General features: G+C 46.6%; 3 protein-coding genes, 1 long non-coding RNA gene and 1 pseudogene across 8 annotated transcripts in view; all 5 read left to right on the plus strand.

Annotated features, from left to right (window-relative positions):
* Tp53rk (TP53 regulating kinase) overlaps positions 1 to 2,783 on the plus strand; it is a 3,395-nt gene extending 612 nt beyond the window's left edge. The window contains exons 1-2 of the mRNA XM_004858104.3: positions 1 to 302; positions 1,984 to 2,783. The exon at positions 1 to 302 is cut by the window's left edge and continues 612 nt beyond it. Coding sequence (XP_004858161.2) covers positions 41 to 302; positions 1,984 to 2,462 — 741 coding nt within the window. The 5' untranslated portion in view covers positions 1 to 40 and the 3' untranslated portion in view covers positions 2,463 to 2,783. The remainder of the gene's footprint in view (positions 303 to 1,983) is intronic.
* Positions 2,784 to 27,860: 25,077 nt separating this feature from the next.
* On the plus strand, positions 27,861 to 103,990 carry Slc13a3 (solute carrier family 13 member 3). Of its 5 annotated transcripts, none has more exons than XM_004858105.4 (13): positions 27,861 to 28,018; positions 51,079 to 51,344; positions 52,444 to 52,607; positions 61,534 to 61,606; positions 64,521 to 64,706; positions 67,679 to 67,804; positions 69,170 to 69,265; positions 70,143 to 70,247; positions 86,794 to 86,891; positions 91,398 to 91,510; positions 97,361 to 97,522; positions 99,756 to 99,893; positions 102,296 to 103,990. In XM_004858105.4, exons 1-13 carry the CDS (start codon positions 27,908 to 27,910, stop codon positions 102,470 to 102,472), a joined length of 1,815 nt encoding a protein of 604 aa, XP_004858162.1. In that variant the 5' UTR covers positions 27,861 to 27,907; the 3' UTR covers positions 102,473 to 103,990. The 5 variants fall into 5 exon arrangements, with proteins under 5 accessions (XP_004858162.1, XP_087053902.1, XP_021094744.1 ...); XM_087197776.1 differs by having other exon boundaries at positions 99,799 to 99,893; XM_021239085.2 differs by having other exon boundaries at positions 86,860 to 86,891.
* A 120-nt stretch (positions 103,991 to 104,110) lies between these two features.
* Ocstamp (osteoclast stimulatory transmembrane protein) lies at positions 104,111 to 116,575 on the plus strand. Its single transcript, XM_021239102.2, has 3 exons — positions 104,111 to 110,870; positions 112,994 to 113,996; positions 115,771 to 116,575. Exons 1-3 carry the CDS (start codon positions 110,827 to 110,829, stop codon positions 116,125 to 116,127), a joined length of 1,404 nt encoding a protein of 467 aa, XP_021094761.2. The 5' UTR covers positions 104,111 to 110,826; the 3' UTR covers positions 116,128 to 116,575.
* Positions 116,576 to 134,422: 17,847 nt separating this feature from the next.
* LOC110344553 (thyrotropin-releasing hormone receptor-like) lies at positions 134,423 to 141,508 on the plus strand (annotated as a pseudogene).
* A 140-nt stretch (positions 141,509 to 141,648) lies between these two features.
* The window catches only part of LOC110344576 (uncharacterized), a 3,675-nt gene continuing 2,323 nt past the window's right edge, over positions 141,649 to 143,000 (plus strand). Inside the window, exon 1 of the long non-coding RNA XR_002387232.2 lies at positions 141,649 to 142,443. This is a non-coding gene — a long non-coding RNA (uncharacterized LOC110344576). The remainder of the gene's footprint in view (positions 142,444 to 143,000) is intronic.

Raw genomic sequence — 143,000 nt, forward strand, 5'->3', positions numbered from 1 at the left:
ATAGAGCGGAAAGATCGCATGCCCTAGCTGAGGTTTGGTTATGGCTGAGGCGAGCCAGGATCCCGCGCCGGAGGCCGAGGCGCTGGCCGAGGCCCGAGAGCGGAACAGCCGTTTCTTGAGCGGCCTGGAGCTGGTGAAGCAGGGCGCCGAGGCGCGCGTATTCCGCTGCCTCTTCCTGGGCCGCGCGGCCGTGGTGAAGCACCGCTTCCCCAAGGGTTACCGGCACCCGGCGCTGGAGGCGCGGCTCGGCCGGCGAAGGACGGTGCAGGAGGCCCGGGCGCTGCTCCGCTGCCGCCGCATAGGTGAGGCGGGCCGGCTCCCGGGCGTGGGAGGACCTGAGGCTCTGGGGCTGGGTGGCGGCAGTCAGGACTCCCCAGCCTCCCCGCCTCCTTTTGCCTTAGTGTCTCCATTTGTACCTTCTGCCCTGGCCGTCCTTTGAGAAATGTCATCCTTTTGTTCCTCGCAATTGGTTAATTCTTAGGAAGCCACATGGTCTTGCAGTAACAAGTGTTCGTTCGGGAGGCATTTCTCAATTCTGCTATTCCTCTACTCTGAACGTGCTTAACCTCTCCGAGCTTCGGTTTCCCTATTTGTACCGTTTCGATTTTCCATCATTAATTCTTCATTCAGTAGTTTTAAGAAGCAGATAAACGGAACTCGGTGGCCCAGGCATGTAAACCCACCACTCAGGAGGCTGAGACAGGAGGGTCCAGAAAGACTCTGAATTTCAGGCCAGCCTGGGCTACATATTGAGACCCTGTCTCAAAAAATAGACAACAGGAAAGAAGCAGTTGTAATGATAGGTTCTTACCTTGAGGCCAGGCACTGCTTCATATATAGCTTTTCCAAAAGTTGTTTAACCTGTGTGCTTCGTTTCTTCACCAGTAAAGTGGAAGTCATAGTAGAGATATCCATCCCAGAGATGTTGTGACCATTCGAGAAGAAGATATATAGGCCATATACTGTGTTTGAAAGTATCCCTGGCACATGGCATTCAGTAAATGTCAGTTCATTAATTCATTATTTTTTCATTAAAACATCCTCACACTCTTATCACCAGAAACCCTGTCCTCAGTTGAGAAGCTAATGCTCAGCTGGGGAAGTAACTTGCCCAGGGTTACACAGCAAGTAAGTGTTCCGTCCTCAGACTGAGAAGCTTTTTGCTCTACACTTCTTGCCTTTTTTTAAAAAATTGGTTTTATTAGATGGGCGCATCTGTGCAGCAGGACATTGTCAGCTGCTGCAGTATTTTGGGAAAATCCAATAGTGAACAAGCAGGCACATCACTGCCCTTGCAGAGCTTTAATGACAATTTAACAGAGGTATTTGTGCATTCAGATTTTCTTGTTTTCACCTTCTCTGTGATACGAAGTGGCTCCTTTGTTTACTGCTGTATCCTTATTGACATATCTCTAGCTTCTAGAAAAGTGTCCTGGGCCTGGTTGATATTCAGTAAAGATTCATTAGGTTTATTGGAGAAATTCTCATGTAATAGTAGCAGAAACTGAGGCTTAGAGAAGTTAATGTAATTTAACATTGCCACTGATAAGGGAAAGAGCTGGGATTTTTGAACCCCATCCTTTCTGAGTCCAAAGATGAATCTGTAAGCCAGTGTGCTGCTTGGCCTCCTGATTGTGTCCCTGTCAGGTAGGAACTCCTCTGATTGGGTGATGCTTCCCCTCTACATTTATTTTGTTTTGTGTGTTAGGGAGTAAATATGACAAAGTCCAGCCATAAAAGGTGTTTGGGAAAGGAAGAGGAAGATTTGAGGCCTTTAAATTTAGCCATAGCTGGTCTCAGGCATAGTCTTGCATGGCTTGGGCAAGGGAAACATCCAGATAAGTTACACCATTTTCCGAACATTCCTCAATCTTTCTTCTGAAGTAAGTAGTGTCTGCTGAAATACTGGCTCAATATTTGAGTATTAAACTTCCCATTAAAAGGAAGAATTTGGCCTAATAACCACTTATATGTTGATTGCAGGAATATCTGCCCCAGTTGTCTTTTTTGTGGACTATGCCTCTAACTGCTTATATATGGAAGAAATTGAAGGTGCAGTGACTGTTCGAGATTATATTCAATCCACTATGGAGACTGAAAAAACTCCCCAAAGCCTCTTGGGCTTAGCCAAGACAGTCGGGCAGGTTTTGGCTAGAATGCATGACGAAGACCTCATTCATGGTGACCTCACCACCTCCAACATGCTCTTGAAACCCCCGCTGGAACAGCTGAACATTGTGCTCATAGACTTTGGGCTGAGTTTCATCTCAGGACTTCCAGAAGATAAGGGAGTAGACCTCTATGTCCTAGAGAAAGCCTTCCTCAGTACCCACCCCAACACTGAGACTGTGTTTGAAGCCTTTTTGAAGAGCTACTCCACCGCCTCCAAAAAGTCCAAGCCAGTGCTAAAAAAATTAGATGAAGTGCGCTTGCGAGGAAGGAAGAGGTCTATGGTGGGGTAGAAGAACGTGTGTGACAATCACATACAGTGAAGCTGTTTTTCAGAGTAAATTTGAATGCAACTAAATAAAGGAGTTGGGATATTTTAAAGCATTCTGTGATGATGCTTAAGTGTCAGTAATCCACAGTTGTTATCAAGAGTTTTTTATACAAATAAGACATTCTAGGCAGAATTGGGTACTTAAATCAATCTAGGGCCGGCTCTCTCATATTTAACCCAGTGTTTTGTTTTTTGTAGTGTACATGATATATTTTATTGAACCCACTTTTGGGAGACACAACCAACATTTTTGAAATGAAATAAAGTCTAGAAAATATCTGTATTTTATGAAACTTGTTTCAAATATATATTTAGACATAAAAGGTCTGATAAAAATACAAGAGATGTTTTATTTTTAAAACTTTATTAAAGTAAAAAGCCATATCGCTATTAATCCTTCTCAAAATACTCTCTTCTACACACTTAGCCCATTGTTCTTGCCACTTTTGGAAGCAGTTCTGGAAGTCTTTCATGAGTATCAAGTTGCACTGTCATGACTGCCATGTCGGTGTTTACCTGTCATGGTCATTTTGACTTTGGAGAAGAGCCAGAAGTCACATGGTGCCAGAATAAGGTGGATGAGGACACAACCATAATGTTTTTATGAGTCTGCCTTTCCACTGGGTGGCACTCGGGAGCAGTAGTCAGTGTATTTTTTACCATACCTTGTAAAGACGTGAAAGTGAACTTCCAGAACTGCTTAAGAAACTGATAAGAATGCTAGGATAAATGATGGGGAGTATTTTGAGGGGGATTAATGGCAATGTAGCTTTTAACATAATAAAATTTTTAAATTTAAACATTCACTGTATATTTTGAACCCCTTGTAGATATGTGCTGGGTTTGTTATAAAATATATTTCTTGGGCCAGGGATTTACTCAGTGGTTCTGCCACGTGCTGTGCAAATGCAAGGTCCTGAGTTCCATCCCCAGTACCAAAAAATAAATAAATAAAAATAAAATATATTTCTTTTTGAGGGGCACAGAACAGATGAAAAATGCTGCTTAACTTCAATTTCTTTTAAAAAAAAAAGCAAGCTTCTTTCAGGTAACTGAAATTTAGATAACATTATTTTTGTTCCTCTATATTTTTACTACTACCTTCTGATTAAGAGATGTGATTGATATCAAGTTCCTCAAAGTTTATACAGGTAAAAAAAGGGAGTTGAAGGGCCAGGGATTTAGCTCAGTGGTTCTGCCACCTGTCTTGCAAGCACAAAGTCCCAAGTTTGATCCCCGGTACCAAAAAAAAAAGGGAGTTGATTTTTATCACAGGCAGTAAATAGATCAGAAGTTGTGAGAGGCTTGTGAATGATTGAAGTTTGATAAAGTTTTTTTAGACCAGTACATGTTTGTTGTACATAAGGAATGTTCACATTCCTTGTGGGGAATTGGTACATGTACATAATACCATCTTAATTCCTTTTTTTTTTTTTTTCAAATAAAGTCTGGTTTAAGGAGCAAGAAAACTGAGGATGCAAAGTACCAGTAATAGGCTTTTAACCTTGCTCAACCAGTTTCTTTCCCCAAAATGGGGTATGTGTGTGTGTGTGGGGGGGGTAGGTATAAAAATATACCTTTCCTCCTGGTAAGTTCTAGTTGGGAGATATGTTTTGAATGCCTTGTATGTGCCTGGTACATTATTGGGTACTGAGTCCACCAGTGAACAAGGTGGATACAGTACCTGCTTTTATGGAATGAGCACCCTAGTGGGACCAGGAGCATAGTTGCTTTTGTTTACCACAACCAGTGCCCTCCATGTGGCAGAGGCCAGAATAAATGAAAACTTAGTGAAGTTTCCTAGTAGTTTAAAAAATTAAACTGAAAGAAGCCTTGCTGTAGCTGGCTGGTCCAGTGAGAATGGTAGCCTGGGTTGAAGCAGTGGTGGGCATGTTATAAACTTCTTAGCACAAAGCCTGGCTCCAGCAGGGGATAGAACGTGGCAGCCAGTGGCAGGGGTGGCAGCAGCAGCAGGGAAGGTATAATTTCCTTTCCAAGTGCTGAGAGGGAGAGAGGTAGATGCTGGAGACTAGAGGAACTTCATAAATGCTCCTAGGAGGAGTATTGTCCAATGCAGCCCTTGCCCTATGAGAAGGAATAAGGGGTTAACAAATATTCCTAGGGGAGCTGTGGTTTCTCTCCCTAGTTCATGGTCTCACAAAGAGCCAAGGAGCCCTCTGCAGTTCTGGGGTCCAGGGAACAGCAGTTCTTTGCCATGATGAGCCAATAGCACTGGCAGCTACATGTGAAGCCTCACCTGCACCCCCAGATGCGGGTTAACATCCCCATTTTACACACAAAGAAATATTCAGCAATGTGAAATCTGTCCTATAGCCACAAAGAGCGAGAGCTGGGATTCAAACCCCTGATTTTAACAATAACTAGCTTTATCAAACAGTTACTAAGTTCTTCATGTGCATGAACTCATCTTGCAGAGGAAGCAACTAAGGCACGGGCAAATGAAGTTTGTTCACAGTAGTTCAGTGAGTGGCAGAGCAAAAGGAAGGTGATGTGTCACTGAAATGTCACATCACTAAATGTCAAACACTGAAAAGGACACCGGCCAATAGTTTCTCAGATGTGCTCTGATGGCCAGTCCATGGTGCTTAAAAAGGGCTGGCTCAGTCAGTGCTCCATGCTAGGCCTGTTCTTGTTAAATGGCTACACTATGCACTGGCTGAGGGGTTTTAGGAAAGTTACTTTAATGAAAAGATGTAGGAGAATAAAGGACATAGGGTGTACTCTGATGTAACTAAGAAAGTAAAACCTAATCCTGATTCTTTTTTTCTTTTCCTGATTCTTTATTTACAGTAACAGGCAGCCAGCCTGTAAGCCATAGTTTGCCAGTGTAATACTTAGAATTACATGAAATGTTTGTCTTGATTATTGAGTTATCAGCAACCCCCTCCCCTTAAATTTGCACCATAGGTGAATGCCTCCCTTGTCTCTCCCTAGTTGATCCAGATGTCACTGACCACCAGGGCCTTCACGGAGAAGCTAGCATTCCTACGAGGGTTGGCCCCCAAGGGTCTAAGTTGGAGCATAGCAACTCCAAAGAACTGTGACTCTTTTCTGCCACCAGAGGTCGCAAGTCACTGTCATCTGCTGTGCAAACAGTTAAACAGGAAGCTTTCCTCCACTTCCTTTTCTTCTTCTTTGCCCTTCTTCCTTCCCCTCTCTCTTTCTCCCTCCTGCCACTCTTTCTTTCTCCTCCCATTTCCCTTCCTTCCTCTGCTTCCCTCTTCCCAGCTCCCTGCTTCCTATCATTTCTTCCTTTCCTTGCTCCCTGGAGCTTGTTCATTTATTCACTCAACAACACCTTAGCGGAACATCTATCTGTGTGTGGCAGGCCCCATGCTAATCACTCTCAATTTCCACTTCCTGTCTTAATTTTTCCATCCATTCTCTCATGTCTTCACTCATTCATTCACTAGGTGTTTAGCGAGTGCCTTGGCTGTGTCCAGCTCTGTGCTGGATTCTAAAGAAACTACAGTGATGGGAAAGTCCAGTGACGCCCTGGAGCCTCCTGGCCCCTGCTGCGCTGCGGTACCCGATGACTTTCTCACTGGCCTCCCTGCTCCTGCCCTAGTCCCCCACATTCTTCCTCACTCAGCAGGCAGAGGGACACTTCTAACGCCAGAGTATACCACCCTCTATCCAGAAGCTTGATGGCTTTCCACACCATGTTTACCTTTCTGTATTTGTGTCACACTTCAATAAAGAGCTTAGGCATATATGAATAGAAACTACCACCAAGCTGGAACTACCATTCCAGCTGCTCCCTGGCTTAGGTGCTGAAATCTTGAGCCTGGAGCACTGCAGCTGCCTCCTCATAGCTCTCCCTTTGTTCTTGTCACCCGACTACACCCCTAAGCCTGTCTCCCCAAGGCAGTCTGGGGAATCCTGTGAACTATCAATTCATGTTCTGTCCTATTTCAACTCTCCAGTGATCTCACCTCACTCAGGGCCAATCTGTCCTGCACCGCCCCAGCACTTACCTTCCAGACCCCTCGCTTTCCTGTCCTCCCCAGAACCTCTGAGTGAGACACACTTCCAACGTGCCTGTCCTGTGTCCATCTCAGGGCCTTTGCATTTGCTGCTCTCTTTGTCCAAACACCGTTCCCACAGATCTCTCAGGGCTGCCTCCCTCATCCCTGCAGTTCTCTGCCAGATGCCACTTTGTCTGAAAGCCTCCCACAAGCACCCTGTGTGTGAGGTGACTCCTGTCCCCACCCCTCTTTGTCCCCCCAGCTCTCTCTCTCCACCCCATCTGAGATCAGTCATGACCACCTGGCACCCTTGCATGCACTGTCTCAGTTCTTCCCATTGATGTCCTCCTCTAGATCATGGAATCTGTGCAAGGAGGCTTGTTCAGGCCTCTGCTTTGGCCTTAATTTCTAAAACAGAGCCTGGAAGGTAGTAGGTGCTCCCTAAGCACTTACTTGGTTGGGAGACATTATTGGGGATTGAATCCAGGGCCTTTGCACTGAGTTACATCCACAGCTCTGTTTTGACTTTTAGTTTTCAGACAGGATCTTGATAATTTGGTCAGGCTAGACTTGAATTTGTGACCCTGCTTCAGCCTCCCGGAGTGCTGGGATTACAGGTGTGCTCCACCACATTAGGCTTCCATAAGCATGCACTGAATGGAGTTGAATTCTTTACTACAAGGCCAGCCTACTTGCAGAAAGACTCCGTGCTCCATGTGGGGAAGACATCTTCCTATTCACACACGCACACTCACATTCCACCTACCCATAGTTTTCCCTGCTGGAGGCAAGGCAGAATGTGGTCCTGGCCTGTGGTTTGGAACACAAAAACAATCAGAACACTGGGAGTCCAGTGTGGATCAAAGGGCCCTTCATGTTTGTAAATCTCCCCTCTGCCTGAGACAGAGGAGGGTAGGGGATGGCCCAGAACCTGGAGTGACCGGTCACAGCTCCAGGCCTCCCCAGAGTAAGGAATAGCCCAGCAGGCTAAGGTGCTTGACCACCACTCCAGGGGATGTAAAGGGTGACTAATCCCAGCCCCAGCCTGAGGCCTCGCTGCTGGGGCCTGCTTCAAAGCCAATATTGCTCTTGGAGCTGCAGTGGCCTTGAATGAAATCTTACACTGAAAGATGCTGACAGTGGCACCAAGGAAGGGAGGGGTGGGAGACTGAGAGTCCCTCCTAGGGAAGGAAAGCTGAAAGTCTGCACCAATTCTTTCCTCCCCCATCACCCTCTCTCCTTCTCTGCTTTACTTTTAATTGTTGCACTAAAAATTATGTGATGTGCTACACATTTTACACATCTATCCTATAACTACTCAAATGAAAGCTCCATGAGAGAGGCTTTAGTCTGGTTTAACCACCGCAATATCTCTGACATGTAGGATGATTCCTGGTGCACAGTAGCTGCTACAAGTTAGTCCTTGTGGAATGAATGATGCTCATGACTTTGATTGATGTTCACAGCAATCAAATATGTTGATTCTAAGCAGATTTGATCATATGTATGTGTTCTCTGCTATGATCCAGGCACTGTTTTGGGCACTGAGAACATGACCAGGGACAAAGGAGACTCCTTGTTTCCTAGTGTAGGATCATTTCCAATGACCAATCATGCTATGAAAGAAATACCAGGGGGCACTCTATACAGGGTGAGTGGCCAAGTTGAGGCAGGTTGCTTTTTGTAAGATTGGGCTGTGGGGGGGCTTCTTGAGGAGATGAAATTTGAGTTGAGACCCAAAGGAGAAGGAACCAGTCACTGTGATGGTAGTAGGGGTTGCAGAGAGGATGCCCAGAGGGGTCCAGCCAGAGGTAGGTAATGCATAGAACTTCATGTGTTCAAGAAGCAGGAAGCAGGGCACCAAGAGTAAGGCACGCAGTAGTGGAGACAGGAAGTGGGGTACAGGGCCAAAAAACTGAGCAGGATTCAATCATTCACTTAAAGGACCCAGTACAGTCCTCGGCATACAGCAACACCTCAATAACTGTGTCAATGACTATAATTAATACACCGACTAACACCTTACATAGCCTTTTATTTTCCAGTTAAAAATTATTAATACTATTTAGTGAGGAGTTGATAGCCAGCTGGCCCCATGCTAGGTGAATAAGTATGAAAAGCACTTTGCATAGTGATTGACTTTTCATTCATTGGCCCCAGCACAGTGACATCAATTGCAGATAACTGAAAACATAAACATGTCTCAGACTGAACATAACAGGGTGTAGGAAGTACAGGCATAACCCTGTGCACTGCTGAAGGCACCTAGCTTCCAGTGTGCTGCTTTGTCATCCTTAGTATGTACTTTCCATTCTCAAGGTCATCTTGTATTCTAGTTGTGTATTATTATACTATACATCACCTCAAAACTTGAAACAAGGTCAATTTTGCTATTTTACACAGTTTCCTGGTTGCCTGGGCTCAGTTGGGTGGCTCTTCTGTTCCATATGGTATATAGCTAAGGCCACCATGTGGAGCATGTAAGAACTGTAATCACTTTCTTATTTATCTTTGTCCATTTTTAAGTAAGTATAGAGGCAATCTTTTCCTATTGTTTATATATTGGCCAGTATGAAGTTTTAGATTCATTTTTGCATAAAATTCTTAGCACAGTGCTTGAAACACAATTTTATAAGTAGCAGCCATTGTCCCTTGAGAAATGGTAGTTATTATTCATACTAATATTAGTACAAAAAATTTACAAGCACCTTGACTCATATTCTGCAGTTTGCCTTAGGTGCCAGTAGTCAGCCCAGCCCAGCCTATGCGGCCTCTTGGCAACAATGCCGATCCTCTGGGGGTCTGACAACTTAGCCAGGACAGTCTAGCCGAGAATCAGCAGCACAGGCTTTGGAATCACAAGAGGGGTCTCTGAACTTCACAGCCAGTTGGAAGGGTGGTTGTGAAAATGAAATGAGAAAATCTGGGTAGCACTGAGCCCAGGGCCTGGGGATAGTAAGTCCTCAGTCAAAGGCGCAGTCAAAGGTGCTTGGGACACCTTGATGGAAGTCAAAGGAAAGGAGCAGGAGCTTGCCCCATAGCTGAAGCATGTCTCTCGATGTCAGGCACATGTTAGATTCCTTCATTAAGTATACAACTTCTTGCTCTTTTGATGACTCCATAAGGAGAGGGGGAACAGGGCAAGCAGCAGTGTGTGTCATAGGAATTTCAGCCCTGTATGCACTAGCCATGTGACCGTAGATAAATGCCTTAATGTCTCTGAGTCTCAATTTCCTCATCTGCCTAATGGACATACCTACTAGGGGAGGAAAATACATGCTAGTCAAAGCATCTATTGACTTTGGAAGCTCTTGAAGAATTCCCTTCCACAGTGTACTTCATTTTCACTGTCAAGGGGAAGAAACAAAGAGAGGAAATGTATGGGTCCAGGCTTGGGGCCGCCTTGCCTCCTGTAGGGTTACAGAGTCTAAGTTGTCCAGCTGGGGACCTCATGTCTTGCAAAGTCCTCTTCCTATAAGAAGCTATAATTCTGGTAAGAAAAGTAATGTTGGCAGTAATAGTTATCTGCTTCTGGGCAGCACATTGCTCCATAAATTCACTAGCATAAAATAATGGTTTCTTAGTTCATGGACTATTTGGGTCAGAAATTTGGATGGGGCAATATAGAGAGGGCTTGTCTTTGCTCTGCCACATCTGGTCTTAGCTGGAAGACTCAGAAGCTGAACTGTAACCATCTGAAGTCTGTTCACTCACATGCTGTTAGCTGACACTGGCTGCTGGCTGAGCAGTTGGGTCTCTTCCCAGGACCCCCTTTATATACTTTTTCTGCCTGGTTTAGCTTGAATGTCAGATACAGTGGCTGGGTTTCAAGGACAAAGATCCCCAGAATGAGCAAAACAGGCAGAAGCTATGCCCTCATTATGACTTAGCCTCAGGAGTCATTTAACTTTACTTCTACCATGGTCTTATTGGTTGGGATGTCACTACTCCCACCCACATTCAAGAGGTAGTACATTGATTCCCAACTCTCAGTGGGAGTGCGTTCCAATAATAACTATTGCTGTCACATATTGAATGCTTATAACATGCAAGTGCTGGGCCACACCCTTTCTCATCAATTCTTACATCATCTGTAGGAGTTACATTCTATTATAGTTCTCATTTCAGATGAGGAAACTCGGGCCTAGTGAAGTTTATCTGCTTGCCCAGCAACAAGCAAGTGGCCCAGCTATAACTAATGTAACTTTGTCTGATGCAGCGGTGACAGAGTCAAATAGGTAATGCAAATGGATTTTTGTAAAGTTGAAATGAGTTAGCCAGGTATGGTGGCATGTGTCTGTAATCCCAGAACTCTGAGAGGCTGAGGATTACAAGATTGAGCCCACCCTGGACAATTCAGCAACTTAGCGAGACCCTTTCCCAAAATAAAAAAAATTAAAAAGTGTTGGGATGTAGCTCAGTGTGAAGGTTATGGTTTCAATCTCCAATACCACACACACACACACTCTGAAATGAGTTACTACAGGTAAAGTGCTGAAAATAATGCCTGACACCTAGTAGTAAATGCAAATAACATGTGCTTGTTATTATTAATATTATTATTATACTAGATTGAAACCTGTTCTATTTTTTATTTTCATATAACTACAACTCTTTTAATTTTTATTTTCACTAGTACATGTTTGCAGTACATAATGATTCATGGTGGGGAGTTGGTACATATACTTTGTAACACATCTTAATTCTTTTTATGTTCTCCTTCCCCTCTCCCTCCCCTTTCTCTCCATCTCTAGGTCCCCTTCCCTTTAACAAAAGATCTATCTCCATGTTTCCTATTATCTGTCTTACATTCACTCTTTAATTCATCTGTATCTTGGGTTTCTCATAGAAGAGAAACCATGTAATATTTAGGCTTGTGTGTCTTATTTATTTCACTTAACATTATGGTCTCAAGGTGCATCCATTTTCCTACAAATGGCTCACACTTATCCTTTTTAATAGCAGAGTAGTACTCTGTTGTGTATAAACACCACACTTTCTTTATCCATTTATTTGTTAATGAACATATAAGCTGCTTCTAAGATTTAGCTATTATGAGTTGTGCTGCTATAAACATGAGTATGCATGTATCACTGTAATATGATGTCTTTAACTCTTTTGGGAAGATACCTAGAAGGAGAACAGCTGGGACAAATAGAATTTCTATTTTCAGTTTTTTGAGGAGTTACCACACTGATTTCCATAATGACTATACCAGTTTACATTCCCACCAACAATGTAGAAGTGTTCCTTTTTCCCTGCAGCCTTGGCAGCATTTGTTATTATTTGACTTTTCAAGGATAGCCATTCTTTCTGGAATAAGACAGAATCTCACTATTGTCTTAATTTGTATTTCTCTAAGGGCCGTAGATATTGATCATGTTTTCATGCACTTATTGACCATTTGTACCTTTTCTTCTGAGAAGAATCTATTCATTTCAATTGCCCATTTTTAATTGGTCTTTTGTGAGGGGAGTCTAATTTTTTTGAGTTCTTTATATATTCTAGACATTAGTCCTCTGTCCGAAGTGGAGCTGGCAAATTTTTTCCCCATTCTGTAGGTTGTCTCTTTACTCTGTTGATTGTTTTCTTTGCTGTGGAGAAGCTTTTTAATTTGATTATGATCTCATTTGATCATTACTGATGTTATTGCATGTGCAGTTGGGGTTCTGTTCAAAAGTCCTTGCCTACATCTGCCTTCAACAGTTTTACCTATTTTGTCTTCCATTAGATTAAGTGTTTCTGTTTTCCCATTTAGATCTTTGATCCTTTTTTTTTTTTTTTTGGTACTGGGGATCAAACTCAGGACCTTGCGCTTGTGAGGCAGGCCGTGGCATCACTGAGCTAAATCCCAGGGCCTGATCCATCTTGATTTTAATTTAGTATGTGATGAGAGATATGAGTCTAGCTTCAATCTTCTGGATGTGTATAGCCAGTTTTCCCAGCATTACTTGCTAAAGAGGGTATCTTTCCTCCAGCATATATTTTTGGCCCCTTCATAAAATATCAGATAGCTAGTGTGTCTGGGTTTGCTTCTGCATCCTTTGTTCTTTTCTATTGATCCATGTGTCTGTTTCTGTGCCAGTACATGCTGTTTTTAATCACTGTAGTTTGACAATATAACTTGAAATCTGGGATTGTGATGCTTCCTGTTTTGCTCTTGTTGCTTAGGATTGCTTTTGCTACTTTGGGTCTCTGCTGGTTCCATATGAATTTGCGGATTGTTTTTTTTCTAGCTCCGTGAGGAATGCTGTGGATATTTTGATTGATATTGCATCAAGTTTGTATACCAGTAAAACCTCTGTTCTAAAGCTACATTCTGTACAGTCTCTTGGTTGGTTCTGAAACAGGGAGTCAGCCCTGGAACGTGGGTGAGATGTACCCTGGAATCAACTGCCAGCACTTGGACTTTGGGGAATGGACCAGATTCTATGCTGTTAGCTGCTCCAAATTCCTAGTAATAGCTGTTCTGGTTTGGAGTTCCCTGTCCTGCCACACGCAGGCTACAAGGTCCAAAGTGCTCTTTGGAGGGCCTTGCCTCTCCACCCAAGGTCATCTGCAGCCTTTGATGGAGCCGGCTACTGGGCTGCCTGAAGGTCAGGTCCCACTCGGAAAAGTCACAGAAGAAAGTTTCATCACTATGTCCGTGTCATGTACTTGGAGCAGCACATTGGGAAAGAATGTCCCCTTGGGGCTTTCAGGAGTGATGGCACTGTGCCCTCACCAGGTCCTTTGTGCACCAAGTCATGGCTTCTGGAATTTCACATCTTCACAGCCAAGGTTTGGAATTTTGCCATAACTGTGCACTTTCTGCACTATGAGTTATCAACCATTTGTCTTTGAGTTGCTTCATGTTGTAAACTTAAATATATTTAATTTATCAGGAGTGTTTTTTTAAGTCAAGAGCTATAATAAAAAACAAAAACCACTTAAGTTAAAGGTAATTATGAGAATAAATAAAGCGAAATGTTGTCCAATTCCAGAAAGATTCCAAAGTGTCTGACCCTAAAGCCGTCTCTGTCAGTTATAAGGGAAGATTCCCATGTGGTGAGGTGTTAAAGGGTTACTATCACTCAACTCAGACCCTCTCTATGGGATAACAAAGAGCTAAGGAAAAGTGAGAGGAAATAACTTTCACTTTTTGCCATTTAATATTATTATTTAAATGTAGACAACACAATATTGCCTGTGTATCCTCACCAGGGGCCTTGCGCTCTTGGAGAAATACTCCATCATCTCCTCTGGTCTAGCAACAGGTCCTTTCTCTCACACCCTCATCAGCAAGATCTGTCTGTTCCATAGGCAAAATGTATCCAGGACTGAATCCTTTCTTGCCATTGATGCTCTGCTCCAAGTCACTGTCATCTCAGCTAATGGAATCTTTTAAACAAAAAGCTCACCTGCTATGATTGCTACAATAAACAAGATGGGTGATGGCACGAGGTTGTAGAAAAGCTGGAAACTCACACACTCTTGGGGGGGCTGTGAGGTCTCTGGGCCCCTTGGAAAGCAGTCTGGCAGCTCCATGAAGATTAAACTCACAGTTGCCCTGTGACCCAGAAATGCCACTCTTGGTTATGTCCCTAGGAGAAATAAAAACCTGTATCTGGGGCCAGGGATTTAGCTCAGTGGTTCCGGAGCCTGACTCACAAGCACAAGGTCCTGAGTTCAATCCCCGGTACCAAAAAAAAAAAAAAAAAAAAAAAAAAGAATAAAAAGCATTATATGAGACAAAAACCTGTATCTGTACAAAAATGTGTACACTAATGTTCATAACAGCATTATCCATGACAGCCAAAAATCTAAACTACTATTAACTCATGAATGAAGAGTAAATGTGGTACACAGTACAATGGACTATTATTCAGCAATAAAAAGGAACAACGTGCTGATGTATGCTAAGATATGGGTGAACCTTGAAGAGAAGCCAGACACCAAAGGGCCACTTACTGTATGATTCTGCCTCTGTGAACTTCCCAGAAGAGGCAAATCTATAGAGAGAAAGTAGATCAGTAGTTGCCAGAGGCTGGGCAAGTGATGGGGAGATGGGGAATGAAATGACTGTTATGGGTGTGGGGTTTCTGTTTGGGGTGATGAAAATGATCCACACTGATTGTAGTGATAACTGAACCTGTGAGCGCATTAAAAACCATTATATTATTTACTTTAAAATGGTACTAGAGGGTGAACAAGGGCTTTGTTCTGAGCTACAACTCCAGCCCTTTTTAGTATTTTATTTTGGGACAGGCTCTTGCTAAATTGCACAGGCTGACCTTGAACTTGTGATCATCCTGCCTCAGCCTTCCAGAATGCTGCATTATAGGTATGTGACACCACATCTGGCTAATTGCACCCTTTTGATATGGTGAATTACATACTATGTGAATCATATCTCAGTGATACTGACTTATAAAATGAAAGTAGAACATGCCATTCTACTTAAATCTCTGCTGAGCTGCTCAGGTTTCTCAGCATAAAAGTCCTTACTTTCAAGATCCATGTCATGTACTTGCTGGTTGCCCTTCTGATCCATCTCCACATTCCCAGATCCTCGATGACTCTAAGACCTGTCAGGGTCCTCCACTGTGTGAAGGGAGAAGTTAATGTGATGGCTCAAGGCAGGAATGAACTAGACTAGTCCAATGGACATTTCTTGAGGGCAGAGATTTTAATTTTTTGGTCTTATTCATGACTGTATATACAGCCTGGTATCAAGTTGATATTTAGTTAGTATTGATTAAAACAAGTGACAGCCAAGAGGAGAGTAGCACATCGGTAATCCCAGCTACTTGAGAGGCTGAGGCAGGATGATCACAAATTGAAGCCCATCCTTGGAAATTTATGAAGATCATATCTCAAAATAAAATAAATGAAAGGAGCTGGGGATGTAGCAGCTTAGTGACAGCTTGTTTATCTAGCATGCATGAGGCCTTGGGTTCAATCTCCAGTATGAAAGAAAGAAAGAAAGAAAGAAAGACAGAAAGAAAAGAAAGAAAGGAGAGACAACGAAAGGGTGTGATAATTCCTAAGTTTACTGATGGGGGAAACCAAATCACGTATTCAAATATTAATTAAGTCAACATCCACAAAGTACCTACCAGAGACTGTGCCTGAGCCCCCAATATGTTAGGTAGCAAGATTCTATACAAACTAAGATGGTCATAAAAGACCCAGATTCAATGTGATAGAAGCCAGTTCAGATTTTGAATCAGAGAAATGATTTCACTAGAATTTGACAAAAGATGAATTAGATTTTAGAGACATGGAAGATTGAAAGTGATGGAGTTGCTCCAACAGTGTTCTCAAATTAAGCCAGGCATGGTGGCACAGGCCTGTAATCCCAGCACTCGGGAGACTGAGGCAGGAGGATCATTGTGAGTTCAAGGCCAGCCTGGGCTACATAGTGAGCCCCTGTTTCAAAAAACCAAAACAAAACCAAAACAAAAACCAGAGAAATCAATCATTTCTGGCTGCATGTTAGAATCTACTGGAAGCTCTAAAAATTCCTGATACCCAGGTCACATTCAAGCCCTCTCTGGGGCTGGAGCCTTAAAAACAGCATTTTAGAAGCTTCATAGGTGATTACAACATGCAGCTAGGATTGGGAAACACCATGCTAGAAGTTCAGAGGAATGCAGCTGGCCCTGAGACCTGAGGCAGTGAGACTGAGAATCAGCCTCTAGAGTGAGCATTGACAGTTCTCAATATTTGTAGGAATTTGGGATATAGAGAATATTCACTGCTATTTTACTCTGTTTAATGTTTAATGTGAAAGTTGTGTTTCCCATATCTAATAGACACATATAATCAATCATTTTTTGGTATTCATGGGACAGTGGTTCCAGGACACCCCAAGAATACAAAAATCTACAGATGGTCAAGTCTCTTATAAAAAATGTGGAGTATTTCCACATAATCTATGCACATTAAAAATATCTTTGTGGAGAGACCTAGAATAGCAAAAGCAATTCTAGGCAACAGAGACATGGCTGGGGGTATCACAATCCCCAACTTGAAACTATACTACAAAGCAACTGTGATAAAAACAGCATGGTACTGGCAAAGAAACAGACCTGAGGATCAGTGGAATAGATTAAAAGATGCAGAATCAACTCCAGACATTCTCAGCCACCTCATCTTTGACAAAGGAGCCAACCACCCTCACTGGAGGAAAGATAGCCTATTTAATAAATAGTGTTGGAAAAACTGGATTTCAATCTGCCAGAGATTAAAACTAGACCCATATCTATCACCATGCACTAAACTAAGATCAAAGTGGATTAAATATCTAAATATTAAAACAGAAACACTAAACTTACTGGAAGATAAGTTAGGTAGAACTCTTGAAGACATTGGCATAGGAAAAGACTTTATGAACAAAACTTCAGTAGCACAGGAACTAGCACAAAGGATCAACAACTGGGATCTCATCTTATTAAAAAGCTTCTGTACTGCAAGAGAAACCACCAACAGAGCTAACAGACAACCTACAATGTGGGAAAAAATATTTAGCAGCACCTCAGACAAAGGACTACTATCTAGAATATATAAAGAACTGAAAAAAATCAGACCCCCTAAATTTAAAGACCCAGTTAAAAATGGGCATCTGAAATGAACAGATATTTCTCAGACAAAGAAGTAAAAGCAGCAAATAAACATATGAAAAAATGTTCAACATCACTGGTCATTCGAGAGATGCAGATGAAAATAACACTGAGATTCCACCTCACCCCAGAAAGAATGGCTGCTATCAAGAAATCAACCAATAACAAATACTGGCGGGGGTGTGGAGAGAAAGGAACCCTTCTCCATTGTTGGTGGGAGTGCAGACTGGTGCAACCACTGTGGAAATCAGTGTGGAGATACCTCAAAGAACTAGGGCTGGAAGTCCCATTTGACCTAGCTATTCCCCTGCTGGGTTTTTTTCCAAAAGAATTAAAAGAATCATACCACAGAGATATATGTGCACCCATTTTTATAGCAGCACAGTTTGTAATAGCTAAAGCTTGGAAACAGCCCAAGTGCCCATCAACTGGAAACGGATAAAGAAGATGTGGTTTTTTAAATAAAATGGAGTACTACTCAGCCATAAATAATCAGAAACTAGAGTCATTTATAGCTAAATGGATGCCTATTGAGGCCATATTCTTAAGTGAAATAAATAGGACACACATGTGTAAATACAAAATAGTTTCTCTGGTGTGAGAAACTGAAAGTGTAAATGAGGATTAAAATGATTAAAACAAATAATTGATAATTTGAAATAGGAAGGAAAGGTCCAAAGGGGTAGGGGAAATGGGAGGGGAAGGGGAAAGGAAAGAAGGGAAAGGAAAAATGATGAGAAAAGGAAAAAATGGAAATAAAGTCTTTGTAAATAAGGAAGGGTGGAGGGTGTGAAGGGAGGACAGGGAATGGGGAAAAAATAAGAACCAAGATACATCATGTACAGGTACAAGCACCCAATGATAAATGTAAACATATTGTATACCTAAAATGTACCAATAAAAGAATTTAAGGAAAAAAAAAATCTTCATGGGAACATGGTATTCCTACCCATAGGATCTGAGTTACTCACTGGCTGAGTTCTGATCAGAATTCAGCACCTGGTCGTCTAGCTCCAGGTGGCTCACACTTGAGCAACAAGTTAAGTTCCTTTTTGTTATAGCTTTTCTCTGCTACATCAGATGCCCTTAAATCCCTATATTCTGTGTGGAATTCAATGTTGAAAGACTTAAGTTTTCCCCCAGATGAATTGTTATTTAGGTTTTTCCTGGTAGGAAAGAACTGATCTCCTGGCCCTGTGGCATGTTTTTAATAGAGCTCCACCTCTGGTTCTGATGTAATATATTATAAGACACTGTTGCTCCCACTCTAATCCCTCAAAAGAAGTTTTATAAGCTATAAGATCATAGTTTTAAAAAATTCATAGGGAGCTGAAGACACAAAAAAACTTAACAGAACTGAATTCTAACAGGAAGTGCTAAGATCATCATCAAAGAGAAGGGTCCAGGCTACTTCACCTCATACTGCAACTGCATGAGGAGGAGGACTCTGCCTTAGGTGACCAAGAGAAGACAGATGTTCAGTCACTGCACGTGAGTTGCTGTGAAGATTGAGGCGGAGAAGATCCCTACTTGTGGGCTAGGTCTGCACCTGTTGGCCACCTCTTACTATGGAATTTACACGTGCAGACATGGCATACCAAAAGGATGGGACAGGAGGGCCAAGAAGGATTCCCTGGGAAGAAGGAGGCTTCTCTCAAGTATCAGGCATTCCCAAACATGGGGGTGGGGCACAGGGCAGGGCAGAAAAACTGACAGAAAACCTAAGGTGATACATTTTCACCTACAAAAGATTAGGAGTGAGACAGAAGAATGGAGAAATGTCCTTCCCTTCTAGGCACTCCAGATTTTGATTACCAGAGACTAAGAGTGGTGTAGGGTAGCTAAGAGACAGCTACCAAAGGTCGGATGAATGACCATGGGTTGGAAAAGTCTTCCTAGGTACAGGAAAGGAGAGGCAGGATTTGTGAAATATGATAACTTCCTAATGACCAAAACAAACCAAACCAAAATAAAACATGGCAACCTGACACTACAGAAGAGAGAACTCCACCATTCCAAAACTAGACAACTCTACTGCTCCATCAACACAGACCTTTGGAACCTTACCAGTGCTCAGATCTCAGATCCTACCAGAGGAAAAGCTCTGCTCAAGCATTTGGAGACAGCAGTGAACTAAAAGAAATTAAAACCACACTAAAGTTGAAACCCAGATCAACTGCAACTCATCTGGATGAAGTTCACACACACAAGAAAAGTTCACAATAGAATTCACCCATTCTGGAGTAAATACAGATACTAGAAGTACCCTTCATTCTCTACAGTTCCTTCTCACAAAATTTTCACAGTATGTTGAAAGATTAACAAATACAGAGAAAACGATGAAAATGTGGCAGATAAGAGAGAAAAGACTCAATAGAAGCAGAGCTACAGTTGGCCCAGATTTCTGAATTCTCAGAGACTTAAAAACATGACCAAAATGGAATGACCTAAGGAAAAGGATCATAAGTAAATGAGAAATTTCAGCAGAGACTTTGAAACTATAAAAAAAATTAATGAAAATGCTAGAGTTGAAAAATACAGTATTAGAAATACAGGCTTAGGTCTAAAGCATACTCAACATAGCTAAGGAAAATACCAATTAAGTTGAAAACAGAAAATATAAAATGCTCAAATAAACACATAGTGAAAAAATATAGCAGAAAGGCCCTGAGATTTGTAAGACATCACCAAACATAAGTGTAATTTAAATTCTAGAAGATGAGGAGAATGAGAATGGGGAAAAAGAAGTATTTGAAGAGGGCTGGGGATTTAGCTCAGTGGTTCCGCCACCTGCCTTGCAAGCGCAAGGACCCAAGTTTGATACCCGGTACCAAAAAAAATTAAAAAAAGAAGCATTTGAAGAGATAATGATTGGAATCATTCCAAACCAAAACTGATGAAAGCTATCAATGCACAGATTGAAGAAGTTTAGCAAACTCCATCAAAATAAATACTCCAAGAAAAGCACACCTAAGGACATCATAATCACAATGCTGAAAAGTCAAATATAAATATATCTTTCAGAAAGTCATAATAAAAAGGTATTATTACCTACAAGGAACACAAATGGCATTTAATTTCTTACCAAAAACAATGTGAACTTAAAGATAATAGAATATCTTTAAAGTGCTTAAAGAAAAAAACTGTCAATCCAGACTTGTATATCCAACGGAAACACTTAAAAATAAAGGTAATAAAAAGACACTTTTAGAAAAGCAAAAGCAGAATTTATTCTCACAGATCATTACTATAAGAAATGACAAGACAAATAATTCTGGATCTTCAGGAAGGAACAAAGATATACAGTAAATATCTAGGAAAATATAAAAGATTATTTTAAACATACCTTTATTTTTTACTTATGTATATTTATACATATCTATAAAAGATTATAGAGTATTTAAAAATTATTACAATTAACTGTGAAATCTATATAGTGGCATTTTTGTAAGTGTTTAACAACTGGCTGTATTAGAAAATACCTTATTTACAGCATTTTATTATTATTGTGGTGTTAATAATTTCATAATGGGTGATTTCAAGCTTACATTAGTTCTATAGCTGGCTCACAAATTTTCTGCAAATTCAGCAATCACCCCTCATAGTTAGCAGAAGTTAGTGTTAATAGTATACAAAAATTTAAAAAGACTATAAATATACAAAGGGTAAAAGGAAGTAGGAAATGGAGTGATGCTTTTGTAAGGTTCTGAGATAAATATCATTTGAAGTAGACTGTCATAAAGGTGCATGTCATACTCTCTAATCACTAAAATAACAACACAGAAGAATAGCTTAACCACTTACCAGTCCAATTATTTAAATACACGGTGACAAAATTGTATTTTCATTAATTTTTATAAGATAATATAAAGGGAAATATAAAAATGACAATTTTATCAAATGTATTAAATACAAGAATTGACTGGTTGAAATGACACCTGCCCAAGTAACACTTGGGATAGTCAGTCTGTAAACAAACATGCTTCTTGAGTGATGCTTGGGGTAAACTGTTTAGTGGTTAAAATTAACGCAGAAAATAAGTAGAATACTCAAAGCTGTGCTGGTAGTACATACCTGTAATTCCAGCACCCTTGGAGGCTGAGACAGAAGGATCAAAAATTTGACCCCCGCCTGAGAGACTTGGAGACTTAGTGAGTCCCTGTCATGAAATAAAAATAAAATAAAATTTAAAAGGGCCAAGGATATAGCTTATTGTGAAGGTCTTGAATTCAATCCCAGGAATGAAAACAAAGGCAATATATTCAGTTGGCACAAAAGAAGGCAACAGAGAAAGAACAGAACAGAGAAACAAAGAACAAATAGGATAGATAGAAAATAAATAGCAAAATGAGGCACTTAAATCCAACCAGGTAAATAATTACATTAAATGTCAATGGACTAAATGCTCTAATTAAAATCAGAGAATGTTGGATTAGATTAAATAAACAAAGCTCATCAATACATGTATACAAGAAACATAAATATAGAAGCACAGATAGGTTGATAATTAAAAAGAAAATGGAAAAAGATGTCTCATAAAATATTAAGCATTAAGGAAAGCTAATATAATAAGCTCTATTAATACCAGATACAATAGTATCTTGAGTGTTCTAACTTATGTTTGACAGTTGAAACAAAAATTGTCAGGAGGAGGAGAGCTGACCCCAGCACAGAGGTGGTGAACCTTCCAGGCCACCATACCACTGCCCCCAGCACCCAGGAGGTGAACCTTAAGGGTGCCAGCAGCACACATTACCCCTGCTCCACCCCGTTGAAATGAGAAGACATGTAAACAAGTCTCAGAACCAGACTTCCAGATCACCTAAAGCAATCCCAAAGGGAAACAAGATGGAACAATCTGATACTCAACCACCTGGACTCCCTGAACTGGCAACAAAAGAGGATCTGAAAAAAATGAAATCAGAAATTATTTCTCAGATAACAACAGAGATTGTGCCCATAGTGCAAGACATGATTAATAAATCTAGAGAGGACACAGGTTTAAAAAAAAATAGAGGAGCTGAGGAACATGATGGAATCCCAACATAGGAAACAAATGGAATCCATAAAACAGATGCAAACAGATTTCCAGGAGATTAAAAACTTCATTGAAAGTTTACACAGCAGAATGAGCCAATGTGAGGATAGAATTTCAGATATAGAAGATAAGATTGCAATTAGTGACCAGGAAAAGAAAAATTGCTTTAAAATAGTAAGGGACCATGAGAAAGCAATCTAACAGCTGCTAGATGATGCAAAGAAGAATAAAATAAGACTGATCAGAGTCAGTGAAGAAACAGGAGAGAGTGCAGATGACATAAGAAAACTGTTTACAGAAGTGATGGCAGAAAACTTCCCAAGCAGGGGAAAAGAACTTGACATACAGATAAGTGAGGCACATAGGACTCCAATTAGTCTTGATAAAAAAAAATCTACACGGGGCAGGGGATTTAGCTCAGTGGTTCTGCTCCCTGCCTTGCAAGGGCAAGGTCCCAAATTTGATCCTGGTACCAAAAAAAAAATCTACACATAGGCATATAATAGTTAAGATTCCAGAAACCCAACAGAAGAACAAAATTCTACAAGCAGTTAGAGAAAAGAAACAAATCACATACAAAGGAAAGCTTATCAGAATCACAGCAGACTTCTCAATGCAAATCCTCAAGGCAAGAAGAGCTTGGAGTGATGTATTTCAAGTCCTAAAGGAAAACAGTCTCCAACCCAGATTGATGTACCCTACAAAACTATCTTTCAAAATTGATGGAGAAATAAGATACTTTCATGACAAAGAGGACCTTAGGAACTTCATGAATACCAAACCAGCACTTCAAAACATTTTAGACAATATCCTAGGAAAAGACAATGCGAATCACAACCCCAGGAAGCCCAGTAGAATAAATCCATTGGGCACAACAAGAAACTAAATGCAAAGGGGGGAGAATCCAACAGAAAGAAAAAGTCATGACAATTGTAAGTCAATATATATCAGTTATAACCATCAATGTTAATGGTCTCAATTCACCAATCAAAAGAAATAGACTGGCAGAATGGGTCTAGAAGCAAGATCCAACAATATGCTGCATACAAGAAACACACTTAATTCAAAAAGAAACTCTTTGATCCCCGGTACCAAAAAAAAAAAAAAAAAAAGAAGAAGAAACTCATAGACTGAAAGGTAAAGGGTGGAAAACAATACTTCATGTGACAGGAACCTGAAAAAAGGAGTAGCTATATTCTTTGCAGATCTAGTGGATTTCAAACCAAAATCTGAAACACTTCTGGTCCCAAGAATTTCAGATAAGGGATAGTCAACTTGTATGTAGAAATCTATTGTGAACATGTGTTTTCATTTCTCTTAAGTAAAAATTTAAGAACAGAACTGTTGGTTCTTAACAGTAATACAAGAAATTTCTATATTGTTTTCCAAAACGGCTTTATCACTTTACATTCACATTAGCAGTAATAGAAAGTTCTAACTGGTTCACACCTAAGCTGACATTTGTTCTTTTAAAACTTTTAACTTCATCTCCCTAATGAGTGTATGATCTTGTTATTGTACTGATTAGTATTTTTCTGATTCTAGTGTTGTACATATTTCCTTGTGCTCTACTGGCTATTTATCATCTTCTTGTGTCTACTTTTTAATTGGGTTGTCTAGTAATGAGCTGTAAGAGTTCTTTATATATTCTGGTCATAGGTTATATGTATTATAAAAATGTTCTGTTTAAGGACTACTTTTCATTATCTTAATGATGTCTTTTAAAGTTCTAAATTTTGATGGAATCTCATTTATATATTTTTTCTTTTATACATCATGTTTTTTGTATCCTAGGAAATTCTTGCCTACCCTAAATTCATGAACAATTTCTCTTATAATTTCTTCTTAAAGTTTTATAGTTTTAGTCTTTCATATTTTGGTTCCTAGATCCTTTCAGTTATTTTTATGTATGGAAATAAAGGGTTGAGGTTAATTTTTTACATATAGGTACTAGGTGTTCTAGTACCATTTGTTGAAAATATTGTCTTTTCCTCTGCTCTTGAGTTGAGTTTATGTTCCATAAAATGTTAATGTTAAATAATCTTTCAAAACTCAGTGGACCATATATGTGTGGTTCTATTTCTAGATTATCTGTTTTATTCCATTGATCTATATGTCTTTCCTTACACCAACATGGCCTTGATTACTGTAGCTTTAGAGGAAGTCTTAAAATTAGATACTAAACATCTTCCAACATTGTTTTTTTTTTCTTTTTACTTTTCTAGGTCCTTTGTATTCCTACATAACTTTTAAATTTCAATATCCAATTCTTCATTTATAGCAAGTATACATAGACCTGAATTGTTATATATACCTTGTGTTTTCTAATCCTGCTAAATTCAAATACAAGTTCTAGGGGCTCCTAGAGATTTCTTAGTATTTTCTCTGTAGATGATCATTTCATCTACACATAAAGATCTTGCTTCTACCTTGCCAATCCTATCCTAATTGTGTCATTTTATTGCCAGACTATTTTGGTTTAGGCCTATGTTTCAAAGTTTAATGGACAGATTAAGAGTAGGCATATCTGCCCTTGTTCCTCACCTTAGGGAGAAAGCATTGTATCTTCTCCATTCATATAAGGCATTCTCACTGGAAGTATGGAGTACATGTTTTTTATCTGTTCAGAACATTCTGTTCTGCTTCTAAACTACTGATAGCTTTTACCATGAACAGCTGTGGAATTTAGTCCATTACTTTTTCTGCAACTACTGACAGGATCATATGGCTTTTTCCTTTCCTCTGTTAAAATGATGACTTATGGGGGTGGATCTTCCAATGCTCAACCAACACTGCCATCCCTATAATAAAACCACTTACTACATCCTGCCAGATCTGACTTGTAATAGTCTGTTTTGCTAAACAAATTTTTATCTGTGTTATACTTTTTTCTTCCTTTATCTTTATCCAGTTTTAGGATTAGCACAATGTTGATTTCCTAAAATGAGGGAAGTGTTCCTTCTTTTTCCTGCTTTAAATGTTTGATACAATTTATCAGTTAAAATGTGTATGAGCCTTTTGTTTCATATAGGTAGGTTTTCAAACTAGGAATATACTTTCTTTAATAGGTGCTATTCAAATTTTATATTTCTTCCAGAGTCAGTTTCATTAATTTGTCTTCCAAGGTACTTCATAGAAGTTATCAAATTTATTTTTAAAAAGATTTTTGTAATATGCTTTCTATAGCCTTTTAAATTCTGTAAAATCTGTGGTAATGTCCTCTAAATCTTGATATTGTAATTTTTTTTAAAAATGTATAATTGATATTGTGTAAGAGGAAGAAAAGATCCAAAGGGGTAGGGGAAGTGGGAGGGGTAGAGGAAAGGAAAGAAGGGAAAAGGAAAAAATATGAGAAAAGGAAAAAGTGGAAACAAAGTCTTTGTAAATAGGGAAGGGTGGACGGGGTGAAGGGGGGCAGGGGAAGGGGGAAAAAACAAGAACCAAGATACATCCTGTAAAGTTACAAGATCCCAGTGACGAATGTAACTGGGTTGTACATCTAAAATGTACCAATAAACTTAATGGAAAAAATATTTTAAAAATTGTCAGATGTGGTTCCAAATGTATGTTGAAGATATATTGAAAACAGTATTGTAAGTAGGATAAGGCAAAGGGACATAAAGGTAAGTAAAGTTTCAGTATTTCATTGAAACTGGTAAAATGACAATACCAGGGGTCAAGGATGTAGCTCAGTGGTGCCACGCCTGCCTGGCAAGCGCAAGGTCTTGAGTTGGATTCTCAATACCAAAAAAATAAAAAAGACAATACTAGTAGGCTATAGTAAGTTATGTATATGATAACATCTATCTATTTATGTATGTGATAATATATATAATAAGATGCATATATATATATACAAACAACAAAAACCTACCATACAAGTGGTACAAAGGACTTTCTCCAAAGAAGCTATATAGATGGCCAATAAGCACATGAGAAGATGTTCAGCATCAATCACTGTGAGATATCATTTCATACCGTTTAGTACGGCAATTATGAAAAAACCCAGAAAATAGATGTTGATGAGGTGGTGGTGAAATTGGAGCCCTTGTGGTCTGTAATGTAAGTGGAATGGAATGTAAAATGGTATGGTGTGGGTGGAAAATGGTATGGCCATTCCTAAATATATAAATAAATATATAAAAATAAATTTTAAACATTGAATTATGACCCATCAGTTCCACTTCTAGTAGACAGAGACTCAGACATATTCACACACCCACGTTCATAGCAGCGTTGTTCACAATTGTCAAAAGGTGCAAATAACTTAATATCTATCAGCAAATGAATGGATAAAGAAAACATGGTCTATGTATACCATGGAATCCTATTCAGCCTTAGAAGGAAAGAAATTCTCATACAAGATACAACATGGATGAACCTTAAAGACACACTAAGTGAAATGAGCCCGTCACAAAAGGACAAAGATTCCATGATTCCAATTATAATAAGGTACCTAGATCAGTCAAATTCATAGAGCCAGAAAGTAGGATGACGCTACCAGGGGCTGGAAGATGGGGTAATGGGAAGTTTTTATAGAATAGGGGCAAGTTACAGAAAGTTCTAGAAAAAAATGTGAAAAATTCTGGTATGCAAGGCTGTGTGAAGAGTCTGACACAGAAGCCATGGTCCAAAGGGAAATTTCATTGTGAGCACTTCAGAATTAAAATGTTTGCTCTGGGAAGCCTGTGGAGAGGAAGAAGAGACAAGCTCCAGACTGAGAGAACTAAATGCAAGCCGTATATCTGAGAAAGGACTGTTGAGCATCTAGAATATATGAAGAAGCCTGAAAACTCACCACCAAATAAGCCAATTAGAAAACAGTCAAGGACAACAGGAGGTCACCCAGAGAGATACACAGATGGCAAATGCGGGCATGAAAAGATGTTAAACATCATAGCCATGAGGAAAATATAAATTAAAGCCAGGGAGACATCAGAGCCCCATCAGAATGACTGAACTGAGAACTACTGGCCACACTGAGTGCGGCGTGGACACGGAGAAACTGGATTATTTACACACTGCTAACGGAGATGCAAAACAGCGCAATCACTTCAGGAGACAGCTTGACAATTTCTTTAAAAGCTAATCATGAAGAAGAAGAAAAAAAAAAGCTAATCATGAGAGAACCACGTCTCCCAGGGGTGGCTCTCCCGCACCTTTGTCCAGGGGGAAGGAACTCCAGCCCACAGTTTGGGGGGAAATCAGAACAACAGTATCAAGGGCAGTAACCACTCCGCCACTAAGCACTTGCTCTGCCAGGCACTGCGTAAGCATCTTAACGTGCGTCGCCTCATTTACTAACCTCATGGCTGGCAGGGCCTAGGGTTAAAATCGCTCCCGCTTTCACCACGAGCTCCCTGGGGCCCAGAGCTCCATTGGTTGCTCAAGGCCACGCACTACGTGGCAGAGCCAGGATTTGAACTCAGGTAATACTAATAAGCGCCTTAATCCCCACAAGGTCCTTATCGTCCGTTTCACAAGCGAGTAAACAGGGATGAGGAAAGGTTAAGCCAGCGGTCCCAGGACACCGAGCCGGAAGCGGCGATGCTTAAACCCAAGGCCGCGCTCCCTGCGGGCTGGGTCGCTGCGCCCCGGACCTCGCCTGACTTTCCCACCGCGGTCTAGGGAGGAGACCGCCGGCCTCCCAGTCCCGGGGAGGAGTGGAGGAGGGCGGGTCCCGGAGCCCAGTCCCCTCCCAGGCCCTCCCCCGGCTTTAAGCCCCCGCCGGCCGCGAGCGGGCAGTACCGGGTGCCCGGCGCCCGGGATCGCGCGGATGGCAGCGCTCGCGGCGCTGACCAAGAAGGTGTGGAGCGCGCGGCGCCTGCTGGTGTTGCTGCTGGCGCCGCTGGCTCTGCTGCCGGTGGTCTTCGCCCTGCCGCCCAAGGTAACGCCTCCCGGCCTGCGCCCTGCCGCCGTGGCCGGACCCTTTCCTCCGGCAGGGCACCGCAGGTTTCCTGGATCGAGAGCTCCCTCCCCTCTAACCTGCCTCTGGGAGCGCCAGGCTCTCCTTCCTGATGCCTTGCTACCCTGTGTCCCACCTCGCCTTCGGGATCTTCCCACGTCCAGGAACTGACTTGTTCTGAGCTCTAAGTACTATGTATTTAGCGCTGCGTTGCACCTTTCTCTCCCCGGTCAGAATGAGGCTGTCAAGTTGTACGACCTGAAGCAAGTCACTTGACCTCTCTGAACTTTAATTTACTCATATGTAAGAATGGGGGAAATGATAGTATCAATCCACAGCCTCGTGGTGAATATAAATGAAGCAACATATGTAATCCCTTAGAACCAAGCCCAGTACACAGTAACTGGCCTTCCTCACACTGGCTCCTTAGGTGCAGGGACAGCGAAGGTTAAATGTGTGCTTACTTAGGGTGAGGCTGTACCTTAGGTGCATCACCTTTTAAAATCCTCATTGTGGCCCTCAGAGGAGAAGATGATCTACCCTCATTCTCCAGAGGTGAAAACCAAGGCTGAGAGAAGTGGCATGCTCAGAGTCACACAGCAAGGGACAAGGGAGGAGAGGACTCTGGCTTGTCAGAATCCGGAGCTCTCGCTCTTTCTGCACGTCCAAACCAATCATCTCTGAAGATCAAAAGCTGCAAGCTGAGGGTCAGGAGTCTGGATGAAAATGGTGTTAGAGGTCCCCACGGGTGCCTCACCTGTGCCCGCCCCCCGCCGTGGGGCATTGTGAGAGGCACCAGGCTCAGAAGCCGCCTCTAACCTGAGAAGTTGCTTCGCTCGCTCAGTGAGACACTAAGCGCTCACAGAGTTGAAAGTGAAGAGGAGGTGTCATTTACCAATGTCCTGGTCCACTGAGACAAAGGGGAGTTCAGGAGGACTTGGCTTCCTTGGGGACCCGGAGTGAGGCGGTGGTAACAGGTTACTGGGGCCACTGGGACTGAGACAGCACTTTCAGTGGTGGGGAATTATCTAAGCTATCAGACTTTCTTGATTTGGCAGAAAAAAGATAAATGATAGAATAAGGGTTAGGTCACTTTTTGAGACTCATCCCAAGAGGTCTACCCACCAGGGTCCTTGAGCCAACCTCCTTTCCTCTTCGGGCCTCACTTTCCTTCTCTTTAACACAGGCTGGTCACCACCCTGTCTTCTGGGACAGATGTGAGAAGTGGATTAAGGCTTGTTGCAGCATCTTGGTGGAAGAGAGGGGGAAGGATGCGCCTGAGCTGGAGCCTCTGACTCAGGCAGAGCTGGGGAAGGAGACTCACAGGGCATAGGATCTCTGTCCCCAAGGGGAGTTGACAGCTGCTCCTGTTCCATGCTCTGGCAAGATCCTGACTCAGGGCAGACTCCTGAGTGAGGGGCTGGAGCCCCGGGCTGTCTGAGGGTCCCTGGAGAGAAGAGTGACACTTCCAATGGCAGACAGCAGCACTGGGCATGGGCTGGTCCTCTGCGTCTTGCCCTGAGGTGTGCACAGGTGGGGTGGGACTGCAGTGGCAGCCATGAGTGCAGTGGCCCCTGTGATGGCCATCAGCCTGATAAGAACGTGTCCTCCTGACCACCTGGCTCTTCCTCTATTGCTGACACCAAGCTAGAGCTTAGCTTCTCGAGTACTGTCCCATACAGTGTCCCCCACAACCTGGGAGGCAACTGCTATCTGCATTCCTTGTGGACAAGTGAGGAAACGGAAACTCAGCAAGGTTGGGTGACTTGCTCAAGGTCATGCAGCTGCTCCAAAGCCACAATACAGTGTCTGCTTCTAACTGCTGTGCTTTACATGCTTCCCTTGGTCATAAATCAGCCAGGACCACTCCGTGTGCCCTGTAGGTCCCTGGTGGGGGCTCTGTGTGGCCTAGATGTCACTGCCTTGAAGTGGCTGATAAAGCAGGGCCTCCCCTCAGGAGGCTGGTCCTTCTGCTGGGGCTGGGGAGTTTGAGCTCCTTCCAAATCTCTGTTGGCATTCCTGAAGCCCCCTCCCACATGGAATCTCCTCACACCCTGTAGAATTGCCCTTGTTATATTCTGGGCAATGTTAAGAACTGACATGTTTCTCCCCTGAGGGGCGATGTGAGCAAAGCACCTTCAGAGAGCACTGCCCTGTTCTTTGCTGACAAAGGTCTTGCTACGTGCAGGCAGTGGCAAGGCTGCTCTTACCTTGCCCCAACCTGCACTGCCCCCAAAGGCTGGGGTCTAACTTTAAAATGTTCTCTCTGGGCAAAAATGCAGCTCCAGTGTAAGTATCTGCAGCATCTGCCCCATTCCCAGGCTCTGGCCACTTCTGAGTCTCTAGGTCACTCAGGCATTCTGAGCCACCAGTACAGGCTGTGTTACACATATGGAATCCTATAAAGCTTTGGAAAACTGTAGGTAATAGATCAGGAAAGACGGTCAGAAAGGCCACATGCTGAATGGTGTTGAGCCAGGGCACTGTCCCTCATTGGGCCTGGTTTTCACCTTGGTGACATCTCTAGACCAGAGATTCCACTAGTGTAATGTCCGAGGAGTCACTGTGGTTGAGAGAGGAGCTGGTCTGCAGAGAGGCTGCTGTCAAGTGTAGAGCAGGTCCTGGGGGAGCTGTCCTTGCATTCCGTCTTCTGGCCAGGATGGAGAGAAGAAGGGAGCCGAAGCCTGGAAAGCAGCAGCCGGAATCTCCAGGGCCACTGGGGATCCACTTGAGGCTCCGGAAAACAAGAGGCTGTCGGGGTCTGCCTCCAAGGGTGGCTATCTTGGGAACTGGAGATCTGGGGAGTGGTCTTGGATAGCTGGTGGGCACAGACAGGACTGTTAAAACAGGCTTGCAGAGAAGCACTGGCCCCATCTGTTTTCAAAGTTTGGCTCCTTTTCCTGCCTTGCATCCACCGGGAGCAAATTAAAGTGGTGGTCACAGCAAGTGTAAGGCTGCTTTGAGGAGGAGGAGGAGTCTGGGGACGTTCTAGGTGCAGCTGATACAGGATGCTGTGTAAGTTGTGCACTGAACAGGGGCCATGAGGAGATGAGCAAGGCTGAACCAGCCTGCACCCCGTGCCACACTGTGCCCTGGTGCCATCTGAGAAAGAGCCCTTTTCTAGTTTGCATCTGGGCCCATGGCAGACTTGTCCTGGGATCAGGATCTCCTCAGGGGATAGAGTACACCTGAAAGGTCAGGGTCTTTCTTTCTGACATGTGCCCGATTCCAGCATAAAGGTCATTGCATTCCCAGTCTTAGGCTTTGGGGTCAGAGCTGGATTCTCATTCTATAGGCTTGCTCTGTGAACTTGAACAGGCTGCTTTCCTTCCCTGGGCCTCAAATTCTTCCTTTGCAAATGACCACCGTGTCTTCCTGTTTACTATCTGGGTTCCATGAGATCTAATCTCTGGTGCCTGTACCGTAAATGTCTCCTTTGAACTCAATGCTGAAGGTGTGCCTTAGTGCTCCCGTTTTGCAGACCAGGAAACCGAGTCTCTGAGAAGTTACATGATGGAAAGCGCTTGGACCTTGCAGTTGGGTATGCTGGATTTGGAAATGACAAAGAGAAGAGGACTCCTGGAGTTCCTGGGCCTCAGTCTCTTCATTTGGGAAGTGGAGAGAGCCTCTATCCCCTGGGTGGGTCTGTTCTGAGAATTACACATTTTAGCCCATTACTTTCCATAGCAGCCTAAAGAAATAGCAATAGTGATTATCTTTAGAGGCACAGAGAAGTTAAGCAATGTTCATGCTGCTGCTAACTACTAGGACTCCTCTTCCTCCTCTGACAAGCGTGTGAGTGAGGCTGGCTGCCGGCCCCTGCTCCGTGGTGTCCTCATCACTGCAGATGGTGGCCCAGGTCCCGAGCCTGTGTGCCTCGCTGTGTCTGGGAGGGAGATGAGTGCATCATCTTGCCAGCCCAGTGCACTCACAAGGGTCCTGACAGGAGGAGGCAGAGCCAGAAGGGAACCAGATGATGTCTAAGGGATGCAGGCGACCTCCAGGCTGTGGAGGCACAAGTGTGGAGCCTCTTCCGGTCCGGAGCTTCCCGGGGGGACCAACCTGTTGACACCTTACCTTTAGTGTAGTAAAAATGAGGTCAGACTTCTCACCTCTGAAGCAGTGTCACTGAAACCCTTGCGTTGCCTTACATCCCTACATTTGGGAGAATTTGTTACAGCAGCAATAGGAAGCGAGTCTGTGGCAGGACCATTCCCAGACTGCTGCTTCCAGGAGGAGAGTGGCCAGTGCAGCCCCATCTCTGCCCTGAACTCGGGCATGCTAATTGCCCACAATTCACAGGCCTGACTCAACCTGTGAGCTCTCCATTCTTGGGATGCAAACCTCTATGTTCCCGAGAGATCTGGGCTTGGTGAAGAAATTACAGGCTTTGGAGTCCTTTCGGTATGAGCTCATCTCTGGTCCCTACCCTGATAAGCTGTGTGACTCAGGGAAAGAGTATTTACCTCTCTGTGCAGGTGCACTCTGGGAATGATCCCAGGGTCATCTGAGAGCTGAGGTTGGGTGCAGGGGATCCAGTGATGGGACAGGCTGTGCGGTTACCATAAGGCTCTGGGGTCAGGCTGGCAAGCCAAGAGGGCTTTCTGCCTTGGGTGGGTCTAGCATTGGAGTGGAATGGGGCGAGATGCAGAGAGGAAGGATGGGTACTCCTGGGAACACTGGATAATCTGAGGGGGTCTGGGCCATAGGAACCTCTCTCGTGGTCTGGTACCTAGCCCTGGGGTGACAAGGGTAGGCAGAGAGGGAGTCTGGATTGTCTGGTTTGCATAGGAAAGCATTGCTCGCAGCCTAATGGGTTACCATCTCTAGGGCCTGGCTAGCCCTGAGAGGTGCAGCCCCTCCAGGATGTCCGAGCATCAAAGACAGAAACTAGGAATCATGATTAGTGCTGCCGCCCACACCCCCTCCCCCTTCTCCCTGTGCTTCAGCCTCATAGGCCCTTTGGTTCTTCAGATCCTTCCTGCCTCAGCGTTGCACTTGTTGTTCCCTGGAATGCTTTTGCTCCTGACCTTCTCTGGTCATTTAGGCTTCGCGCCAGTGGCAGCTTCTCCTAGGAGTTCTCTTTGGTGACTCCTTTGCAAGCACACTTGCCCTCCTCATCCCACAAAATACTCTCTGAAACAGCTTCCCGTTTTATTGCTCTCATGGCATTTGTTAATTTCAGTCTGAAAGGATCATTTCTTTGTTCAGCGTCTGCCTCTCCCAGGGGGCTATGAGCAACTTAAGGGCAGGGTCCATGTCTGTCATGGTCTTGTTGGCAACCCCCTGATCTAGAACAACATCTAGCGCATAGTATGCACTTAGCAAACAAGCACTGAATGAGTGAACTTGGAGTTTCAGGACACATCTGCTTTTTAAAATCTCAGATTGTGTCTGGATTTGTGGACCATTTGAGCCAAAATCAATGTTTTTAGCCTTTTCTTTTTTCAGCTGGGACAACTGAGGCCCGGAGTGGGAACGAAGGGACTTTATCTCAGTGTGGTGGTCCCAGAGCACTCATCCCAGCCCCCGTAAGTCCTCCCTACCAGGCTTGACTTGCTGCCTGGACCCAAGTGGGTGCACTGAGCCCTTGGCCGCTGAGCTGTTCCTCTGAGCCCCTGCCAACTTTCTGCTTTCTCTGAGTCCTGCCAGGTGTGTAAACAGGGTTCCTGGGGACGCCATAGGGAGCAAGATCGTGTTTCCTGACCCAGCTCCACGGGACAATGCCCTCTGGACAGATCACAGGATTTCCTGACACCCCAGACCTTGAAGACCCAGAGTCGGCACCCCAGCCAGGGCCAGGTATGCTGGGCCCAGGAACAAGTCTCACATGTGTGCCCCAACTGCTCCACCCAGGAGCCCAAGACACACAAGTTCACACTGCCTCCTGGCAAACTGCTCCCCTCCCATGAGCCTCGATTTCCTCATCTGTAAAGTGGGCTTGATGAAATGCATCTGCTGGGAAAGCCAGAAGGCCTGGCATGCAGTAGGTGCTCAGGAAAGCATCACTGCTGTTGCTATTTTTTGCAAAATAGGGGTTCCAGTCTCTCTGCCCTGCCTGCTTGTCCCTGAAATTTGTAGGAGGAGGAAGAAGAGGAGGAGGGGTGGTCCCCACTGGATTATGACATTGGAGAAGGCCCTGAGAGGCCAGCATATCCCTGCTACCCAGCTGGCAGGGTTCCCTTCCCTTCCTTTTTGCTCCCATCCCCTTGGGGAGAGGGTTATCAGCAAGCTGGATAGATTTATCTTCAGCCACACTAAGCTCCCCTCCAGGAAAATGTCAGTCCCGGAGTGGCTATAGGAAGCAAGCTCAAGTTTGTTGATGTCCTGGGCCATGTACCCTCTTCTCTCACCCCAGGGCCTTCGTAAGAACTACCACTGACCCTCTAGAATGTCCTCAGGCCTGGGTGAGGTTCCAAGCACTCAGGATATGCTTCTTGGCTCATTGATGCTCCTCAGGGCTCTGGGGCACAGCAGTTATTATCTGTGGATGCAGATAAAGGAACTGAGGCCCGAGGTGATTCAGTCACTGCCCCAAGCTCCCACAGCTGGGAAGTGGTTGAGCTGGGATTCAAACCCCAGCATTCTGGCTCCAAAGTCTGTGTCCTCAGCCCTATTGTATGACTCAGGGCTGATGGACCCATTTTACAGAAGAGAAGGACGAGGCTCAGCGAGGTGAAGCTACACGCCTGGCACACCACAGCCCCACAGCCCTCGCATGCATGGTGAGCTCATGTTGATGAGCTCCTGCCTCATTAAAAGCTCATGCTCCTTCCTGGCTCAGGAGAGGCAAAGGGGAAGGAGCAGCTATGCAGGATAGGGTGAGGACATTGAGGAAGGCTTTCCTGAAGAGAGATGACCATTCAGACACGGGAGCTTTCTGGAGCCTGGACTTGAGGAGGTGTCGAGCATGGGGGAGGGGAGTTTGAGTCTCACTGCTTGGGTTCAAATCCTGACTTTGACCAACCATGTGACCTCTGGCCAGGTACTTAATGTCCGTGCCTCAGTTTTTTCATCTGATAAAGTAGGTAGGATAGCGACAGAGAATGCTTACACAAAGCTCCAAATTTCCTGGCTGCCTTCCCTGGCCCAGCGCCTGCTATGTCTCAAGCACATCTGTTCCCAGGGGACACTGGCTATATCCAGAGACAATTTCAATTGTTGCAACCAAGGTGTGGCACTACCAGCATCTCATAGGTGAAGCCCGGGGTTCGGTTATACACCCTACAATGCACAGGACAGCCCCCCACTGAGGATGCGCAGGCTTCGGATACCCTTGGTGCCATTCATTCAGCCCTGCAGGGCAGGTGCCATCATGGGTTCCTTGAGGGACATGCTGTGGGCACACTGCCTGGCTGTGGAGGGCCTGGGAGGGAGGAGAGGCTGAGGGTGCAGCTCCGGAGGAACACTTGCCTAGCATGTTCGAGGCCCTGCGTTCCATGCCCAGCTCTGAAAAAACAAAGAAGGAGAAGGAGATGTAGGGAGCATCCCAGGCTCCATGAAGCCCTCCCCAGATGCCAGTTCTAGCTCAACCCCACGAAGCTGGCCAGTCCTCTGCCCCCTGGGCTCTTTATGGGTGGGAAAGTGCCTTCCCCTTGGGAAAATAACAAAAGACAGCCTTGTTCCTCCTCCCACGGCCTGGGCTGTCCCTTGGCCTTACAATCGCCCTTGTACCTTCCTCTCTTGACCAGCACTGAAAGCTATTGGCTCTGGGGCCTGGGGTGAGGGTAGAAGGGAGGAGGGAAAATTCTTCCTGGCCCTTTAACTACTTCCTGCCCCCCCCATCTGTAGCCCCTCAGACTTCCCTGGAAGAAGCATTCAGGAGAATTCCCCATGGAGCCACTCTGCTATAAAATACAGAAAGGCTGGGTTCACTGGGCAGTGAGTCCTGTAGACTTGTCTGCTCTGCCCACATCTGGGCTGCTCCAGGCCTGGGCACCAGGCAGAGGCCTGATGTGGTGCTTGTTTGAGACCTCTTCCTTTTGGGGGCTCCAAGCACCATTCTGAGTGGACCTTGTCAGCCCTACTAATCTGAAAGTGAGCCTGGAAGACCTGACTCTTTCCTGCTCCTGATGTTTTTCTTGCTTTGGGGATGGAACTTGTTTCAGACCTCAGTTTTCTTTTTCTGGAAAAGGAGCCTGCCTCTCCCGGGCCAGTGTGTCCCCCAGACTCACTTCTATGGGAGAGTTGGGGAGGGATAAGATTGTGAGAGTAGGGACTTTAGCTTCCTGGACTCCAGGTCGCTCTCCCATTGCCTGGCTCTGTGACTATGGCCAAGCTACTTACCTCTCTGTGCCTCAGTTTCCTCCTCTGTAAAATGAGAGTACTGATAGCACCCGCCTAGCAGGGATGTTGAGAAGTTTGGCTCATACATCTAAGATGCTTAGGGCCATGCCTGACACCTAATCGATTGTATAACGGGCTGTTAGAAATGAGCCCATAGGCTTGCTAGTCTGCAGTGTGTTAGAGGGGGTGGGGCTGGTTCCTGAGGCCACCAGGATCCTCCCTTTACTCAATGGGCTCCAGGTTTTTTGGGCCTCCGTTTCCTCCCCCAAAATGGAATAAAGCTCACTTCCGAGAGGCTGCTGGAAAGATTAAATGAGATAGTGCTTATTCAGAGAAAAGTCTCAACAGGAATTCCCTTAGTGTTCTTGTTCTTTTTTTCTTTATAACTTTATTGAAACAATTTACACACAATAAAATGTACAACTCAATGGTTTTTAGTCTATTTACGGAGTTGTACAAGCAGCAGGTAGTCTAATTTCAGAACATTTTCATTATCCCCCAAAGAAACCACAGTTACCACCCCCCCAGCCTTAGACAACCACTAGTCGATTTTCCGTCTCTGAGTTTGCCTATTCGGGACATTTCCTATAATGGTATCATGCCTCCTGTGGTCTTTTGTGATGGTCTTCTTTGACTTAGCATGGTGTTTTTGAGGTGCATCCATGTTGTGGCATGTATCAGTGCTTCGTTTCTTTTTCTTTTTTAGTCTTTATTTTGATTGGTCCATGTTTGCTGTGCATGATGATCGCATGCCTCGTGGGGAGTTGGTGCGTGTCCATAACACAGCTTCATTCTCTTCATCCCACTCCATGTGTCATTCTTATTCTTGGCCCAAATTCCAGAGCCCAGGGACTGTGAGCAATGCAGGCTCAGTGTCAGAGGGGGCTGGGGACTCTGCAGGCCAGGCCAGCAGCAGGGGCCAATTCCCATCCCCCAGTTTCCGAGGATGCCTGGGTCGGGCCGGCTGCGCTGGGCAGCATGGGATGACTGAACTGCAGAGACATGGAGATGGGACAGGCAGACCTCAGTGCCCAGAAGCGGGGGCAGCACAGGATGTGGCCCTAGCGACTCTGCTCTGTGAGGGGAAGCAAGGCACTGCTCTTCCAGCCTCACTTTCCTCATGGGACAGATGGGGCAGTGTTGAGGATCCTAAAGTTCCTGCAAATAGTGAGGTACAAATAGACGCCTTGTCTGTCAAGTTCATCCTTGTACCCTCAGCTCCTGGCACACAGCACGTGCTTAATAAACAGGTCTTGGAGAAATATGGCATCAAAACAATTCTTTCTTCAGTGTTTCCCATGTGCCATGCACTGTCCTCAAAGGACCCATATAGTCAGTCAAAAAGTATTAAGTGAGAACCTCTTAGGCACCAGCCACTCTTCCAAGGGGACGTGGTGGTGAACCCCAGTCACAAGTTCTCGTGCTTGATGACATTCTAGAGGGGGAGACAAAAGAACAGACCAGTGGATACAGAGGTGTGCTACAGTGCGTCAGGCAACACTGTGTGCATGGAGAGAACAAGCAGCGAGCTGAGGACTGGGCGGGGCAAGCTCAAGAGTCAGGAAGCTTGCACTGGAACAGGAACATTTGAGCACAAACCGGAAGGAGGTGAAGGAGTGAGCCTGGGCATCTGCAGAGAAAAAGCATTCCAGGAGGAGGGAAGAGCAGGTGCGAGGGTCATGAGGCGAGAACACAGTGGTGTTCAGGGGACAGCCAGTGACCTTCCTCAGTCCTGAAGGCAGCCTCGCCCAGGACACTGACTTCTGGCCCCTGCTCACCGAGGCCCTCTAGAAAAGTCTAGGGTTTTTTGTTCGTTTGTTTGCTTTTGGTTTTTTAGGCAGGGTCTCACTAAGTCATTAAATTGCCCAGGCTAGGCTCAAACTTGTGATCCTCCTGTCTCAGCTACCCAGAGTGCCGAGATCACAGGCATGCACCACCACTCCCACCTCTAGACGGGCTGTGAAGGCTCATCTCACCAGGTGACTTCAGGTGGGGTTCCACTCCAGCCTGGGAGAGGCTCCCGAAAGGCCAGGCCTCCCCTGTCCGAGAGGAGCAGGGCCTATAGATGCTACCCCCCTGCTCCACACTGGGAGCTGAAGGAGCTGTTGGACATCCAGGGAAACCGAGGCACTGAGAGGGGAAACAGCTGCCCAAGGTCACACAGTGAGTCAGCTTCTTTTCCCCAAAGCTTGTGTTGTGTCCTCTCGGGGCTGAGTCGGGCATGGGTGTTGCTGGGCCGGGAACCTATCCCCACCCACCTGCCAGCTCGTGAATGATTACTGAGGCCTGGCAGCCGCAGGGTGTGAGCCACCCCGGGAACACTTTTACTGAGTGGCTGCCAGAGCCTGAACTTGTCAGAACACCTGCTAATGAGTCCAGGGGTCTAACACTGGCTCCAGAGCAGGGTAGAGGACGCAGGCGGCTGGGCCCAGAGGTCTCCTGGGAACGATCCCCTCTTCCCACCACCTCCTCCCTGATGATGTCTCGGGCCCAGATGGACGTTGGTGGCCCCAGTCTCTCCCTTTGGCAAGTCCTAAAGGAACAGACCTAGGCAGGATGGGCAAGAGCTGCAAAGCACTTTCTGTGGAGCAGGCGTCTATCCTTTGATTTCTTCCAGGAGAACTTAGTAGAGGGGAGGAACTAAAGGCACAGAAGCCATAAGGGGCTTAATGCACACAGAACCTGTGCAGAGCAAGTGCCTGGTAAATGCTGGCAGTGCCCTACACTGTGCTTCTTATCGCAGAAGAAGCAAGGCCAAGGCCCTGGGCTCAGACTACGATGGCAGGAGCATGGCTTTGTCCCTTGCTAGATGTGCACATGTGTGCAGAGAAGCCACCGAACCTCTCTGTGCCCAGGGCTGTGGTGGTGAGCAAGTGAGGTAATATGTGCCAAAGCGTGGCTGAGCACCTGGCACGCACTGAGCCTTCACTATTCTCTCCTGTCCTTTACACTGAGGCAGAGTGACTCTGAGTGACTCCTGTAGATTCTCAGAGCCATGGTAAACTGAGCCACCTGTACAGGGATGTGTAGCTGCCTCCTGGAGCTGAGTGGAGTTCAATAAAGGAACCCAGGGAACCAGGCCTGGTATGTAGTAAGTGCTCAGCGCATGCAGTCACCTCCCATACCTGTGATGTGGCACTGTGGTGACAGAGGCAGCTGCTCAAGAGGCTGGGGTAGAAATGATCCCACTATCACCCACCATTGAAGAATGGCCACATCCACATGCCTTTTCATCCCCCTCCGGTGTTCTCCAAAGAGGGCCTACTAACACCCTAGCTTCCTTCAGAAGCTTGCAGCTTGTACAGGGTGGAGCTGGGTTTGCATGTGGGACTGTGTAACTCCTCCTGGCCTTGTCCTTTGGCCTTAGCTGCTGTCATTAGCCCCCAGCTTCCAAGTGGCAGTTCCAGGCAAGATGTTTCTTGGCCTCGCACACAGGGTTCTGTTGCGTTCTCTCTTGTCACCTCTAGGCCTGCATGTGATGTGCATTGGTATTTGCATAGCACCTAGAATCACTGACTTCATCCCCAAATGACAGACCGGAAGTGCCTTGGGGATCTTGGGATGGAACATCTAATGTAAAGGGGCAAGAGATGAGCTCACAGTCAGCAAGCTCATGGGGAGAAGGGTGTGGGCATCTGGCTCTGTGCCATGCACTGCTCCCAGTGCTCAGTCTACACTGCCACAGTCAGTCATCACAATAAGAGTTCTATGAGGTTGGAATTTTTCTCAGTATTATTATCATCACTCTCCTTTTATAGATGAGGAAACTGAGAAACAGGATTAAATCACTTGTTCTACAAAACGGTAGAAGCAGGATTCAAACTCAGGGACTCTCACATCCAGTGTCAATGAATAGCCCCTAGGATACTCTGGTTCTTGACATCAGGTCTAGTTTTCAACCCCCATCTCCAGTTCCCTGTCCCCTGCTCTTCCCATGGATCCCTGCAGCTCTGCTTCTTGGGGCCCCAGACCACTGTGGTGAGTCTGTGATGCCATCGTTCCTGCCCTATCTGCGAGCCAATTGAGGTCAGAATAGGGCAGTGGCTGGGCCAAGATCATACACCCCAGTGGCGGGTGCTGAGTCCCAAGGCTGCAAACTCTGCATGGCTCTGGAGGGGTGGCCTTGGCTGGGCTGGCAGAAGACACCATGGAGCTGATGCTGCTTCTGCCAGCTGCAGTTCCAAGTTCAGGCCTGCTCTATGCACTCTGGGGAGTGCACCTTGAGGAAGTGGAAGGAAGGCACCACTATACTGTGGGCTTTGCCCTCGGGCCTGTTCCACGAAAGGCTGGCCGGCTCTCTACCTGGCAGGGGCCACTGGCACCTGCCAAGAGCCCAGTCACAGCCCAGCCCCTGGCAACATACCTGCTACAGCCCAGAAGAGCAGGGGCCAGGGAAGGAGACAGTAGTGGAGGAGACAGTGTCCTGAAAGCCCCTGCCTTTGGGCCTGAAGAAGAGACAGACTCTCTCTTTTCTCTCCTGGGTGCAAGGGACAAGCAAGCTGGGCATTAGAGAGAAGGCTGCTTCGTGTCTGCCAGGAAATCATTCCCCAGCTCAAAAATTAACCACCTGACATGGCGTTTTCCTTTTCCCTCCTTCCCTCCCCACCTCTGCATGCTTGGCCTGTAGACTTTAATCCCTGTGCTAATGTATTGGCTAAGCCTAGGAATGTGGGATTTCTGTGGTGGGGAGATTATAAAGCTTCCTGTAAGCAAAACAGTGAGTGTATCCGGGTTGATTGGCAGGGTTTGGGCTGAATCAGGCACTGTGACCAACTGCCCACTTCCACCCTGTCCTTGCTCCCCTCGAGGGCCAGGACCAGAGTGAGCCAAGTGAGGCATCCATGGAGCCAGTTCTGTGATGTGCACCTGCCACAGGGTCTATGAAGAGATAGTGTGAGCAATGAGATGAGCAGGAACCTAGATGAAGAGTAAACAAAGGGCCCACCCTAGAAGCGTTGTTCGGGAGTAAGAGAAAGTGTTCAGCAGCTAGTTCTCTGTGAAGTATGAAAATCGTTAGAGGGCTGGGGATGTAGCTCAGTGGCTTCGCCGCCTGCTATGCAAGTGCAAGAAACCAAGTTCGATCCCCGGTACAAAAAAAACCCAAACCAAAACCAAAAAAAGTTAGAGAACTGATAACCTTTCTAAAACAAGTTTCAGAGCAAGAAATAAAAAGGTCTAAAGGGGCCAGGGTTGTAGCTCAGTGAAGAGCACTTGCCTAGCAAGTGTGACGCCTGGAGTTTGATCTTCAGAACCAGGGGGGAAGAAAAGAAGTAGAGAGAGATAAAAAAGAAGTGCTCAGTAAAAAAAGAAAAGTAAAGCCCTTAGATTATAAAATCCATATTAGAAACAGCAAAATAATTAAATAAATAAAAGCAAGAATGTTTATTTAAGCCATAATCAGGGATATGACATGCAGGCTAAAGAAGATTGAACAAAATGCAGTGGACAAGAAGAAGAAAAATGATCAATATGGAAGTTAAAGGGAATCCAATATCTGCACAATTGGTATCCCTGGAGGAGAAGACAACACAAAACAGAAAATACTAGAATCTTCAATAGAAGAAAACTTCTCTGAGACAAAAAACTAAAACATGTGCGGACTGAAAGAACATATTGTCTTCCACAAAAAGATTTACACAGCTTTATCAACACTGAGATGTACTGTGGTTGTGTTAATAGACCTGAGGCCTAAACAGACGTCTCACAGATATCCAGGCAAAAGGTTCAAGTGAGCTATAAGGGGGGAAAAGCCAGGCTGGAAGAAGCCATATTTCTGCTACACAATAATTAAATATCTATTCTTTCTCAGGAAAAGTATAACCTAAGAATTTCACCAAATACATTAATTTTCCACTCAAAAGATAACTTTCTTTTAAAAAATATATATCTGTTGTTAAATTTCACAAAATAGAGCTATGAATAAGCACAGATTTATTCATAGCCTCATACCTAAGATAACTCTCCATCAAGTACACATTTCAAAATGCTTTTGTGTACATTTATTCTAATGGAACCCTCTAGGACTTGGACATCCCAAAATGATTATTCCCAATTTGCAGAGAAACAAACTCAGGCTGAGAGTGTTCCATGGGTTTGCCCTAGAAATTCAGTGGAAACCCTACTGTCCCAAGGGTCTCTGATTCCCTAGAGGACTTCTGTACAGCAGACTCTTCTATGATGATGGAAATGTTCTGTCTGCTTGGTCCAAAATGGTAGACACCAGTCACGTGTGGCAGGTGAGCACTTGAAATGTGACTGTTGTCACTACAAACCTAGAATTTAAAATTCCATTTAATTTTAATAAACTTAAATAGCAGCATGTGCCCTGGAGCTACTGCATTTGTGCTGAATAAAACAGAGAATGTTTACTTGCACCATAATCAAGGGTATGATATACAGACCAGAGAGGATTGAACAAAATCAAGTGGGAAAGAAAAGAAAGAAAAGATGAACAAAATGATTAATATGCAAGCTAATGGAGACCCAACACCTGTGAGGTTTCTTGCTTGTGGACCTGGCTTCTAGGGGTGCGATGTCTCTTAGGTTTGGTTCTTGCCTTCTCCACCCCTAGAGGTAAAAGTGCCTGGCTTCAGAGGACAGAGGGAATCTGCTGGGGGGTGCAGAAAGATCCACCTGGAGTCACTTCTCTACCTATCCCAGCAAGCCTCCATTCTTTCAGGGAGCCTCTGGATAAAGGTGAGGGGGGACACTTCTGACCCTGAAGTGACCCAGAAAACGAGTGTGCAACATCAGATGCCTCCCCCATGCTCTGAACTTTAGAAGTTAGAATTCAAAGGAGCAGGGTGTGGGATCTCATGATCAACTCCTACCCTCCCCTGCCCTCAATGGCTCAGAGCAGACTCTGCTGTGCCAACGTAGAGACGGAAGCTCAGCGTGGCCATGTGCCTGGTCTGAGCTCACAGAACAGGGGCCTAGAGGCAGAAGTGGAGCGGATCCTGTGTGAGTGGAATGAAATCGGAAGCACCGGGCTCCCAGCCGTGATTTCAATGGCAACTAGGACTAGGAGTGATGACAGCGAGCGTCTCACATGCTCTCCATGGTCCTGACGAAAGCACTGCCTCTCCAGGCCTCAGTTTTTATACCTGTACAATGGAAATTTTAAAATAGGGCAGGGATTTTCAACACTGAGTCCTGATTTCTCCAGTAATTGGTTAACACTTTTTGTTTGTTTGTTTGTCTTTGAGACAGGGTCTCACTATGCAGTTCAGGCTGGCCTTGAACTCTCCACAATCCTCCTGCCTTAGGCTCCCGAGTGCTGGGATTATAGGTATGGACCACCATGCCTGGGACTTGGTCAACACTTTGACATTATATTCAGTCCTGTGCGTGTGTTCGTGTGCGTGTGTGTTTGCACTTTTCTGGGGTTTTCACTAGTTCCCAAAGGCACCCCTGACTCTGCCAATTAAAACTATTTTAATGAGAATTCATAAACCAGTGACTATGGGTTGGATACCCTTGGCAGATTTTTTTCTTTTTGGCTCACAATTGCCTTTTAATAGGGAAAAATTTTGAAGCTGTTAGATTTTACAAAACATAGTTTTAACCTTCTCTTGAAAAAAAATCAGGCTATCTGGCATCCTGGGACCCACATTCTCCATGGCAACAAGCAAGAAGCTGAGCAGCATTTGCTGGTCTGAAGGGGGCCTGTGCTCCACTTGCCAGTCCCCACCCCACCCTCCTGTACCCGCCAGTGTCAGCTGTACATTATCATCAACTTTGGGCACCGCCCTCTGAAAATAATGGTTTCGGGACCCACGGCACTGTCAGAAGTGCCAATCAGACTTGGGAAAGCAATGCGTCTCCTTTAGACCAGCTCACCTCGCTCATTACGTCACCCCTACCTTTGGTTCTGTAATGTCTGACTTGTCTCATTTATCCAGGCATTTAATAAATATCTTTTGAGGCACTGAGGGTACAGGTGAACAAAGCCAGACAAGAGCTTGTTTGCTTGGAGCTTATGGTATGGCGGGAGGAGAGATAATGACAAGGGAACCAACAGTAAGCTTCAGCTGATAGGGCTGGAGCAAAATGAAGCCCAACAAAGTGGGGCAGGTCACAGTCTAGGGTCATCAGAGGGGCTCCCTGAAGAGAGGCCTTCGAAGCGAAGCTGGACAACAAGGAGCCAGATGGGGAGGGATGAAGAGGACCAGGCAGAAGGGACAGACCCAGGGGTGGAGCACTTGGCCTGTCTGACCTCAGAGCATACAGCATCCCTTGGCATTTCACAGCCTCAGCTCTGGGGTCCCTGGCTTCAAGGCTCCCAGGAGAGTTTTCAGGCTCCTGGAAATCAGTTCTGTCCTCCCAGCTGGCAGGGGTGGGGTGGGGGTGAGCAGCAGCAGCAATTATTAATTCTCCACCGGATGCCTGGCACCCAGCTGGCAAATCCATTTGCCCACAGGAAGCTCTGCTGGGCAAGGAAGCTATTTGGGGTCATCCTGGCACCGTGCCAATCCCTAGCCAGCAAGGTAGCAAAGCACTTTTGACTTACTTGCTGCCAAAGCCCCATATGGGCCGAGGATTTAGTTCCCCACTCCTGCCTTTCCTAGGTCTGCTCCCAGCACATGTGCTGTATCTGGAGTCATTCCTCTACAGAGTGCTGCTGTCAGCATCCTGTTGGAAGCACCGTGAGAAAAGAGAGGGAGGGAGGGAAAGGAGGGAGGGGGAGAAAGAGAGAAGGAGAGACAAAACAGGAGAGGGGAATGGAGAGGGGAGGAAGGGACAAGGAGGAGAGGAGGGAAGAGGGGAGCAGAGGGAAGGAGAGAAGAGGAAGTGGAGGAAGACAGGCCTGAGACTCAGAGCCTTTGAAAGGGGACTTTTATCACCAGAATGCAGCAGTGCATTTCCCCCCATTTATGCAATGTATGGAATGGGTGCATTGCACAGAGGAACCCACAAGCCATCACCCCAAAAGCAGATGTATTCAAAATTTATGCCAGTTTTGTTCATAGTAGCCCCACACTGGAAATAATTCACATGTCTACCAGCAGAGTGTGTGCAGATAATTGCCACATCTTCACAGAACAGAGCACTACTCAGCAATAAAAGAGTGGGGGACCCATGCACCCACTGTGTGTGAATGTCACAGAGTTTATACTGAGCCAAACAGCCAGATGCAAGCGTTCTGTTGATGGAAAGTCCAAGAATAGACAGACCCATCGCCAGAGGTAGAAATCATAGCTGGAGGGCATTTTGCAGAGGTGAGGGACAGCCTGAAAGGGCCACAGGGGCGTGTTCCAGGTCTAGATCTGATTGGGGTGGTGATATATGTGATGCATATTTGTAAAAACGCCTTGAACTGCACACTTACAGTGGGTGCATTTTATTGCTTGTGCACTGTAGATCAATAAAGCTAAGGTTTTAAGCAGTCATGCTCATTTTTTCCCCCAGCCATTGTGATGTCTTATTTCCAGTGGGGGAAGGTCTTTCCCTGTTACTTGGGAAGAAACCCTTGCAGATGCATGACTTTATCATTCCTGAGGCACAAATAAAACCCCCAGTGGCTTTGGTATGTGAACAGGTCTCGATTCCAAAACTGGAAGGGTAAGCTCCAAGGGGGCAATTACAATGTGGAACTTGATTCCAAGTGAAGGCTTCCTCTGCCCTCCCTGGTCTAGAAGCTGGGGAGGGGGGGCGGTGAACAGGAAGAGGAGGGTCCTTGTCTCTGAGGACCCCATGCATGGGAACTCTTTTGGGGGTGTCCAGCATCACTTAGGAGCAGACCTCCCGAGTAGAGTCCTAAAGTGGCCTGGGCTGAAGGGCTCTCCTCATGACCATACCTGGTCCTTCTCCCACCTCTGTGGTATGGGCCCAGTGAGTGTTCGGATAAAACACAGGATGGTCACCTCCTTTTGAACTGAAACAATGAATCATTTTTAGGCATAAGTATATCCCAAATATTACATGGGACAAACTTATGCTAAAACATTATTCATTGCTTATTCATCCCAATGCTGATTGGATATTTGGGAAGAGCTGTTTGCCCTCTCCCATACCTGCTTTGCTGGCGGGAATGCCAAGAGCAGAGCAGAAGCTCTGGAGTCAGCACCCCTGACTTACGCTCAGCAGGCTGCCCACACTCACCAGCTCCGGGACCTTGGCCAGATGAGTCACTCTGTGCCTCAGTGGCACAGAGATAATTTGGAAACTACTTCAGTCCCGCTGAGGTAGTGCAGTGCAGTAGTTGGAATCGTGTCGGGCATATAGCAAGTTCTCAGTAAGAGTTGGGTTATGAGTATTACATTATTGTTTGGTGGAGGTAGTGGTGGTGGTGGTGTTGCTGTCCTATGAAGGAGGGGGTTAGAGTTCCCAGGATTGTTTTCTGGAGAAAAGGAGCAAGAACTAGAGGAAGAGGCTTCTGGGATAGAGGCTCAGGAGGGAATGTGATGGTTTTCAGAGCAGGTCGTGCAGGCCAGAGGAGAAGAGACAGAGAGAAAGGAAGGGCAAGGACAAGACAGAGAGGATGAAAGATGCTCTTTTGGCTTAGGAATGTGAGAGATTAAGACATGCTAGAGGGGGAAAAAAAGGAAGGGGAATTTGAGAAGAGCAGCCATGTGTGTACCAAGAGGCATTGGGATAAAGAATGGATGCAGGCCTGTAATTCCAGCATGCTGGCAAGCTGAGGCAGGCGGATTGCATGTTCAAGCCCAGCCTGGGCAACTTAGTGACCCAGAGAGTTCCCCATCTCAAAAAAGAGAAAAAAAAGAGCTAGGACTGTAGCTCAGTGTGAAGTCCCTAAATTCAATCCCCACTAGCACCACAACAGAAAGAACATATATTCCTGGTGTCAGATTACCTGGGTTCAAATTCTGCCTCAGAAAGCTTGGGCAACTTGCTTGACTTATTCCCCACCATTGTCTTATTTGCAAAATGGACACAAAAGCACCTGCTTCAAAGGGTCATGAGAATAGAATGAGTTAAAACATGTAAATTATAAAAGCGCCTGACAAATAGTAAGTACTGTTGACTGTTAATGATCCTTAGAGTCCTTTAGGTATTTGAGAGAGAAGAATCTTAAACTTAGAATCCTGGTTTAGACTGTAGTTTGTGAGCTACAGCTCAGCCCTGGGACTGCATCACCTTCGTGACCTAAATCAATGTCTTTTTGTAATTCCTACTGAAAAGAGGGAGAAAGTAATAGTACCTCCCTGTCAAGGTTGTTGTGGTCATTAAATGAATTAATACATGTAAGAGGCAGGGGAATTTAGCAAATACTAAAACAATGTTGGTGGTTGTCATTATTACTGCGATGACGTGGCTACACAGTGACATAAGTCAGGGTAGACAAAGCGGCTCTCTGCTGAGCTTCTCAGAGTTGACTTTGCACACTGCTTTCTCCATCACTCTATTCTTTTTCCTTTTCTTGGAATGCCCTTGTCAGGATCTGCCAAGGTTTTCCTGGCCTCATCAAAAGAAATGGGATGAGCTCCTTCTTTCTTTCTTCTCTGAGTTTGTGCAAGCTGGCATTATGCATTCCTTCACTGTTTGGTAGAATCACCATAGAAGTCAGCAGGGTTTGGCATGTTTTTGTGAGGAGGTTTTTAATGATTGATTCTGTGTCTTTATAGGTACTGAAATATCTAGCTTTTCTATTTCTTTTTTCTGATAGTTGATTAAGTTATGTTTTTCAAGAAGTTTGTTTCCTCTAAGTTGACAGAATTAGAGGAGTAAATTCACAAGATTCTTCTATCGATCTTGGGATTGAAGAGTACAGTAGAGAAATAAATGCTCACATAGTGCACAACAATGGAGGGTCTGATCTTGGGACTCTATAAAAGCTTTTATTTACTAATCTTCAGTTCAAGTAGCCCCTCCTCAGAGAAGTCGTCCCTGCTCTCCCCCTTTGTCTTCTAAGCTAAGTTAAATATCCAGCCCCAGAGGTCCCTCATGAACTTAGAGCTACATTTGCTACTGGACATTCTGCTTAGTGATGCACTTGTGAATCTGCAGCAACCAGTCACTGAGACTTTGAATTCCTTGAGGGCAGATTCACTTACTCTGATTCCTGAGATTCTCTTTGTCTTGAGCCTCCACCCTGGGGCTCAGCAAACAGTAAAAATCACAACCCATCCATCAATCCATCAATCCACCCACTCACTGATCCACACACCCATCCATCCACCCATCCATCCATCCCTCCCTCCCTTCTTCATTGATTGCTACCAAGCCCCTACATTGTGTTGGGCACTGTGCTACATGAAAGCAACACAAAACAGAACAAGACAAAGCAAACAGGGACCTGCTTCTCATGGACCATCATTGTAGTTGGGGAGACAGAGTAAGCAAAGAATGTTGAATGCCTGAATCTTTGTAGATTACAATTTAACAGCATTTCTAAACCACTTTTCACGGAACACAAGTTGTGTAGAATTTTAAGGGATATCTAAGTCTGTAGACAAATGTATTTTGGACATGTTGAGTTAAACAAAGACAAATAAATGTGATCACATGATTTGTGAGAGCCTTCAATGTATATTTATGAATTTTTAAGGAAGTGATGGGAAGAACAGTTGCTGGCAACTTATCTGACTTAAGCATTTCCTTGAGAATACATCATGTGGCCTTAGATGACGTACCAAAATGTCTGACACAAATGTGTCTGACATTATGGCCACCTGCTGGGCTCCTCGCAGCTCACACACCTGCCAGTGATTCTATCCAAGTAGGATGTCCCCATGTACTTCTCTAAGTATGGAGTAACAGCTTCTTTTATGCTAGCACCACACTCATAGTCTACTCAAGAAATACCTATTTTCACCTGACTGATTCATTTGTAAGTAACATGTGGCTGTTCCATAAACAAAGCTGGCCCTTGTTAGCTGGGTTTGACTCAGATAAGCCCCAAATCCAGCTGGAGAATTTGACTCAAATACAAAAGAAGCTTCCAGCACAGGCAAGAAGGCAGCCCTTTCCTTCCCTGCACCAAGTCAACCTCAAGTCCCAGCTTAGAAAGATGTCACCATCTCCAAGAAGGCATCTGTCATTGATTGATTTTCCAGAAGGATCTGCGACAAAGCTTTGATTGTGAGGAATTTTTCTGTAAGAGGAGAATGGAGATCGCACAACTGTATGAACAAAGAGGTATCTTCTGGGACACCAGGGTCTTAACCATACTGGGTACCTCTGGGAGATGCTGTTCAACAGGCCGAAGTTGCCCCACATGAAAGGCAACCCACCTTCTTGGCTGGGAGGTGTTCCTAGGAGTGGTATTTCCCTGGACGTATCAGCCACACATGCACTGAAGACCAGAGCAAGCTGCAGGAGTCATGGTGTGACCAGGACTGGTGAGACCCAAAGAAGAAGAAACATCTAGTCCATTTGAGCTGCTCAAATGAGATGCCTTAGACTGGATAATATATTTAAAAACAGAAATTTATTGCTCACAGAGCCTCCAGAACTCTACTGAATAGCCCAATAAATGTTAAAGATCAAGGCCCTGGCACATTCAGTGCCCAGGGAGGGCTTGATCCCTGCTTCAAAGATGGCATCTTCTTGCTGGGTTGCCATGTGCTGAGTCACACGGTGGAAAGAAGGCCCTTAGGGCTCTTTTAGAGGGGCCCTAATCCCATTCATGAGGGCCAAACTCTCATGACTTAGACATCTCAAAGCCCACCTCTTCTTACCAAGGGGACTGGCTTTCAACTTGGGGGTGGAGACAGATATTCAGACCATTAGCAGGAGGTACTAAGGATCAGCACTTTGCAGGTTCCACTGGCTGGCTCAGTTCCCATGGTTCAGAGTACTGTGCGGTGCTTCAGACCCTGTCTCTCTGGGGATAAATGATTTGGCTATAGGCCTGTCTCCCTGGGCAGAGGAAACCGATGAGCTGAAGGTAGCCAGCAGGCCTCAGAGCCTGAATGCCCAAGTGTCTTACAATAGAACTAAGATAAAAGGGAAATAAGCGCCTCATATTCGTGCCTTTTTCAAAGTGCAAAGATGTGAAATTGTCTAAGGGAGCCCAAGAGTTCCTCGATGGTACATCTGGGCTCCTGTGGGCACTGAAGCTTCCAATCCCTCTGGAGGACTCACATTATCCAAACTGGGATAGCTGTTGGCCTGCCAGGGTACATAGATAAGTGTGGCAGTCAAGTGCCCAGTGGCTGTCAGTTGTCTGCATTTGCAGCATACACACCGTGTCAGGTCTTGTGCTTAGCACCTGTACGGAGGTGGCAGGTGCTCTTGGGGTTACGTCTAAGTCCCCACGGGGCCTCACCATCCCACACGGCCCAATGGCTTCTTGCTGCATCTTGGGGAGCTTCTCTGGGTGCAGAGTGTGCTTAGCCTGCACACGTGAAGGCCTGAGGTTCCCCGGGATGGCAGATAAAGCCCAGCATCGCACCTGGCGGGAGACCTCTGAGGTGTGTTGTCCCTGGGTTCCTGTCAGGATGCTGCTCCAGCTGTGCACAGCGATGACCTTCTCAGGAGCACACGTCGAATTCCCTTCTCTGTTTCACCTCCCCACTGCCCTTCCAGAACTTTCTGCCCCCCACCAAGTAAATTGTTTTTATTTCCATCCTCACCTCTTGGTTTATTTCTAAGACAAGGCGGGAGGTCTTTCATTTACTCCTCCAGCAGTTCGCTGGATGGACAGAAATAGCTTCCCTATTTTACAGTTGAGCAAAAGGAAGCTCAGAGGTCAAGCTTTGGGTACTGCCCCATCCACTGCTTCCTTGAGAATGGGCCTCAGATGCCCGCCCCCACCCCTTGCCCCACTGAGCCCGAGCCTGTGTCTCCCGCAGGAAGGCCGCTGCCTGTTCATCATCCTGCTCATGGCAGTGTACTGGTGCACAGAGGCCCTGCCCCTGTCGGTGACAGCGCTGCTGCCCATCATCCTCTTCCCCTTCGCGGGCATCCTGCCCTCCCACAAAGTCTGTCCCCAGTACTTCCTCGACACCAACTTCCTCTTCCTCAGTGGTCTGATCATGGCCTGTGCCATCGAGGAGTGGAACCTGCACCGCCGGATCGCCCTCAAGGTCCTGATGCTCGTTGGGGTCCAGCCAGCCAGGTGAGGAGGGTCACAGCCTGCCCTTTTGGGGAGGCAGAGAGTCCACCCTTCTCGGCTTCCAGGTTCAGCTGTCAGGGCCAAGAAGCTCATCATTCCCGCCATCGTCGACTTGCCCATTCTCAGCTCCTGAGGGAACCCCTGGTGTGGGCCAGGCGCTGTGCTGGGTCACCTGTGCGCAGCTGTCCTCACGGTGCATAGGACGACTCGGAGAGGGGTCAAGATGCTGACCCCAGCCCACGAGGCCCAGAAAGGTGATGCCGCTAGTTCAAGGTCAAAGCCTCGGGCACTCCTGTGTCCACTGCTTCCCTGAAAATAGGCCTGGGAGGCCCAGTGTGTAGTCTTAGGGCAGTGTGACCAGGGTGCTTGGGCTGTAAATGACTTTGGCCCGCAATGGCACTGTCACAGTGCCTGCTTTTCAGAGTGTGAGGACGACAGACTGAGTTCAAGTAGCTCGCTCAGCCTCGAGCAATAAGAGATGACTTGCCACAGTTACCATGCTTGTGTGCCATTCACCTATCCAGGTGATGGGGGGCTGCAGTGTTGGGGAGATGCAGAAGGGGTCTAAGGATGGGCTTGGAGAGAGAGGGAGCCAGGACTCAATTCTACCAGGCCTCAGGCCCTTGGGCTGGGATTGGAATTTTATTCTCAGAGAATTGGGTATATATCATTCAAGCTTGGCTGTGTGGGTGCTGGTGAGACGTTCAGGGTGCGAGCAGAGAACGAGAGGAGGGAGGGAAGGGGTCTGGGAAAGCCAAGGGCAAGATGACAGGACCCTTGTGCCGAGGCTGCTGTCCTGAAACCAGTGCCAGCAAGGATTTGGAGGCAAGGGAGAGAAAATGTCAGGTTTGCATTGGCTTTAGGATGATCTGACCTTGGGTGTCTGTGCTCAGTTCACCGAAATACACTGAGCCAAGCATTCCTTAGCTCTAAAGTAGCCCGTATTACTGGTTCCCTCTTTGCCACTAACTTGGCTTCTCTGGGCCTCAATTTTCTGTCTGTAAAATGAACAGGGTGGATTCCTCTGGGATGGGAAACTGGGAGCGAAAGATCTCCTGGGCCCAGGGATCTGGATTCATCTCTAACTCCCTTTGTTGTGCAGGCTTATCCTGGGCATGATGGTGACCACCTCATTCATGTCCATGTGGCTGAGCAACACTGCTTCCACTGCCATGATGCTGCCCATTGCCAGTGCCATTCTGAAGAGCCTTTGTGGTCAGAAGGAGCCTCGGAAGGACCTTACCAGGGAGAGTGAAGAGAACAGAGGTGAGGCTGTGCAAAGGTCCAGGGGCCTGCTCCACCACAGTGGAGGGTAGGAGCAAAGGAGGTCAGACAAGGCCATGGGAAGGAATATTTATTGGTACCTACTGTGTGTCAAGTATTTCAATGATAATAATAATAATGATAATAATAACAGGACGAAATTTTAAACCATGATATCTTGGTCTTCAAATTTTGCATTTAATGGACATTTACTGTGTATTAAGCAACACGTTAAGCATTTCACATATGTTGATTCTTTTAACTTACAAAACGGCCCTTTGGAATAGGTACTATAATTAAAATTTGTTTGAAAGCATTTGAACAGATGCTCAACATCACTAATACCAGAGAAATGTCAAATGAAACAATGAGATTTACATCAATGAGATAGCAAAAATAAGAAAGTTGACTGTATTGGAGAGTTTTCTATTTCTGTGAACAAAATACTTGACATGCTCAACTTAAAGGAGGAAGGGTTTATGTTGGCTCACAGTTTCAGAGGTTTCAGTCCATGGTTGCTTGGCTCCAAGGTAAGAACATAGTGGCAGAAAGGCATGGAGGAAGAAAGCTTCTCACCTCCTGCCACCCAAGACGCAGAGAGCGAGAATGGGAAAGCCAGAGAAAGGGCTGGAACCGGATACACTCTCCACAGGCCACCTCCAGTAACCTATTTCCTTCATCTGGGTGCCACCTCCTCCAAGCCAATTCAGCTATTAATTCATCCACTGATGACGTGGGTGCTCTCATGCGCCAGTCACCATTCTAGGCCCTGCTTGAGAACACTGCTGCACTGGGGCGAGCCCTCAGTACATGAGTCTCTTGGGGACGCTTCATATTTAAACCGTAACACTGACTAATGCCTAGTGTCAGCAGGAGCAGGGGCCATGGGAATTCTCTTGTGCATTGCTAGGAAGAGTGTGGTCTGGGTCAGGCTTTTTTTAACAGCGCCTGCAAGCATTTAATCCAGTGAAGTGTGTTTGTGCCCTGTGATCTAGCAGTTTTGCTCCTGGATGAAAATAATCAAGGAATTCTCAGAAAACCCCAAGAGGAGACATGAGTGGTGACATTCACGTAGCATTTTTTATGAGTTGGGAATTGGAGGTCATGTGGACACCATTACTAGTAAAGAATGAGGAGGGAGCACACCAACAGTTATGTAAATGCATCTCATAAAATGGTTATGGTTGAAGAGAAACCAGAATACAATGCAAATATGTAACTTTATATACTCACGCACAAATGGCAACACACTTTGCAAGAACACACACACACACTCAAAAAGAAAAGCTACACATTAAACACATCTGAAAGGCTGCTACGGGAAGGGTGGCAGGGAAATTGGGGATAGAAGGAACTGAAAATGAACACAAAAACAAAGTAGAAGGTGGTCTTATGTAACAAATAGTGATAACATGCCATGATCTGAGGGCTTGAGTTCCTTGACCCTCTGAAATTGTGCCCTTAGCAAAACAAAACACAAGTAGCCACTGTGTTTTTAGATGACAGTATGAGGGCCCAGAGAGGGGGAGCAACTAACTTTTCCAGGTCGCACAGCAGGAAGAGGCTAAGCCTGACTTTGAACCAAGCTGTATGACGCATCCCTTACCCAGGAAGCCAGCAGTATCAGTGAGAATTCTTTTGTCTACAAGTGAAAGAATGCCTGTCTTCAAGTAGCTTAAAAAATAGAGGCTTTTTTCAGGTATCAAGAAGCCAGAGAAAGGCAGTTCAGGAACAATTCAGAGGCACAACAACATCAGGACTTTTTGTTAAAAACTCTTATTCTTTTGGTCTTCTCTCACGCCCACTTTCGAATGCTTTGCTTTTGACTGATGGTACTGTACTCCTAAAGGAAGCGGGGGACAAAGCTTGATTGATGGGACCTATGTGGAAATGGTGTGTGTAACTTCCTCCGTCCGCCCTTCCTGCTGTTCACTTCCTATCGTGTGGATGTGAATATGGCAGTGAGAGGGAAGGATGCGACCAGGAATCCAAAGACGGAAGCTGCATCTCAAGACAGATGACACATCAGTCCCAGTAGATTTGTGTCATTTGCTCTAAACAAGCGTTATCCCCAAAACTTTGCATTTCGTGTGCTAGTTATGCTCTTTGCAAATATGATTTGTAATAAAAAAGTGGACATTTAAATTTAAAAACTTACCGCAGTAATGATACATGGCTACTAATACCCCTAAAAATAATCCCCCTCACTTTGAACACATCCCATTGTCCTTGCCACTTTCTGAAGTCCTCTTCCATGAGTTTTTTTTATGGCTGCCTCGATATCGTGAGTTGATTCAAAACATTTACAGCAATTCCTGTCAAGTGAAAACACTACGGTGTAGCCTCATCCACCCTATTGAACAGATCTGGCACTATGCAACTTCTATATCTCCCTAAAAGTTAAAATGACCATGAAAGATAAATGTTTTTAATCAGTTCAGGACATCAAGGCAGCCACAACAGTGCCACTAAAGACACTCACAAAAGAGGACTTCCAGAACTGCTTCAGAAAGTACAAGAGTGGTGGGATAAGTGTGTTTGAAGCAAGGGGGAGTATTTTGATGAGAATTAATGGCAATCTGTCTTTTACTGTAATACAGTTTTTAAAACTTTAAACATTCCCTGTATTGTTTGATCACACTTTATATGTGTTGAAATACACGTGTATCTGTTAAGCGTTCAGTGTTGATCCATGTCTCCTCCAAGTGGATGTCACTTGCTGATGGTGTGTGAGCACCATGCACTGAAGGGTCTGCTTATTTTTTTTCTGCAACCTCCCTGAAACCTAGAAATGACACGGGCTCTTTACAGCTGAGATCCAGAGGAGCGAAATGATAGGTCCGGAATCTCGTTTTTTGTGTGTGAAGTAACTGAGCCAGGATCTCTGCAAGGGCAAAGTCTTCCAAATAGAAAGAAAGAGATGCTTTGCAGCAGGGGTTGGTGGATGTGCCCCGTAAATAAAAGATAGTAAATATTTTTAGGCTCTGTGGGCCACTCTGTTGCAACGACTCAGCTCTGCCTTTGAAGAGAGTGGCAGGGTGCCAGTGGGCATGGTTACATGGCAATAGAGCATTATTTATGGGTGCCAAAATAAAAACATAGCTTTCACATCCCTGAATATTATCCTTCTATTGCTCTTCTCCACCGTTTACACTTGAGAAACACATTCTTAGTTGACCGGCCACACTAGACAGGTGGCAACTGGATTCAAACTGCAAACTATGGCTCCTTGACCCCTGCCCTACACTGTCCCATTTATGGTTTTCAAATTGTTCACCCCAGGTCTTGAAGCTCCAAGAGAACTGTGTCACGGTCTCACTGGGTTGGCAACAAGCAGCTAGGCCTCTGCCCCTCCCCTGTTTCAACCCCAGCTGGCCTGTATTTTCTGTTTCATATCCTGGGCTTCCATGGAACAAGAGCTGATATTTATTGAACACTTGCTTTGTGCAAGACTCTTGTAAGGGCCTTGTGTCTGAATGGGAGAAGCTAACTTTGACCTCATTTTGAGGAATGAAAGTTGTGGAAGAAATAGAAAATGAATGAGCCTCCCCACGTTACCCAGTGGCAAAACAGCGGCTCTGAGCTTTGAAGTCAGACTGGCTGATTCGGAGCTGCAGCCTTTCCTCTCTATTATTCTGCCCTCCACAGGAGACTTTTTCAACATGGCCAGCTGTGGCTGGGGGTGCAGCTCAGCGATACAGCACATGCCTGGCATGCGCAGGAGTTCCCGGGTTCTATCTCCAATACCAAAAGAAACAAACAAACAAAAAAGTCACATAAATGTTTGCATGCCAAGCTCCCCACTGTAAAGATGAAAATTCCGAGATCCATGAAGGGAAAAGGACTTGCTCAAGGTCACGTGCAGCCCTGGTTGTGCGGAAAACTCCAGTCTTCTTCTCTGGCAGGCTGGGTAGACGCTGGCCTCTGCAGGCTGCAGGATCAGAGAGCAGGGACAAGTTAATGATCAGCCCCTGAGGCCTAGGACAAGGCTAATTCCAGTGCAAAGAGAGATGTTCTTTTCACCCAGTTTCTGTGCTTTGGCCAGGTGACTTGAGGTGAGGACAGCACTGAAGGAATGGAGACTTGTGTAAGTGGGTGAGGGGAGGGATGAGGAGTCTCCCAGGGGCTTTAAGTTCATGAGGGGCATCTACAGCAGTGACTGCAGACATGCTACTCTGAGCTACCCCTTTCTGAAGACCTACCCCAGGCCAGACTCTGTGCTCAGTGCTTCCTACCCATCGCTCGTTCCTCTTTGTAGCTGCACTGAGATGCAGTTGCTCTCATTTTACAGATGAAGAGACTGAGGCTCAGAGAGAAAATGATTTGTCTGAAGTTACACGATAAGTGATTTGCTGAGCCTTGTCTACATCCAAAATCAGTGGTGTGGGCCCTGGCACAGAGAGGAGCAGAGGCCAGAGTGGGGGCGTGGACCAGACCCCAGAGGTGCTCATCCATGGAAGGTAGCCCTGTGCCTCTCACTAGTCCTCTTACTCAGTTCTGTGCTCTGCATGGTCACCTGAGTGGTGCCATTCAGTGCGCATGCTCTCACCACACCCCGCACCTGCGGGGGGACGCTGTTCTCATCCTGCTGGGACAGAGGATGAAATGACGCTCAAAGAGGTGATTTGCCCAGTGCCCCACAGCCAGTAAAGGCCCATCTGGCTTTGGAAAGCTCTTTCTCCTCCTTTCCTTTGCCCAAAGAAGGCCAGCCATGCATGCCAGCCATGGCTGCTTGGGAACACAACCTTCACAAAGCTGGCTTTCAGGTTGGATTAAACATTGTCCTTTGGTCTCCATTCACCATGCCATCCCACACCTCCCTGCAACTCTTTTCTCATCTATAAAATAAAGGTAGGTTGTTGTGAGTGCTAATCAATCAACAGACGTTAACCTGCCCAGCATAGGGCTTTTTACCTTCCCTGTGGTCAGCAGGGCTGGCATCAGACACAGCAAAAATGACACTGTCAGCCACCGTGAAATCCTCTTCCCTCTTGGTATCAACAGGGAAATTGCAGCAGGGTTTGGGGAGGGACTTCCCCAAGCCACTGAGATAAAAAAGAACCAAGGCTCGGGTTGAGACCCTTCCTCCCAGGCCATGTGGCTGACTTGACACAAGAAATCTCAAGGCCTTCTGTGTGCCGGACTCAAGTCTATTCTGTTATACTGGGAGGGTTGCGCTAGATCAATCAGGCCAGGACAGACCTACTAAGTGCCAAGTGGGTGCCTTGGAGATGGAGTGAGAGTCAGGGGTACAAAGACCTGGCTACAGCCTGGCTCTGCCCCTACCTCACCAGGTCCTCTTGATCCCAACCTTGACTTGCCTCTGCATACCTCAGTTTCTCCAAGAAGGCAATAAACCTAGCCTGACTCCTCAAGACTGCTCCAAACTGGTTGTGAAATTGCAAATGTAAAAGTGCCCAGGCCCCTGCCTGATATAAACTCAAGAATCTGTGTGATCTGCGTAAGCTCTTATATAATAAGCACCAAGCTCTGGACTGACCTGCAATTTCTGGACCCAGAGAAGTCTCTCTGGAGACTTTGCCCCACCAGCCTGCTTCTGTGTGGTCTCTCAGGCCACTGTGGTCACAGGAATCCCTGAGGTGGACCCCTGGGTAAATGGTTAAGAGCACTCGTCTTCGTTGTCCTAATTTTTCCATTGCCTTTGTCATCATTAGAAAAATAGTGCCTGTGATAAAATGTTTTCACGTTACTGATTTGTGTAAAGCAACAGTAAGACTCCCACTCCCCATCTCCCATGCTAAGCTAGTCATAGTGTGTGTGCCAGTGCCCCCACTGCCCGCTGTCTGCTAGCCGGCTCTCCAACTCAGATGCTGGCAGCAAGTGGCCAGGGTCCATGCATGAGGCAAATTGGGGAGTGCATACCTTCCAAAGGCCTGGGCACCCTCCAGAGGCCTCAGTTCCCCCATCTGCAACTTCACATGAGTTGCAGATAACTGGCTGCACCTGCAGAACTTTTCAAAAATACCCAGGTCCCTGCCCCACTCCAGAGCTACCAACAGGCTATGTGGGTGGGACCCAGGAGATTCTAAAGTGCAGGTGGGGCTGAGGAGTTCGGTGGAGGATTTTACCTGAGGATTTTATCTGTGCCATTTGATGCTGCGTGACAACTATAGTCCCAGCCCAGGTGGGAAGGGCAGAGTGAGCTAGAGATGGGTGAGGCCTGTGGTCACTGGGCCAGAGTTCTTCCTGTTGGACCCTCCCCTGCGGAGCGACTTTGCCCCCCCCAGCTCTCAGTGTGCTATTAACAGCCCTTTCCTGCCTGCTTCAGTGCCCTGGGCTCTGGTCTTGTGAGCTGTATGTGGACATGTGTTCCTGTCTCCTGAACCCTGAGGTTCTTGTCCACGCAGCCCAGTGTAAGCGGACCTGGCTTTTAGCCTTCAGACCCAGCTGGTGGTCAGCAGGGCTGGCATCAGGCACAGCAAAAATGACACCATCAGCCACTGTGAAATCCAGTTCCCTCTTGGTACCAACAAGGGAATTCCAGTGCGATTTGGGGAGGGACTTCCCCAAGCCACTGAGACAGAAAAGAGGCGAGGCTCGAGAGGAGACCCTTCCTCTCAGGCCACGTGGCTGAGGAAAATCCCATGTGAAAGAAAAAAGCCAGGCTCTACTGTTCCCTGCTGGAGCTTATTCAGAGTGTTAGTGTCCTTCTGCCCAAGGTCCCCACGGAACTTGGCTACATGAGTGGAGTTTATTTTTCATTGCAGTGGGAGTGACAGCGATTCCCCAGACAACGTAGAGTCTGTGGGAAGGTGTTAACAAGAACCTTTGAGAAGACTGAGGCTTTGAGGGATCACTGGCAGGAGGGTGGGTAGGAGCCAGGATGGCTCTAGGTTGGGTGGTGCCAGACGTCAGGGGCCACTTGCTCTAGGCCTGGTCAGGAAGTAGTGGTTGTTCACTGAGCAACAGAAGGAGCACTCAGCTTTTGTGAGGGTGGCACAGTGGCCTTGCACTTAGGTGAGATGATGAAGTGGCCTTTCTTGTGCCGGGGGATTTGCTGTGTCTGTGGCTGGTGCTCTGTAACTGCTGAGGTCCAGTGGAGACCCACGTGGCAGGACTGGAGCAGTCGGGGCACCAGCTGCTGCCTTAGCTCCTCCCTCGAGCGTGACAGCATTGATGGCATCTTTGCCAATGCTCAGCTTCCATCAAGGTCTTTAGGTCAGGGCTTGGCTCACCAAATCCAGCCCACTGTCTGTTTTATGCAGTCAGTGAACTAAGAATAGTTTTCATACTTGTAAGCAGTTGAAATAAGTCAAAAGAAGGAAATTATTTTGTGACATGTGAAGATTATAGGGAATTCCAATCCCAGTGTCCAAACTGTTTATGTATCATCTGTCTGCAGTGGCAGAGCTGAGGAATTACCTCCGTGACCATGGTGTCCCGAAGGCCAGAAACATTCACCTCCTGGCCTTTTGCAGGAGAATTTTGCTAGTCTTTGCTTTATTTATTATTGCTACTAATATAATGTGTGTGTGTATGGGTGTGTGTGCACATGCGCAAGCACGCTAAAGCCCTAACCCAGGGCCTTGTGCATGGAGGCAAATGCTGTATCACTGACCTCCAGCCAGGCCCTGGTCCCTGCTTGTAGTGGGTTGACTTTCATGTTCTTGGCAAAATCCTAGGAGAACTGCTACTTCCATTTTTAGGAATTAAGAATTTGAGGTACGGAGAGATGAAAAATTTTTACCTAAACCAGCATTTCTCAACTTCAGCACCACTGACATTTTGGGTGGGAGAATTTTTCTTGGAGGTGGGCTGGCCTGAGTGTTACAGGATGCTTCATTCCTGGCCTCTCACCAATAGACACCAGGAGAGTGCTTTTTCCCCCCAGTTGTGACAACCAAAAATGTCTCCAGACATTGCCTAATGTCCCTTGGGGGTGGAAGTAACCCTACGTGGGAACCACTGGTCCAAGGTCACTTAGTAAGTGATAGAGCTGATTTGAAGCCAGGGTCACATGTTTAGCCCCCAAGGGTGGATTCTTTGATCCTTCATGATGGTTCCAGCCACAGGAACTATTAGCTCATTCCATTTTTCTTATCTAAAAACTGTCAAAACTACTGCAGATCCTGGTCTATAAGCAGAAGGACCCTTCAGAAATGAAGTCAAATCCTGTCCCAGCCTGTTCTGCTCAAATACTACCCTGCCTCCTACCTGACTCAGAGAAGTCAAAGTCCTCCCTGGGAGCCCCAGCGCCTCTGTGTGATCCAGCCTGTTTCCTGACAACCTGACACTTCTGCCACTCAGTTCTTTCGCTCTCCTCTCTTGGGCCCCTCCTGCCCCTCATGTTTCCTGCTTCCCAGCACACTGGACACACTCCTGCCTCAGGGCCTTTGTCCATCTCGCTTTTCATTTTCCATCATTCCCCAGTTTTCTTTCCTTCATAACATTCAACCCTCCTTGAAATTTTCATTGCCTGTCTCCCTTTCTAGAATAGAGGGAACAGGGACCTTGTCCTATATTGCTCACTGAGTACCCCAAGGCCATAGTCCGTAGCCCGTTGCAGGTACTTAATAAATACTATGTTAGGTGCATGAATGAATGGACAGTGGCGATCACCCCTCCCAATCCTGACCCATTTTCACTCAGCTGATCTCTCCCAAATACCCCCTTGGCAGTGGCTGCTTGGGAAGACTTGGCTTGAGTTATGGGTTGGTAAGCAGCCTTGGAGCTGCTCCCTGCCCACAGGCCTGGGGCCATCTCAGATGTGGGTGGATGGTGGGACAAGAGGATGGAATGTTGACGGTTGGTCTTCTCTCGAACCTTCAACCCTGCTGTCTTTTTCTTTTTTCTGTGCAGTGGACAGTACAGGGTCCTTGGCAGTGAAGACAAAGTCTTGACTGGCTGCACTTGGGCCCTCCTGTCCCTTTTGGCTTCTTGGACTAAAGCCATGGTGCTCTTTCCCCAGGTGCCATGCGGGGGAACGGGCTGCACACCACGCCCACAGAGACTCAGTTTCTGGCCAGCTCCCACCCGGAGGGGTAAGTTCCTGGTGGAGTGGACTGAGGGGCGGGTGTGGTTCAGGGAGACAATGATGAGAAGAGTTGATCTACAGCCCGTTCCTCCCAGCCCCAAGCTTCTCTCTGAACAACTCAGTGCCCAGATGTTCCTGATTTGCCTTTGTGGCCTCAACATGGGCCTCTAAGGCCTCCTTTAAGTCCTGTGCAGAAAGGGTGGGGGACGCGTTGAATCCTCAAGGTTGCGCTGAGGCTGGGGGGCGTTGGAGCTTTCCTCGAAAAGAAGAGATGCAGGAGAGCTGGAGGGCGTGTGCTGTAGGTAAAGACAAAGACATCCTGTAACCCAGTGGCAGTCCTTCACACTTATGTGACCCCTTCACACTGATGTTGTCCATTAGTCTGCCACGGCCTTTGCATTTTGACAAGGGTGAAGGCTGTGGAGTTTGAAGTCATGTGGACCTGACTTGGAACTCTGGCCCTGCTGACCGTGTGACTTGGTTGAGTCACTTAACTTCCCTGTGCCTGGGTTGGTCTTCACCTACAGCTGGACGTGACCCTGGGCCCACCTTAGAAGGCTGCTTTGAGGACAGATGAGATAACGTGACAAAGCAGGTCGCCTAGGCCTTGTGTGCACAGATGGCAGCCCTCGTTACTCAGGTGCAATTCCCTCCTCTTAACAGTGATGGAACAGCAGGCAGCAAGGTCATTTGTTAAAGGCAGTGCTAGGCGTCAGTCGGGTCTGTTTCCTTCACTCAACACATATTGATTGAGGGCTTGTGATGAGCTAGGCTCTGGTCTAGGTGCAGGGGATACAGTAAGGACAGATAAAACTCCTACCACTTAAGGAACTTATGCTCTAGTGGCAAGAAGCAAAGGAACATAAAACCCATATTACGTCCTATGGTTGGTAAGGACCATGGGGAGAACAAAGCAGGAAGAGGGCAGTGGGCTGAAGGGTGGAAAAAGCAGCTTTAAAGTGAGTGGGAAGGCCTCCCAGGAGGGTTGAGCCTGAGCAAACCCCTGCAGGAAGTGAGGGGTCTGGGGAAAAAGTGTTCTCAGCAGAGGGATGGACCAGCATATGCAATGATCCTGAGGGTCCAGAGAGACACCAGGAAGCCAGTGTGGCTTAAACCAGGCAAGAGGATTGTAGGAAGTGGGGTTTGAGAGATTGCCTGAGTGATGAGAAGGTGCTGGCAGAGGGACAGAGCATCTGGGACCTCATAGGGCACTGATGCAGCCTTGACTTTGAATGAGATGGCAGCCGAGGAGGAGGAACATGATCTTACGGCCACTGCTCCTTCCCGGAACCATATTTGGAGACTTTCAATCTAACTTTGAGACACGGGCTCTGTGATTGGGCCAAGCACTCACCAGCATGTGACCTAGAAATGTATTTTAAACATCTGTCCGTGCAGAGCTTGCACTGGGGCTATTGAAAAAGACCTAGTCCCCACCCTCTGAAGGTCTCTGTTCATTAGATCCAAAGCCCTTCCCCTCTCTGGCCCTCTCTTTTCCCACCTGAATAAAGTACAGATTGCCCCAGATGAACTCCAGGGCCCTTTCTGCCCTCTCCCCCTTCTGAGGCTCAGTCTGGCTGGGACCCTGGGTGTGAGGCTGCCACGGCTCCTGATCAGGCCTCTCAACCCTCCAAAGGCAGACCAGGACCTCTGTCTCCAGCTGCTCCAGTCTGTGCCTTCCCTCAGGCTGGAAACTGACTGCTTAGCCCACAGGTCAGGTCTCCATTGCCCTCTGGGGAGAAAACTCTTAAGTGGCCAGCAGGTATTTAAATTATCTTTTTTCTTTAAAAATAATTTTTAAAAATTGTTTTGTTATACGGAAGCAATTCTGGCCTTAATCTTAATTTCTTTTCCAGATTTATGGAGTATAACTGACAAAGTAGTATTTTTTAACATATACAATGTGATGTGATGTTTTCAGATACGTATAATTGTAACATGATCACGATGGTCAAGCGAATTAATACATCCATTGCCTCACATACTTACTAGAAGTTCTTAATTTTATCTGCTTAGAAACATGTTATGATAGTACAAGTCAAAAAATACTCCTTAAAAATGTGCTCAGCATCTCACACTTAGAGACAGTTAAATGAATACTATTCTAGATGATTTCTTAATATCTCCCTATATTATTGCATTTTTTAAAATGAAAAAATAACCCTGGCCATGCCATTTATACTGTTTTGTAACCTGCTATGTGCCTTAATGGAGTATAGTGAAAATCTTTTCACCTCAGTAAATTCATGTCAACATCATGATCTCTTAATGATATAATTAATAACTCTTAATTTTATTTTTCCTCAAAACGAACTGTACAAGGAAAACAACCCCCAAAATTCAAATAAAAAATTAAAGTGGAAAAATGTCCATAATTTCACCCCCAAGAGAGGCACCAAAACAATATGAAACATGAATAATTTAAAAACCAAAACCTAAATAATATTGATACCTTCACTTACACCTCAGGGATCGAAACCAGGGCCTTTGCACTACCCTACACTCCCAGCCCCCACTCTCTTTTTGAGGCAGGGTCTCCTTAAGTCCATAATTACCCAGTCTGGGCCCAAACTTGTGATCCACCTGCCTCAGGCTCCCGGTTTTCTGGGATTACAGATGTGCACCACCACACCTGGCAGCCAATCCCTTTTTGATGGATGTTTAGGCTGTTTTTGATTTTTAAAAAGTATATTTAATGCCATGGTGGCTTCCCTGGTGGCCACACCCAAAGTACCTGACTCGTTATTTCTCTGGGGAAAGTTCCTGGGGAGAAGAGCAGGACTGAAGGGTTTCCATGCCTGTGCAACTTTGCTTCTAGAAAGACCACTTGGCTCCCCTGACCTCGGCAGCGTGTGGCCCATGTCTGGGAGACCAGCAGTTCTGATGGAGTTCTGAACGGCTTCTCTTTGGGTCATTTATAGCAGAGGCCAATCTGAGGAGGTGGAGGTGCCACTGGACCTGCTTGCTGACTCCAAGAAGGAGGAGGAGTATCACAGGAACATCTGGAAGGGCTTCCTCATTTCCATCCCCTACTCGGCCAGCATTGGGGGCACTGCCACCCTCACAGGCACGGCCCCCAACCTCATCCTGCTGGGCCAGCTCAAGAGGTGAGAGCAAGTGTCCCCACCTGCCCGAGGTTCCTCTCTGCTCCTCTCCCTCCTCCCTCCCCTCCCAGAGCCTCTGTACCGAGGACCCCAGCAAATCTCAGCTCACAGAAAGCTTCCATTCTGTGGGAGAGATTGGCATTAAACAAAAATGAGTAGATTTTGTATGTGTGACTGTTAGGAATGAAAATAAAGCAGGGTGAGAAGGTAGAAGAGACCAGAGCCGAGTCCTATGGTGACCTCCGTCCCCTCTGCAGAGGTGACATTTGAGCAGAGACTGAGAGGTGAGGATATGAGCTATGTGGGCACAGGCTGGAAGAGCATTTCAGACAAGGAACAGCAAGTATAAAGGCTTTGAAGTGGGATTGTTCCCAGGGAGTCTCAGGGAACAGCAAGACCAGGGAAAGCCAGACACGGAGGTGCACCCCTTTAGTCCCAGTTTTTGGAAGGCTGAGGCAGGAGGATCATTTGAGCCCATGAACAGGAGACCAACGTGGGAACATAGTGAGACCCCACTACTGGGGGGGAGGGGGCTGGAATAGACAGGTGAGGGAAAGGGAAAGGAGATAAGCCTACACGTCTAGCATCTGAGGACCCCGGCCTTCCTTCCAAGGGAGTGATGAGAGCAGAGTTGTGACCTGGTGCATTAAAAGTGAACCCCAGCTTTGGTTTGTGCCTGAAATGACCTGAAAGAAGCCTCCCAGCTTTGATTAGGGTCCCTCTACCAGGAAGTAAATTCTCTATGCACTGGAAGTGTTTAGGCGGTGACCAGGCCCCTGGAAGTTGGGATATGGGAATAGAAGAGTATTCTGCTGCAGGACTTCATTCTCTTCTCCCAGAGTTTAGTGTCTAGAGTTTAAACATTCCAGATTCTGCCCACAATGTTCAGATTCCAGGATTCTGAGAGGCTGAATTCCTAAGATTCTTTCACAGTGCAGAAGCAATATATGGACTTTAATTTGCACAAATGCAAATGGAACTATCTGGCAAACAGCAACAGAAATTATTTGATATTTGCCATGGCAACTCCTCTACCTGGTGCTCAACCAAAGAGTCAAAACCAGGGAGGATGCTGGAGGAGAATGGGTCCTGGTAGTCTCGTCTGCCCCAGACTTGTGAGAAATTGAAGTTATTTCATGAGGAGTTTTCAGTGCACCCATGATTGGCCTCAGATGCTGATTTTAAAGCCTTAGTCCTGGATAAGATGAATTCTTTGATTTTAAGATTTGATGCTAGAAAGTAGTAACGCTCAGCCCCATGTGCCTGTTAGAATCAAAGGAGGTTAAAAAAAATCTGGACCTTGATTACCGAGATTCTGATTCAGGAAGTATGGGGTGGGGACTGTGCACCATATTTTACCTCTCAGTTTAAGCTCACAGGGTTTCAATGCGAACCTCAAATGTTGTTGAGTCTCTACTCTTTGAACAAGGCCTAGCTGTGCCTCATTGGTCAGCACAGAGAAACCAGAAGCCAGGACGCTCCTGCTCCAGGGCTGGGGAGAATGGAGGCCTGACCCTTCCTTTCCTTAATTTCCCCAGGTGGAGGCTGAGTGGTGTTGGAATTTGCTGGAGCCACAGCAGGTCTAGGCAGAAGACCGAGGGCTGTGGGGGTACAGCACAGGGCCTGGGTTGGGGCAGGTGCTATCTTATGATTTCAGGCTGCCTGCCCACCCTGCTGTGAGCAGGACCTTGAGCCAACCCGAAAAGAAATTAGGAAGCAAGCACTGAGCTGTGTAAGTGAAAATACTAAATATGTAGGATTCTGAGTAAATGACATGCAAATCATATGCCACATTTAGTGGCAACACCTGGGCCTTTTGGTGTGGAAAATGGGGCTTCAAGAGGAATGCCAGAGCCAGGCCTAGTGGTAGAGGCCTGTAATCTCAGCACCCTGGAAGTTTGAAGGTCACAGGTTCAAGCCCAGGATAGGCAACTTAGTGATTTAGTGAGATCCTCCCTCAAAAAAAAATTGTTTTCTTTAAAGGGCTGGGGATGTAGCTCAATGTAAAGGCCGTGGGTTTAATCCCTAGTACCCCCCCTTCCCCCCCACCCCCAAATCCGAGGTAATGTGTGGCTTTGGTTCTCCAGCTGAGAACTAAATAGGCCTGGGGTAGGGGTAGGGGTCAGAGAAAATGGCCCCCCTAGGTCCTTGGCCTGTGCTCCCAAAGGCCATTTTTGGTTTACTCTGACTATAAAATGATATGGACACATTATGAAATACTTAGAAATTATAGAAAAAGTTGAGTTGGAAGTACCCTCAATCTCACTGATAGCAGACTTTCTTTTAGATTTTCTACCTTCATTTATTAAATATATGTGTACATATATGTAACATTGTTATCATGCTGTATATATAGTTTTATGGCCGGATTTTATCACTATAATTTTATAGGAAACAAAATTTTATAGAAAAAACAAAAGTTTAATAACTAAATTAAGCTATTTTGGAGAAGTGTCATACTTTCTGTCACAGACATTTAGATTGTTTTCATTTTATTATTGTTTTGCTATTGTGAATTATGTGACTGACCACATAACTATTAATATTTTACTGTTTTTCAAATAATATTTTTCCTTTTTTGCCTAATTATATTTGTGGAAAATGCAGATAAAGAAAAATTTCTCGGACTCCCATTGTATAATTTATAATATTTTTTGCTCATCTGCTTGTGTATCATGTAGCAGCTCTTCAGGTTTTGGTTGTTTATTTATTTAGAAATGTCTGGGTTTGTGTCCGTGCACTTTCGCCCGTATCATTTTGCTAGTCACGTAGTCCAGCCTGCTCTCCTCACTCCCTTCGGCACCTGTGTGGCCCCCCAGGGCACAGGTGACACCTACAGTTGCAGCGGGTCAGGTCGAGCGTCCCCAAGGAAGAGCGAAGGGTACCATGGTCACAGGGTCCCCTGACGCCCCGGGGCCTGGCCAGCTCTCTGCCTGCCCTGGCTGAGCGTGGTGTGCTCACCCGCGCTGTCGCAGTTTCTTTCCGCAGTGCGACGTGGTGAACTTCGGCTCCTGGTTCATCTTTGCCTTCCCCCTCATGCTGCTGTTCCTGTTGGTGGGCTGGCTGTGGATCTCCTTCCTCTTCGGGGGGCTGAGCTTCAGGTACCTCTCCTCAGCTTCCCAGGGGAGGTGGGGGGGAGGTTACAACCCAAGTCTCCCGGGGGCCTGAATGACCGGGGTGACCTCCTTCAAAAACCAAGGATAAGGGCTGGGGATTCAGCTCAGTGGTTCCGCCGCCTGCCTCACAAGCACAAGGACCCGAGTTTGATCCCCAGTACCAAAAAAACCACAAAAAACCCAAGGATGGCTGCCCCTGTCATGATGTCGGGTTCAGTGCTCAAGTCTTGAGCCCCAGGGATGTGCGGATTATGGGAGGAAGGCAGAAATGGCCTGCCTGCCACACCCAAGCCCTCAATGGACAGTGTTTCCTCTCCTGTGAATTGTTAAACTGTGTGCTTATATCCTTTTAAAAAAATTGTTCTGAGACAGTTGCCCTGGCTGGGCTCAGATTTTCAATCCTGCCGAAGTGGTGGGAGTCAGGCGTTACCACCCCCAGAATCTCATACCCTTTATATTGGAAGAGTTAGCACTTATTCGCCAATGTGAGTTGTAAATTTTTTCACTGATTTGCCCTTTGACTTTACGTATGGTGCTTTTTCCCGTACAGAATTCTTTTTAAAATGTGACTCTTGAATCCAGCTTCAGGTTTTGTTCAGATGGCCACATGCTTATCCCAACATAGAATTTTTAAATTTTGACACACAGAATTTTTAAATGTTGATGAAATCTTATTTTTCCTATCTTTGGCTCCTTGTGCTTTTGGTGTTCTATTTAATAAATTTTGCCTGATCCAAGGCCATGAAAATATTCCTCTGTGTTTTCCACCAAGAGTTTTACAGCTTTAGCTCTTACATTTAGGTCTTTAACTCATTTTGAGTTGAGTTTTGTATATGATGTGGGGTAGAGGCCCAAATTCATTCTTTTGCACATGGGTAACCAGGTATGCTAGCCCCATATGCTGAGACTATTCCTTCCCCATTGAATCATCTTGAGATTCTTGTTCAAAATATCAATTGGCCACAGAGGTATAGACTTTTCAGTAAGTGGTAAGTGTAGCTCTGTTCTGTATGCCTGACACCATTAACCACTTTTCCACACCAACCTCACATGCCAACTAAATTCCCATCTGTGATGGAGTCTGTCTCTAGACTTTCTATTTTGTTCCATTGATTTGACTGTTTATTCATGAGCCTGTTGAGCCACTAGAGGTTTTTAAGCCTGGGAAGCATATGACTGATCACAATTTTTAAAGGTCAAGCAGGGCACAGGTGGGGACAGTTTTAGAAAGGGAAGACAGAGGCAGGAGACGAGTTTTCCGATGTGGCTGGTCAGGTGTGGGTGTGGGTGGTAGGTGAGAAGCTAGACACACCTGCAGGGACCCTCTGGACCTCCTGCTGTCTATTCCAGGGTCTGGAGAAAGAAGAAGTCAGAGATAACACTGGATGCAGAAGACAAGGCTCTAGTTGTGATTCGGGAAGAATTCCAGAACTTGGGCCCCATCAGGTGTGTGAAAGTCTTGGGGCAGGGGAAGAGCTGGGTATTAGAAGTTTAGGGGAGCTGCCTCCTGGCAAGGAGCAGCTGTCCCTCACGAGCCCCAGCAGAGTTTCAGCACCCATAGCCTGGAGCCTGGAGATGGAGGATGGTAGCTGACTCGCCCAATCAGCTTGGCGCTGGGTTAGATACCCTGAGGACTGCACAGCCTCCCAGGGTGCACTTGGGGTGGGCATCTGTCCTTCCCATCCCAGGCATCCTTTCCCTCCTGTACATGGGATATCTGACACAATCTCTGATGGCTCCTCAGACCTTGTTCATGCATGTTTCCCTTGTGGTTAAAAATGACTAAGACTCAGTGGGTCTAAGTTCTAGGAATGGCTCTGCCACTACTTCCTGTGTGGCACCGGGCAGGGTATTAATACTTTCTGGGCCCCACTTTGCAATCTGTGAAGTGGATGCATTTGGGTAGCTATTTCCTCCAGCTTTGGGCATTCTCTCTTTCAATCACTGTGTACCCCTCTGTCCATCTGTGCCCTGTGTGTCTTTTTCTTGGTGCGCCTGTCTGTCCCCTCTGAGTAGGTTTATCTGTCGGTCTCTATGTGACTGTTTTTCTCTCTCTGACTACTTTTGTTTGTCTTTTTTTTCTCTCTGTTTTTCTCTCTCTGTGTCTGTTGTTTCTTGTTCTTGAGCTTCATAGGACCCTGGCAAATTCCCTGTGCTAATGAGAGAAAGAGTTGAGGGAGGGGAGGACCTGGGAGTAAATGATTCTTTCCAGCTTCCTCAGAGGCGGGGCCTGGATCCACTCAGTCGTGAACTGAGCCCTCATCCTGCTGCAGAGGTCAGCTGGAACCCAGGGTCACCAGGCACCTCCCTCTCTGTGTCACAGTTTTGCCGAGCGGACTGTTTTCATCCTGTTCTGCACGTTTGCCATCCTCCTCTTCTCTCGGGACCCGAAGTTCATCCCTGGCTGGGCCAGCCTCTTCAAACCCGGGTGAGACTCTGGGGACCCACGGTCTGGAATCCTGCAGGGAGGATTCTGGGGTGGGCCACGTGCAGCTGGAGAGGCAGTGGAGCCAGGAGACCTGTGTCCAGCCTTATACCCTCATCCTGTGTAATTCTGTCATTGTAATGTCTCCTCTTTCCCTCCCAAAAAGCATTTAGGTTTGGACGATGAAACATTTGGTTTCTCGGGTGTTAGAGCTTTGGCTCTGGAGTCAGACAAAACTGTTAGAACTCTTGTTCTGCTCCCTTACAAGCTTTGTAACTCTGAGCAAATCATCCCTTTCTCCCTCCTTATCTTTCTCCCTCCTCCATTTCTTCCCTCCTCCTTCTCTCCCTCTGTCCCTTCCTTTCTCCTTTTGTTATTTACTAAGGACTGATTATGTGCTGACCATCATGCCGGTTGTTGGGGACACAGACCAAGCAAGTAGACAGTGAATAACTGCGTGTTGTGCTGAGTGCTATGAAGGACCATGTGATAAAGTTATGGAGCAAGGGTCTGGACTTGGGATAGTTCTGGGAAGAGCTGGCACTCAGGAAGGGGGTGATGAAAGCAGTAGATACACACTGGGGACATCCACTGAAACCCAGGGTGGGAAGAGCCATGTTTAGAGGGCCCAGAGAAGCCCAGTGCGACCTGGTGGGAAGAAGGGAAGTGGTGAGGTATAGCTGGACGGTGAGGGTGGATCACAGAGGGTCTTGTTGGCCATATTAAGCATTTTTTTCCTGAAAATATTGAGTAGAGGAGAATTTTAAGTTACTTAGCCCCACTGTGCCTCAGTTTACTCATCTGTAACATGGAGTTGCATTTTTTTTTTGGTGATTCTGAGGACCCATAATACAGTTGACCTGTGTATCTGTAAGTTCTACATCCATGGATTCAACTACCCACGGGTTAAAAATATTTGGAAAAAATTGCTTTTGTACTGAACATGTACAGACTTTTTTCTTTGTCATTATTCTCTAAATACTGGTTAACTATTCATAAGTTATAAGTCATCTAAGGATGGTTTCAAGTATACAAGAGGATGTGTACAGGTTTTATGCAAATACTATACTATTTTATGAGTCTTGAGCATTCACTAATTGTAGTGTGGAGTGGGGAGTCCTGGAGCTGCCCCCTGTGGATCCCAAAGGATGACTGTCCATGTCAACTGATTAGAATGGCAAGTAGAAAGATCTCAATAATCATTAGCCATGTTCACCAGGAAAGGGATAGCGCAGATAAGAACACAGGTGGGCAAGAAACACACCACCAACCAGGCAGCCCCATCCTCTAGGGCACGGATCAGCAAACTACACCTCATGGGCCAAATCTAGCCACCATTTGCTTCTGAATAATTTTTATATTTTAAATGGTTGGGAAAATTACAGGACAAATAATATTTTGTGACACATGAAAGTTATATGAAATTCAAATTGCAATGCCTACAAATAAAGTTTTATTGGAATGCAGCCACAGTTATTCATTATATATTGCCTATGGCTACCTCCATGCTGCAAAGTCAACCTTAAGTTTCTTGTGACAGAAACCATGTGGCTGCAAAACCAAAGACATTTACTGTGTGGCTCTTTACAGAAGACATTTGCTGACCTCTGGTCCGGGGGATGGCTTCAATGGCTTCAGTGAAGGTGGCAGCAGCAGAGTTAGGATAATGTATTAGTCAGCTTTTCATCACTGGAACAAAAACCAGACATCCACAGCTTAAAGGAGAAAAGGTTTATTTGGGCTCATGGTTTCAGAGGTTTCAGTACATGGTCAGCTGGTTCCAAAGTAGGAGCATCATAGCAGAAAGGCATGGTGGAGAAAAGCTTCTCATGTCGTAGGAGCTTGGATGCAGAGAGAGGAAGGGGGCAGGGACAAGAATATACCCTGCCAGGATACATCCCAGTGACCTACTTCCTTCAACCAAGCCCTGCCTCCAAATAGCACATTCAGCTAAGAACTCATAATGGTCAGTGCTCACCTGAGAAGCAGGTTTAATATTTACAAGATTGGCTTACAGTGGCCACCTGCAGAGTCACATGTGGAAGAGTGCAAAAGGACTGTCTGCATGCTGGAGATCTGAAGGGTCCAGTCAAAGGCCTGGAGCTCACTATAGAGTCTTATGCAAGTCTGTATTAGGAAGCTGAAGGGTCTGCACTGGAAGGCTGAAGAGTCTATACTGCAAAGCTGAAGAGTGCACTGGAAGCCAGGAAACGGAAGTCCAAGGTGAAGGCACAGACTGGAGCTCTACTTGCCCCCTTTTTATTCCATTCAGGATACAAGCCTATTGGCTGGTGCTACTCACAGCCAAGGTGTTTCTTCCATCTTTAGTAAATCCACTCGGTCACACCCAGAACTATGCTAAGCCAATCAGTTGGGCATTTCTTTCTCAAACTGACACAACAGTCCACTATCACAATCCACCCCTTGTCAACTCAACAACCAGACAATTTTCTTAAATCATAATTAACCTCCAGATACAAAGAGAAGTTCATACTTAGGCCAAACATTGTACATCTATCCTGCATACAAATGGAAACAGACTAATTCCCTTCCCAGAATAGAAGGCAAGTTATTCTTTGAGTGATGCTTACTCCTAACATTTCATAACTTGAACATTATGACACAGGTTTAATAATGCTTAAAAATCAATATTAAGTCTATCAACATTATGTTACAAAGGAAGCATATTAACAGAATAAGAACAATTACAATTACGATCCTTGTTTCTGCAACTGATCACTGGGTTGTAGATGGTATTTGTAACTACTGTCTTCTACTACCCATTCTCTATTCCCTTGGCCTTCAGCAAGTACCTCGGTAGGCCTTAGTTCTTTCCCTGGTTGGGTGACTCATACCTTCATTCCTGAAGGTTCTGAACCATTTGTCATTTTGCTTGGATTGGGTTGTTGTAGTTTACCAATGACCATAATAATGGCATGGTAATACTAGGAGGTGCCCTAAGGGATCCCCTGCACTCCAAGTATATTCTTCCTTTCCTCTGTTGTGGAGTAATAGTCCAGTTTCCCCTTGATAGTCTAGGTCAATCACCCCTGACAACACCTTAACTCCCTTTTTAGTTTGTTTATTCAGAGGCAACAGGTGCCCAAAATGACCTGGGGGAAGTCTTAGCTTCCAGTTTAATGGAATCATTCTTGTGCTTCCTGGTACAAGCCTTCCCCCTTCTGGAGCTAAGACTTCTAGTCCAGCAGAGCATAAAGTCACAGGAACTAGAAGGAAAGATTTTTCTAGTGGATCACTAGAGGTTGGTGACTAGTACCATTTCCGTTTCTATCCCTTCATTCCTGGACCCATGTATCTTGGCTATGGGAGACACAGTCCATATAGTGGGTGCTGATCCGTATTTGGCAGCCTTTTGAAGAACCTTGCCCCTGCCTGCAAGCTATTGCCACCTAAACTGGTACTGTAACTGCATCTTCAAAAGGCCATCTCACCTTCCTATCATCCAGCTGCTTCTGGATGGTGAGGAACATGCTAAGACCAGTGAATTCCATGAGCACAAGCTCATTGTGTCACTTCCTTGGCAATAAAATGTGTTCCTTAGTCAGAGGCAATGTTGTGTGGAATTCCATGATGGTGGATAAGGCATTCTGTAAGTCCATGGATAATGGTTTTGGCAGAAATATTACATGCAGGGAAGGCAAATAAGTATCTATGCAAGAAAGGACAAAGCAGTGCCCTTTCCACGATGAAAGCAATCTAATATAATATATCAATCTAATATAATATATCAATCTAATATAATATATCAACCTTCCACCCGGTTGCAGGCTAATCACCCTGGGGAATGCTGCCATAGCCATACTCAGCATTGGTCTCTGCTGCTAGTATATTGGCCATTTAGCAGTGGCTGTAGCCAGATCAGTCTTGGTGAGTGAGAGTCTATGTTGCTGAGCCCATGCATAACCTCCATCCCTGCCGCCATGGCCACTTTGTTCATGGATCCTTTGGGCAATGACAGGGATGCCTGCAGAAAGAGGTTGACTGCTATCTACAGAAAGATCATCCTATCCATTTGATTATTAAAGTCCTCCTCTACTGAGGTCACTTTTTGGTGAGTGTTTACATAGAATACAAATATCTTTAAATATTTTGCCCATATGGAGAGATCTATCTACATGCCTCTCCCCAAATATCTTTATCACCAATTTTATAGTCATGTTATTTCCAACTCCCTGACCATCTGGCTAGACCATTGACTACAGCTCATGAATCAGTATATAGTGACATACCTGGCCATTTTTCCTTCCAGGCAAAATGTACTACTAGGTACACTGTCCAGAGTTCTGCCCACTGTGAAGATTTCCCTTCACTGCTGTCCTTCAGGGATGTCCTGGAAATAGGTTGTAATGCAGCTGTCCACTTGCAGGTGGAGCTGGAATAATGTGCAGAGCCATCCATAAACTGGGCCCTAGCCTTCTCTTCCTCTGACAGCTGGTCATATGGTACACCTCATGAGGCCACAGGTGCATGCTGGGAGACAGAAGGCAATATAGAAGGAGTAGGAACCATGGGCATTTGGGCAAATTCTTCATGTAACTTACTTGTAGCCTCTGGACCTGCTCTAGTTCACTTATGTATATACCACTTGTATTTAATGTTGAATTGTTGCTGTGCTCATCCAACTTTATGACTTGGTGGATCAGATAATGACCAGCTCATAGTGGGCAACTCAGGTCACATGGTAACCTAGTGTCCCATAGTCAAGCATTCAGTTTCCACTAAGGCCCAGTAGCAGCCAGGAGGGAGAGTAGTTGTCTGCAGATGATGGCAGAACCTTGCTCCAAAATCCCAAAGGCCTCTGCTGTGATTTACCCATGGGGCCCTGCCAGAGACAACAGCATCCCTACCTGCTACTGGCACTTCAAACACCATTGGATCTGCTGGATCATAAGGCCCTAGTGGCAGAGCAGCCTGCACAGCAGGCTGGACCTATTCCAGAGCCTACTCTTGTTCTAGGCCTCACTCAAGACTACCAGCTTTCCAAGTCACTTGGTAAATGGGCCAAAGTAAAACATCTAAGTGGAGAATGTGCCTTCAAAATCCAAATAGGCCCACTAGGCATTGTGCTTCTTTTGGTTGTAGGGGGAGCCAGATGCAACAACTTATCTTTTACCTTAGAAGGACATCTCTGCACACCCCACACCACTGGGCTTCTAGAAATTTCACTGAGGTAGAGGGACCTTGAATTTTTGTTGGATTTATTTCCCATCCTCTGCTCACAAATGCTAATCAGCATAATATCATCAATGTAATGCATCTATGAGAGAAATACTTTATGGGATAGAAAATGTGATACCTGCTGGGGATTTAGCTCAGTGGTTTCGCCACCTGCTACACAAGCGCAAAGACCCAAGTTCGATCCCGGGTACCAAAAAAAAAAAAAAAGAAATGTGATACCTTATAGGAGAGAAAGGTGATCAGGATCCTTGCAAACTAAGTTGTGGCACAGGGCTGGAGAGTTAATATAACCTTGAGGTAGGACTGTGAAGGTATATTGCTGACCTTGTCAGCTGAAAGCAAATTATTTCTGATGGGCCTCATGGATAGGTATGGAAAAGACATTTGCCAAATCAATAGCTGCATACCAAGTACCAGAATATATGTTAATTTGTTCAAGATAACAAGGAAACTACATCTGATACAGCAGCTGCAGTTGGAGTTGCCACTTGATTAAGTTTATGGTAACCCACCATCATTCTCCAAGACCCATCCATCTTCTGCACAGGCCACGTAGGAGAATTGAATGGAAATGTGGTGGGAAACACCATCGCTGCATCCTTCAAATCCTTGATAGTAGCAGTAATCTCTGCAGTCCCTCCAGGAATGTGACATTGTTTTTGGTTTACAATTTCCCCAAGTAAAGACAACTCTAATGGTTCCCATTTGGCCTTTCCAATCATAGTAGCCCTCATGCTACATGTCAGGGAAGCAATATGAGCATTCTTCTGAGTACTAAGTATTTTTATCCCAAGTATGGATCCTGGAACTGAGAAAATAACTACAGGGTGGATTTGGGGACCTATTGGATCCACTGTGAGTCAGACCTTTGCTAGCTAAAACTCCACTGATCGATCACCTGATCTCTATAGGCCCCTACTCTTACGGGTCCTGGTGATGTTTTGAATCCCTTGGAGTCAGCATTAATTCAGAATCAGTGTCCAGTAGTTTATGAAATGCCTGATCATTTCCCTTCCCCCAGTGTGCAGTTACTCTGGTAAAAGGCCATTTTTTCCCTAGGGAAAAATGGGAGAAAGATTGAGCATATACATTTTTGATGGTTAACCAAAGTCCTTCCTCAAAGGCACCCAGCCACCCCTCATTCAAGGGGTATTGAGTGTGTAAACTGGCTCAAATCTGGGAACTAGTTGAGGGGCTGTGATTCTCTGCTACCACAAATTGAGATAGGTCTCTGTTCATTTGCCCTTAAATTTTTTTAATTATATAAATCCAGTAAAAAATTTAGTAGGCTTCCTGTCTACTTAATTTTTGGGAACACTGTGGCTGTACAGCCAACACCATAGGTCTACACATGTCAGATCATTCCAATCATTGCTTTGCTTTGCTATCCATAATGGTAAGTACATGCACCTTGCCTTTGGTGGTTGAGTGCTACCACTTGGCTCCAGCCACACTGGGATCCAATTAAACCCATCGCCCTTAAGTTTCCCAATTAAGTAACCATGGTCCCCACTGTAAGGCCTGACATACAGAGAAGAGCAATGACAGGGATCTTTAGGGATGCCAGTGATCCCCTCACAAATCTGTTTCTCAAATTGTTAGTGAAGAGTACATTTTCCAGATCATCCCAGTGTGGAGGCTTAAGTTTAATATGACAAATCCACTCCAGCATTCCCATTTCCCTGAACTTTGAATTCCCTCATTATAGTAAACCAAGGGCTATCAGACTTCTCTAACTCATTCACAGTGGGCCATCTTTTGACCCATACTTCTGCCAACCACCCAAATCAACTATTAACACCTTTTTTATTACTCTGTGAGCTGCAATGCTAAACTCAGAATCTCTACTTAACAGGCCCATATTGACAAACTCAGCCTGATTTAGGTGTATTTTTTTTGCCACCACTATCCCACACCCTTAAAATCTACCCCCAAACTTGCCTCTGCATATAAGAGTTAGAAAACTCAAGAAGTCTTTGAGAGTATAGAGGGCCTCATCATGGGTCACACTATGTACCTCACCCTTAGGAGCCTTCTGAGATTTAAGCCTGGTTATGGGCCTAGAGGCAAAAGTAGGTGGTGAGGGTGAATCCTGAGGAGTACCAGTGTTATGCTTGGTCAGTGCTGGATTAGTTTCCTCTGGTGTAAGGTGAGAGGCCAACATCACAGGGATGGGGATGCCTCCACCACTGTGCGTAGGGAAGTCTCTTCCTCTGGCAAAATAATCTCATTAGAGCCTAGGTGCTCAGTGTCTCCAACCTCATCAGGATCCTCCCAGGCACGTTCATCCCAGTTTACAGGATCCATTCTTTTCCAATCAGTGCCCTCACCTTTACTTCAATACCCTTCAAGGCTGAGCATTAAACTTATGCTGAATTTCAGCTGATGGAATTATGAGGGTGTGTGTTTGGGTTTCAGCAATTTCAGCCCAGGGGCTAAAGGAGAGAAGATTCTCTTTCAGGACACACTTGGAAACTTTAAGATTCTTTATATGTGTCTGAAGTTGGGAATTTGAATGTTTGAGCTTCTTATTTTCCTTCATTAATTTGTCCCCACAGTTAGAAGACTTGATTTTCTATGCATGTTTTGGGTTCATTATTTTCCTTCACTAGTTTGTCCAAGATGCTAAGAACAACCAGCCAGAAACATTACATTTTCCACCCTTCCAAAAGCATGCAAAAGTATAATATATGGAGTCCTTGCATCTCACAAGTGGTAAATGTTGCACCCAGTGAGAGAGAACCAACCAGAGACCAATATTAAATCCACACCGGAGTTTATTACCGGCCTGGACCCAAGCCCAGCATCGGACTGGAGCCTCAACTGGGGGGAGATTAACATATTTTATACACCTTTGAGGCCAGCAGTCTCTAGGGCCCCCTATGGGATAGAACTAGTAAAGCAAGCAAAAGGTACAGAAGCGGAACATCCTGCTGTTAGAACATTTGTAAAACAACAGTTGATTAATTGTTGTTTCTAAGAGACTCTCTAAGGGGAGGAGGTTTCTAAGCTTCCTCCTTTTGAGTTCATCTAAAGGGCAGGCAGGTGGGTCAAGCAGCAATATGGAGTCTGTCTTGCTAACTAGGGTCTTTCAGTAAATTAGGATAATGAAATGGATCTATATCACGTATTACTTTAAAAAGTTCACACCATGGACTCTCAGTATTCCATACATTATCAGAAGGAGAGAACAATCGCATCAAATAAGAAACCCAACTCCAGGAACCACTAAAGCCATTAAAGAATTTCACCATTACAGTTCTGCTTCTCTAAAGCCACTCCAAGTACCAAAATCTGTATCAGTCAGTGCTCACTAGAGAAACAGATTTTAATAACACACACACACACACACACACACACACACACACCTGCGAGTCAAGTGTGGAAGAATGCAAAAGGACTGTCTGCACGCTGGAGATCTGCAGGGTCCAGTCCAAAGCTAAAGGCCTGGAGCTCACTGTAGAATCCCTTGCAACCCTGTATCAGGAGGCGGAAGGGTCTCCACTGGAAGGCTGAAAAGTCTGTGCTGCACGGCTGGATTCTGCACTGGAAGCCAGGATATGGATGCCAAGATGGAGGCGAAGGCTGGGGCTCCTCTAAAGAAGAGAAGCAAGACTTCCTTCTTCTTCCCCCTTTTCATTCCATTCAGGCTGCAAGCCTATTGGCTGGTGCCATTCACACTCAGGGCGTTTCTTTTATATAACTTCAGTAATCCATTCAGCCACACCCGAACCATGCTAAGCCAATCAATTGGATGTTTCTTATTCAAGCTGACACAACAGTTAACTACCACAGAAATCATCAGTGGACTAATCGGTAATTGGTTAATGCCCTCGATACCTGAGTCTTTGGGGAACACTTCATACTTAAGCCATAACGTATATTTCAGTTAGATGTGGTGGAACTTGCACTGGATTAGCTTTGGGGTGTGAGGGAAAGGGGTGCCTGCATGGATGATGATGAGTTGGAGAAAGTCCTTCAGGGGTTGGGAGGCTTCTCAGCAATTCCATTTTGGACTTGGTTTAGACTGCTCAAGGCCACTCTGTCCTTCACATGCCTCAGTAGGCAGTTGGCCATACAAGACTGGAACTCAGAGGAGATGTTTAGGTTGTAGATATGAATCTTGGAGTCATTGTGTAAATTTGGGTGGGACTTAAAGCCATTGGGATCAATGGGCTTTGCTGGGAAGAGTATAGGGAGAGTGGAGGAGACTCTGAGGAACCCCAGTACTTAGGAGCTGGGTGGAAGAGATACTCTTAGAGAAGCAGCCAGTGCTGTAGGAGGAGCCCAAGCTGTGGACTCATCCAGGCCATGAGAGGTAGTATGTTAGGGAAGAGCGAGTGGCACTGTGGCACATTCTGATAGGAACCAGAATGTGCTTAGATGGAACATGTGTCTGTGGATTTGGTGGGCTCTGATGGTTTGGGTCAGCACCACCCAAGAGACATAAAATGTGAGTCATGTGTGTATTTTTTGGGGGGGCGGTACCTGGGATCGAACTCAGGACCATGCGCTTTTGAGGCAGGTGCGGTGCCACTGAGCTAAATCCTCGGCCCATGTGCATATTTTTTAATAGTCACATTAAAAATGAAAAACAGATAAAACTTGTGATAATGTATTTTATATATAAATTGTAAAAGTCATATATATAGTCACATACCAAATATTTCAGTCAATGAGGGATTGCATGTACAACAGTGGTCCGATGAGATTATATGACTGAGTGACTTGTGGCCAGCTTAGTTTGCATAAGTAACTTTCATGATATTCACACAAAGATAGAATCACCTAACAACGTTTCTTAGAACATATCCTTGCTGTTAGGCGATGTGTGGCTGTATTACAATATGAGATATTCTACGTTCTTTTTTGTTATTAAATCTTCAAGATCTGGTGTGTTTTACACTTAAAGCACCTCTCAGTTTGATCTTGCCAGGTGTCGCATGCCCACTGGCCATGCATGTCCGGCATCAACCATGTTGGACCGTAAAGAACTAGGGGCCTCACTGTCTGACCTCAGGGCACTCACTGATGAAGGGATTGATGAGAGTTCTGACTGGCTGAAGGTTGTGATAAGGAAAAACAATTCCAGTTCCAAAACAGTGGCTCTTATTGCTCTCACTGTATTTTATTTCCCCAGAATGTAGGTACTTCATTTTTTTTCTGATTAAAAAAAAGGCTATTACAAGCATTCCAGCAATACAAAGAAAGTGACAGTCACCTAGGATCTCAGTCTCCGGGTCTGATATACACCTTCTCTGACTTTAAAAAAATGTCTGCCTTGGAATGCTTCCTCATTTTGATTACATTGCTAGGTACAATTTCAAGAGTTTTGACAAGTGTGTACAGTCCTGTATACATTTTATTACATGTTAATTTCATTTTAATAAAACATGACAGTTAAAAAAAACCTCATTGAAATAAGATTTTTTAACAGAAATGTGATCACAGTTAAACATGTTATTGTGATCAGCTTGTTTTTAATTATAAAAGTTATGCATAATCAGCTGTGTGTGGTGGCATGTGCCTGTAATCCCAGCACGCTTGGAGGCTGAGGCAGGAAGACTGCAAGGTGGAGCCCAGTTTGGATAACTTTGCTAGATCCTGTCTCAAAATATAAAATACAAAATAAAGGGCTGGAGATATAGCTCAGTGCAAAGGTCCTAGGTTCAATCCCCAGTACCACAAAAAAGTTATACATACTCATAAAAATTCAAAAAATATAGAATTGAGAAACTAAAGGCATGTTGACCTTATCCACTCTGCCCTATTCCCCAGGGCAACTGTGATGAACAGGTTGGTGTGTAACATTTCAGACACACACACACATACATTACTACATGCATACCTACATGTGCAAATGTGACAAAAGATGGGAAAATAAAATACGTTCATGGACAACTTACTATTTTGCATTTACTGCATTCTTTTTAAATACTTCATTAAGTTCTATAGGGCAGGAGCACTTTAATTTATTTAACAAATTCCTTACTAGACTGTACCCAATATGACAAATAAAACCTTGGTTTGCTAAAAATTTACAAAGTATCTTCATTGTATTTCTGTCATTACATAAAGATTGTCATGAAAAAGATTTATCTTTGTAAAATAGATACAGGATATTTTGTAATTTGGATGAAACACAGTATTCTTTTAAACTGATACTTATTTTTTAAAAACTTCCATTCTAGTCTGCTCTTATTGATAATGACTATTCTTTGTCTTAGTCATTTTCTCATCACTGGGATAAAATACCCAACACCCTAACGTAAAGGAGTAGAGGTTTATTGTGGCTCACGGTTTTGGAGGATTTCATTCGTAGTTGGCTGGCTCCAAGGCAGGAAAAGCATAGCGGAAGGGTCTGGGGAGGAAAAAGCTGCTCTCATCAGGGCAGCCCGGAAGCAAAGCAAAGGGAGGAGCCAGGGAGGGAGATAGACCCTTCCTAGCCACACCCACGCCACCGACCTCCGGCTCGGACTCCAACTAGTCACACATTCCGCTCTGAACTCTGCAGTGGCTTAATCCACTGATGAGTATAGTCCCCTCTTTAACCAGTCACCTTCTAAAAGCCCCCCTCTGGCTATATGAGTCCTTTGGGGGATATTCTAGATCTAAACCGTAACATCCCTCTACATAATCTGTGTCCAAAAGTCTCATTAGACCAGAGAATACTCACATGTAAAATTTTGAAACAAGTTAACAGCTTGAAGGTAACTTCTAGGCGAAAGCCACCTTTCCTCCCACTGCTGGCACATGTGCCTGCAGTACTCTCAGCAGCCTCGCCTTCCCCCTTCAGTCTGGACAGTCCATTAGCAGATTAGTGGCTTCCCATTTATGTTTTGACATATAGTTCTCTGACTATGGTGGTATTGGCCCTCTTTTCAATGTCTTAGCTATTTGAAGTCTCCTCTTTCGAAATGTGCAAACTGAAAGAGGATTTGTTAGCAAATGGCTTTGAGTTTCATTGAACTTGGAGCCAGAAAACTCTGGGTTCAAGGCCCATCTCCTCCACAAACCATGGTTTGGCTTTAAACAAGTTGTTTCTGCTCTCTGACCCTCCAAATCTCAGTCTGAAATGGATGATGCTTGCTCTGAGCACCTCCGGCCTACCAAGCTCTTCCAAAAGACATATTATGGATGCTGGAAAGGTGGCAGTTAGGGCTTTCTCTGGAGCCATTGGAGAGATCCGGAGCGCTTCTCCTGAGTTGGTGATCAGCCAGTTGTGGTTCAACATACAGAAGTGAGCAAGTGGTGTAAAGCAATGGAGCTGATGGGTGATGAGGATGTGAGCACGTTCGAAGGCTTCCACACCGTCTACTCCAGGAATCATGAATAAGCTGGACAATAAGCAGGACCAGATGATCCCATGAAGAGAAGTTTACAGGCCCTCTATTGCCAACTGTCAAGTACCCAGGAAACTCAGCATCTCAGAATTAAATGAGTGCAGTGCGGAGATGCGTTACGATGGAGGTTGGTAGAGACTACGGCTGTGTGTTGACGGAAATTAGGCTGGAAGGAAGCTCCCCCGATGCCATCCCAAGCTCCTAGGCCAGAGAAGGTGTGCTGGCCCCAGCACCTGGAAGGAAGCTCCCCCACCGCCATCCCAAGCTCCTAGGGTAGAGAAGGTGAGCCCCACGGGTGCCAGAAGCACCCCCCCCCCCGTGGAAATGAGAAGACATGTAAACAAGCCTCAAAAACAGACCTCTGGATCACCTACAGCAACCCCAAAGGGAAACAAGATGGAACACTCTGATACTCAACCACCTGGACTCTCTGAACTGGCAACGAAAGAGGATCTGAGAAAAATGAAATCAGAAATAATTACTCAGATAACAGCAAAGATTTTGCTCATGGTGCAAGGCATGATTAATAAATCTAGAGAGGACACAGATTAAAAACTAGAGGATCTGAGGAACATGATGGAATCCCAACATAGGAAACAAATGGAATCCATAAAACAGATGCAAACAGATTTCCAGGAGATTAGAAACTCCATCGAAAGTCTGTGCAGCAGAATGAACCAATGTGAGGATAGAATTTCAGATATAGAAGATAAGATTGCAATTAGTGACCAGGAAAAGAAAAATTGCTTTAAAATTGTAAAAGAACATGAGAAATCAATCCAGCAGCTGCTAGACGATGCAAAGAAGAATAACGTAAGACTGATTGGAGTCAATGAAGAAAGAGGAGAGAGTGCAGATGACATAAAAAAATTGTTCACAGAAGTGATAGCAGAAAACTTCCCAAGGAGGGGAAAAGAACTTGACATATAGATAAGTGAGGCATATAGGACTCCGGCTAGCCTTAATCAAAAAAAAAAAAAATCTACACATAGGCATATAATAGTTAGGATTCCAGAAATCCAACAGAAGAACAAAATTCTACAAACAGTGAGAGAAAAGAAACAAATCACATACAAAGGAAAGCCCATCAGAATCACAGCAGACTTCTCAATTCAAACCCTCAAGGCAAGAAGAGCTTGGAGTGATGTATTTCAAGCCCTAAAGGAAAACAGCCTCCAACTCAGATTGATGTACCCTGCAAAACTATCTTTCAAAATTGATGGAGAAATAAGATACTTTCATGATAAAGAGCACCTCAGGAACTTCATGAATACCAAACCAGCACTCCAAAAAATTTTAGACAATACCCTAGGAAAAGACAATGAGGATCACAACCCCAGGAAACCCAGCAGAATGAATTCATTGGGCGTGACAAATTAAACGCAAAGGGGGAGAATCCAACAAAAAGAAAAAGTCATGACAAGGCTTTTAAAACTTTTAACTTCATCTCCCTAATGAGTGTATAATTCAATCTTATTATTGTACTGATTAGTATTTTTCTGATTCTAGAGTTGCATACCATTCCTTGTGCTATACTGGCTATTTATCATCTTCTTATGTCTATATTTTAATTGGGTTGTCTATTAATGAGCTCTAAGAATTCTTTATATATTCTGGTCATAGGTTATATGCATTGTAAATATGGTCTGTTTAAGAACTACTTTTCATTTTAATGATGTCATTTAAAGTTCTAAATTTTGATGGAATCTCATTTATCAATTTTTTTCTTTTATACAGCATGTCTTTTGTATACTAGGTAGTTCTTGCCTACCCTGAATTCATAAACATTTTCCCTTATAATTTCTTCTTAAAGTTTTATACTTTTAGGCTTTCATATTTAGGTTCATATATCCCTTCAAGTTATTTTCATGTATGGAAATAAAGGGTTGAGGTTAATTTTTTATATACGGATACCAGGTGTTCTAGTGCCGTTTGCTGAAAACACTATCTCTTCCTCAGCTCTTGAATTGACTTTATATTCTATAAAATGCTAATGTTAAATAATCTTTCAAAAATCAGTGGACCATATATGTGTGGTTCTATTTCTAGATTCTCTGTTTTATTCCATTGATCTATATGTCTTTCCTTACACCAACACTGCCTTGATTACTGTAGCTTAAGAAGAAGTATTAAAATTAGGTACTAAACATCTTCCAACACTGTTTTTGTTTTTTGGTTTTTTTTTAACTTTTCTAGGTCCTTTGTACTCCTACATAACTTTTAAATTTCAACCTCCAATTCTTCATTTATAGCAAGTATACATAGACCTGAATTTTTATATATACCTTGTGTTTTCTAATCCTGCTAAATTCAAATACAAGTTCTAGGGGCTCCTAGAGATTTCTTAGTATTTTCTCTGTAGATGATCATTTCATCTACATATAAAGATTTTGCTTCTACCTTGCCAGTCCTATCCTAATTGAGTCATTTTATTGCCAGGCTATTTTGGTGGGGCCTAGGTTTCAAAGTTTAATGGACAGATAAAGAGTAAGCATATCTGCCCTTGTTCCTCACCTTAAGGAGAAAGCATTATATCTTCTCCATTCATATAAGGCGTTCTCACTGAAAGTATGGAGTACATGTCTTTAATCTGTTCAGAAGGTTCTGTTCTGCTTCTAGACTACTGATAGCTTTTACCATGAACAGCTGTGGAATTTAGTCCATTACTTTTTCTGCAACTACTGACAGGATCATATGGCTTTTGCCTTTCCTCTGTTTAAATGATGACTTTTGGGGGTGGATCTTCCAATGCTGAACCAACACTGCCATCCCTATAACAAAACCACTTTCTACATACTGCCAGATCTGACTTCTAAGAGTTTGTTTTCTTAAACAAATTTCTATCTATGTTCATACTTTTTTCTTCTATTATCTTTATCCAGTTTTAGGATTAGCACAATGTTGAGTTCCTAAAATGAGGGGAGAAGTGTTCCTTCTTTTTTCTGCTTTAATTGTTTGATATAATTTATCAGTTAAAATGTATATGAGCCTGCTGTTGTCATATAGGTAGGTTTTCAAGCTAGGAATATACTTTCTTTAATAGGTGCTATTCAAATTTTGTATTTCCTCCAGAGTTAGCTTTATTAATTTGTCTTCCAAGGTACATCTTAGAAATTGTCAAATTTATTTCAAAACAGATTTTTGAAATATACTTTCTATATCCTTTTAAATTCTGTAAAATCTGTGGTAATGTCTCCTAGATCTTGATATTGTGATTTTAAAAATGTATAATTGATATTGTGTAACAGGAAGAAAAGGTCTAAAGGTGCAGGGGAAGTGGGAGGGGTAGGGGAAAGGGAAAAAGGGAAAAGAAAAAATATGAGAAAAGGAAAAAAATGGAAACAGTCTTTGCAAATAGGGAAGGGTGGAGGGGGTGAAGGGAGGGCAAGGGAAGGGGAAAAAAAAAAAAAACCAAGATACTCATGTAAAGGTACAAGATCCCAATGATGAATGTAACTGCATTTTATACCGAAAATGTACCAATAAAGTTAATGGGGAAAAACAAAAAGTGGCAGTTAGGTTAGGAGGAGCCGTGAGGCTGGGTGGATCTCAGCTCCACTGGTGTGACAGGCTGCATCTGTGTGGTAAGCTCCCCATGGCAGGAGGTAGTCAGGTGTTAGCTGGACAAAGACATACAGGGCTCCTTCAGGAGTCCAGGTTAGGGTGACTATGGGGGTTTCATAGGCTCCAATATTCTGTGGCTCTCAGATTTTTCTCCCTTTGGTCAAGGCCCTCCTCCTAGGACTTGAATTGGGAAGATAAGCATTTGTTTGGCTCAAGCAGGTCTAAATGCCGCAGGGAGCTGTAGCTAAGGGCTTTGCCTCTGTGGGTAGTTGTGTCCCTCCATGGGTGGGTGCTGTCCAGGGAGGACAGCATAGAGCCTTCTAGCTTTCTGCAGTCCCTGTCCCAGGGGCCCAGTTCCCTCCACAAGTCCTCATTTGCAATCTTCCAAACCACAGCCTGCTGAGAAGCCCAGGGTCACGTGATTTGGGGCCTTCTCATTGTAGGTTTGTTTCTGATGCTGTCACAGGCATGACCATTGTCACCATCTTGTTCTTCTTCCCGTCCCAAAGGCCTTCTTTCAAGTGGTGGCTTGACTTCAAAGGTAAGAGGGTCAAGGCTGGGGCCTGGTTGGGCTCAGTGTGGACAGTGGCATAGTGTGTGGGGGTCAGTGGCCTGGAGCAGCCCCACTGTTCCGACACACGGTCCTGCCTCTCCCTTTGCACTGTCTGAGTGGTTGCCTTGTCTGGGGACCTAGGACTGCCCAAGGTGACAGTGCAGGACTGGCATTAGCAACTATAATCCCTGGGCTGGAGCCAGAGATGTCTGCTTTTTTACAACCCTTGAGCTAAGAATGATTTTGACATTTTCAAATGGTTGAAAAATATTTCCTGACATATGAACATTACATGACATTCAAATGTCAGTGTCCACAAATAGTTTTGCATTTCCCCAAGAAAATTGCAATAATTTATTTTCTTTGGTTATGTAAGTACTGTCATGGTAGCCTCAACTTTGCCACAAAGCCACACACTTTTACTTTCTGTCCCTTTACAGAAAACGGGGGTCGGCCCATCCCCTCACTGAAGGCAAGAACTGTGCTCAGGGGTCTAAGGCCCAGGCAGGCAAAGCAGGCTGGGTTTCACCTGAGTAGGAAGCATGCGTCAAAGGCAGACTCCCTAACAGCAGTCAAATCCTGTTTTGAAAGCCTCTCTGAACCCCCGACCTGCCCTCAGAATGCCCATCCACCACCCCACTGCGTGTCCTGCAGAGGCAGCTCCGGCACGTGCCACCCGGGACAAGCTGAGACAGGCCCCGTGTACACCTGGGGCAGCAGGAGTCAGGGGCTATTACATAACCATGCCCAGTGGTTGAAAGAAATAGAGACTAATGCAGGCTAGTCCCAGCCAGTGTGAGGCCCCCATGGGAGACCAGGAGTTCCAGGGCTCCCTAAGCAGCTGTGTGGGGCTGATCCCTGGGAGGTAGAGGTGAGGCGTCTGCCTTGCAGCTGGCTCTGCTTCCAGTGCCTTGCTTTGTGCACATGTGTGGTTTCTGCTACATATTAGTTCCTGCTTTTCCACAGCTTCCATGTCTCCTCCTTCACTGTTCCCTGTTCCTCCCACGGCCAGCTCCCCAGGACTTCTGCTACATCCACTTCCTCCTGGTGTTGTTTCCTTGGTGCGTTGTTTCCGCTTCTGCAGAACCTCAGCCCACTCCTGCCCCTCCTGCAGCCCACGGACTCCCTGCCTGTTCGAGCTGTCTCCTTTAGTGATCTCTTCTCTTCCCCGGTGGTCTCCATCTCCTAATGATGCACCTGACAGCCACAGTCTGCTTGGTCCAGCTTGTTCCCAGGTGCATGGATCTTCCCCAGAGGCCACCCCATGGCCTCATGGGTCCCAGCCAGCTGTGGTGTGGATGTCATCGCTCAGATGCCCATTCATGGCTCTGTCCCCTGCAGGGAAGCTGGGTGCCCAGAGCAGCCACAGTGATATAGAGGCCTGGTACGGCAGCTCTGTTACTCAGTTACCTCTCTTCCCCTCAGCCTGGCTTTCCCACTGAGCAAGGCAAGGATCCCTTTGATGCCTTCCATCTATGGCATTCAGTGGTTTTATAGATCAGGAGTTGCAAACTCAAATGCTTACAGAGGCATTTACCTGCAGCAGGGTGTGGGGAAATGTGTCTCACCAAACACCCAGCCCTCCTCACCCATTTTCCCGTCACATCTTTGTAACAGAGAACATTTCCTGCAGCACAGGTACAAAGCAGCAGCAAAGTGGCAAGACCCTCAGCATCCTGGCCCCACAGGTGTCCACTTAGGGAGCAGGCGTTACTCAGTTGCCACCATTTGTCACTGTGTGGGAAAAAAGAACTCATGTGGTCTAATTTGCTGATTTTTCAAGAGAAGCAAAGATCCGTATTTTTGTATGAAATTTCCCTGATTTTAAATGTTGACAGTTAATTTAAATTGTGAAGCAGACTCATGTCACAGACAGCAGTCGCACTAAAACCCCTGTGTTCGCTGAGTCCGGTGCGTGGGTCTCAGTGTGTCACCTCCACTGAGGCCTGCGCCTGGATGACAGGGAGGAGGGCTCTGTGAGCGCCGTTGAGGGTCGCCCACTTGGCTCAGGTGACGCTTTGTATCCTTCAGACTGTGGAGCCTTACAGAGCCTCCAAACAGCCCGTTTCCATGGAGAGAGCACTAGCTGAATGGAGGCAGGATGTAGAAACAAGGCCACACTGATTTTCCTTTAAGCCCACCCCAGTGCCTTCCACTCTTCTGTGGCCTAAGTCGTCCTTAGATTCCCCATGGTGGTCATTCATCGAGTATCAATCTGTGGCCTACGAGGGCCCAGGCGTGTGCTGCGGTTGCCGTGCCTTTGATGAGGATGAGGATGCTGATGGCGACCATAACTCCCATTTCCTCTCTGCCCAGCCAGCTCTTTGTGCATACATCTGCATGGCTCACTCCACTGCTTCTCTGTCCAGATGCCCCTCCCTGAGAAGCCTTCTCTGAATACGCCACCTGGAAAAGCATCCTTTTGCCATTCTCTGTTGCTTCACCCCATTTTATCACAGCGCATGGAATTTCCCAGCCTTACCTATTATTTCTTACCTGCCTGGCCTAGTGGAGTGTCAGCTGTCCAGGGAAGGGGCTTGTCTCTGTCCAGGGAGTGCTGGGCACAAGGTAGGCACTCAGTATATATTTGCCAAACCAAGGAGCAGGGCTTGCTGTGGGCCAGGCCCCAGGCTAAGCCCTTTGGATACCATGTCCAAGACTCCAAGGGCATGCTGCTCCCCATCTTGCCGATGAGGAAATGAAGGCTCAGAGAGGCAGAGTCCCTGGCTTATGTCACACAGTCAGAGAATGGCAGAGCTGGGATTCAAGTAGAATTCAAAACCTGTTCCTTTAGCCACTGCTGTAGATGTCAGCTGGCCTAGAGTTGAGCCAGAACTAGGAAATTCACCTGGCTCGGGAAACAGTGGCAGGAGCACGCTGGGTGGGAATGACAGGAACAGTGACAGCTGATGCTCAGTGAGTGCTTGGTATGCGGCAGGCAGTGTGATGAGCACTCGCCAGTGAGTCTGCATTGCCTGACACCTGCGGTCAGGGCGCCTCCCTTCCCCTGTCCCAGTATTACGTGCCACGTGGGACAAGTCACTTTACTTGTTCAGACTTCTCCTTTTCAACAAATAGGGTTTCTTAAATCACCCACAGGCAGCGGGATGGACCACTTGCCTTCTCCAGTCCCCTTTTCCAATTCTGAGCTGAACTGAGGGTTGCGTTTGGCCCGAGTCCCCGGGCAGTGTACACCTGCCCCACATATACACACCTGTGGGCTACGTGCAGTGGGCCCTCTGCTAACTTGCCAAGGAAGCTTTTACTCTCTTTATGTCCTGATTATAGCATCTTGTTTCAGGTAAACCACTGAGCTAAATTCGGGTAAAGCTGAAATGTCAGTGGTTACTGAACCGGGAAGTGTCCTGGGAAGTAGACAGCCAGCAGGAAGGAGCCAGACTGTCCCATCTCCCTGGACAAAGCCTGCAGAGAAAGGTCCTGTTTTGGGTCTGCTCTGCACCATGCACTGGGCTAAGCATGTCATAGATGTTACTTGACACGTAACCATGGAGTGACTCTTGGGTGCCACCCACTGTTCCAGACGCTGGGGACGCAGCTGTCAGCTAAGCAGAAACATCTCTTCCAGAGACAGATCCATCTTCACCTCAGCCGTGTTCGTAGGGACCCTCCAGGCACTGTGCCTGTGCCCTACGGGCTGAGGAAAGGACCAGAGAGGCCCACAGCCAGCCATGGCTCCCAAAGGCCTGTCTCCAGGCCATGCTCCAACCAGGGAAGGGATGTAACCTGTGTGCCAAGCCAAGCCCAACCCCGATTTCGTAAATAGTTTTCCCAGAGCACTCCTGGGCCCGCGGTCTTTGTATCGTCCCAGCTTCCTCCAGTGTGCAGTGACAGGGCAGTTGCCTTCCAGACAGTAGGTGTGGCCTCCAAAGGCTGAATCGTCTGCTCTCTAGCCACGAACACAGGAAGTTTACCGATGTCTGCACACACACACACACACACACACACACACACACACAGCCCTCTAACCACTGCAACACACCATCGCATTTGAGGAAGTTCCATGCCATATATTGAACATTTATGGCTGAAGGACCCTCAGTTTCTATTTTGCTGAATTTCTTTCCTTTTTTCCCCTTCTCTGAACAAATTCAAATACAAAGAAGTCCTTTTCTCTTGCGAGTGAGGATTGAAAATATGAGTTAGCCTGAGGGCCACTGGGAGATTGAAACAATGCCTTGCAAGAGAGCCTGGTACCAGAACACTCCGGATCTGTGGGAGCCGCGACCATCGTTATCATTCTGCATGATGCTTGGTTTCTCTCTAATGCTCCAAAAGCTGGCTCTAGAGCCAGACCTTGGCTTGCTTGGGACCCCTGTGCTTCCCCACAAAACTTAGGCCACAGGGCTCGTGACCCCTTCCCCTGGCCACGTGCCTAAGCAGGTGCTGACTGGGCCTCCCTCCCTCTCTCTCCCTCTCTCCCTCTCCCTCTCTCTCCCTCTCTCCCTCTCTCTCTCTCTCCCTCTCTCTCCCCAGCTCCCAATGTGGAGACCAAGCCCCTGCTGACCTGGCAGAAGGTTCAGGACTCGGTGCCCTGGAACATCATCCTTCTCTTGGGAGGGGGCTTTGCCATGGCCAAAGGCTGTGAGGTAAGTGCTGAGGGACCCTGGGGACTCCAGCTCCAGGGCAGGAACAGAGGTGGCACAGGCCCTGTGGGCACAGCCAGTCTCCACTCTGCCATATTGGGACGATCACACCTGCCACCTGTGGGCCCCCACTCAGCACCAGTGCTGTGGAGAAAGGGGAATGAGGTACCACCAGGACCCTCAGGGTGACTCATGGGCCCCAGGAGAGAGGAGCAATAGCACACTGTGCTGGCTTCTTGCCAGACCCGTCCAATACGCTTCCACGAGGCGTCTCCTGCAGACCTCCCCACACACCTGAGAGGGAGATGGTCCAAACCCAGCCTGGCCCTGAGGCCAGGGGCTGGGAGAGGTGACCTTGCTACCCAAGTACCCAGAGGCCTCTCTGAGCTCAGTGAGGGGTGCATGTGAGAGGCACAGGCTGGCCTGGGGGCTGGGCAGCAGGGCCACGACGCATACCCGGAGGCCGGTCTGGCTGTGTGCCCAACCCTGGCAGCCACTGGGCTTTCTGCTCAACTGGCCTTTGTGTGGTAGCTGCCCCTTTTCCCAGCCTCTGCCAGTATCATCCCATCTGAGGGTGGCCACAGCCCAGCCTTGCAGTGCCCAGAATGTTTATGGGATGTCCAGGTCCCAGGAGCCAGTCCAGGGCCTTTGTTGGACCATAGCAGCCCTCCAGAGGCTTGGAGGTCCAGGGTGGGGTGGGGGGTGGCTGTGTGGGCTCCCCAATGCTAGAAGCATTTCCCAGACCTTACCTGGAACTCCAGCAGCCAAAGGCTTCCCGGTCTGCTCAGAGACAGGGCCACACACAGCCTGGCCCGTGCCTACCACTCTTACATTGGTACCTTTCTCTCCCACTTCTTACTCCCCTCTACTCCACTGGCCCCTGCCATTCCTCACTCAGGCACATCAGACTCTTGCACCCCAGGACCTTTGCACCTGCCTTTCTATGTCAAATATTCTCCCTGAGGTCTCTGAGTCCTCACTCTTCAGTTCTCAGCTCCTCAGAGATGGGATCCCTGACCACCATCTAGAGTAGTGCCCATCCCCAGCCCCTCGCCCTCTCACCACTCTGCTTATTTCGTTTATACCATATTTGCCGCCATGATCCTGTCCATTTTCATGTTTATGGGTGGTCTCTCCTTGGAGAAGGCAAGCTCCCTAAGGACCGGGACCGTATCTGTCCCATCCACCACGGGTCCAGCCATCAAGAGATCCGAAGGGTCCCAGTACTGCATGGTGCTCAAGAAGTATTTGTCGATGTGACCTATACCATGGGGTAGTTTGAAGCAGACAAGACAATAGAGTGAGAATACCCAGAAGAGAGCCAGGAGTGCCCTGCCTTGTCGCTGTCATTGCTGTTAATATGCTGCCATCTGGGGATGAAAATGTGGTCTTGTTCTGATGCCTTCATATATAAAAAAATCACTGCAATGAACTTCAAATATTTTGAAGTTATAGAATCTTGCTATTAAGCCACCATAGCAAACCCTATAGGCATGTAAAAATGCCTCTTGCTTTCTGCTAGAAATCGCAGTCACCTTTATTATTATTGTCATAATTATCATAAGATCCAGATTCTGACCTCAAAATCACTAGGACAAATCCCTTCTCTCATTTGGGCAGATCACTTAGCCTTTTTGTGCCTCAGTTTCTTCAATTGTAAAATGGGGATAATTATATTATCTACTTGATGGGGTTGTTATAAAAATTAAATAAGTTAATATGAACAAAGCACAGTAAAACCTTGGTTGGCAAGCATAATTCATTCTGGAAACATGCTTGTAATACGAAGCACTTGTTTATCAAAGTGAATTTCCCCATAGGAAATAATGGAAACTCAGATGCTTTGTTCCACAATCCAAAAATATTCATACAAAAATGATTCCAATACTGTAGTACACTACAAAGTAACAAAGAAGGTACAAAATATACAGAAAAATAAGCAAATTAACCTGCACTCACCTTTGAACCTTCGTGGCTGGTGTGAGGAAGACGAGAGAGGAGGGTTATTGTGTAGGATGACTTTCACTCACTAACGGAATCACTGCTGTCTATTGGTTCAGTGGAGCATTTCTTTTCGTGCAGCTTGAACAAGGAACCTGTCCAATGACACTTGCTTTTGCCTCCTTTGGAATATTTCGTGAAAATGCAGCACTGCACTGTTGTGAAACAGATTCGTTCTTCTCACTGCTACAGCCTTATTCGGGTGGTACCTTTCTACAAAATTTTGCACTTTCCCCCCACATTTTACACATCTCCCTAATCTCATGTGAAATGAAGGATTCCTCTCCCTTTTTCTCCTCCTCCTCTGCAGACAAGATCTCCTCCATAACCTCTTGCTGTAAGGATCACCCACAATCCTGGGGAGAGAGGAGCATCAGCTAGAAGTGTTTGCTAGTCTTACAGAGCACTCACAGAACAAGTTACTTCCAATCCAAGGTTTTACTGTACTTAGAAGAGTACCCAGCACTGAGTAAGAACTAAATTAAGTGTTTGTACATTAAATAAATAACAAGTTATATATTATGTTTACTATGTACTGGGACCATTTTTACATGTACTTATTTAAACCTTACCACAATCATTTAAAGAACTCAAGGAACGGAGAGGTTAAATAATTTGCCCAAGATTATGCATCTTGCCAGTGCTGCAAAGGTCTGAATGTTCACACCTATGCATAAAACCTTTGCTTTTTTTTTTTTCCTTCCTTTAATCCAGTCTGCTGGTCTTTCCACCTAAGGATTATTACAGAGTTGCATACAGCCTGTCAAAGCCACTGTTTTATGAGCCTTTTAAGAGATCTTCAAGGACCCCCAGGGGATTCTGATTGTGATCATTAAACCTTAACATCCCCGTTATAAGACGCACTCTGCTATATAGAAAAGTGATCAGGAAAGGAGGGGGATGGAGGGATCATCGTGGCAGCCTGGGCTCCCTCCCTCCCATCCTGCACGGTGGTCCCAGGTCCTCTGGGTCACCTTTGGGGTCCCTATGGAACACAGTCTGACAGCCATTGCATTGGGTGACTTCTGAGCTTCACCACTTCTGGCATCTCATGACTTGATGCCACCAAGAAGCGCAGCTAGCACATGTAGGGGCATCAACCAGGTGCTTGGTGCCTTTTCTTGGTGCTTTACTGATCAGTTCCTTTTCTCCTGACAATGATCCTCTGGGCCTTGCATTATTATCCTGGCTTTACAAACAAAAGAATGGCAGCCCAGAGAGGTTAAGTTGCTTGCCCAGGATGGCAGCTGGAAGAGATTATGCTGGGGTGCACGTGAAGCCTGACTCCAGAGCCTTTCCTCCTCACCCTCTGGCCCTACTGCCTCCGACCTTGGCTACTGCTCGTCCCTGGTGTCCCTGGGAACCCGTGGGGGGACTGTGTTTCCAAGGAAATGGAGCTTCTGATTCCTAAGGGAGCGAGAAAGTCCCCTAAGTGCCCAGAACAGAACCCCAGCCGGCTGGAGGCTTTCCTCCCTCATGAAGCTGCCAGACTTCCTCACAGGGAGGAAGCCAAGCCAGGACCCAAGTGGCTGAGGGACATCGGGATGTCGGCAGGAAGCCCAGCACTGAGAGGCCCAGCTCAGGGAAACTCTTGGCATCCCACTCACCCAAGTCATTAGCATTCCCTTCAGCAGCCCCTCCCCCATTTAATTGCACGCCCTGCTGCTGGTCTCCATGCCACAGCCGTAGCCCATGGAAAGAGCCACTGGCCCCATTTCTTCCTTGTAGTATTCCCGGCCAGGGCAGGGCTGTGCCAGGCTGCCCAACAGTGCAGGCACACAACAAACACCATCAGCCTGCCAGGACTTCTCTGGGGTGAAATATTTTTAAGCATTTATAATTTGTGCCTTGAAGGCAATTTTAAATCAAACTGTAGGGGGGAATGTATTATTTTACTTACGTAAAAATCATATGCTTACTCTAGAATCCATTGTGAAATTTTAACTTCTAAAAAACAGTAAATGTTCTATTACCCATAAAAGAAAAATGTATTAAGTTTCTTTGGTAAAACAACTTATGTTGAGCCGGGGATTTAGCTCAGTGGTTCCAGCGCCTGCCTCACAAGCTCAAGGTCCCGAGTTCGATCCCCGGTACCAAAAAAGAAAAAAAACAAACCTAAAACTTATGTTGGTGCCAGCGGGAACTAGGTTGGTAAAAGGACTGTAGGACTGTGGTAGGAATACATTTGATTGTCAGTGTTAAGAGACTAATCCGACTCTGCCCTTGCTCAGTTCCTAAACCTGCAGCTCTCTGTTCTTTCTTGTTGTTGTTTTCCAGTACTGAGGATTGAACCCAGGGCCTTCACAGTAAGCTACACTCCCAACCTTTTTTAATTTTTATTTTCAGACAGGGTCTCTCTAAATTATGCTAAGTTGCCAAAGCTGGGCTCGAACTTGTGACGCACCTGCCTCAGCCTCCCAGAGTGCTGGAATTACAGGCATCCGTCCATCACCGCACCCTGCAGCTGTTATTTTTGTGGGAAGATTAACTTTAGAACCTGTCCTTGCAGTTTTATTGCGGTCTTGCCACATGGCGCCACCAGGGGGCAGCATCGAGGATGGTTTGACCTCGCAGCGTTGTGGTCATTGTGCGAATGTGCTGGATCTGGGTTATTCCGGCATACCTTTGATGGCAGGAGGGCCGAGGTGGGGTATTATGTATTACTGGTAACTAGGGTAATTCCTGAGAAGTCAGCAGAGAGAGGACCCCAATTATTCTGCAGCATTGCTGCGCGTGGATTCAAGCAAGCCCACCCTGTGCCTCCCTGCCCTAGTTATTCATCCTGTCCCTGGCCTAGAGAGCTGTGGTCAGCTCTGGACATTGCTCTTCATTAAGAGGCAAAGTGGCTGGGCAACAGTGAGGCAGACCTGTGAGCCCAACCACTCGGGAGGCAGAGGATGGAGGCAGATGGCAAGTTCGAGCCCAGTGTGGACAACTTAGTGAGACCTTGTCTCAAAATAAAACTCTAAAAAAGAGTTGGGGATGTAGCTCAGTAGTAGAACATTTGCTTAGCATACATGAAGGCCTGCGTTTCAGCCCCAAGTACTACACACAAAATGCCGAGGAGAAAGAGAGAGAGAGTGGCAAAGTGACAGACCAGTGAGTCCAGAGGGAGACGCCGAGCACTTGGTGCTTTGCAGAGGTGGAGGTGTAGCTCAGCCACTACTCTGGGGCCCTGGGCAAGTCACACAACCTTCTGCTCCTCACTAAAACAAGGACAATAATATTCACCCTACAGGTTGGTTAGGAGGACCCAACAGGGAACGCAGTAGAGTCTGGCAAGTCTGTGACAAGGAATGATAATGCAATGTTGATGTTAATGTTTGCATTCTTATCATTGTGATCAGTATCCTTATTGGTAATCACATTGATTGTGTTGCATTTGATATATATATATATATATCTGATACATGCTGCATTTTATATATGATATATAGGGATGTTGCATAAACAATATGTTTTGTGCATATTAATGTTATATAATAATGAATATTTTACATGTTACTATTTGGTTAATTAATAAACACCATTGGAGGAATTAAGATTTACTACGAAGCGTCTCATTCCCCTCTCCGATTCAAGGTGGAGCTTCATGGTGCTAGGACCAAATGGAAATGGAGCTTCTGATTCTAACCTAATGGATTATCAGGGGCCCGGGGGTTTGGGGCATAGAGCAGGGAGGGGAATTCGAGGAGCAGAGAGGCTGCTGACTCAGTTGGGTGACACTGGATGCATCCTAGCCCTGGGCAGCTGGGTCCCCCATCTGGGAAGGGTAGCACTGTCCTTGTTGGGATGCACCCCCATCCTCTCCCTGGCTCAGTGCTGGGTGTGATGGCCGCCCCTGCCCCGCAGGAATCAGGGCTCTCGGTGTGGATCGGGGGGCAGCTGCACCCGCTGGAGAATGTGCCCCCCATCCTGGCAGTGCTGCTCATCACCATCGTCATCGCCTTCTTCACGGAGTTTGCCAGCAACACGGCCACCATCATCATCTTCCTGCCGGTCCTCGCGGAGCTGGTGAGGGTCCTTCTGGGGGGTGGGGGACCCCTCAAGGTGGGTGCATCCTCAGGGACTGTAGTTGCCATCCCTGTCTTCCCAAATGCATGAAAGTGTCAGAACCACCGTGCCATTTCTTAAACAATAGGAACATTTTTCTTCTAGAAATGCATACACAGAATATTTTCAAAGTGCAGCACCTTCCCTCATTAACCCATAGGGACATGGAGAGTTTTCTGGAAAGACAGAAGTAACCAAATTTGGATTAAGTAAAAAGCATGGGTTGACAAATAGCCACCCTAATGCAGGGGAAGCTTACCTTCCCTGCCAAGCAGGGGTCACGGCACTGTTGACGGTATGGGTCAGAGAGCGCTGTAAATCGTGACAACCCAGAATGTCTCCTGACATTGCCAAGTGTTGCTTGGGGGGACAAGTCACACGGGGTTGAGAACGCTTGTTCTAAAAACTACCAGCCCTGGATGGTCTCATCAGGGAGGGCCTGAGCTGATTCATCCAGAACCCTTTTTGCTGGCTGAGAAAGCCCTACAACCCTTGTGTGAGATCTGCAAACCTGACACCAAATCCAGAGCAAAGGAGGAAAAGCAATACAGACTCCCCTGTAAATGAAGATGCAGATACTGTAGCAAAATGAAAGGAAGATACATCACAATCAGGTAGATTTTAAACTGGGAATTTTCAAAAGGATTAACATTAGAAAACTATCAATACAATTTTATATTTAAACAGGTTAAAGAAGACCAAACCATACGATTATCTTTCATTTTTATTTTTTATTGTTTAAGATATTTTCTCGGGTACCGGGGATCGAACTCAGTACCTTGTGCTTGCCAGGCAGGTGTGGTGCCACTGAGCTACATCCCTGGCTCCATTTGATTATCTTACTATAACCCAAAGCTCATAAAATTAAACCACTGTTGCAAGTACATGTGCTTGGTACACAATCAGCAATGCAGCAACTCACTGATCTGCACCCTTTGTTTATGGGTTTTGGTTTGCTTATTACGTGCATCAATTTGCAGTGGAGAGCATGCTGTATCAGCCCCCAGAGACACACTGTATACTTTTTTAATGACTGGCAAATATTCCATTATAATTCAACAGTTGTAGATTTATTTAAGCAATCTCCTACTAGTAGACATACAGGTATTTCCAGATTGTTACCTAACCATCCCATCTTGACCTTGTCTCGACTATGCATCCTTGATTAAATCTAAAGAAATTCCTATAACAGAATCCTAGATTAAAGAGCACGTGCATTTAAATGTTGTTAGATATGAGCAAATTACACCCCAAAGTGGCTCCCCAATTTACTCTCCCACAGCTGTGTGGAGTGGAAGTCTTCACACCCTTGCTAAGTGTGACTGGGTTTAATCAATCAAATCTGGGGGACCAGGCAATAAAGAGAAATGGAAGGGCAACATTTTCTACAAAAGACACTTGTGAAAGACACATTCTTCTCAGTTTTGCTTCTCATCAAAATCAAAACATTAACACACGAGCGGGAGATGTGGGAGCCTTTTGAGAAATGCGTATGCTTTGGGTTGCACAAACTCCCTGGAGGAGCCTAAAGTGTTCTGTCTCAAGTAAAACACTAGAGAGATGATCAGCATGAATTGCAGGTGAACATAGCGCTTGGGAGAGAGAAGAAAGGGTGGCCCACTGCCTGAGACCAGCCCGTAGACACTATGACTGCCTGGGTTTGGAAGTGGGGAAATACTTGACAGCGTTGCTGGCCTGAGCGCTCCTGTCTCTGAAACCCAGCCCCTGGGATGGTCTGGCTGAGGGAGGGGAGCTGTCACCTTAGAGTCCTGGTTCTCAGTGTGTGGCCCTGGATGCCCCCAGATGCAGCATCCCCTGGGGAACTTGGGGAAAAGCAAAGTCATGGGTCCCACTCAGACCTATAGGAGGACCAGCTAGTCTTGGGGAGGTGAGGGCACCCATCAGGGTTTTCAGGGGTGCGCTGGGTGATTCTGAAACATACGCACTTGAGAAGGAAGGCTCTGGATAATTCGCCCCAGTCCATCCCTAATGAAGCCGCAGTGTGGTCCTGCAATGTCACTGACTTTTGGAATGTCTCTCCGTCTCTCTGCCTGGGTCTCTGCTGGTGGCTTCTCTCTTTGTATTTCTGGCTCTGCGTCTGTCTCTCTCTTTCTCTCTCTCCCTCCCTCTCTCTCCCTCCCCCCCCCCCCGGTCCCCTGTGTCTATCTGTGTCTTGTCCCCGCCGCCTGGCCAGGCCATTCGCCTGAGGGTGCACCCGCTGTATCTGATGATCCCAGGCACAGTCGGCTGCTCCTACGCCTTCATGCTGCCAGTCTCCACGCCCCCCAATTCCATCGCCTTTGCTTCTGGGGACTTGCTCGTCAAAGACATGGTGAGTCTGGGCATCTCTACCAGCGGCCTGGGAAGGTGGAGGCACCAACAGGACCCTGACCTCCCCAACCCACCCCAGCCTCTGAACAGGTTATTCTGAGTGGGGCTAGGAACTTAAATGACAGCAAACACGGGGGTCATCCTCACACTTAGACTGTTACCAGAAGCACCGCCTGGTAATGACTTTGATGGTTGCCTTCAGGGACAAGGGACTCGCCACTCTCTCTCTGGGCACTGCTCTGTTTTCCTGCTTGTTTGCCCAGAATCTTTAGGAGGCAGGGGAAGCAGATGCACCCAGGGATTTAGAGATTTGAGGACCCAGCCACTGGCAGCATGTTCTGCTCCCCTAGTGAGGCTCCCTGCTGAGGCAACTCTTCCTTCCCTTCTCCTGCCCCTGCGGCCACTTCCCTCTCCAGTATCCTGAGCTGACAACAGCCCAGAAGTGCCATCTGCCTAACCAGGCACAAGACCCCAGCAAGATAAATGGCTAAAGAGCGAGAAAGAGCGAGGAGAGGCAGGAGATACACAGGAGACAGCAGTGGACCCTGACCATTCATTGTTTGCTCTGCATGCACTTCGTGCTCTGGCCACCAGGGGCAGCAGAGCTAGCTCCAGGGAGGGCGTTGTTACAGATAAGGCAGACAAGCTCCGTGCAGGTTTTTATAACGATGTAGATTTCAGTACTGCTAAGTACTAGGAAGGAAATAAAACACGGGGCAAGGGGGAGAGAAAGAGGATGATGGGGGTCAGCTTAGATGAGTGAGCAGGGACAGACTTTCCCAGGAGGGGACATATGAGCTGAAAACTGATGTGGGAAGCAGCCAGCATGGAAGAACTGACCCAGCAGAGGGGCACAGGCCTGGGGTAGAGAACAGCTCTGGGTGCTAGGACTGTGGTAGAGTGGGAGAGGATGGAGCTGCAGACCTGGGGGTGTGGAGGGAGACAGAGAGCAGGGCACGGACCTGGGAAACTGTTCAAACACCAGTGGGAGGCCCTGATGGGGCTGTAAGCAGAGCTGGGTGTGCTTTGACTTCTGCCTTTAGAGGATCACTTTGGCTGCCCAGTGGGGCGGGGGTTGTTAGGGCAGGAGGGACAAGTGTGGCAGCCGAGAGGCCACTTACAGAGGAGACAGTGAGGGCCAAGCCAGCACACAGCTCAGATTTGAAGAGCAAAGAGACAGCGAGAGAGATGAGAGACCCCAGGAGCTAGAGACTACAGTCCAGGAGATGGAGAAGGCGCCAGTCTGTGGCCCACCTGCAGGGTTTGCTCCCGAGCGTAACGCTGCGGGCCCAGCAGAAATTACAGCCAGGCTCCCAGACCCCAGCTTGGGCTCCTCTCTCCCACAAAGTGCCAGGGGCTTTTGGGCCGTCTGGAACGGGGCAGCAGAGCATAGCACCTGTGGCCTTACACTGGGCCTCCGGTCTCACCACGGGTGCCCTTCCCGTGAACCATCGCGTTTATTCAACAACTTTGCTAAGTTGACCTCACGTGTTTTATAAGACTTAAATAAGAATATTTAAAAGCAAAAGTTTCCCGTGCATGCGTACATGTAAAACCCATAGAACATGCACAGAAATAAAAAATAAATAAATAAATAAGTTAGGTTTTCCCTGATAGCACCTGCCTGGAAAGGTGCCAAGCTTTTCTCTCCTTGTGAAGGGCAGCGGGAAGGCAGTGAGAAGGCTGAGGCATGAGGGTACCAGGGGAGACTTTCTGGGCAGGCTCGAGAGAGCTCTGGAAGGGGAAGCCTTCCTCACCATGGAGCCAAGTCTGGGGAACGCTAAGCGGAAGCAACCAGGAAAACAGGTTTTAGCCTGGGTGGACTGAACAGTACAAGAGACCAACCAGGGGAGGGAGCACATGGGCGAGTGCTTTCCAGCTGCTTACAGAGGTAACATTCCCAGAAGGAAATTCTTCCTGATAGACAAGTATAGCCTTAACTGGACCTGCAGAGGGTGTGTGTGTACATGTGTGTGTGGTATCTACGTATATGTGTAATACATCGCGGGTGCCTATGTGGAGTGGAGGGTGCTAAGTGATCCATTCCAGGTGGTTGACTTGGGCAAAACAATTTCTCTGGGCCTCATTTTCCTCTTCCATAAAAGGGAGATGGACAATGACCTTCAGATGGTTGCTCTCGTGGTTAAATGATGCGACACTGTGACAATTGCATGGGGTGGTGCTGCCACCAACACTCAGGGAGCAGGGACGCTTGCAGCTCCCTGAGGGACAGCCTCGGCGGGGTGAAGATGGAAAGGTCTTGGGCACTGACCGACCTGGGCTTGCGGCCTGGCCCATCACTCCCCAGCTGTTGGCTTTCCAGAGAATGACCTTCTGCCTTTGAGCCTCAGTTTCCCCATCGGTGCGCAGTGCCGAGCCCACTCAGTCTGAGCTCTGTTGCAGGTACGGACTGGCTTCCTGATGAACGTGTTGGGCGTCCTGCTGCTCAGCGTGGCCATGAATACCTGGGCGCAGAGCATCTTCCAGCTGGGCACCTTCCCAGACTGGGCCAACGTCCACGCGGGCAATGTCACAGCACCACCGCCCCCCTTGACGAACAACACGCTTCACAACCTCTGATGCACGAAAGGCCAGGAGGACTCCCTTTGGGCTGGGCAGGTATCCAGCAGCGCCATACTTGCTGCTAGGACCCTGAGGATGATCAAACTGTTCCTTTCTGTGATCCAGTACGCAGCAAGCGTGGAAACCTCCAGTGTCCACTTAGGCCGGCAGGCTCTTGGCTAGGACACCTTCTCTTTCTCTCTCATGCTGTTCAAGGCCAGTTCTCTCCCAGATCTGCTGCCTCATCAAGCTCCCATGACCTGTCCTGTGCTTAGGGTGCCAGAGTCCAGTTTAGCTGCATAGCAAGCCTGGGATGGTGCTTGACTCGTACACCCGGGATGGAAGCTGTGTCCACCCCCATGGGCACAGCTAACTTTCTTCCCCATGGACTACTTTAAGGCTCTCTGGAGAGACCATCTGGGCTCTCAGGACCGCTTTGCCTACAGAGACTTTGGGGCCGGAAAGTTCCAGGCCAGATGTTGAAGCTGATCCCGACTTGGGTGGGCTCTGCTTGGCTGCTGCCCGCTCTGCACCAGCTGTTTGGCTGTTACCCCTGCGGATACCCAGCAGCCAGGGATTGCTCCCAGCTCCTGGAGACAGAGGGAGGGACAGATGGCTTCCTGAGGATATGGGGACTGCAAAGCCGCCACACCGATCTCCCAAGCACGCTGGGGGAGTTTGAGACTCCCCTGCTGACATCGCTGCCCAGAGCCCCAGCCGTTCCCTCTTCGATCTCACTCAGCTCAGCCATTAGTCTGAGGTCAGGCCAATTCTGGCCCCGATCCTTTCACAGGTGACCCAGGCCCTCCCACCAGGCCCCTCCTGCATTGGCCCTTGGGGCCGTCTGTGGCGGAGTCACCTCTAGTTTTCTTGTCCCAGCTGCTGGTCCCCATCTTGCCCCAATAGTAAGCGTGTTTAATTCCCAAAGGTCACATTTTCAGGGGTGAAAGAAAAGTCAAAGGATAACTTGGGCCTTGTAGAAGTCCACAGTAAAACGTCTCAAGCAGACAGCATATTGCAGTCCCCTTCCAGGGACGGGGAAACTGAGACAGTCCCGCCACCCCGTGGCTGAAGCAGGGAAGGTCCCAGGGGACTCCAGCACTCCTAGTTTCCCAGAGGCAGCCCGAAGCCCCGCGCCTGCGCAGTGTGGGGCTCTGGTGCGCGGGAAGCTTCTGGTTGAGGGCCCCGCAGCCCAGTGACAGAAAAGACCAGTGAGGTCCCATTTCCCCAACCTGCACCCTAGAGACGTAGGCTCCCTGAGGAGCACCCAGCTCACACCCAGCACCAGTAAGTCAGGGAGCTTCGGAGACCCCTGAGCTGGAGGCCAAGCCCACCTCCTTCCCCGGAGAGCAACCAGTACTTAATCAGTCAGCCCACCTGGGTTGGGGGGAGTGGCTCTCCTGTGGAACAGGGACAGGGACAGGGAGGGAGTGGCTCACGTGAAAAGAAACTCCAGGACTTGTGAGCAGAGGGTTCATGATTCAAATACTCTGATCAAAAATGCTATGAAATAAAGAATGTCAATCAACACTGGAACTGGAGACTCTGTCTTTCTAAGCATAAGAGACCTCAGAGCCCCAAATGCCTGGGCTCCCAGCTGTGTCTCCTCTGCTCTCTCCTCCACATACTCATGCTCTTCTACCTCAGGGCCTTTGCACATGCAGTTCCTTCTTCCTGGAATACTCTGCTTCCAAACATAGGCCAGACTCCCACTCTCACTTTGTTCAAGTTCCTGCTTAGATGTCACCTGCCTAGGGACACTTTCCTAACCATCTTTATAAAGTATTGTCCTTGTTACTCTCTGCCTTTCCTTGTCTTGGCACTTAGGACCCTGTGTCATGTATCTTCTTATCAGCTTTCTGTCCTTCTGGCACATAGACTTAGAAATACACAGACTGTTTCATTCCCAGCTGTAACTCCGTTACCTGGACCAGTCTCTAGCACACAGCAAGTGTTCAGGATGTATTTGATATATGAATCTACCCCAGATATAGGCGAAAGCAGGCTTGCCTGCCGTTCTGGGGTCTGTCTGGTTCATTTATTTGTTACCTCTTTCTCCCATTTGTTCAGTCAACAAACCTTTACTCAGAAGCCAGGTTGTGCTGGTTCCGGTCCCCTCCCTACCTGGCGGAGGAGACAGGCAGTAGGAAGGCAAACCGATACAGTGACTCTGAGTCATGGTTCAGGCTAAGAAGAAGATGATGGACTGACTCAGTGGCCAGGAACTCAGACAGGACTTCTCAGAGGAGGCAGCAGGGGCTGAGCCCTGGAGGAGTCAGCGACTCTCAGGGCTGTGTGGAAGGAGGGGAGGGAGGGCGGAGCCCGTGGGGAGGAGCTCCAGGCAGGGAGGTAGGTTCAGTCCACTAGGTTCTCACAGCTAGGCCTTTGCTGGATTTGGGGCTCCCTGTTTTTCTAGGAAATGCCCTGCTCCTCCCAGGACTGCTCCTGCTGGCTGCTCCTGCATGAAAGGGCTTTGCTATTCTTGGCCAGAGCAATCTGTGGGCTGAGGGTGGGCACCATTACCATGCACTGGTGGTGGCACGGGAGGAAGAGGGTGGAAGGGGTGGTGCCAGGTCATTGGAAATGTGCTGCAGGTTTATCTGGAAACTACAGGAAGCGCCAGGGCTCAGAAAGGATGCAACCACATAAAACGAAGATCTTGTTTTTGTTTTCTGTGACTGCAGAACCAACCACCCCCAAATTTCAGGCTTGAAACAGATTCATTAGCTGTTGCTTCTCCTCCGGAAAGGGGTGACTGAGTCCTGGCCCTAGGTGGTATGGTCAGGGCCACTGGCTGAGGCTGGAGTGTCCACCGCTCCCCAGGGTCCCTCTTCAGGTGGCTTCACCAGGACCTAGCCCTGCCCTCTGTGTGTGACTGTGGATTTCAAGGAGGAGGAGAAAATCCGAGGCCCGGGGGCCTGGATGCGGAGGTCTCTGAGGTGCACTCCACCCATGGTGGGAGAGCAGTGTCCGAGCTGGGGGCACCTTTGGAAGCCATCACCCTTCGCTCTTAAGAGTGTGTGAGAGATCTCAGATGTTACCCTGAAAAGGGGGTGTGAATGGCTGAAGCCTTATGAAGAGATGCCTGGACCTACATACCTGTGATCAGAGATATCCAAATTAAGATTCAGCCACAGGTCAATGATATCTACAAAAACTAGACAGCCAGACCAGGGGTGGGGAAGCCAACCCTTGGGTTGTGTTGGTGACACTTGCCGGTGGCAGTCTGCCCAGTGAGGAGGCTGGCACTGACCAAGGGAATGTGTTATGTGTCTCCCCCAGTGGCCCAATGATGTGATCCTGGGGTTCTGTCCCAGCCAATCATCCCATGGGTCCCTACGGAGACAATGCAGAACATCCATGCCACTACTGTTGGAGGTGCTAAAGAGCTGGAGGCTACCTCAGTGGCCATAACGGGGGGAATTTTTAAATGAAATCTAGGAGACACACACTACGGAAAACATGGCACATGGGCACAAAGAACTCAGGCACCCAGAACAGTAGATCGGATACGTGGACATCCTGCTATTCGGGCCCAACCCAGATTCAGAGTCACGTGGGCAAAGGAGCAGAAGCTGGGACGCGAAGTGAATGAAAGTTATTAAACCAGGAGGTCAGAATGCCACTTTGGACCCTGGCTCTTTCCCTACTGTGCTGTGGAACCTTGAGTGCTGTGTGCCCTCTACTGCTTGGGTCTGTAGTTTCCCCCTCTGATAAATGAGGGCACATAGGGTCCCAACAGGAAATAGAAAGCATACACACTGCTAATTTGAGGTAAGTTTGTGGAGGGTCTAATTCCAAGGTGCGAGCACAGCATAGGATGAGCACAGGGAAAATGCAGAACCCTGGCATGTGGAGGAGGTGATGGAGGCACAGACCACCTCCCCACCCCAGGCCTTGGAGGAGACAGTCATTGACAGGAGGGGGCCCAGGGACACATGGAGCCCAGGAGGGCTCTGCAGGGAGGGAGCTGCCTCCCTCAGCCCTCCCATTCAGCCCTCCCACAAGCGGAGTTGAGCTTCTCCAGAACAATATGATGAATGTGTGTGTACAGCAATCCCACCTTATCTTCAGAGGATGCATTTCAGGAGCCCCAGTGCATGCCTGAAACCTCGAATTGCACCAAACTCACTATGAGTATGTGTTTTTCCTATATGTTCATGCTTGTGATGAAGTTTAATCTATACACTACACACAGTAAGAGATTAAAAAAATCAACTATTAACAATATAATAAAAGTTGTTTAAATCTTATGATTTTCTTTTTGTTGGTACTGGGGGATCGAACTCAGGTCCTTGCGCTTGCGTGGTGAAACCACTGAGCTAAATCCCTGGCCCCTTACCAATTATTTCTAAAAAATTTTTCATGTGATATTTTTGAACTGCGGTTGACCGTCGTTTATCACTCAGTCTTTCATCATTGTAACAAGATGGTGAAGACAGTCCATTTAAAAAGAGGAAAGGTTTGCTTAGGCTCATAGTTTTGAAGGTTTCAGTAGACCGTCAACCTTTACACCAGGGCAGAAGCATCTGGCAGAGGAGGCTGTTCACCTTATGGCAGCCAGGAACCAAAGAGAGAAAGAAGAGGACGAGCTGGGGCCCCAGTCTTCCCTTCCAGGGCCCCCAGGTAGCCTAACTTCCTCCTGCTAGGCCCCTGCAAGGTTCCACCACTTCCCAGTAGTGCCACAGACTGATGAGCAGGCCTTCAACCATGGGCCCTTGGAGGACACTTTTCAACCCATAGCACATGGGTAACTGAAATGGGGGAAAGTGGAAGTGCAGATAAGGGAGGATGGAGAGAGAGAGAGAGAGGGAGAGAGGGAGAGAGGGAGGGATTGGCTCAGTGTGGAGTCTGGGGGAGCCCACACTGGTGGGGATGCTGGCAGGCTGAGACTTGAGAAGCAGCGGCAGCTGGCACCTGAAGGCTGCCCACTGCAGGATTCCCCACTCCTAGATCAGTCTTGTGCTGATCGGGTGAGATCCTCCCCATTCTGGAGGACAATCCACTTTACTCAAAGTCCATTGATTGCAGCATTAATCCACCCTCACAGAAACATCCAGAATCACACTGGCCCAAATAGCCAGCACCGTGGTCCAGCAGCCACTGACACCTAACACAAGCTGGAGTACAGCGAGCCTTGGAGACAGCCCAGCCAGTTCCAGCCCTGTGCCCCGGGCCAGGGAGGAGTAGGGAGCAGGTCCAGAAAAACAAGCCACACGAAGGTGCCTCGGGGTGTAGACCCTACTGAAGCTTGCCATCTGGTCGTGCCCAGCTCTGCCTCCACCCCTTAGCCAGCCTTTTACTGCCCCTCCATCAGTGAGTTTAAGTAATTAATTGGCTGCTAATCTTTACAGTTCAGAAAGTTTCACTTAAGAAGCTGGATCTCCATTTCTGGAAGAGAAAATGCAACAAGAACCTAGTAATATGGGGTCCTCATTGCCAGTCAGCAATGACTGCTTGGAGCTGAGTAGTCGGGCGGGGCGGATAAATTGGACCAGGAGGTTTCTTCTTGCCACAGCCCCCACCCCACCTTATTATCTTACACTGCCTCTCTTCTTCCACTGCCACCTTCCTGGCCTGTGAGGGCATTTGAACCTAAGACTCCTAAACTACATGATCAGGAAGGTCCAGTGGCATGGGTGGCCACTGGTTCTACCACCCTTGAGTGCTGCCCAGCAGAACTTGTGGTGATGATCGAACTGGTCCACACCTGCATTGTCCAACTCCATAGCCACCTGTGATGCGTGGCTACTGAACGCTTGTACCTGGTCCAAACTGAGATGCAACATGGGTATAAAACACATGCCAGGTTTTCAAATCATAGTGTGAGAAAATAAAAGTAAAATAGCCTCTACTAATAATTTATATTGTTTCCATGTTGAAAGGTTAATCTTTTGGATGTAATAGGTTGAATGAAATATTTTACTAAAAGTAATTTTAGGTTTGTTCTTTTTTTGGTGGGGATTGAACTTGGGTTCTTGTGCTTGCTCAGCAGGTGGTGAAACCACTGAGCTAAATCCCCGGCCCTGTAATTTTAGTTTTATGTGTTTATTAGAAAACAATATTTTGTGGCCCCCCTCGGCAGCTCCCAATCTTTTCCTCTCAGACATCTTCAGACACCTGTCTGAATGCTCATCTTTTAGTCACCTCACTGCAGTCTCCAAATGTCAGGACAGTGGCCACGTTCTCTACCCACAGGCTGAAAACTCACTGACACTACTCTTCCATGGCCTCTGATTCTGATTCCTGATCCCAGACTGCATGCCCCCAGGGGTGGCCTGAGAGCTCACCACTTCCCCTTCTGTCTTAAGGCTCTGAATCCTTCGTCCAGAAATTCCCCTGAACACAGCTGGCTCTGTGTTGACTCAGAAGTCCTCTCCGGATGTTGTGGGCCTTGAGGTCAGGCCAGCCTTATATGGGCAGAGGTAACTGCCTACATATGGCAAGAAAAGCTAAAAATATCTTCCACTCTTTCCCTCCCCATGCCTCTATGCTTCCAAATCTTACAAATCCACCAGAGGCCTCATGGAAGTGACCTTCATGGTTTTTCACCAGTCAGCTCCCTGCTGCCCATCAGAAACTGGGCAGATGCTGGCAGTGCCTTCTGGCCCAGGGCAATGCCTTGACATTGCACAATGCCTGTGCAACAGGACCCAGGCCGTGGGGTGCTTGGGGGGATTGCAGAGGCCTGGACAAGCGGGTCCCAGCAGCCTGGGACTCACACCAGCCAGCCCGGCTGGAAACCAGGTGGGAGGAAGCAGGACAAGAGCTTTTCTCCACTGCTTACTGAATTCTCTGTCCACACTATCTCACTATCAAATAACCCTACTGTGTAGCTACTATGTTCTACTTGCCATAGCAGGGATGTACAAGCTCAGAGAGGGGCAGTGTCTTGCCCAAGGGCACACAGCACAGTGATTGATACACCTCCATCCCCCTTCAGGGGAAGAGCTCTGTAGCTTCTTGCAGCCAAACAGCTGGATGGCAGCAGACTGGTCCGAGGCCTCCTGCAGAGGTCACAGATTGGTGGCCCTTGTGCCGGTTTTGACCACCAGACCTGTTAAGATGGGTCAATGAAGTTGTCTCTATTTTTTTTTAAGACTGGATTTAAAAACTTGGAGATTTTTATATACTAAGGGGAATGGCCAGCATCTTTGAAAAATCTTGAACATCTGGATGCTGGGCCTTGTTTTTCAAGGGGCTTTGACCCTCTGCTGGACTGAGAAGCGGTTCCCTTTCTGAAGCTCACACTCTGCAGTCGCCTGCTTCCTTTAGCTGCTCTGCACAACCACTGTGCCCTGCAGGACACAGGCACGTGGGGCAGCTGCTCCTGGAGACCCTTGTGTGCCTGGTTCCTGCCTATGTGGCGGCTTCTGGCTTCTGGTGGGGAGCAGATCAGAGCCTGGGAAGGGCACTAAGCTCTCCGAGGGTCTAAACACAGGCGTCTCATTCAGTCGCTGGGTGACTATGAGATGTCACTTCCCTAACCACGCCACAGGATGCCCCACTTCAGGCCCGAGGGAGTGGCCCAGGCAGCATGTCCTTGTAAGGAAAAATGACCAGCAGCCTGAATGCCACCTGGCTGTGTTCGCTACCAGTCTATCTCTGGGCTGGGGGCTCGGTGGTGGTGGGGGCTCCTGGGGTACAGATCCTGCTGGAAATGATGGGGACAGAGATGCTGGGGAAGAAGCCCCACACTCCAAGTGGGAATGGGCTCCCAGAACAGCCTGGAAGTGGACCGTCAGGGATAAGGACTGCAGGAGGGGGCAGAAAGGGAACTGCATTTATTGAGCTCCTACTGTTGCAGTGCCAGGTGCATTACAAAGTAATCACGGGCCTATGAGCTAGTCCCTCCACTTCAGGAGTGCAATGGCTGAGCACAGTGGTAGTCAGGGGTCTCTGATCTTAGCAAGGATCCCCCTTGTCTCCTGTAGGTTCTTAGCCCCAAAGTGTCAAGGATCAGGCTGCCCTTGGGGCACATAGCTACAGACAGGGAGGGGAGGGAAAGGGGAAGCAGGGCTGAGTCTTAGTCTCCTGCTACTGGTAATGAGCTGTATGGTTTCTCTGAACCTCAGTTTCCTCCTCTGTAAAATGGGCTAATTCTACCTTCCCTCTAGTAGGATTGCAGATGTGGCTTGGAAAACATCTCTTTCTCTCCTCCCACACCTTCCCCTGCCCCTGCCCACCACGAGAATTGGAGGCAGCTTGCCCAACCCCCTGGGAGGTGCCCCCAGGCAGGGCGGGACAAGGCAGCCAGGAGGAGTCAATTAAAGGGTGGAAAAGCAGAAGCAGCAGAGTTTCATTGAACCACTTCCTGTCCACCTGCCAAGCTGTCGCACACCACCTGCCTGAAACCGTGCTATTCCAGGACCATGAGGGGCTCCTGGAGAGCTGCTGAGCACCTCATCAGAACCGGGTAGGTCTGGGGACTTGGATACAGGGCCACAGGCAAGAAAAATGCACCAGTCCATTGTGATGGGTATGAGCCCAAACCCCAAGCTCTGCCCTTGGGTAAATTCTCACCTATCCGAGACTCAGTTTCCCCATCTGAGAGGTGGGAATAATAATAATAACAATAATAATGATGGCGATGTCTATGAAACTGTTGTGAGAAATGAAGGAGGAAATGCACGCATAGGCTTGGCTCAGAGTAAGTACTCAGTAAATGGCAGGTTGCTTCCTTGTCATTTAAAATGACAGAGAACCCAGCACAGAAGTCAGCACCAAATATGACACAGGACTGGCTTTCAGTTTTTAAAATCATTTCTATTACTAGTTATCATTTCAACAGCTACCCTGTTCCAAATGCTAATTATGTACCAGGAAGAGGTGTTCAGTCCCACATCTGAACACTTTCAAGCCCCAGGCAGCCCCTGATTTCTGGCATGGACACAGGCTTTCACAGTGGGAAGGGGGCTGAGCCTGTAAGGAGCACATCCCTGCCGCAGGTGCCATGGATGCTCAGCTCCAGCTGCCCTGTTGCAAAGGCAAGAACTCTGGCCCAGATTCTCTTCTTTCTCAAAGGAAGTGAAATCCAGATTCTCATGTGATACTTCCTATTTCTATATGGAGGATACACACACACACACACACACACTCACATGCACCATGCACCAAAATAAAGTGCATTTTCACACCAGATTCAGTCCTTGGACCCTAGGATTGTGACCTTTGCTCCAGTTCCCCTGGCCTTATGGATTTCCGCTCCCCAAGTTCCATGACCACAACCCCTGTTTCCTAATGATGCCGCTCAGAGCTCAGGACTTTTGCACATGCTGTTCCTTCAGTTGGGGACAACCTTCCCTACCTAAGAACTGATACTTGTCCTTATAATCCGAGCTCAAATGCTACCACCTTTCAGAAACCTCCTTGACTCTGACTCTTCTAGGTAAAAATCAGTGACTCTCCACCTACCCCACCTCAGTCCAGGCCCAGGCCCAGAGCTGTTATGTGTGTTTGTGTGTGTGCATGTGTCTGTGTGTGATACTGGGGACTGAGGGGAAGGGTATTCTACCACTGAGCTACATCTTCAGCTCTTTTTATTTTTTATTTTGAGACAGGGTCTCACTAAGTTTCCAGGCTGGCCTCAAACTTGCAATTCCCTTACCTTGGCCTCCCAAGTAGCTGGGCTTAGAAGTATGCACCACTGAGCCCAACTGAGAGTTCTTTTTTTAATAGACTTCCACTCTGATGTCCCATTCCAGTCTTCCCAGTTCGACTGTGAATTCCTCTAGCGTACTGCCTGTGACTTAATTTGTCTCATGCCCAACACATGGACAACGATTTGATCCCTTCTCCTTCATCCTCAAGCATCCATCTGCTCCTCCAGCATCCTACTGGCCCGTGGGGCTTGCTTTCTCTTAGCCTGAGCGAACAGAAGCGATCACACTGCACTCGGTGAATATTGATGGAGAAACTTCTTACTCTGAAGCATAAGCTCAGCAAAGGCCAGCGTGTCGCCTGTTTTAGTCATTTCTGTTTCTCCAACAGCTACCACTTATTAGCTGCTTAATAAATATTTGGTGAATGAATAAATACAAGGAAAATAGGGCAGAAAAAACTCTTCAGAGGCCAACTGGGCTGTCCTCCCTGCCCCTAAATTAGAGAGGAGACACCAAAGTCCAGGAAGAACTCTGTCTCTGACTCTCCCTCCGTCGCTCATATCTTTCCTCTCCTCTCTCGCTCTCTCTCTCCCTCTCTCTCCTTGCTTCATAGCTTTCATCCATCCTCACAAGACTGAAATTATAAATTCAGGGAGCCCCCACAGGAAGCGCATGGAGCTCTTCACTGAAACTCTAACAAGGATAATCCTGGGGAATGCTCTGATTGGCTCAGTGTATGTCACTTGAGCAGGGCTGGGTGACTCTGATTGGTCCATCAGGAAAATGTGCCTGCCCCTGTGTCTAACAGGGTGGAGCTTACCATCAGGTTGGTGGGGCAGGGTGGGTGGGCCAACCCACCCACCCAACCCACCAACCCACCCCAACCCCTTCCTGCTCCACCCTCCTGAAAGAGCATCTCCTATTTGCTTGTTTGTAGGTTGAGGTTCTGGCACTTGGGGATCCGAAAGGCATTTGTTCCACTACACGCTGCCTGGAATACCTTCTCCCAGCCTGTCCCAGCCAGCTGTGGCCAGTTGCTAACCCACCTCCTCCTGTGTGGGTCCTTGGCTGTCACTACTGCAAGTCTGGTACATCACTGGCTGATATCTTCACAGCTTTATCCTCTGGGACTCTCGGCCATGGTGGCTACAGTCTGTGGCCTCCTGGTCTTCTTGGCCCTGGGCCTGGTGCCTCCAGTTCGCTGCCTGTTTGTGCTCAGTGCGCCCACCTTAGGCACAAAGCAGGGCCGCCAGCTGCTCCTGTCCTACAGTACTGCCACCCTGGCCATTGCGGTGGTGCCAAATGTCTTGGCCAACATTCGTGCCACCGGGCAGGTGCTGAGATGCGTCACTGAGGGCTCCCTGGAGAGTCTGCTCAACACCACTCACCAGCTGCATGCTGCCTCCAGGGCTCTGGGCTCTGCAGGTGAAGCAGGCAACCGGGGCCTGACATTCGAGGCCCAGGGCAATGGCTCTGCCTTCCGGCTTCACATGCTCAAGGTTGCTCAGCAGGTCCTGGAGGATTTCTCTGGCCTGGAGTTCCTGGTGCGGGCAGTAGCACTGGGAACCCAGCAGGTGGTCCCAGGGCTGTTTATGCTTGGCCTCCTGGTGGAATCAGCCTGGTACCTCCATCGCTACCTGACAGACCTGCGGTTTGACAATATCTACATGACGCGGAGGCTGGCTCAGCAGCTGGCTCAGGCCCAGGCCACACACCTCATGGACGTCCCACCAGCCTGGCTGCTCCAGGTGGCCCAGCCAAAGCTGTCACAGGAGGAGCTGCTGAGCTGTCTGCTAAGGCTGGGACTGCTTGTCCTGCTCCTAGTGGCCACAGCTGTGACAGTGGCCACAGACTACATGGCCTTCCTTCTGGCACAGGCAGCTGTGAAGTGGGCTCAAAAGCTGCCCATTGTGCCCATCACACTCACAGTCAAGTATGATGTAAGTAAAACGGTGGGAAGATGGAAGTAGAGTTATTTCCTGAGAGAAAGGGGCAGGGCTTGTTAAGCCCTTGACTTGCATTTACGTCTTCCTTGCCTCCAAGTTGCAGCCCAGGGCCCTGGGGCATCATCAGTAAATGAACTCGTCTGACCCCACAACAGCCCTAGGAAGGGGATTCTGTTTTCACCTCTATTGCAGGTGAGGATACTGAGACCCAGACACCTTAGAGTGACTTGTCCCAAGGTCATGCTTCGTAAGTAGCAAGATGTCCGAGTCTCATTTTCCTCATTTGTACAGATCAACCTTCCTTAGCCTAAGCTATGTGAGCCTTAAAATGTGATAATGTCTCTAACAAGTTCCGTGCCTCATAAAAGATGTTTAATAGATAGTGGCTACTGCTAATAACTCACATTTGGATCTCCTACTGGATACAAGGCTCAGGAATGGTCTGCATCAGGAGTCAGCCAACTATGACCTTCAGGGAAAATCCAACACTGAGGTTTAGGTTTTGTCAATAAAGCTTTATTGGAACACAGCCTTCCATCTGTTTATGTACTAGTGGTGGCTGCTCTACAAAGGCACAGTTGAGTAGTCGAACCAGGGACTGTATAGCTCACAAAGCCTAAAATATTTACCACTTGAATGGCAATATATGAAATATTTAATATCTACTTACTATCAGATATATTTATTATCAGATCAAAGTTTGTGTTTCTTAGTCTTTTTTTTGCCACAATTATTTTATTTTTAATAGTGAGATCTCACACAAAATTCTATTCCATAAAACATACCAAAGCATCTGAGCCTGAGCTAATAATGTTATTAGCTTATATTTATCAAATGCCTACTATATATTAGAAAATTATTTCTCAAATTGGAAGAAATCAATTTAATCAGTTGAGGTGGTCACAGCTAGCTTCTTAAAATAAGCTAGAAAATGATCAGAGTATATTGTAGGTGATAACAGTCTGTATTGTTCTGTGAAGTTTTTCTTCATTAGCATACAGTCTGTGCTCAGGAAATTCTGTACAATGTATTTCTTACCATGGGACACAGGAAAGATATGTACCAGGTAATATTTTAAGTGTGTAACTGTGTTCTCTCATCTAAAATCTTAGAGAAAACCAAAGATGCCTTTAGCCAGACATGGCCGTGCACAGCCTATGTAGTTTGGGACCCACCTGGGACTGACCGCTGAGTGGGCCACGTTTAACCCATCTATGGCTTTGGGTTCCCCATCTTTTAAATGAGGGTCAGCTTCATAGAACTGTGCGTGTTTGATGGAATAGTATCTCCTAAGAATTCACAGGGCTCACCAAAAGTAAACGCCAGTTGGGCAGGATGGCACATGCCTATAATCCCAGCACTCTGGGAGGCTGAGGCAGGAGGAGTGAAAATTTGAGCCCCACCTGGGCAATGTAGCAACCTAGGGGGAGGCCCTATCTCGAAATTTTAAAAATATGAAAAGGACTGGGATCTAGCTCAGTGTGAAGACAAACAAACAAAAAGTAAATGCCAATGTTTTCTTTAAAATACTCTGCTCACAGACAGTTACAATAACATGTGTGGAACTTTTTATTTGGCAAAAGAGTTCCTCTCAGCCTGCATCACAATTGGTCCTCCCCAAACTCCAGAAACTAGAAGGTTATTTCTGTACCCATTCTGCCGATGAGGGCAGGGACCTGGGGCCGTCCATCCCTGCAAGTCTCCGCAGGTGGCAGGGAGAGGCAGTGGCGTATGGTCTCTGCTAACTGGGCTTTTCTCTTCTTGGAAGGCAGCATACACGGTCCTGGGCTTCATCCCCTTCCTCTTCAACTATCCAGCCCCTGAGAGCTCCTTCCTCTCCATGCACAAGGCCTACACATGGGAGCTCCGCCTCACCTCCCGCGACTGCCCGCTGCTGCCGGCCCAGCGACCTTGCACCGACTCAGCCCTGGCCGCCGGAGCCCTGCAGCTCCTGGCCGGCTCCACCGTGCTCCTGGAGACCTACGCCCGGCGCCTGCGGCACGCCATCGCCGCCTCCTTCTTCTCCTCCCAGGAGGCCAGGAGGGTCTGCCACCTTCATGCCCGGCTCCAGCGAAGATACAACCGGCGCCAAGGCCAGAAGCTGGCCCAGGGGGCTCCTTCCTGAACCTGACACCCAGGGCTACCTGCAGGCATCGAGCACGGAAAACCTTTGCAACAGACCTGAGTTGCAACCCTGGCTCTGTGACGCTTCCATGTGATCTTGGGTGTATCGCTGAACTTCTCTGAGCCTCTGTTTCTACATCTGCGCAATGACTGCGTGGTGACAATCATCCCGAACCACTTTCCACAAGGGAATGTGCAAGGAGATACTGAACTTGCACGGCCTGGAAGGACGATGCAGGGGCAAAGTAAGAAGTGGAGACAGTTCGAGGCTACTGCAGGCTACTTGGAGATCAGTCCGGTCTCCCACCTGCTCCAGCTGCTTTACCTGTTAGGTGGAGACTCAGCCTCATGAATTCATCTGCATGCTTCTGGAACTTATTTATATGCCCCTGAATTCGCTGAACTTATTTATAACTTTTTATTTTATAAATAAATATATTTATTAAATCTTAGATGAAATGTTAATTCTCTGCTTTCAATTCCTTCAGGGGCTTGCCATCTAGGATTATCAGAGTTAACAAATAAAAATAGAGGATGCCCAGGCAAATTTGAATTTCAGATTAACAGTGAAATACTTGTTCACTATTCCTTGACTCCTAGGTGTGTATCTGACTCCTGGGTCAGCCACATGCAACCAATTGTGTGATCTTGAGTTCTCCCATTGTCAAAAGAAAGAAAGTTACAACAAATGTAATTGAAGTTCTTGATTGGCATTTATTTGAGATATTAGGGTCAGGCAACATCTCATTCTATAAAATGGAGTAAATGTCCCCATGGGCTGATAAAGAGGCTCAGAAAAAGGGCTGTAGAAAGAAGGAACAAAGAACAAAAAGTAGATTGGTGCATAAACCCTATTTAATTGTTGTAAAACACCTAAACTGGTTTTTTTCAAAAGGGGTATGAATTTGCAATCTCTTCATCATTATCTTTGCACTTAACAGGAGAAAGTTGTCTTGCTTGGTCAACCTCTGGCCTTTCTGCAGAATCTGAGCAATAGGTAAACAAGAAAATGAAACAAATATAAAACTCTAAGTTAATCTAATTTAAAAAGAACTAACGTGGGCCAATTTGAATGCTGTTATGGTTTAGATCTAGAAAGTCCCACAAGTCTCATGTATTCAGAGATGGGGTTTTCAGAGACAGTGATTGGGTCATGGGGGCACTGTAGTCATCAGTGGATTAACCCACTGATGAGTTCACGGCTAAAGGTGCTGTTAGGAGGCGGAGCCTGGTTAGAAGTGAGTCTCAGGTAGTGTGTCCTGGAAGGGTGTATTCTCGACCCTGATCCCATCCTTCTCTCTCTGCTTCCTTGCTGCCATGAGTTAAGCAGCCTTCTACCACCATGCTGTTTCTACTTTGGAGCCACCTGACCATGGACTGAATCCTCCGAAATCAGCCAAATTAAACCTCTCCTCCTATAAGTTGTGGATATCAGGTATTTTGTTCCAGTAACAGAAAACGGACTAGTATAGATGCCCTGTCACCTAAAGTTTAATTACAAGTAAAAGAAATTTCTGTAGACATTTTAAGCCAGAGAGGATTTAATGCAGAAAATTGGGTCCTTCCTGGGCTGGAGGAAAAGGCCCCAGAACCAACCCAATACAGATCTCTCCTCTGCTAACATCAGAAATGTATGAAATCAGGAAGCCACAACTCAAAGTGTTGGCCCTAAGGGTGCACAGTCTTGGCTATGTCCATGTATGAAGAAGATATCTCTGCAACCAGCACCATGATGCACAGGTGAGGTGAGCCCAGCAGCATGTGGACACCCTAGCTCAGTCTCTCAATCCCCTGAGCTAGTGCCAGACCCTAACATCTCTGTTTCTGCAGCCACCAGGGCCTCCAGCAAGGCTGCTGCACTGCATACTCTAGGATTATGCCATCCACATCATACTCCAAGTGAATGACTTTCCCCATTCTGTGTGCAAGATGCCTTCTAGCCTGCAGGACCACATATTGTAGCCTGGCTCTCAGGACTCAGCTTGCAAACAAAGATAGTAACAGCAGAGATTAAGCCTCTGCTTGCTTACAGGTTCCTTAACTCACAGAGGTGCATCTGATTGACAAACTTGACTTACACTGGAACCCCAGCTGCAAGGGAGTCAGAAAAATGTAATTTTTAGTTACCAACCACTTTAGTTTGGGAAGACATACTTAAATAATGACTGAAACTTTTGGACTGCTACTTATAGGAGACATACCTTTTATTTTGCACCCCTCCTCATACACAGGCATACTCAACTCAAACTTTTATTTTTGGTACTGGGGATCGAACTTGGGACCTTGCGCTTGCCAGGCAGGCGGCAGAACCACTGAGCTAAATCCCCAGCCCTCAACTCAAACTTTTAATTAAACTACTTATTCTTAATTTGTATGACACATCCTGATATTTTCTATCCTAGCCAATTCTGTCTACTCTATCTTATGCCATTTAATCATATATGATTCTATTTTATTCTAGTTCATTAAGAAAATTACTGGTAAGGGCTTACCAAATTAAAATCCCTGTTGAGGAGAGTGGGTTGGGTATTAGAGGAAAGTAGATTGGATGTCAGCCTGCCCTAGGGACGGACACTTTTGATATGTGCAACAAGCAGCATAGAAATAGCAAAGCAAGAGAGTGCTGGGAGTGCAGTTGCCTGGAATATGCAATGTTGAAACACAGAGGTAGAGAAAGAAGGTCTTAAACAGTTTTTTTAAAAGAACCTTAAATTTTTCCTGAGAAACTCAAAAAACAAAATGTGCCTCCCCAGTGCTCTGTGTTTTTGTAATAATGTTTATTTGAATGCTAGGACCTAATTGGGGCCCATGAAAGCTGATTTGTCAATCATGTGTGATTCCAGGGGAAGGACACACAGGTAGAGCTTTCACCCAATGCTTTCCATCCAGGGCTCTACTGAAACTGATATGCAAAGATACATGTTAGCAGTTGTGTTTTCAACAGAATGGAGAAGAGAAATGCTCCAACCTGTCCTTTCCACCCCACACCCCTCAGCTCAGGGGTATTTATAGGCTGTGAGTCACCACCTGCAGTGAGCTGAGCCACACTGCAGCCACTGTTCCTCCCACTCCCCAAGGTGATTGTGTTCATCTAGGAGGGCACTGCTGGCCTCTCAAGACACCAGCCCCCACTGAGGCGCCCTCTCCCACAAAGCTGCCCAGTTCCTTGGTCACACAATGACACATCCACACATTTCTTAATTACACAAATAATATATAAATCCTTCTCCTTATGAAAAACAGAACATTATAGATAATAGTAGCTAGTGTTTGTTGGGTGCTTGTGATGTGCTGGGAATGTGCTAGAAAATGTTTTATAACTGGATTTTTAAAAGCCCCATTACCAAGTTCTATCCCTGATACCAAAAAACAAAACAAACAAACAAACAAACAGCCCCATTATTAGTGTTTGCTGATGCCTGTGGTGGGAAAGTTCCCACTGGGGATTTTGAGCTACCACCCAATGTTCCTGGAAGTGGATGGACAGGGGATGCTCACAACTAGCTCCCAGGAGCTGGGGTGAGCTGGCTCCAGACCACTGCTAGATGTATCCAAAGTTCTGCTAAAAGCTGTATGCACATCGTGGTACAGTGGCACCTCCGTTCACGAACTCAAATCGCTTCATGATTCTGGTCACAAACTGAACTGGATGAGAACTGAGTTAAATTTCCCCAAAAGATCAACATTGAACCTAATCATTGAATTTGATTTGGTTCTCATCTGTTATAGCTTGTGTCTAGATGTCCCCCGATAAAACCTCATGCAGTCGTAGGTGAGGCTTTTTTTTTTCCAAGAAGTGGCTGAATCTAGAGTCTGTGATGCTAGGATTAAGGGTGTATGATTATTAAATCAGTAAGCTGATTGGTTTGGCACTGCCCGAATCCCTGTAGCCTGGAAACAATACAAGGCACAGAAAGAGGCTTGTTTTCCCGTGTTGCTTCCCTTGCTTGCTTGCTTGCTTGCTTTTGCTGTCTTCTACCTGCCATGAACTGGTTCTCCTCTGCGATGCCCCTCTGTGGTGCCACCCTGCCTTGGAGCTGGTCAGTTATGGACTGAAACCTCTATAAACTGTGAGCTAAATAAACCTTTCCTCCTTTAACTTTGAGCATCGGATATTTTGTCTCAGCAATGAGAAAAGTAGCTAAGACATCATCCAACTTGGTTTGTGACCAGAATTGTGGAAAAGAATCAAGTTCAGAGGGCCAGGGATTTAGCTCAGTGGTTCCGCTGCCTGCCTTGCAAGCACAAGGACCTGAGTTAAATTCCAGGTACTAAAAAAAAAGAATCAAGTTCATGTACTGAGGTACCATTGTATTTGAACTTCATAAAAGTACAATATCTGAGATAGATGATATTATCATCCTTCTTCATGAGATAAAAATACTGAGATTCCAAGGAGTTAAGTATTTTGCTTAAAATTACCCAGCTCCTAAGCTACAGAGCCAGAATTTAAATCCAAATAGTATGGCTGTCAGAATCTGTGGTGTTAATTGGTCTCCCAAGTAAGGGTAAAGGCCCCTTTTTGACTACCATACTCAAATCTTGTAGCTTCCTTTTTGCCCCCACATGTAACCACTATCATCAGCTGGATGACCTACTTTTCAGATATTTATTCTATATATACATATATGTGTGTAAATATAATATAGAAATATGTCTATTATTTTTGGGGTTTAAATGACGTCATACTATAGCAATAGTTCTACAACTTGTTTTCTCACTGAATAATATGCCTTAGCCTTACCACATCCTCTCTCAGTGTTGAAGAGATCATTATGTCATGAGTTGTTTAGCAATTCTATTGGCAAGTGTCTGTTTTTATTGTAAACAACACTGCATGGACATCTTTTTACATGCCTCCTTGTACTCATGAGAAGCTTTCCTCAGAATCTATGTAGAACTTCCCAAACCCCATAAGTTACTTCTGAAGTTGTAGTTTTTAAGAGTGCATTAGCTGGTGTGGCAGAATAATATCCAAAATAGTCCCAGTCACCCCCACCGCCTGGTACTCCTACCCTTGTGTGGTTCCCTCCTCTTGAATGGACCTGGAATTGCTTCTAGCAGCTAATTCAATATGACTCTCTCTCTCTGTGTTTCTCTCTCTCTCTCTCTCTCTCTCTCTCTCTCTCTCTCTCTCTCTCTCTCTCTCTCTCACTTCCTTCCTGGTTTGTACACTTTGCTCAACCAAGCCACCATGTTGGTGAGGCCTGCACAGAGGAAATGCAGAGTGACTTCTAGCAGCAGCCAGATGAGAACGAAGCCCTGTCCTGCAGCCCACCAAGATTGTTTCCTGCCAACAACTTTTGCAGTAAGCTCAGATGTGGTTGCCTCCCCAGATGGATCATCTGTGGGGACCCGATCCCTGGCTGGCACCTCAACTGTGGCATGTCAGAGCCCCTGAAACAGGACAAGCAGACCCGGCTGAGCTACACCCAGGCTCCAAACCCCAGGAGCCACAATACAGGCAATGTGTGCGTGTGTCCAGCCACTACTCTTGTGGTCATTTACTGTGTGGTCACAGGGAGTGAACACAGCCAGGACTCCCCAGAAGACAACAACCCAGGGAAAGGGACTTTTCTGAGAGGAAATTCCAGAAACAGCAGGCAGGGAGAAGTGGAGGGAGCCAAGGGAGAGGAGCCTTGCAGGGCAGTTGCTGGGCAGGATACTCCTGCAGCAGGGGGGACTCAGTGCCTCTGGGGACTCTGGGAAATGGTGTAGCGATGCCTTGGGATTGCCCTGAGGGCACAAGGAGCTGGGGTCTTTATTCTCCAGTTCTGAGCTGTCATTGTTTTTTCTCCTTTTTTATCAGTATATGTTTGCAATATGTAATAGTTACATTCATCTTGGGAAATTGGTACACATACATGTCAAATCTTAATCATTTTTACTCCTCCCATTCCCTGCCTTCCCCTCTCCCTTCTTCATCCTTCTCATCTTCATAAACTCCCTGTTTCCTATCATCTATCTTTTATTTTGATCTTTAAATTATTTACATTTTGGGTTTCTTATATAAGAAAAACCATGCAATATTTGATTTTCTGTGTCTGATTTATTTCATTTAACATTACAATCTTAAGGCACATCCATTTTCCTACAAATAACTAAAACTTATGCCTCTTTATACCTGAGTAGTACTCCATGGTATGTATATAAAACCTTTTCTTTAACCATTCATCTGCAGACGGGCCTATTTGCCACTACCAAGATTTGACTATTATGAGTTGTGCTGCTAGAAATAGGCATGCATGTATCACTATAACTGTCCTTACAAACACAGGAAAAGCAGACTCTTTTCTCCTCCAGTGCTCTCAACACTAAACAAAGAAAACTTCCGTGATCAAAGCCTGTGGGTTTTCCCCACACCAAGCCATTCTCTGGCATACACACCAACAGGTGGGGCAATGACTCCACTCAGTCTCAACACCACCTCCCTAGAGTCAGGGGCAGAACTCACAGGCTCAGGGTGTGGTCAATAAGGCTTTCACCACTGCAGATGCCAATTGTAAGTAGGAGGTTCTCACCTACACTTCCAGTTATAAATTGGGGCTACCCTGAGCCTATTCCTTCATAATTTGCTGAAATAGCTCCAAGAACTCAGGGAAGCATTGCCCACTTCCCATATAGGATGTGACTAAGGATGCGGATGGGCACCAGATGGGGGGATGTGGAGGGCAAGGGATGCAGGAGGGACATGGAGGATCTGGTCCCTCTAGGTGCACCATTCTCCCGGTACCTCCCATGCTCAGAGGCTTGAAGCTGTCCATACCCTGCAGGTCCAGGATCTTTATGGAGGCTCCATCGTGCAGGCAGGATGAGTTATTCACTCCATCTTCAGCCCCCTCTCTGCTCCCTGGAGACCTAACTCTAACCAGGGTATGGCTTTCTGGTGATGCTCCAATCACCCAGGACATTCCAAGGGATTTAAGAGCTCCATGTCAGAAACTGTGGTCAAAGACCAAATATTGGGGTGAAAGGTTCTTATAGTGCTCTACCTACTAGCATTTTGGGAGATGCAGGCCAGGGATGGAGACACATGTAGATCTCACTATTACACGCACTGGCTGAGGGCTGCTCCTGGAGACAAACCTTTCTCCTAGGCGTTCCATCTGCGCTGAGCTTGAGGCAGAGAGAAAATCTTCCAAGAGCTCACAGTAGGCTCCCCACAGCCTGCATGGGAACTGTCAGTGGCAAGTGGAGGTGGGCGGGGCCCCCACCGCATCGTCCCTGCCTGTGTGCTGGACAGAACACGAGACTTTGGTAGGAAAGGTCTGTGTTTAAGACCAGGTTTCACCACTGAGCAGCCTGGTGACACTGAATGAATCATTGTCCCCTCCTCCAAACCTCACTTCTTTCCCCTTCCTCAGAGCCATCCTCTCATCCCAGTGAAATAAGCCTGTGCAGAGCATCTCACCCAGTCTTTACACTTGGTTTCCACCAGGATTTCATTTCACCGTAAGTCCCCGAAGTTGGGAACAGTATGCTACCCAACAATAGGGAACCAAGAACACCCACCTCTCTCAATCTGCAAGAGAGAAAGGAGTCCTTCCCTGTAGTTTAAGGATATTTGGAGGATATTTTCCTTCCTTTTGTTAGAACCCAGGCAGTCAGATTAGAGAGAAAAACACATCAGTATTTACAAGGCTCATGGGCCTCCTCACGGGGCTCTGAGAGGCAAGAGACAGAGCTGCCAGGTGCTTACGGGCTGCACTTGGAATGGCACATCTGCATCTGGATCTCCTGACTGGCAGAGGCAAGGTCACACTGCAGAAGAGCATGTGAGAGACATCCTCAGAGGATGCCACCACCTGGCTTGGAAAACATGTCTGCAGCAGGGAGCAGGAGGAGCCCCAAGAAGCCTTTGGGCCTCAAAGGTCAGGAGCCTTTCTGATCTCCGCTGGGAAGGACCCAGCCAAGGAGCTATCTGCGTGTTTGTCTTATCCAGAGACCTCTCCAGGAAGAAAGAAGGGAGGAATGGCTAACGATGTGATGGGATTATTTGGAGTCAGTCTAATCTGGATTCAAATCCCAGCTCCCTCCTTGAGAACTGGGTGACTGAGGTGTCATCCCCTCCTAGCAAGTTTGTGTCCCCACTGTTTATCAGAAGGATGTCAAGGGAGAGGGGTGAGTGATACCTGTGAAGCTGTATCATGCAGGGACATGTGGAGAGGAAAATGTTGTCTTTGGACAACATCAGTACCACTACCTGGCTGCAGAGAGCTCCTGGGAACATCTCCAGTGACTGTCTTTGGAGGAGGCCAGAGAGGCGGCAGCCCCAGGGGTGGGCAAAGGTGCCACCTGAGCTCCCCAAAGTTTTATCTCTTGTTTGGAAGCTGATTCTGCCTGGGAGCTCCCTCCCATTGAGTGGTGTGGACAAGACTCAGCACCTCCTCTGCCCATGGTCAGGGGAATGAGAGAATATGAACAGCGAGGCTCCCAGAGGTAAATTAAAGGAAGCATCCACTCTCATGTATAGGACTGATCCCTCCATACCACACTCACCCCTCACGAGCCTTGGCTCTATCACAAATGGCCAAACTCTTATGGCCAGTGTAAGAATCTGCTGCCTTTCTCCTAAACCAGAGGCCTGAAAGACCAGAGACCTGATCCTTCATGTCCACAGTGGCTCCTAACTAAAATGACAGCAAAAGGGGAGGCCCTGCTGGAAGCCGTAGAACTGGACAGACTGATTCCAATGCTAACTTTATGGCTTCTTAGCCATGTTACAGACACCACATGGATCACTTCTCTAAACCTCAGTTTCCCCTTCTGTAAAATGGTAGGAATCATGCCCACTCAACCAAATTCACATCTAATAGAGGACAAAATGGTCTGTACACTTACATTGAGTTATTGAATGGGTTCCCTTTCCCACTTTGTTAGCTTTGCCTACTGACAACTGAGGGCAGCCTGATTCACATGTCACCCAGTTATCTAGTGCTAGGGGACAGCCACCCTGTGCTTCGTGGCATAACACAGGAGCTGGTGTTCTAATGCTCGTGGGTTCTGCAGGTCAGGGATGAAGAAGGCAGAGGGGAGTGGCTTGTCTTTGCTCCATGTTATCTTGAGGCTCCACTGGGTGTGGCTCCAAGATTGGTGCTAGAAACTAGAGGCTGCTCCTGCTCACCTGGCTGACATCTGTGTCTAGATGTGGGGTCTGAACTGTTGACCAAAGTACAGTTGCTGTATGTGATTCCTCTGTGGCTTGGGCTTCCCAACTCACGGTGTGGCATCTGGGTTCTGAGTATGAGCAGCCTGTCCTTGAAGTCACACAGCATTGCTTCTGCCAGGATCTGTCCGTTGAAGCAGTCACAAGTCTTCCTGGATTTAAGCGAAGGGGACATAGACCCTATCCCTTAAGAAAAGGCAGTTAACACTAACCAGTATAGGAAAAACCTCTTCCACATGTCCAGGAATATTTGTAAAAGGAATGAATGCCTGTGTGAGTGAATAAACAATTGAGTGAGTGAGCAGGTGAAGAAGCCTCTCTTGTTCACGCCTGTATCCCCAGTGTCCAGCAAGCTCAGCATGTGTTTGTTGAATGATTAAATGAATGGAGACCCTCTGAGGACAGCAAGGCCTGACAACATCCACAGCCTGGTGTCATCCCACCTCCACCCTAGGAGTCACATGTTCAGGACCAAGGGCATCTGGGTTGTATATTTTGTTGAGTGACTTTAGGAGAACTGGACCCTCAACCACCAGGCTACTAGCAGCAACCACTCTGGGGAAGGATCCAGGGCCTGACACCATCAGTGATTTGTTGGCTGCTGCCAACAAAGGGAAATACATCTCTCACTGACTCCAATCCCATGCCCAGCTGGGAGAATGTTTGTCTGTTTTACTTGGAACCAAGACAAGTGGCAACTTCAGGCTCCTTACATCATTTCTAGGGTCACCCCCAGTGACAATTGCTGCGATTGGGGACAGAGGCAGAGATGGGCAGAAATTATGAGAAGAATGTATCCAAGGTAAGCGAAGCTTAGTTGGATGGCTGTGATTCACATGGAGGCTTAATGTAAGGCTTAATCTTAATCTTAAAGGTTTTTCTTTTACTCTGTGTACCACTTTTGCTATTATAAATGTAATATTTTAGTGGCGTTCTTGGGGTCTTCTATATAGAGTATCATGTCATCGGCAAATAATGACAATTTGACTTCTTCATTTTCTATCTTTATTCCTTTTATTTCTTTCTCTTGTCTAATTGCTGTGGCTAATGTTTCCAAAACTATATTGAACAGGAGTGGTGATAGTGGACATCCTTGTCTTCTTCCTGATTTTAGTGTGAAGGATTTCAGGTTTTGACCATTTAGTATGATATTGGCTATTGGTTTTTCATAGATGGCTTCTATCAGTTTGAGGTAGAGACCATCTATTCCAATTTTTGTAGGGTTTTTATCATAAATGCATGTTGGATTTTGTCAAATGCTTTTTCTGCATCTATGGAGATAATCATATGGTTTTTTCCTTGGCTCTATTGATATAGTGTATTACATTTATTGATTTGTGCATGTTGAACCATCCCTGCGTTCCTGGGATGAATCCCACTTGGTCAGGGTGTATGATCTTCTTGCATTCTATTTGCCAGTATCTTATTAAGAATTTTTGCATCTATGTTCATTAGTGAGATTGGCCTACAGTTCTCCTTTTTGGTTGGGTCTTTCTCTGCTTTGGGGATCAAGGTGATGCTTGCTTCCAGGAATGAATTTGGGAGTATTGCTTCCCTTTCAATTTCATTGAAGAGTTTAAACAGTAATGGCAGTAGTTCCTCTCTAAATGTCTTGTAGAATTCAGCAATGAAGCCATCAGGACCTGGGCTTTTCTTAGTTGGTAGGTTTTAAACTATGTTTTCAACTTTATTGATTGATATTGGGTCATTTAGAATTTTTAGTTCTTCTTTGTTCAACTTTGGTAATTCGTATGTTAGCTAGGAATATGTCCATTTCTTCTGTGTTGTCCATCTTATTGGCATATAGGTTCTCAAAATAGGTATTGATGATCCTCTGGATTTCTGCTTAGTCTGTTGTAATTTCACCTTTCCATTCCTAATTGCACGGATTCGGGCCTTTTCTTTCCTTTTTCTGATAAGGTTGGCTAAGGGTTTATCAATTTTGTTTATTCTTTCAAAGAACCAACTCTGGGCTTCCTTGATTTTTTTATATCATTCTCTTAGTCTCCATTGAATTGATTTCTGCTCTGATCTTTATCACTTCCTCCCTTGTATGAGCATTGGGTTTGTCGTGGTCTTCTTTTTCTAGAAGCTTAAGGTTCGGCATCAGGTTGTTTAATTGGGCTTCCTCTGTTTTCCTAGACTTAATAACCAAATTCAGTAGAGTAGCTGGATACAAGGTCAACACACAAAAATCAATAGCTTTGCTCTACATGAACAACACTGAGACTCACTGAGAGAGAAATGGGGCAAACAATTCCTTTCACAATAGCATCCAAAAAACTGAAATACCTAGGAATCAACCTAACGAAAGAAATCAAAGACCTCTTCTGTGAAAACTATAGCACTCTGAAAAGAGAGATTGAAGAGACTGAAGATGATATCACATTCCAAAACTGCTATATAGATTCAGTGCAATCCCAATTGAAATTCCAGCAGCATACTTCACGGACCTTGAGAAAACAATCCAAAAATTCATTTGGAGCAAGAAGAGACCCAGAATAGCAAAAGCAATTCTAGGTAACAGAGACATGGCAGGGGCTATCACAATCCCCAACTTGAAACTATACTACAAACCTACTGTGATGAAAACAACATGGTACTGGCAAATAAACAGACCTAAGGACCAGTGGAACAGATTAGAAGATGCCAAAAGAACTCCAGACACATGCAGCCATCTCATCTTTGATAAAGGAGTCAAACACCCTCACTGGAGGAAAGATAGCCTCTTTAATAAATAGTGCTGGAAAAATTGGGTTTCAACCTGTCAAAGATTAAAACTAGACCTATCTCTCACTATGCACTAAACAAAATCGAAATGGATTAAAGATCTAAATATCAAAATAGAAACGCTGAATTGGCTGAAACAGAGGTTAGGTAGAACTCTTGAAGACATTGGTGTAGGAAAAGATTTTATGACAAAACCTCAGTTGTCCATGAACTAGCACAAATAATCAACAAGTGGGATTTCTTCTTACTAAAAAGCTTTTGCACAGCAAGAGAAACCGCCAACAGTGTGAAGAGACAACCCACAATGTGGGAAAAAATCTTCACCTGCTGTTCCTCAGACAAAGGACTACTATCTCGAAACTATAAAGAACTTTAAAAAATCAGACCTCCCAAATTTAAAGACCCAATCCAAAAATGGGCATTTGAAATGAACAGACATTTCTCAGACAAAGAAGTAGAAATAGCAAATAAACACATGAAAAAATGCTCAACATCACTGGTCATTCAAGAGATGCAAATGAAAACAATGCTGAGATTCCACCTCACTCCAGAAACAATGTCTGATATCATGAAATCAACCAATAACAAATGCTGGTGGGGCTGTGCGGAAAGAGGAACACTGCTCCACTGATGGTGGGAGTGTAGACTGGTGCAACCACTGTGGAAATCAGTATGGAGATATCTCAAAGAACTAGGACTGGAAGTCCCATTTGACCCAGCTATTCCCCTGCTGGGTATCTTCCCCAAAGTATTAAAAGAATCATACCACAGTGATATATGTGTACTCATGTTCATAGCAACACAATTTGTAATAGCTAAAACTTGGAAGCAGCCCAAATGCCCATCAACTGGAGACTGGATAAAGAAAATGTGGTTTTTTAATAAAATGGAGTACTACTCAGCCATAAAAAATGAGCAATTAGAGACATTTATAGCTAAGTGGATGCACATTGAGGCAATACTCTTAAGTGAAATAAATAGGACACACATGAATAAATTCCGAATAGTTTCTCTAGTGTGAGAAACTGAAAGTGTAAATAAGGACTAAATGTATAATTGGTAATGTGAAATAGGAAGAAAAGGGGCAAAGGGGAAGGAAGTGGGAGGGCTAGAGGAAAGGATAGAAGGGAATGGGATTAATATGAGAAAATGGAAAAATAGGAACAAAATCTTTGTAAATAGGGAGGACTGGAGGGGTTGAAGGGAGGGCTGGGCAAGGGTGAAAAATAAGAACCAAGAGAGACTATGTAAAGGTGCAATTTCCAATGATGAATGGCATTGTATTGTACACCTAAAATGTACCAATAAAATAATATTTTTTAAAAATGTAATATTTTGAATTGATATACTTTGCATCCATCCCTAAGTACATTTAGCTTGGCTAGGTGCAGGAGCAAAGATGGATTTCCATGTGCTGTGAGAATTCCATGTTCCATCTTCCAGGTCTGATGTTGACAAGTTACTGCAGTGCAGGGACTTGCTAGTCTCTCTCACCTCATCCCTTACCCATGTATCCCCCTACCAAGTGCAAGCTGGGAAAGGGGCCAGGGCCCTGTCACACACAGCACAGCCTATAGCAAAGCAGGTATGTCCATGATCAATTGGCAATATGCCCATGGTTGTCCCTTCCTTTCCTCCAAGCTTGTCTGGTCAACAGCTAATCAAGCTCATGATTCACCTCCTCCAGGACCCCCCCGACCCTAAAAGAGGACAATCTGGGCTGGGGGTTTAGCTCAGTGGTTCCAGCGCCTGCCTTGCAAGCACAAGCACAAGGACCTGAGTTCAATCCCTGGTACAAAAAAAAAAAAGAGCACAATCTTTAGAATCCATTGTGTTAAATCCATTGTGTTAAAATCCCAGCTCAGTCACTTTCTAGCTTTATGACTTTGGATAATTCACGTCATCATGTCACCTCTGTCTTATTTCTTCATCTACAAAGTGAGGATCTGAAAATTGCTTCTCTAGTGGACATCTGTTATTTTTGTCTGTCTAGTGTATTTCCCCTGCTTGCTCTTGCAGAGGAACCACTGTTGTACTCCACCCATTTCGTGTAATTTTCAAGCCCAGTCCTAACACCCTGCCATTTCCTTTGCATGGGTCGCTGACCAACCATAACTCCCCAGGAGATCAAGTCCAGTGTGAGGCAAGGCAAGAGCTGAGGGCACACATTTTCAAGGACAGTTGCTGGGGTTTTTTGTTGTTTTTTTTTTTACCGGGGATCAAACTCGGGTCCTTGCGCTTGCGCAGCAGGCAGCGAAACCACTGAGCTAACTCCCCAGCCCAAAGACAATTGCTCTTACACAACATGAATCCCTAAGCTCTCACTCTTCAGCTCTTGGGAGAGTGAAGTGCACCCCACAGGGAGCACCTTAATAAACTTTGCTCTGAGGTGCCTCAAGCAGTTTCCACTAATCCTGTCCCTGGCTCCCCATTTCCCTGGTGTCAGTGATTGCTTCCACTCAATCTAGCCCACAAGAGACCTTTCCTAGTATACTATATAGTTTTGGAGACACAGAATTGATTTGTTTCTCTCTGGATTGTAAGCTAATAAAGTTACAAACCAAGAACTTCTGGAAGCTTCTGAAATGTCCCCTTTCAAGCATGTAGGAAGCTTGCAACAAGAGAGAACAAAGCAAGACAGAGAAAACAAAGGAAATTTTGCCAACAGTGTTTTAGTTCCTGGATCCCGTCTGTCCCATGGCCAGCACTATCTTGTCCCTTCTCATTATATGAGCTGATTTTTTGTTCATTTGTTCAATCTAATGTGAGCTGTGTTTCTGTCACAACCAAGGAATCCTGATTAATAAAACCTAACTCACAGAATTGTTGTAAGAATTAAATATAATAATGAAGGCACAGCAGGACTAATACATGTTTTTCAAACACATCCTAATCTACTTTCCCTTCTTAAAAATTTACATTTCGTTTCCTGAAGTCTTCTTGCCATTAAGATTAATTTCTGTGGAAAGTTTGGCTATTACACAGGGTATCCGTGACAGGAAAGGAGTGGGGAAACTTTCAGTTTTTTTGTTTGTTTGTTTTTTGTTTTTTTGAGGCAGGGTCTCTCCCTTTGTAGTTTGGGCTGGCCTTGAACTCACAGAGATCCTCCTTCCTCAGCCTCCTGAGTGCTAGGATTACAGGTGTGTACCACTACACCTGGCAATTTTTGGTTTGTTTTTTTGAGTGCCTTTTAAAGCTGTGCGGAAAAGCACAGAAAGTGTTTTTTTAAATGATAGGCTTCCAGGGGACAAGACTAGAGTGAAGAAGCTGTCTATATTTTTTAGAAAAGACCAGCATTTTCAGTCCCCTATGACACAGCCCAGTGGGTAGGAAGTGATGACAGAAACTCTGGCAGAAAACTTAAATCAACTGGGAAAAACCTATGTGAAGTTCCTACAGTGACAGTTACCAATTCATACCATTCCCTGCCCCACACTGACTTACTTCTTAATGGCGTCCCATTGTGAAAGTAGGGCATTCCTGATCCCCACTCTTCCCGCTTCCCTTGCCACTAGGGCTTGGGTATGTGGCCCAATACTGGCCAATAGAACCTTACAGGAAATCTTCTGGAAGAAAATGTTTCCCTCCATGATAAAGAGACAAAAGGAGAGGCCATTCTTGATGTCTTTGAATCTGATTTCAAGTAAATAAGTATAATGCCTGGTGCTGTAGCAGCCATCTTGTAATCCTGAGAGGATTTGTTTGTGGACAAAAACTAACAAGCTAAAGATGGATGAGGAGTAGGATAGGAAGAGTGAGTGTTTAATGATATAATTTAACTATTGACTCAGCCAGTTCTGCTATCACCCTACTCCAGACTTCTTGTTAAGTTGAGGTGATAAGGTTTCCCCTTTCTTGAGATAAATTTTTAAATTTTAGAATAGCTTCATATCTTCAAAAATTTTTGAAAATGGTTAGCTCATGTATACTTCTCATTCAGTTTCTCTTATCATTGATATCTTGTACTAATATAGTACATTTGCTGTAATTTAAAAATGTTAATGCATTATTCTTCAATAAAACTCACGCTTCCTTCAGATTTCTGTGATCCTTTTCTAGTCCTGGGGCCCCATCCAGAGCGCCACATTCCATTTAGCTGTCATGTCTCCTTGGGGCCCTCTTGGCTGTGACAGTTTCCAGCTTCCCAGACCCTTCCTGTTTGTGATCACTTAGGCCGTTCTGTGGCACATTGGTCAGATTCTTCCTCATCTGAGATTTGTCTGATGTTTTTCTTGGAATTAGACTGGGAGTACATTTTTCTGTTTGCAAGGAAAACCACAATAGTAAGCTGCCATGCTCTTCACACCATAGCAAGAGTCCCTACCAGGAATAAAACTCACCACAGGTGATGTAACCTGGGCTACTTCACTGAGGAACTGTTTGCAAAAGTTTCCCTGCTGAAGAGCAAATATTTTCCCTCCTTTCCGTATTTCCTTTTTGGAAGGAAGTTACCAGGCACAACCCACATTAAGAATGGGACAGTTTCCTGCTCCTTGAGGGAAGAATAGCTACATAAATCATTCAAAATTCTTCTGCACATGCAATTTGTTTATTCTACCTTATTTATTTATTCAGTCATTTATTTATATCTGTATAGATCATGGATGCTTGTTTTATACTTTAGATTGTAATATAATACTACTTTGTTACTCAGATTTTTCTAGCTTTGGTCATTGGGAGCTCTTTCATTTGGCTCCGGTGTCTCTTTGATATAGCCTCATCCATGTGGGGTTTTTTAAAATCTTATTTTGTCACTCTACACAATGCTCTAAGCTCATCTTGCATATTCCTGCCCCAGGATACAGCCATTTCTCCAAGGATTTCTCTCTGACTCAGTTCATGAGAGAATGGTATTAGAAACCAAGATCTGAATAAGAGGTATGATCATTGCTATCGGAGATGTCCCTATTTTTAAGCCACTTTAAATCACTTTTCTGGTTAGTTGTGGCTAAAAGCTGTGTAACTGATTTGTCACAAATATCTAGGTGAATGCTGTTAACTTCACAGAGTAGAATGAAAAGGACATGAGTAAATGTCCTTGCAGAGTGGCCTGTGGTCAAGTGTACTTTGGTTCCTTAGTGGCACGCACAGGAACCAGAAGTGTCCCCATGTCCTTTGGGGAAGGGTAGGGAGTGGGTGGCTGACAGACACCTTACCAGGAGCCTCACTGCAGGGAGGGGTGAAGTGATATTGTGTCCGAGGCCTACAGTGTGGCCTCTCCAAGTGCAGACCCAGTGGCAGTTCCCACTGGATCAGGAGAGCTGAAACACCTGTAAGTGCCGATATGGAAGCTTGTCACACATTTCACATGCTTAAAGAGAAGACCAAAAATTAAACCACTGAGGGCCAAGGATTTAGCTCAGTGGTGCCTGCCTAGAAAGCGCAAGGTCCTGAGTTTGATCCCTGGTACCAAAAAAAAAAAAAAAAAAATTAAACCAGCGATCAATGCTCAGTTTTCGTATTTTTCTTCAGAACTTTTGTACACTGAATCCTACCACGTTCCAATAGACTGAAATATCTTAAAAGTTCATTTATAGATATTCTGAAAAGGGGAACTGTCTCTTCCCAACTAGGCTGAGGTTGGGGTAGGAGAGAGGGCGGATGGTCAGTGGCTTTGCAGACTCACCAGTCCAGTTCAGGAATGAAGTAGAGCACTGAGGAATGAGCTACTCCAATGAGGTGGGGTAATGAGAGTGGATCTGAGTAGCTAGGACGCATGATTTGAGAGCTTGAACACAAAACCCAGGAAGTGGCTCATTGAACTCCAACATTGTTCAGCACCAGGAAGTTGGGACAGCCCCTTAGGGTTCTGCTACGAATTCCTTCTGCCCTTAAATTAAAGTCAGACCTTAATCCCAGGTCAGACATTCTCCACAAATCCAACCTCATTTTCCGGGTGTTTCTGTCCTACCCTAACTCCAAAAATTAAAGTGAAATGATTTTATCTGTCTTCTTCCTTACTGGACCCCGTCTAAAATTCTATTTCTCCCTTGCATTAAAGTTATTATTGCATAATGGTTATGAGCATGGTCAGAGAGCCCGTGTTTCAATAAAAATTCTGACTTCCTAGTTGTGCAACTCTGGAAAAGTTTCCTTTTTTGACCATTCTGAGTCTTTGTTGGATGGGTGTATTTAACAATGAATACTTACTGAGTTGCTCCTATAGATAAGTTTCTTTATCTAGGTATTGAGTATTGAATCTTATGTAACCTACATTCTCTTGATATGAGAAAAATAACTTATATTTACCAAAAAAATCCATAAAATATTTCCAGAGCAATAAATCATAGGAAGAAAATTAAAGAAGACATTGTCATACAGACAAACCCAGGAAAGTGACTTTCACTAGGGAGGTTGGGCAAGACATCTCTGAAGAGATAAGATTTTAATGGAGACTAGAATGGGTGAGATGGAAACAGCCACAAGGGAAGAGATCCAGGTAAAGAGAAAAGCCAGTACAAGGGCAAAGAGACAAGAAGGAGCCTGCCATGTGTTTCCTGAAGCTGCCATAACAAACTACCACCCAACAAGTGGCTTGAAATAACAGAAGTTTATTCTTACTGTCCTGGACCCTAGAAGTCCTAAATCAAGGGCCATGCCCTCTTTCTCTGAAGACTTAAGAAAATAATCCTCCTTGTCCTTTCCTAATTTCTGGTAGCTGCTGGAAATCCTTGGTGAGGCTTGGAATTTAGCTGGGTCGGTCTAATTTCTGCCTCTGTCTCTATATGGCCTTCTTCTCTGTGAATATCTCTTCTCTCTGTGTATCTGAATCTCTTATTCCTTTCTTTTATAAAGACTTGAAACATTGGATTTAGACAGTCTAAAGCTGACTTCATCTTAAGTAATTAATGTACATTTCTAAAGACTTAATTTCAAAGTAGAAGGTTTGAGAGGATACTAGTCTGCCCGGTATGCCGTACAATCCAAGAAGGAAGATGGAAACTATGATTGAAGTACCGTGAGCAAGAGGGAGAGGCAGGGCTTGTGTGAAGAGTGTGATTCCTCTTAAGTGAGAAAGATCCCATTGAAGGGTTTAAGCAGGAGAGTGGCTAACGTTTTCAAAAAACCACTTGGTGTTTCATGGAAACTGGATTATAAAGCAAAGAGCAAGAATGTATCTAAAAGACCTATTAGGAAAATTTTTCAATTGCCCAACAAGAGGTTATGGATGAAAAAGTGTTGGTAGAGAACATAATGGTTGAAGGTAGATTAATTTAAGATATATTTTGGATGTTGTGACTATTAATCATGATTATCAACTTGACTGGATTAATAGACTCCTTGCAGATAAGTAAAGCACACTTCTAGGTATGTCTGGGTGGGTCATGGGGGTGTGACTTGGGGACTATATCTGATTTCTAGCCCTTTCCTCTCTAGCATTTTTTTCCAGCCTCTCTGCTTTCCAGCCTCCAGAAGTGAGCAGTGTTGTTTCCACCATGCCCCTCTGTTGTGATGTCTCTGTGTCTGGAGATAATTGATTATGGACTGAACCTTGAGAAACCGTGAGCCAAGGGAGCCATTTTCTCCTTTAAATTATGTATATTCAATATTTTGTCTCAGCAAGAAAAAGTTGACCAATACCAATGTAGATATAGGAACTTCTTAAGTGTTGAATATCAATGGTGAGAGAGAAATAATAATTCTAGGGTAGATGGTGGTGCCTTTTCTAAGATGGGGAAGACTAGAGATAAATGGTAAGGTAATGACAAAATAGAGAGCCACTTCAGACTTGCTTAATCCATTGCCAGGCTCTGCCACTTATTGCTGGCAACTGAACAGCCCAATTAGGCAGAAATGAGAACTGACAGGCTTAGCATGAGAGAAGCCCAAGGAGCTACTTGCCATTAATATGGGTAAAAGGGTTGTTCCAGTCCATGCTCAGAGAGTACTGACACATTTGGAGAAAGGGAACATCCTGGGTCTCACTGGCACCTGCTACTTTAGAAAGATCTGAGTAAGGAACAACTGGGGCTAGGGTAGAAACAAGGAGCATAAAGTTGGGAATTTGGGGTTATGCTTCCCGTCCCCGACCGAGAGATCATTTATTCTGGACATTAATGTCCTCTTCTATAAAATGGGCATCATAATACCTGCCTGGGCAGAGCTGGAGGAAATGGAGATGCACAGCATGGTATTTGGGCCAGAGCAAGGAGCTGTACTATGGTTACTGCTGATGATCCTAAAGAATAGCTTAGTGTAAAGAGACAATGTAGTGTGGTAAGGACATGGGCTCCCCAGCGGGGCTACCAGGTTCAAATCCCAGCACACACACCCTCCCCCTTCTGACTAACCTATATCCTTAACAATTTACTTACCTGCTCTGGGCCAGTTTCTTTGTCTTTAAAATGGGAGCTATGTGAGCATAAAATGATGAATACATCCAAAGCATAACAAGCATCACTAGGCAATAATATTCTTTACACACAGAGTCACCATTGTTAGGCAGACTGACACTTGGGATGCCCTGGACTCTGGCTGGTGCCTCCCAAATACTCCTTTGCTAATTTCTCTCTAATTCCTCTCTTGCCATTTACAGGACCTGCAGATGGAGAATTTGGTCCAAACTGTGCTCAGACATTAAGGAGTGAGGAGAAGGGGATATAGACACATATATCACTGAAACTATAATCACCAGTCTATCCACCCCTTGCTATGGTTAGGCCCAGTACGAGCATTTTACATGGATTTTATCCATCTCTCTTATGTGAGCCTTCTGAGGGTCAAGGTGAATTCTCTTATTATAATTCTCATTTCACAAATGAAGAAAGAATTTGTAGAGAACATGATTGATGGATTGGCGTGGCGAACAGTTCTTCAGCACCTAAGTGCGGGCAGGGAACCAGGCTCCACTCAAAGCTTGGTGTGTCCCCCTTCAGGACGCATCCTTGAATCCAGAAAACGTCGTTCATTTATTCATTCAACTCTCATTACCCTCATCTTTTGTACCAAGAAAGCTAAAGATTCCTAACTGGTTTGTGGCTTTTGAGTGGCAGCCTTCGAGATGGGAGAGGGCCCTGTGGGAATGTGCGGTGCTTCCTTCAAGAATTTACAACTCTTCTTTAGGAGGAAGAAAAACTGGGAAAGGTAAAGAGGAGAACGTCAAAAGGTAGCAAGAAGATGGAAAGCTTAACAGGAGGCAGGACCGACCCAAATCCAGAGGGCCTTTCCCCACATATCCGCAGCAGGGCTCAAGTTTCTGCTGGTGAGAACTCCACGAATTCCCAGATTGTGTCGGGAGCCTTGCCAGTCCCAGCTCCCCCCGTATAGCCCCGTGGAGCCCCTCCTGCAGAAGAGAAAAGAGAGGGAGAGAAGGCCCAGGGCAAAGGCCCAGAAGGACTAGGACACTGCGCGGGTTAGCAGCGCGCTTTCCCCTCCGCATCCCACACAGCCCGCTTGAGCAGCTGCGGGCTTCAGTGCCATGAGCTGATGGGGAGAACAGATGCTAGGCTGAAGCGACGGTTTCGGAGGGGACACAGCAGCTCTGCGGAGGAGCAGCCGGAGGCGGCCACAGGAACCTACAGCCCGCTTTCCTGACCGACAGCCCGGTTCTAGAACCCGGAAGCCCTTCGAATTTTGGAGCAGAGGTGAGACGGGAAGGGCCCAGGCGTTCCACGCTACGGGAGGCGGAAGCCAGGTGCCCGATTAGGACTAGAGAGCAACCCTACCGTCAGAACGCGCCTCTGGGTAAACCCCGCCCCGGGAGAGATCGCACTAACTCAAGCTGAGTCTTCCTGAAAATTGAGCGCCTGTTACTCCAGTTCCTGCTTCCTCGAGGCCTGCGCAGTAGCGGTTTAGACCCTACACAACTGGAAGAAGCAGTTCAGCTGGATCCAGCCGTGGGAGCCCAGCTCCCTGCCTGGAGACCATTCCAGCAGCCCGCAGCGCGGCCGGGACGCACGGAGAAGGTCACGCGAACGCGTCCGGCCTGGGCACCATGCCCCGGGCTCCGCTGGCTGTGCAGGCGATGACTCCGACCCTGGTGCCCCGCGTATGTGCCGTGGGTGTGGCGGGCAACGCCACGGTGGTGCTGGTGGTGGTCAGGGCCGCCACATGGTCACACTCACCATCTGTTACCTGGTGAGCCTGGCCGCAGCAGATCTGCCGGTACTTCTGAGGGCCGCAGTGCCCACTGTGGCTGAGGCGGCGCCCGCCCGAGGTTGGGTCTTCGGCCACGCGGGCCGCCTGGGCAACACCTACCTGCAGTACGTCGGCGGCATCAGCACCTCCACCGGCTCCCTCACGGCCTTCACCGTGGAGCGCTACCTCGCCATCTGCCGCCCTCTGCGCGCCCAGGCGCTGTGCACCGTGGCGCGAGCCAAGCGCCTGGCAGCGTGGATGCGGCTGGGCAAGGCGCCCACTGCGCGCTCTGGCGCCTCCTGGTGGACACGCGTGAGGCAGTGTACGCCGACGGCGTGCAGGTCCAGGGCGGCTGCCCGGGGTCTGGCGCTCTCTACCTGCCGGTCTGCTTCCTGCTTCCGGGACTTAGTGCTCTTCTACGCGCTGCCGCTGAGCCTAGCTCATAGCGCGTGTGCTCTTCACCGGACCGCTGCCTGCTGGCCACTCCGGCCGCTCGGGTTCTGCGCACCAGGACGGCCCCTCCCGCCAAGCAAGCTTCTCCACCCGCAGGAAGGGCGCCCTCAACTCTCGGAAGCAGGTCGAACCTGGGTCCTCACCAGACCCTTCTATTGAGCCAGCGGAGATGGGTGCAAGATCCGCCTCTAGTCAGACGCCTTAGTCCAAATCCCCGTTGCACCACTTACTAGGTTTGGGTTTTGGAAGACATCTCCTGCCTTTCTGACCCTCACTTTCCTCTTCCGTTGTACCAGGTATTGTCAGTTCAGAGAAATGAGATAAGCCCTCTAAAGTCTTTAGCCCATTGCATGTCACAACTAAACACTCAGTAGGTGACTACTGTCTTTGGACAGCAGTGGTTCATTTTCTTCTACCGCTGGGGAAACTGAGGCTCGGGTGAGTTGAGGAGACTTTCTCAAGAGCATGCCCCTCTGTCTGACACTAAAGCTGCCTCAGTGGGCTGGGAGAAGCTGACAGCCGGAGATGGGGATGGGTCTTCGTGCGGTGGAGAGAGACAAAGCGTTTCGTGAGCGTTCGTTGTGTGCTTGGTTTGTGATTGTGCCCATGTTACCCCTTCTCAGAAAGTTAATAGCTGTTCTTATGGACCAGGAAAGAGGCTCATGGGGAACAAGGAGTGAGGAAGGGCGCGCAGAGAGGCTCCTTGTACCCCCACCCTGCTTCTGCAGCCTGGAATCTCGAGGTTTTCAGCACCGCGGGAGGGTGGACAGCTCCTGGGCCCGGCCGTCTTCATCCTCAGCCTTCCGCCTGCCTCCACCTGGAGCTTTGGGGGAGGGGAGGGGAGAGGCACCGCCCAGCCGAGTCACTCACGGAGCCTGGCAAGGACCATGGGTGCCACCTGCCTGCCTGCCTCGGTGCCACCCTTGTGACTCTGGGTCGGTGGCCTCCAGGGGGCTCCCTCCAACGCCGCCGGCAGCTCCTTCTGTTTGCCCCGCTTGCCGGCACCTCGGCACCTCGGCTCAAAGCAGTTTCAGCCAGGGAGAGGCTGAGATGTTGGGAAATATTAACCCCTGGCTGCTGGCCGTCGCTGCTTCAGAGAGGACCAATGCTCCTCCGCCCTCCCGCCCACCTGCTGACTACACTGCTCACTGCTTTCCAGTTCAGCCTGGCAGGGCCGGGGGCAAACTGGGGAGAAGAGTAACTGCTGGTGGTAAAGAGTACTCCACCCTGGGTGCCAGCCGCAGCTCTGCTAATGATGACTCGCTCTGTGACGGTGGATAAGTCACTTCACCCCTCCGAGCATGCGTCCTCCTCTGTTTTCGAATCCAGGCAACCCGATTCCAGAGCCCACACTCTCCTCTCCAGTGTTTATCACCCAGATGCGCCAAAAGAATGGAATTAAATCTGAATTGGGTAAAATAAGGAGTCAATACTGACAAGGTCATTTCCAAGATTCCATGGCTCCTGGAGAACATGGTAGCTCCGAGGTTTGTTGGCTTGGTTTGGGCCTTTTGGAGAGACCACTCGCAGAAACAGGACTCACTAAAGCAGGAGAAGCCTTCACACCCTGCAGCCCTCTGCACTGGCTTCTTTCCTGTGAGAAAGCAGCCTCTCCTGGAGTCCCCTGAGCTGATGCCATGGACCCAGGATGTTCTAGGCAGAAGCAGCACCAGGGCTAGTCAGGGGATTCGGGCTCCAGGAAGTGAGCTTGTGCCACTCAACATTTGCTCGCCGAGAGGTCAGGGGGGACTTTCGAAGCAGGCACAGGGACGGAAGCCCCATGATCCTCTCCAGTGCCAGCAATGGCCTCACATCCCTTTGACAGATGTCCCCTGTGGCATTTTTGTCCTGGAATTTAGAGCCCTGTATCTTTTGATGCATGACGTCTCCGGGGGCTCTGTGTAGTCGAGGCTGTCCAGTGTGGTGGCCAGATCTGCAGAGCCAGGAGCTGACAGGAGGGAGGGACCAGAGGCGGTTCCCAGGTTGGCAGGTCCTCTGGGCGGAAGGAGCAGGAGAGAGGAAAGGACCGGAAGGGAGTGTGTGGCTGGGCATGGTGGGGACAGGACCCTGTGGCTGGAGAGATGCTGACCCAACATTCAACAGCTGGCCAGCAGTGGAGCTGGGATCCCGGCCCAGCTGTGTGCATGCAGCTGTGACAGAGGCTATGGTAGAGCTGCCAGTGGCTTCAGCAGCCCCTCACGTACCAGTCACAGCCTGCCCGGCTCCGTGCTTGGCCTGCATTAACTCCTTCAATCCTCACAGCACCTGCAGTGAAGGCAGAACTGTTTCCACCTCACAGGCACAAATGCTGGGGCCCAGTTGGCTCATCAATTTGTTTTTAGGAACTAGAGGCCCATCCAAAGGCTTTGGAGGAGGATTGGAGCCAGGAAGTTTCCCAGGAACAAATGACTTGCACAGGGCAAGGAAGGATGCACAGGAGTTTTCTGAGTGGGGGCAGAGTTGAAAGGAAGCACATATGAGGCACAGCTGGACAACAGTCAATGCTATCTAGCTGTCTGGGTTGGATTCTCCCCTGGCACCCATGCATCCCCTCTCTCCTCTTCCTTGGAAGGTCACCAAGATGCTGGCCATAGTGGTGGTCCTTTTTGCCATGCTGCAGCTGCCCCACCAAACCCTGGTGGTGGTGAATTCCTTCCTGATCCCACCCTACCTTGACTTCAGCTTCCTTCTCTTCTGCCACCTTTGCATCTACTTGAACAGCGCTGTCAACCCCATTGTCTATGCGCTCATGTCCCAGCGTTTCCTCGAGGCCTTCCACAAGCTGTTTCAGTGTCGTCTGGCCCAGCCCAAGTGCCAGCCCAGGATGACATCCCTGTTTACTACAGCATCATCAAAGGCCATTCCCAGCACAGTTTGGGCTCCCAGAAGGAGCCTGAGGCCATCCCAGGTGCTCAGACAGAAAGGAGATCCTGGCACCAGAGGGCAGGGCCTACTACCTTATTCCTATTGAAGTTAAAAGTCTCTGTGAACTCAGGGAGGAGGGAGCAATGGCCAAGACTGCTTAGTAGAGATGCACAGGTTGTGCACTGCATGGTCCTAGGAATTACTATTCATATCACAGCCTAGATTTGTATACTTAGAAAAGTTTAGTAAATAAAATCTAAGAGGAGCTTAGCTTTTTATAATTTACACAAAAACTCTATATGGCCTGAGGACAGCCTGGGTAGGATTGGAGGAAGATTTTGAATGAGATCTCTAATTTGCAGAGATTGAATAAGGTGAGAAGAGGGGTCAGGGATCTAGGGATGCCTCTTCCTGGGAACCCAGAAAGCTTTTGTTTGCCAGGATAAATTAAATGTTACCTCCCCTGCAGGGTGCCACATGCTGCCTCTGTCTAACAGCTGATTCAGGATCCAGTGCTGGCAACAGATGCTTCTCCAGCAGCCATTGTGGAGGTGCAAAGGGAGGCAAGACTTTCTGGGCTGCTGTCCTTGCCCAGAGCACAGGGGACAGAGACAGGAATGCGGCTGGGTTGGAGAACACATCTTTCAAAAGTGGCATCTTAAACACTTTTTGATTGCAGACATTACTGTTGGATGAAGATGAAATCCATGGGCACTCATCAGGCTGGACAAGGTTTTGGCGCATTAACAAAGGACCCCCAAACATTAGTGAATTGCTCACTCACACAGTGTTGTCTTTCAGGGGTGACTGTCTTCCACTTTGTGACCCAAGATCCAGGCCATTTCAGTCTCACAGCCGAACTTCTCAATATGTGTTTCCATGACCCATGCAGTGGAGGAAGGGAGTCGGAACAGGCCTCAAACTGGCAGGTGAATACGTCAGCCAGGAAGTGACAGCTCTCACTTCGGCTGGTGACCAGTCACGTGGCTGGAAAAGCAGCAGAGCACCCTGCAACTCCAAAGCACAGTAAGTATTGAGCTGGGCAAGCACTCAAATTCCCTGCCATGGGGAGAGTGACAGACCAGAGAACAAGAGAACCAAGGTAGAAAAGGAGACCTCGGCTCATTTTCAAACATGTCTGTTTGCCCCTTCCAACCAGTGGGACAGCAGGTCCTGCTTCCCAAAGCCCACCTACCTGATGTTAGCATCTGGCTGTAATCCTAGGCAAACATCCCAAACCAGAGATCTCTCTGCTTACTGAAGCTGTTTGACACCTCAGAAGCCATCCACTTTTCAAAGGACGCGGGATCCCCCCACATGGTGGCACTGTCCAGCTGAACTGAGTGCTGAATCCCTGCCCAGGAATAAGGTGGAGGGGTCTGAGACAGAGCATTTTCTTGGGAGACTGTGTCAGCTCCCACCCTTTCCCCATCCCTGTGGTCCCCAGACATGTCAGACTTGATGTCTACAGAGAGTCAAGACTGAGTCAGGACCAACTGATAGCATAGACAGCACGAGGTCACACCAGTCCAGTGACTCCCAGCTCTGCCAGCGGCTCCCTGTGTGATGTGGGACCTGTTGGC

This window comes from Heterocephalus glaber, unplaced genomic scaffold, assembly GCF_053883595.1.
Source record: "Heterocephalus glaber isolate CG9 unplaced genomic scaffold, H.glaber_assembly_v1.0 deba00001673, whole genome shotgun sequence".
Classification (NCBI taxonomy): Eukaryota; Metazoa; Chordata; class Mammalia; order Rodentia; family Bathyergidae; genus Heterocephalus; species Heterocephalus glaber.

Bases quoted from the DNA above. Each gene is read 5' to 3' on its own strand.
- Ocstamp (XM_021239102.2), top strand. From the start codon at position 110,827: ATGAGGGGCTCCTGGAGAGCTGCTGAGCACCTCATCAGAACCGG. The intron at 110,871-112,993 runs GTAGGTCTGGGG...GCTTGTTTGTAG, and splicing joins GAGCACCTCATCAGAACCGG to GTTGAGGTTCTGGCACTTGG. The intron at 113,997-115,770 runs GTAAGTAAAACG...TCTTCTTGGAAG, and splicing joins CACTCACAGTCAAGTATGAT to GCAGCATACACGGTCCTGGG.
- Slc13a3 (XM_004858105.4), top strand. From the start codon at position 27,908: ATGGCAGCGCTCGCGGCGCTGACCAAGAAGGTGTGGAGCGCGCGGCGC. The intron at 69,266-70,142 runs GTGTGTGAAAGT...TCTGTGTCACAG, and splicing joins CAGAACTTGGGCCCCATCAG to TTTTGCCGAGCGGACTGTTT. The intron at 70,248-86,793 runs GTGAGACTCTGG...TTCTCATTGTAG, and splicing joins GCCAGCCTCTTCAAACCCGG to GTTTGTTTCTGATGCTGTCA.